The sequence below is a fragment of the Martes martes genome (genome assembly GCF_963455335.1).
Source record: "Martes martes genome assembly, chromosome: 8".
Classification (NCBI taxonomy): domain Eukaryota; kingdom Metazoa; phylum Chordata; class Mammalia; order Carnivora; family Mustelidae; genus Martes; species Martes martes.
The window spans coordinates 104,727,037-104,853,236 of record NC_137895.1 but is presented as its reverse complement, the minus strand read 5'-3'; the positions used below and the strand labels follow the sequence as shown (position 1 = coordinate 104,853,236).

Genomic DNA, 126,200 nt, shown 5'->3' with positions numbered 1-126,200 from the left:
CCCCACGCTTCCTGAAATGTGTGTCCTCTGCTCATGGAACATTGGAATGGAAGGAACTTAAAGATGATCCCTAGACTGTTCAAAGGCAAGAGTGTCTGTACCTTCCTGTGCCCAAGGCAGACATTGCTAATCGATAACAGAGTCTTCCCCCCACACAGTCCTTCCAAATACAGAGCTCCAGGCAGCTCCATTGGCCACCCTGCTTTTGCCCCACCTCCTGACTTCATGGGTAAGAAAACTGAGGACCAAAGAGAAAGTGACTTTTTCAAGTTCACATAACTATGCCTAAAACCTGGTCTCCTTTTCTCAGGCCGGGGTTCTTCCCATGATACCCTCCTGCCTTAGTTAACAAGTATATATGGATTGTCTGCTATGGTGTGCTAGTCTTCTCTGCCTCGACCCGTCCTGTTTAGTTCTGCTGTCTTGGGGTGGGAGGGAGAGGGTCCCCTCTCTAGAGGGGGTGATCAGCTTTCCCCCCATTGGCATCCCTATCTTGGCATTTCCTCTGCTGGCCCATACTCCTCTGGCCAGATTTCCTCTCTTGACCCTTTTCCATCTCCTCTCCCTCCAGAGATTCCTTGGAGTACATGAAAGCCCACTGGTCTCCCACGGAGAGGGAGGTGTTGCATGTGGGATGCTCTTCTCCCCAGGCCCTTATCAAATGATGCCAGGGCCTCCGGAAGGCAAGGGAGGGGGAGGAGTCGGAGTGGAGGAGGCCACTTCGGGACAGTGGCCTGGGGCAGGACCTGGGAGCTGGAAGAAGGGAAGCCACCTGTATACACCTGTGTATCTATAGATAGCTATCTGCAGGGATGCAAAGATAGATGTCACCCAGAGCCAGTGCCCGGTGGCCAGAGCAAAAATCTGTGGTCCAGCCAGGGTGAGTTTCATCTTCAGAGCACCCAGCTTCCTTCACCCAGATCTGTCAGGGCTTCCCTGCTGGGCACAAGCAGACGTCTAGACCCCTGGGTTCAGCCTCCCTTGGACTGCTCTGCATATCCGTGCTCACTTTGGTCAGACTAGTTAGTGGGTGGAGAAGGAGGTCCAGGGGAAAGCCATAGAGAGAAACTGCTTCAGCCTGATCGCTCTCCTGAATGACCCTGGGGGACCTGTGGAGCAGGTGTGCTGCTTTCTGCTGCCGCCTGGTGGCAGATGGGAGCAGTGCCGCCTTCCCTGGCCCTGCCAGCCTCTGGAGCTCCCCAGAGGAGCAGGAGGAAAGTGCTCTCACCCCTGCCCTCGCTGGCTGGCTGGCTGAGCATTTCTTTCCTGTGTAAACTCATGTTCTCTGGAAACTAAATACTTCTTATGTCCTCCTCCTGTGGCCTCAGCGGGGCTCCTCAGTACAGTTGGCTTGGTTTGGGGGAGCCCAGCTTCAAGGGCATGGGGGCCGAGGCCGGCCAGGCTCCTCAGCCCCCTGCCTCCTCCCCAGAGTGTGCTGTGCTTTTTAGCCTGGCCCCCTTCCAGTCTGGACTATGGTGTTGTCTGCTGCGTGCGGTTGTCCTGTTCTGCACAGCGGTGGGGCAACAGCTCTCCCCCGCTCCCTGGGCCCGCAGCCTCAGTCTTGATCTCTGCAGATTGCAGACACCACTGTTCTCTCCCCACTCAATTCACCAGGACTTTCAGCTGCTCCAGATTCCCTGGCTTTAAGCTCACAGCATGTCCAGGGAAGTCTCTGCTCTGGCATGGGGGTGGGGGAGGTCGGGTGGGGTGGGCCTGGTTGGAGCTGGAGAAAACATCAGCCGGACAATAAGGGACTTCAGGGAAGCCACTCATTGGGCCCACAACATGGGCAATGAGCACGAATTTGACTCTTTCAAGTGCCCAGAGCACTACTTCAGCTGTGCATGCGTGAGTGTGTGTGTTTACATACACATGTATGCGTAAAGAGCATAGCTATGCCTCTGTGGGTTGTAGGATCATAACTTGGGGTCTGTTTTCATCTCATCGAGGCTATTTAAGTTTTAAACTGGTGGCCCGATCAGGCAACCATGACTTGTTTGGCCACTATGATATTTAAAGAACAACTTTTTTCAAGGTGGACACCTCCAGGCACTCTCCAGTTTGCCACAGACCCCCCTCCCCAACCAAGTCCCTATTACTCATACCTGACCTTTTCACACATTCATGCCTGAATGCATTTGCCTTCATAACCAAGCAGAAGAGAGAATTCTGCACAAGGGAGGTCACCGGAACCCTTGCTGGAGCAGGACAGGGACCCAACACCAGTGGTCTCAGGAGTCCCAGCGCTTCCAAAGGGCTGGAAGTTCATGGCTTGTTCATGAACTTCCCACTCTGTAGGCCCTCTGATGCAATTTATTAATCCTCGGTCAGCTCCGCCTCCCATCCAGGCTCTTCTCTTGCCCAAAGAAGGATGGTGACTGAGTTTAATTGCGAAGCTGGATCTAAAATGTCAGTGCATGGCAGCCCCTGGGGGCAGGGTGGGCTCCAAAGCAAAAAATGCGGCCATGTTTTCTGAAGTCTGGGGTCTCTCCTACCTTACAGCCCCACTAGTGCAACCAGATGTGCTTAGAAATCATCCTCCCCCTTCCTTTATTTTAGGCAAAAGCATTTTCACCTGATCGGCACTCCTCTATGTCGTAAGGCTAAGACTGTCCCTGCTTTTCCCTCCCCACCCCCAGGCTGGGATTCTGGGAAGCCCACCCTCTAAAGCTGGGGTTTGCTGTCCCCAGCTGCTCACTTTGTCTTCCCTGTATATCCCCCTTGCATGGCTGGGCCTTGGTGCTGGCTTGGACTTGGCCTCTCCCCGTCCCATCTCCTCTGAGAGTCCAAGACGCTGCCCCGTGCAGGAGCTGAGGAGGGGGCTCAGGAGAGCTCAGCTCCCTCCGCCCCATCCCCCTGAGCTGGGAGAGCTCTGGGAACTGAGAGGGCCTTGAACTCTGCTGACACTGGAGCCTCTGACCTCAGGCTTCCCATTTGCAGGCTGTGGTCTGTGTGTGTTGGGCCAGGAGGTGCCTGACTAGGGGAAACTGTCCCCCTATCTAGCCTGGCTTCCCCCTTTTACAGCTTCCCCACCCCATCCCATGCAGAGCCCCAGAAGAGGGTAGCTGGCTCTGGTTTGGGGCCTCCAAGAACTATCTGGGCTTCACCTCCAGCTCTTTGCCCAAATCCACCCTTCAGGTACGGGCCACCTCAAGGTTGACCCTTGACTTCCAGTTGGTCTCTTGTCTCTGCTGTCGCTACCAACAGGAGGCACAGCTCTGCCCTTCCTGCCCCATCCTAGCACTGCCCAGGGCCTCAGCTCAGAACTCCCCCAACTGGGTCAGAGAGAAAGACAGAGAGAGAGAGAATGTAAGCACCCAATCTCTCAGCCTTATGAGCTTTTGGCTGTGGAGGGGAGGGGACAGGGTTACAGGAATGGGGACTGGGACAGGAGAAAGAAGCAGAACCAGATGGCACTGGGGGGAAGCATGGTGGGGCAGAGGGACCTAGACTACACGGCCTGGAAGAGAGCTGTATGAGGTTTTAGAGGAAAGAGCCAGGATGGGGCTTTGTGGGGAGGTATCATAATCACAGGGCTTGAGGTCAGCTCACTGGAAAGGCTAGCACCTTGACTTAAAACAGCCAGGGGATAGAAGGAGCTCTCTGGATAAACCTTTCAGTCCACCCCCTTCCTCCTTAGGGACCGATAGGGACCTCCACTAGGGACCCTGGTAGCCAGCATCCAAGATGGCTGTCTGTGATCCCCACCTTCTGGGACCCACACCCTTGATCCACAGTGTGTGTGACAGAATGGTGGCAAGTGACTTCTTCTGTCTTGACCTCTTGGGTCATTCGCTCGGGGAGGGAAGGGGGAAGCCAGTCGCCATGCCACGTGAACACTCAAGCACCCCAACAGAGAGGCCCGTGTGGGCGGAACGGAGGCCTCGGACCAAGGGCCCTCACTGATGTGTCAGCCACGTGACTGAGCCACTGTGGAGGGGGGTCCTTCAAAAGGGACCAAAGAAGGATGGCCAATGTTGCAGGCCTGGCTGGTGTTGACTGTAACCTCACGAGGGGCTCTCAGCCAGGAAAGTCCAGCCAGGTGGGCCCTGAATTTGGAGCAGTTTATTATGCACCAGCAGGTAACCAATATGGGTCCTTGGCTTCCCCGCATACCAGAATCTCCCTGTTTGAGGGTCGGGTGCCACCCCTCGTCAGAGGCGACCCTCAGTACTCCCTGGGATTCCTCCCATCTGAGCCCTTTGCCTCTCTCCCCCATCCTCACCACCTCTGGCCCTCCAAAGCCCCGCCCGGACCCTGGGCTTTGCCCTCCTCTCCGTGCTCTGAGGCAGGTGAAGCCGGCCTGCCACCCCGGTCCTCACGTGTCTACTCCCCGGTGGCCCAGGGCACGTGGCTTCCCTGCGAGTTTAGCTGCTCAGGAAAGTGACTCGGGCTGATCAGATCTGACAGGGAGGAAAAGCTTGCTAGCCACCGGTTGGCACAGAGAGGTCAGGAGGACAGCAGAGGGCTGCGGAGGGCCAGGCTCTGCTCCCAGCGCACGGGAGTACACGAACATAGCCTACACCCAGCCTGTCCTCAGCGGGAGGGGGTCTGGTGATGAAAGGACCGTCCCCATGAGAGGAGCTACAAGGCTATGACTTTTCATCTGTTCCAAAGTTGCTGTTTTGTTTGTTTGTTTGTTTGTTTGTTTTTACATCAAGACCTTTGAGTTGGTGGTAGGACCTTTCTTTTCTGTAGGGGTGATTGAAACGTGACTTTTTGTGCAAATTAGATGGCTAAATTATTTCTTTTGGAGCAAGAGGGTCTACCTTTCTCTCCACGATACACAGTTGTATACCCCTTTATGGTTTTCTAGGAAATTTAAAAAAAAGAAAAGATGTTGAGTTCTATTGATTGCTTTCTCTGCATCAATTGAAATGATCGTATCGTTTTTCTGCTTTAATCTATTAATGTGGTGAATTATATTAATGGATTTTTTCCTAATATTTAACCATCTTTAATTCCTGGGACCCATCTAAGCCGGTGGTGGTCTACCATAGTCTTTGTTATTCACTGCCAGATTCAGTGTGCTAATATTTTGCTTGGAGTTGCTATATTCTGGCTATATATACGCCCAGAAGCAAGAGTGGCTTCTAGTTTCCCTTTCTCATGTTGCCTTGTCTACTTCCGTTTTTGTTTTTAAGATGACTTTAGCCTCGTGAAAAGCCGTTTGGGCATTTTCTTTCTTTTCCTCCTCTCTGAAGGAGTTAATAAAAGGTTGGAACTTTCTGTTCCCTCGATGTATGGTAGAATTTCGTAGAACCGTTCGGCCTGGTCTTGTGTAGTTGTTTCCGTGGAGGGAGGTGGCAGAGAGATTTTTTAACACGTGCTCGAATTTCTTTAATGACCATTCATCTCAAATTTCCCATTTGTACTCTAGTGAGTTTTGGTAAAGTACTTTTCAAAGATCGTATTCGTCTTACGTGATGATTTTCAAACGTGTTGTTCTGAAGTGTGTAGTTTATTTATAGCTGGTTTGTAGTATTCTGTTTATAAAAGCATTTCTGCAGGATTGGTAGCTATGCGCCCCTTCCTGCCTCAATTTATTTATCTGTGCCAAATCTCATTGTCGTGATCAGTCTAATTGGAGGCTTGTCAATTTGATTAGTCTTTTCTTAGAACTAACTTCTGTTTCTGTTAATCTTTTCTGTTGTGTTTATCTTTTCTGTTTCTCTGTTTCTGCTTTTGTCTTTATTAGTTCCTTTTTCCTAGTGCCTTTAAGATTATCCTGTTTTGTTTTGTTTTATTTTTTATTTTTTTATTTTATTTTATTTTATTTTTTGAGACTTTAACTTCTTAACGGGAACAATCCCCTTATCCGTAAGGGATAGCGGTTGGACTGACTAACCTGTTTGCTTCCGGGTCCGACATTCGGGGACTCTGTGGCTCCCTGCGGTGGTGGACTAGGCTCCCTCAAGCCTTGGGGGTTGCGAGGGAGGCCACTTCCAAGCCCGGACGTCTTAGAAGGAGAAGGGATTGGGGGTTCTGGGGGGAGGGGAGCTGGGAATGTGGAATAAGAGCCAGCTCTCCTGGGGGCTTCCTGCCTTCCCGCAGCTGGTTCCCACAACTGCTCCACAGCCGGCCTTGAGGTTCCTTAGGGTCATGGAAGCAGGAAACTCAGAGGTGCTCAGGGCTAGCTCGTGGGTCTAGGGCGCCTGGTTCTCTAGGGAAAGGAGCCACCCAGACCTGCAGGAGGGATGGGAGGACAGGGTGAGGAAAGAGTTTTCATCCGACCTCTTCATCTCCTGAGCCCAGTTCCCTCATCCTCCAGCCTCTTTCAGAATGGAATTTTCCCAGTGGGACCAGTTCTGTCTCCAGGCTGGAACAACTTGGGGCCTCTCCCTGGGTCTGGCTCCTTCCTGGGAGGGGGAGAGGAGCAGATAAGAGGTCAGGCTGCCACTTCAGGCCACGGTGCTCTTGTCGGGCCCCACATTCTCCTGGAGGGAACACGTCACCCTGCCCTGTGAAGAATTGCCTGGTGGTGGCCTCTCGGGGCCATGCTTTGTCCTGGGATGTCCTCCCTAGGCCCCTGTCCCTCAGTCCACAGAGTTTGCCTGTGCCTCCTGCTCTAAAACCACCTCCGTCCCAAATAGCTTTCTTCAGGGTAGCTCAGGAAGGACACCTGGGGAGGGCGGCCTCTTCACTTCATCCCAGGGGCCAACATTTGTTGACTGATGGGGACTCCTGCAAAACAGTGGTCAACAAGCCGCGTCTGTCAAGGCTGGGGGAAGGAAGGGAGGCGTACCAAGGTCCACGGCAGCCTTCTGCCAGCCCTGAGGGAAGAAATTGACCCTACCACGGTTTTGGGTAATTCATGCTGAGGTCAGAAAGGTTGCCACCTCCAGGGTCTTGTGGGTAACGGGCCATGGAATTCATCCTGTTATTTCAAAAGGCAAATCTGAGTTTCCTTGGCGTGGGGTGACAGGGAGGAGGTGGACAGAAGGCTGCGTGCTGGCCCACTGGGCCCTGGGTGGGGGGCAGCGGGGGGCTCTTGCGCACCAACTTTTGCTCCGGACAGTAGCTGCCCCCACCTGACCAGCCCCTGGAAGTGTCTGCCAGCCTGTGTCCAAGCCCCCTCCTTTCCCACTGATGATGGTGCCCCTCCAGCTGGAGTTTCTCAGGAGAAGCCAAATTTTAACATTTCCTCACTCAAGATGGTTCTTTAAATGCATTTCAGGAAGATATAGTAAGAATTTTCATGTAAGGACATTCACAGATTAGGAGACAGTCCTATGGCAGAGCGTCTCTGTTTTTGCCTCAGAAATCTATGGTCATTCCACCCCCTGAACTGCTCCCCTGTCCTCGGAACTGGTCTTGACCTCGCTGCGTCTGGCTCCCTGCAGAGGCCTTCCTTGACTGTTAACCCCCTCCCCATCTCCCCCTCACCTCTCCTGTGCCACCACTTGCTCTGTGAAAACAGCTGGTCCCTTTGTGTTTCTGTGACAGCACCACTCAGTGCAAGCTCCTGGAGGGCAGGACCCTCGTCTGTCCCATTCACTGGGTGACCCCTGTACCCGTACCAGTGCCTGGGGCACGCTGGGGCTTCCTAACCTTGCTGACTGCTCCCTGAATTCTTACGCTGCTGTCCTGCTCTGGGCCATTGCTCTCAGGTGCCCCTTATTGGAAACATTCTGAATCAATGGCTGAGGAGTTTCTCCCTGCTCAAGGGTCACTATAGGGAGAGGCACTGGCCGAGGGACCCAGGGGGCTTCTGTTAGAGCCCCGTGATCTCCCTCTCTCACTAGAGAAAAGGCATTCCTTCCAGACGACCTCAGGGGCCAGAAGGCTTGGAGGATGGCGCCGCCCTGCGTTCCCACACAGCAGCAGCCCCTTTGGCCTTCAGCCCTCTCCCAGGCCTGGGCTGAGCTGGGTCCCCTCAGGGGTGCTCTCCAGGGACCCGTCCTCAGATTCCTGGGTCAGAGAGTTCCCAGGATGGAACAGGTCATTGCTGGCCCCAGACTTCTCCTGGAATTTCCCGTTTCCTGGAAGGAGGGTGAGGTCACGTTGCTTCTTACTTGAACTGGGGATAACGGGCCCCAGCCTGGGGAGCTGCCTGGATTTCTGGGTGTTCAGAGTTCTGGTCACCAGGAGAGTGGGTCACCTTCTTTACAGGTGTCCCCAGACCCTCCGCCCTGGCCAGTCACTCTTCTCCCACAGCGCAGTGCCTCTGAGGCGTTGGCTTTGCTGCAAGGCTCTGTCCTCTCTCCCCCGCCAGGGGAAATGGCTCTCTGTGAAGCCCCTGTCCATAGCAGTGAATGCTCGCTCGAGCCCCTTGTCTCTCTCCCCCACCCTGAAGCTGTTGTCCTCTCCTGCAGAATTTGGGCGTCCCCTCCTGCAACCTGCAGATGTCGGCCCCACACACTCTGTGGTTCGGTGCAGCTTGCCGGACCGTGCCCTCGGGCCTGTTGACCTCCACCTCCGGAAGAGCTCTCCATCCCAGGGCTGCCCAAAGCAGACCTGTGATTAGAAGGTCAGACATTCAGGGGCTGATGATCAAATGTGGTCAGTGGGACCCGGGGCCCCCAACATGGCCCCGCTCTCCATGGCATAAGGCCAAGCACGGCAGATGGGGTCCTGACCCCTCCTCTCCCGCTCTGCTGGGAGGCACACTGGAGGTCATAGGGCTTCTTCCCTCTAACGTGGCCCGGGTCTCCACTGTTCGCTCTCTTACTTGACTGAAAGGTGCGAGCGGGCGCGCGTGTATGCGCATGCGCGCTGTGTGTTGAGTGTGTTTAGCGCGGGCGCTGAGTGTTGGGGTCAGCTCCCTGGCCCTGCACCCCCAGCTCTGACCCATCCTATGACTCCCACACAAGCCCCCAAGTCTTCTTTATTTCAGATGGGGCTTCCTAACCGTGTCCTATGGTGGCATTGAGGTACCCCATCCCGGGGTCAGGGGTGACACAGCTGCGGCCAGAGGAGAGCAGCCTGGCAGTCCAACTGCCCCCCAAAGCCCTTGGGGCTGAGGGCTGCACAGCAGCCTCTGGCTTCGGACTCTGGCCAACCGGACGCTCGGACCCAAGGTAGGACCTCCCTCCGAGAGAAACGGAACCAACACAATTTGCTCAAGTGACATATTTCAATATAATCTCTAAAACTCTATGAATTGAACAGATAAAATACCTCTGGGCTATTTTGTTACAAAATATTTGCCATTTGGATTCGTCGCTGGGTGCAGCCATCCTGCCTTTTCCTAGAGAGGTTTCTCTCCAACGAGGAGAAGGGGCAGATGCGGGCAGCTGGGGTGGGGGTGGGGGGGATGTTCAGCAAGAAGGTCTGTACAGCAGGACACAGGGACAGATGGACAGATGGCTACCAGGGAAGCCTATTGGACGCAAAGAGACATTCTGGCAGGCTGTGGAACGGGGTTCAGTCAGGGTGGGGGGGTCCAGGGCCCAGGTCTGATTGATAGGTGTGTCTTGGAGACTAGCAGGCTTCCAGGCCAAGCTGCCAGGGCGCGGGCAGGGGCTTGTTCCAGCTCTAGTGGGGGACTTGCACAAAACTGTGTGGGAAAGCTGTTAATCGTTCCCACTCCTGCTTCTGAAGCTGGGGCCGGATGGATACCACTGAGAGGGGGCCCAGGTCCCCTAAAGTAAGGCCTAGAGAGCTGATCCAGTGGGCCCACCCTGAGGTCATGGGGGATGTGCCCAGGACGCTGTGTCTGGGGGCCCAGCCAGCACTCCACTGCTCCCCCCCCCCCCGCCCACTGCCTCAGGGAGCAGGGAGCCCTAGTGCACCTCCAGCTGGGCCCTCTGGGAGGGCTGGGCTCTGACGCTGCTATGGGGAGGAGCAGGAGGCTTGTCCCACGTCTCTGGGGACGGGGAATGAGGTGGGTCCCAACCTCAGCTTGTTGGCTGATCGGAGGAGGGCAGTTAAGAGCCAGGGGGAAGTCTGGCTTTCCTGACGGTGAGGGGGGCCATCAGGAATTAAAAGCCCCTCAAATCCTAGGCTTGGCTCCAGGTGCTGCTGACCCCTGGCTGATCTGCCTCCTAGGCCAGGCCTCCTTGCGCTGCCAGTGGGGCCCAGGGAAACCACCCCAGTGACAGCGGGTAAGCCCCTACCCGGGGAATGGACCCTGTGACGCCTGGGCATCTGGTCTTCAGAAGAGGCTCCAGGCATGGTTTCAGCCCTAAGACCTTTGCTGGGCCTGGCCCGGAAAGTCAGGGCCACAGCAGAGCTGGGACGGAGGTTGGCGTGCCCGTCAACAGAGAGGAGGGCACTTTCCGACCAGAAGCACTGTGTGGGCAGGTAATAGGGGTCCAGCAGTTGCGATGGTGCCCCTTCTCAGCGGTCCCTGGCAATCATGGTCCCTACCCAGTGAACACACTTCGCCATCTCAGAGCTCCTGTTCCTTCCTAAGGCAGCCTCCCAGCCACCCAGAGTAACTACCGCTCTCTTTCGGCCTGGCCCCTCTTTCAAGGTTCATCCACTCCCCTCACTGAGTCCCCCCAACCCTGACTCCCGCTGTCTAGGCCCGCATTTTTTTTAAGGGCAATCCCTGCCTCGGTCAAGGGCACCAGAGGTGACTGAATCTGTGGGCTCCATCTGTCAGCCACTCTGCTCCGAAGGCTGTGACTTGGAGCCACCTGTTACAGGAAAGGCACGGGGGGGAGGTGGGGCAGGGAGACAAGTTCAGGAGATCAGCTGGGCAGCCACCCGGGGAAGAGGCGGCAAATTGGTCACAAGTTATGGAAACGGGGCTGACAAAGACAGAGCCAGAAATAAACTCACTGGGTGACATCATATGACGTCTGGGTGACCGCACACACACATTAGAAACTAGGTCATCTGGAACCTCTGAGAGTAGGGGAGGACGCTGCGTCTCCTAGCTGGCTCGGGGCACTCCCTCTGGGGCACGGGGTAGGCGTCAGGGAGACGCAGATTCACTTTAGCCCGAGCCAATAGTCCTTTCCATGTCTTGGCAGGCTTTGCTAATGGGCTCCGAGTGGGAGGGGATCTTAACGAAGGACAGCAATGAACTCTTGGCACAGGACTGGAGAGTCCCGCCTGACTTGGGACAGATACTTCCTGAAAGGACTGGGATGGGGCAGGCCACAGTAGTGCCCAAGGGCTTTGAGACCGGGCTGCCTCGGCTCTGCGGGGCCTCACAAAAGCAGACACTCTGATTCTGGTGGGCCTTGGGGAGGTCAGCGAGCCCTGCTCAGCTCTCCTGTGCAACTGTGATGGCGTGGGGGCTCTTTCAGCCATGCCTCCTGGTGGCAGGTCTGTCGCCTTCCTGGAGGAGGCACGGGGAGCAGGATTTAAAGGCTGCCGGGCTGGTTGGGGATGGCAGCAGGAGGAATGCCGGTGCCTTTACAGCACCTGCTTCTCTCGCCTGCTTCTGTCTCCAAACCTCTCATGGGGGCTGCGGCAGTCATTCCAGAAGGAACCCTGACTTAGGTCTGAATTCTACCTCTGCTGGCTGTATCTGCCCCTTGGGCAATCACCACCACTTCTCCATGTGTCTGCTTCCTGGCTGGAAGAGCCTGGTTCAGATGAGTATGTTTAAGTCTTCACCTCGCATTTCACCTTGGCTGGGCACTATCTGGGACTAGAGAACTAAGAAACTCTTTTAAAAGGTGTGTTTTGTGGCTATATGGCCTTACGATTCCACAGCTCTGCTGACGTGATCTTGAGAGAGCTCAGGGGCTCCCTTTCCCTCTTAACTTCAGAACTTTCCTGAAGTCTGAGAAGCCCCGGACAGGCAGGGCCCAGCTCCTGAGATGTGGGAGAAGGCCCTGGGAGGAGGGGGAGGATGTGACCAGGACAGCCAACATCCCCAGGGGTTAGGGGATCAGCTTGGGGGCTGCTGAGGAGGAAGTCTCCCTCCACCCCTTGCTCTCCCCACCTGGCCTGAGGCCTGGGACCCGACAGACTCGGGGTCAGGAAGCCGGTTAGGCCCTCAGCTCCTGCCTTCTTCAGTCTGGGGCCCAAGGGGCCAGAACGGTAGCAGGAGGAAGGGGTCCCTTGCTGTGTCGGGCCCCAGGAGAGTGAGGTGGTGTGTCCAGATTAGGGGGAAGGGGTGCTCGGACCAAGGGAAGCATGGTGGGCGAGGCCAATCCAGGCGCCCGGGATTGAGAATCTCTTTCCAAAATGATGGTGAGCAGTGGCCAGGAGTGCATTGTGCCAGGGTGTGGGGAGCAGCGAGCGAGGGGGTGGTTGGGGCTGCTGGGGGCCCCCCCACCCCCACTGGCCTTCCGGGACAGCAGGGCAGTGGGGAACAGAATCTACACCAGGCTCCTGGAACCGCTGGAGTAGCGGCGCCGGTGCAGCAGGGAACCGGGCGGGCAGTATTGGTGGGGGTGGTTGTACGGGGGTGGGGGCGGGGGCAGCGGAGGCTGGTGGATGACCTTGACCGGGGAGCCTGGGCCACCCAGGGGTGTGGAGCCACAGGAGTCGGAGGAGGACGAGGCGTAGCAGGAGAGGGCCTGGCTCAGCAGGGGCTCCATGCGGGCCAAGCAGGGCTTGTCCAGGACAATGACCTTGACAATCTGCTGGCACTGCACCAGGGTCCCAGGGGGTGTGGGTGGCAGCGGCGGCAGCAGCGGGGGCTGCTCCCTCAAGGGGCTAGGCTGCGGGTCTGGCGGCGGCGCTGGCGCTCCCCTCTCGGCCCCCAGCCCGGGGTTGTGCTGAGACGTTTGAAGCCTGTTGTGAATTGACACCTAGTTTAGAAACAGCCAGAGAAGCATGAAATGTTACAAGACTAATTCCCAGCTGCTAGGACTGGCTACCCTGAGCCTCCCTCCCCAGCCCTTTCTCGTCTCCTGGGCCCCTCGGCTGGCCCCAGCCCTCACCTCCAGTCGCTGGCTGCCTCCCCACAGGCCTGGAGGAACTCTGGCTGCCTTACAGAAGGGCCGCCCCCCATGTGGTCCAGAGAGCTCGGCTCTCAGGCCTGTCTCCTCACCTGGGGCTCTGCAGGCCTCTGCAGTCACATCTCACAGGTAAACCTCTCTCCACTTTCCTCTCTACTAACCTCTGAGCTTAGAAAACAGGGCAATGGTCTTTGCCCTCTCCCTGCCTCCCAGGGCTGTGGCGAGGACAGAGACCAGACACAGGGACAGTCCATCATCTTTGAGCCTCTCAAGCCCCCTCCTCCATTCGTTAAAGGGGAAGCTTCACCAGCCCTGTCGAATCACAAAGGCGCCCAAACCCAGAACGATGGGGGCCTCTGAAGAGACGATCTGGACCTACCCTGTCCTCCTAGATTTCCCCAAGGCCAAAATCATGAATCTAAAAGCAACCCAGACAGCCAAGGCCAGAGCTCAGTCCCCAGCTGCCTTTCTGGGCCAGCCTGTGTCCTGGTTAACCTTGTCCCACTGCAGGAGAGGGTCCCCAGAAAGGATTCTAATCGTTATGCCCTCCCTCGACCCATGGAGGTCACTCTGAACCAGCCTGGCCTCCTCTGGCTAGCAGGGGGAGGTTGAGGAAATGGGAGAAAAAGAGCTCAAGCCTTCTGGGGGGTGGGATGTGTTTAGTTCCTCACCTTCCGGCTCCCCAGCCTGTAGGTATGACATTGCCACAATCCCCTTCTAACCCCTGGCCCTCTGAGGTGGCTGACACCCTTCACTCTGAGACATCCTACTGTCCTTGGGCCACCACCACCCAGGATGGGCTCTCAGAGCACAGAGGGGGACATCGAGGCTGGAGGGGAGGAGCCCTGATTGCCAGGTCTAGACCAAGATGCCCATCTCGGAGCTGTACACCAGCGGTTCCTAACCGAATTTATTGGCACAGGATACAATTTCTGGGACCCCCTGATTCTGGGCCCGTGCACTCCCCATGGGCTGCTTCCCTCTCCACAGTCCCCCAAGCCCCTGCTTTGTCTACCCCTTCAATAGCCACAAACCCTGCTGTGCTCAGCACATTGGAGGCTCTCCTCTTCACTCTCAGCCTCCAGCCTTGGCAGCATTTTCTAGGCTGAGATCCACTCCCCCCCAATCAAATGAAGGAGTTCTTCCCCCCCCCCCCCCCCGTCCCTCAGTGCCCTGCTGAGACACAGGGTAGGCAGAGGGCATAGCTGGGGCCCACCTTCCTCTTGCGGAGCCCTCTGCCATCTCCACTCTGGCAGAAGGCTTCTGCCCTCCACTGCTGGAGGGGACCAGCTCCTTTCTCCACCTGCCTGTATTCTGAGTTACTCCCCAGGAGAAAAGTGGCCTAGAGAGTGGGGGCAGGCCTTCTGCTCTCCTGCTCCCCCAGATTTTACAGCTGGTGTCTAGCTGCCTTAGTCCAGACCCATTGGACTTCCTTTTCCTCCTCCCGGCCCGCACCCCTCCCCCACGCAGCCCACAGCCCTTGGCTCATCTCCGCCCCCTCATCACCTCTTACTTTCCGATCCCCCTCCACTGCCTGCCCCTCCCTCCTCTCCACCCCAGCCTGGATTCCTTATCTTTAATGGTCAGTAAGTGAGAAGCAGGAGGTGACAGCAAAACATTTCATTCTGACCCCCTTCTTACCTCCCTGCTAATGGAAGAACGGAGAGAGAGAGAGCGGGGGAAGAGAGAGAGAGAGAGAGAGGGAGGGAGGATGGATCATGAGTAGCAGGTCAGAACAGCTCAGAGAAGATGGAGAAGCACCTGCCAGAGGGACTCGGCCAGGCAGTGCTGGAGAGAGGGCAGAGGACGAGAGAGCTCGGGGTCCAGCTGAGAGGCTGGGGGCAGCAAGGCTGCCCTCTGTGCAGGGGAGCAGAGGCTGGCAGGGCCCCGGGGCTAGCTGGGGGTGGCAGCCTTGCAGATAGCCACGTGGCCCTCTGGCAGGGTGGGAGGGGAGGACCGGCCATCAGATGGCTTGTGCTCCCTAGGCAGGCCAGGCTAAGGCAGGGCAGAGCTGGGAGAACAAACCCGACGGCTGGGAGCCTTGTGTGTTTATCTGCAAGGCTAGAGAATGGGCAGCTGCAGGAAGATGGGGAGAAGAGGGGGCACGGGATGGGATACCCACCCTGGGGGCTTGTCAGCTGCTGGGGCAGGAAGCTCCTCCGTATAAAGGTGCCTCCTCCAGACACAGGTGTGTGGGGGGTGGGGGCCATAGGAAAAGAGGGAAGAAGCTGGGCTCCTCTGGGGCATCCTGGTGGGCAGGCTCCTCCCTCCCTCCAAGTGGGGGTTCCTCCAGCTTGGGGTGGGGCTGGGAAAGGAGGTGTCTGTGTGTGAGAAGCTATTCATCCCTAGAGGTCTGGCAGAGGAGTGAGGGGTTCACTGGGGTGGAAGGGGAGCAATGGGGGAGGACTGGGGCCCAGTGGAGCTTATAGGGGGCACTAACTAGGGCCCCCACTTGGGGGCTTGGCAAGGACTAGCTGCGGCGGCTACCTCCCCAGCCTCTCCCTATGTGGCTTGGGGGGGGCATCCCCCTCCCACGTGGGGAGTCTTCGGATACCTCTGCTGTCCCCTCAGGGAAATCCCCAAGGTAACCCAACCCTGCTCTTCCTCACTGGCTCCCACACGCACCCCTACGCCGTGGCCCGCTTTCTGAATGGACGGGAGGGTCCAGGGAGGAGCTCCCCACTCTCAGCTGCCCCCTGTCTCTGTTCTCCAACTGTCCCAAGAGGCAGCTGGGAGGGCAGGGTCCGCACCGGAAGCGGTCCCTAGGGCTGGACGTGAGCGGTGAGTCTCCGGAAGGGCCCACGCTCCCTCCTGTGGGGGGACACCCCACGGGGAAGGGACCAGTGGCTTCCCTGCTAGAGTGCACGTTAGGGGATCAGTGAGCAATCTGCTGGGGAGGTGGTTTGGGGGGCTATGAGCAGAGTAGCTATGGAGGCGTCATGGGCATCGTCTGCAGGTGTCAGTCTGGGAGCTCGGCCTCGGAGAGCACGCGGCCGGGGAATGGGCAGAAAGGGCTGTGGCTTAATTAGGCGCTGGAACAGTGGCATTACCCATGCTAGCAGTAACTTTTAATTGTATCTCTTGAAATTGGTAAAATGGTGAGTCGGGCTGGGGAGGCATTGATTAATACCTGAGAAGAGAAACAACAGAGACAGTGAGAAGAAGGACAAGCAGGGGCTCGGAACCACTCACCTGGGCGACCAGGCGTCCACTTACCTCCACCGTGCTCTCCACTGGCTTCTCCCCCAGCGCCGCTTCCCTTTTGGCTTTGAATGCAAAGAGCACAGGGCTCACTCTCTACCCGGCCCAATACAAATTCCTCCCTTTCCCAGCCCCCGCCCTGCCCCCGATACCAAGCATCCTTGCAGTTAGCCGGTGTGGACAGAAGACTCCAGGTACCGTGCCATTCCTGACTGGGACGCAGCCCCAGGGCAGTGGACCTGAAGACAGAGCCCAATTCTGCCCCTTGGTTGCTGTGTGACCTTGGGCATGCAGACTACAGGATCTCTGATGGTTTTTACGTGAGCATTGTTGAGTCTCGTTTACCCACGGTCAAAGCCTTCCCAACAGGGACAGTGAAAGTCAGTTTCACGGTGCCATTGGCTCTCAGAAACACAGCGAGGCTCTGCTGTTAACCTGTCCCTGACCAGCGCAGGCCCCTTGAGGGAGAGGCAGTGTTCCTTTTGTGTTCCTATCCCAGCTACTTAGCTCCGTGGTGGGGATTCAGTAAACTGAGGCCTGTACAGGGCCTGGCGTGGGAAGTGTGACTGTGTGACCTCTGCAGGGCATTCTTACTGGCTTGGCACAGCACCAGGAACCCTGTGGACCTCCAGGGACAGTGTGGTGGCTTTCTCTGGCTCAGTCACTCCCGGCTGCCTCCCTGGTCCTCATCAGGCTTCCCACAACCCCTTCGGGGAGCCCCTCTGACTGCTGTGTGCCCATGTGTGTATGCGTGTGCGCTCCCGTGTGCGCAAGTTCCCTTGCTGTGTCCATCTCTCTGCTTTCCGTAGCACAAGAGGGAGCTATGCCATTGTTTGGGACCGAGGAGAACCCCAAGCAGGAGGTGACTGATGGACCAGGCCCTGGAGACAGGCATCCTGGCCTGACCAGGGGGTGCAGCTTCCAAAAGAGGCAGGCTGGGCTGCAGAGTGGGGTGGGATGTCAAGTAATTAATCACAGCTGAGGTTTGGCTCTGGAATTTACACAGCTGTGCAAACAAGCAGTGACCCGTGTACTGTGACCTGATAGAAATGGAGGGGCTGGCTGGAAACTCAGGCCAGGTGGAGAATTATGAATGTGCGATGTCAGGCCAAACCCACACGCGGAAGATGACGTCACATTGAGAATCCCTGTGCAGCTATAGGAGCTTCAGGTCTTGCTTGGGAAAGGAATCGTGTCTCCAGAGTGACCGAGGCCTGTGATGCCGTCTGTCCCAGCATCGTGGTGTCATGGCTGTCACCGAGGGCCGGGGCCCAGCATGAAACCCACCAGAGTGTCTCGGCTCAAGCCGCGGTCTTGCTGGAACCCTGGTCTTCTAGTGCTCAGCAGGGGGCACACAGCAGGCGCTCAATAAGTGTTTGTTAAATGTAAGAATAAATGGCTAAATTAATTAACCAGTGAACAGTTCTGGATGGTTTACTGGAGGTCTGTTGGGGTGGGAGTTCATTCTTACGCCATCTCGGCCTCTGATTTTTATTTGGGACCGCAGAGTAGGGGCGGCGGTGACACTTCTCCCTGCGGTGGGGGACGGTAAGGTGAAAGCCAAGACGTAGAAAGTAGGACGATGTCAGTGGCAGAAAGGAAGCAGGTCTAGAGAACATGGCCAGAGCTGGTAACAAAATCTGAAACCGGCTTGAGTCATCTGGAGTGAATAAGTCAATTTAAAGAAACCATTGGGGAAAATGGGTTTAAAGGTTTATCTGGATGTTGGGGTGGGCTGACTCTGGCCTGGAGCACTTGTGGCTCATTAGGGAAAAGACTTGACTGGCAGACCAAGTTTCCAGACCCTTCTGCCGTCCTCCTTACTGGGCTCCCATCATAGGCGTAATTTTTCTCAAGCTGTTTCTCTTTATTACACCTCCCACCCTCCAGTGAACCCCAGCAGTCCCCGGGGAGTCTGGATGCAGGATGGGTGCGTGCATGGGAGGCTCCCCCAGTGGGGCCAGGCGTCTGGGCTCTTGGCCTGACTTCTCTAGGGAGGATAGTGACATTTCACAGGGACTCAGGGCCTCAGGGCAGCATGTAAATGGACACGTTCTCCCTCGTTGTCCTCCTCACTCCCACTACTAAGGCCCGTGAGATTAGCCTGGAGCTCTGAGCAGAAAGAAATGACCATGGGAATGAGCACTTCCCTCATCCCAATTCCCCAGGAACCCAAGGCTGGGGGCAGAGAGTGGCCTCCCTGTGGGCCCAGGGCCATCACAGGGGTTTGGGACTCCAGAGTGGAACCAGGGCTCACCTGTAGGCGATCCTTGCTTCGACTGCGGGTCCACCTGCGCCCCACTGGACTTGAAGGAGAGCGTCTTTGCTCCCTGCTGCTTCTCCAGCTCCCCTAGAGGATGGAGAGGAACCCAACCTCAACCACAGTGAGATGGGAGAGGAGTGAGGAGAGAGCTGGGACGGGGGGGGGGGGGTGCTCCCTGACCCAGGCTCTAACATGTGGCCTGAGTCCGGCACCCTCTTCACAGCAAGTTAGAGACCCACTAGAACCTCAGTTTCTTCCTTTGTCTGTGGGGATGCTAACGGCTGCTCGAATGTCATAGAGGCAGCGGAAGAGGCGGAGAGGGCGGTAGGCAGTCTGGGTTTGAATCCTGGTTCTGGGACTTCCTAGCTGTGTGGCTATGGGCAACTTAACCTCTCCATGCCTCACTCGAGGGGACAGCTGTGCCTACTTCCAAGTGTGGTTAAGAGGATTACAAGAGGAAACCAAAGCCCTTTAGGAGGCAGCCCAGCTCATGGCAAGTGCTCAGTGAATATTAGCTTTTATGACAACGTGGACGAATCGCCTGGCACAGAGGACCTCAGTGACGGCAGGGGCCAGCCTGCGTCCCTTGTACCCGATGGGAAAGAGCCTGCCCAGCTGGCTGAGCTCCCCCAGGGAGGAGATTCCCCACCTGAGAATGTCGGTGCTGCCCAACCCCCAGGACATCTGCCTTGCCCTCAACCTTGATTCCTCTCACTACACTGTAAGCCTGGTCCAGACATGATTCAATCACTCCTTTAGGGTCTTTCTTCCAGGAGATATAACTCAGGTTCCTTTTATTAAAGCTGCTCTCCTGGGTCCCATTTTCTGTGTCCCTAGTTGTCTATAATCCAGGGCCCTGGACTGCAAACCTCCAAGCCAGCACAGGTTGTCCTGCCTGCCTGAATCACACCATCAGTCCACACTTCATACTTCTGCTGAGCAGAGGATTCTCCCTCCCCGGAAAGGGGCTATCTTGGCTTTGGAGAAATTAGCATCGTAATTATAAGGAGGGAGTCGGAGGAACTTGGTGCAAATCTTGTTTTGTCACTGATTTGTCCAAGTATGAACTTGGACAACTTCCTTCAGCTTGGTTCCTTATTTGTAAAATGAGGACAAGCCTACCTGCCTCATGGGCAGTGGTGGCAAGGATCAGCTAACAGAAGAGGGCCGGCACGCAGCCCAGCGCCGGGCATGGAATAAACGGTGGCTCTGCTGTTTCCATTTTCCTTTGTCTATTTCCTTCCCTCCCTGCCTCCCTGGCCCGTGCTTCGTCTTTTCTTAGCTGTTGCTTCCCCTTCTCTGCATCTGAAGAGGAAGACCAGACGTGGGTGAGCCTCTCTCCCTGCTCCCCTGCCCTCTGGGCAGCAGGGAAGGACATTGCTCTTGACAGACTGATTCTGGCAAGATCTACTCCTTTGTGCTTTGGGAGGGCTGGGTATGCTGCTCCCAGGCAGGTGGGGGCAAAGGGGCCTCTTCCAGCAACGCACTGTGCCTCCCCGGGGCGGGGCAGAGCCATCTGTAGCATTTCGACAATGACAGAAGTGACCTTTCAGGGTATGTCCTTGAGAATGTTCAAGATCAGCAGCAAAGGTGGCATGTCGGAGCCTCCGGTCCCGCCGCTGAGCTCAAGCATGCCAGCAGAGTACAGCAGGGGAATTTACACCTCCCCACCACCCCCCACCTCCGAGCCCTACAGTCTGGGCTGGTGGGCTCCTCTTTCAACCTGACTGAGCTGTTTCCTTATGCTATTATAAACAGAACCTCTTTCGTCAACGTTAGAGTAGAAAGTACACAAACCTCAGAAGCAGACCTAAATGCAAATGCCACGTCTACTTCTAAGATGCTCGATGTTAAACACATCCCTTAACTTCCCCGGAGGCTGGTCTGTAAACTGGGGACGAGCACCACCTTGCAGCATCACTGTGAGCGCTGTAGGCAAACTGCCCGGCACATAGTAGGTGCTCCAAAAATGCTGATTAAAAAGCACCGGCCTGTCCCGTTGCTGCCCTTCCCCCAAAGTCCCTCTGCTTTTCCTATTGCCTAATGGGTTTAAGTTAATTTAGAAGCACTTTCCAACAAACTGACCATAGAAGGCAGACCTGAAATCTATCGGCTCTTTTTGTTTCTGAATCCATGGTTGTTTGATTTCCCATGAAAGGCAGTCTGAAGCCAAGGGCGATGTCCCAGCAGGAAGAGCTCGCAAGTGGGCACAGCTTGTGGGCCATCGCTGCTCCCTTCCTCAACCACCAAGTTTCCTGGCAAACCACCTTTCCCTCCAGAGAGGCCCACGGAGTTTTTAAAATGCCTGAATTGGAGCCCTCAAGAATCCAGGCATTCCTTAGGAGAATCAAAAGACAGCTCCTAGGTGAGGGATAGTCAGAAAACCAGGCAGGACCCTTCAAAAAGACCATATGGTGAAAAAATAAAGTGGGGGGGACGATCCTAGATGAGAAGAGATGAACGAAATGAAGCAGACAGAGGTAAGGTGTGAGCCAGACTGGATCCAGGGGTCTGGTGGGAAGAGGAGCCCCCTGGGCACACAGACCATCGAGGTTGGCACGGCTGCCCCGCTCGGCTGGCTCAGCCGCGCTGGTCAGACATAGCCAGTCCTCTGCTCCCAGGGATCCCCACGCAGCCCCACAGCCTGGTGGGTGTGCACACAGGTGTGCACGCTCTAGTGACCCCCCACTTCAATTGTGAAGGAACAGGAGCAGGCGCAGTGGGCCTGGAGCGGGACTCGGAGGACGGTGGGGGCCCCGGCTCACCCCACCGCATTCACTCCAGGGCGGGGCCAGGAGTCCGACTCGTGCCACAAGCAGCCTCCATTCCCTGCTGACGGGGAGCCCATCTGCCCGCCCCGCCGTGCGGCCCCCCGTGGCCCTTACACTCTATCCGGATCTGCTCGAGCTCCGTCACCTCAGCGATGGACTCCTTCAGATCCTCCACAAACTTCTGCATCTCGTCCGAGCCCAGGGCACAGAAATGCAGCACTTGCTTCTTCTCAGAGCCCGAAAGTGGGGTCACCAGGGTGATGCCGTGAGAGTAGTCTGGAAAGGAGACCCCAGGCCCCCGTGGCCGTGAGGCAGCCCCGTGGAGAGAATGACCAGGGACTCTGGGGCCCTTGTCCCCTCCCTCCTCCCTCCAGCCTCCAACTTTCGCCTCCGAAACCACCTCGGCCGCGTCTCCGGGTCTGAGGGAGACTTACACTCGTTCTCAAAGAGATGGAACTGCATGCCCAGCAGGCCGACTGACTTGCAGAAGGTGTATGTGGAGGAGCTCTTCTTCTTTGGGCAAAGTTTCAGAATCTGTTCAGAGAGGGACAGAGACAAGCACTGACAGCGCACGTGTGTGTGCGCTCGGGTGCACACACGCACGAGGCACTGGGGAACACACGAGTGCATACAAAGAAATGTGAACACACTTGCACACTTGCATACTTAGGATACATTCACACACATACACACGTTTCTATATACACACACGCATACACATTGCTATATATGTGTCCACACACATACACACGTGTGTATACACGTATATAAATACACACTATCTCAAAATATGGTGTTTTTTTTAACTTGCTAAACCCCTCAGTGGCTCTTCCCACCGCAGTTAGAAGCCAGCCCACACTCCCTGCCTCTTCCCATCTTTTCCGGGCCTCACTCTGGATTTATGCTGGGTCCTATTGTCCTCCTTTGTGGCCCAAATAGGGCAAGCTCAGTCCCCCTGCAGGCGCTTTGCACATGCTATCCTGGGGCCACAACCCTCCCTGCAGCTTTTTGCATGGCTGGGTTACTCTCATTACTTACACCTCAACTCAGATGTCGCCTCCTTAGGAATCCCCTCCCTGAGCAGCCCAAGTAACAAACAGAAACAAACTGCACCAAATCCCCCCTCACCGTTGCTTGCTTTCATGCCACCTTCTTCCCAATTTGATAATATCTTGTTAATTTCTTAGTTATTTCCATCTCCCTCCCCAAGGAAAATGGAAACTTAGCCCGTTGCTCAATACACAAATGCTTCCTCAGTGCTTTTCCTCCAGCTGGGCCCTGGAGGCACTGGAGCCACCAAAAGAGAGAAATAACTACAGCATTCTGAAGGAGGTCCCCAGGGATAGGGCTGAGGCTGAGCAGGGACCACAGGGTGCCCCCAACCGGCCAGTCCACTCACCACCAGCAGGTCGTTGAAGAGAAACACCTCCCTCTGATGCGCAGCCTGTTTCTGCAGCTTGTTCACATCCGTCACCTCGAAGAGACGGCTGCAGCAGACCAGGCGGCGGTGGGGCACGGACAGCACCTGGAGCAGGGGCGTGACCATTGAAAAGATGTCCAGGTTGTTCAAATATGGCCGCCGTCAACCCCTTTCCCTCTAAGACCTTCTGGAGGGCCCCCCCACGACCCAGGCTGCAGGCTGCAGGGCGGCACCTCCGTCCCCTTGTCCCCTGCACACCAAATCCTAGTGTGCCAGAGGGAGGGGATGGTGGGGAGGCCTTGGGTCTGCCGTGTGTAACAGTCTACTGCAGCGGCACCTGCAGACCAGGCAGATGCTGAGACCTCAGCAATGGAGGTGCCTGGGGGGCTCAGTCAGTTCAGCGTCTGCCTTTGGCTCAGGTCATGATCGCGGGGTCCTGGGATAGAGTCCCACATTGGGCTCCCTGCTCAGTGGGGAGTCTGCTTCTCCCTCTCCCACTCCCCCTGCTTGTGCTCTCACTCTCTGTCAAAAAATAAATAAAATCTTAAAACAAAAAAAAGACCTCAGCAATCAAGGCTCTGGGCAAAAAGGGCCATCCCAGTGCAGAGGAGCACAGTGCAGAGCTCAGACGACATCCCCATGCCGCTTCCGGGTCAGCAATTTAGGAGGAGAAAGTGGAAATAAATACCAGAACCCACTCTACATCCTTTTATTTATGGCATGAACAGCCTTTGCTGATGTGTGAGTAGTAAACTATAGAGCGTCATTACCAGCTTGGACCATATTGCCTGTGACATAGGTCATAACTGAGGGGCAGCCAGTGGTTGGGACACCAGAGTCTATAAGGCTTTTCGGCTCTTTCCTGTCTTCTGTTCAGTAGGACCATTCAGGAAAGCTCAGCATCCCGCCCATCCTTAGTCTCCCCATTGGGCCATCCGGATGCTTCAACCCTAAGTCACTGGCCAGTCTTTCCCAACACCTCACCTCAGGCCCTCCTGCTGTGGTGGCTGGTAGCCACGAGGAAATGAGGAAAGAGGAAACGGGGGGGGGGGTGCGGTGGGTGCCGCATAATGAGAATTCAATCACTATGAAGTGAGCAAATAATGCAAAAGTGTTTCTGAAAGGGAAGGAGGAGAATGGGGGCAGATGTCACACAGGAGACAGAAGCAGGTTCGAGGTGGGGGACTTGGCAGCCATGGGAGGGGAAGCGACCCCCATGGGGTAAGTGCTGTTCTGTGGGGGGCACTTACTGTCTTCATGCCCACAATGGACTTCTCCACCTTGGTGACATACGTGACATGGTCCTCATTGGACTTGAGCTCCTTCTGCTGTATCCTTTCGTAGATGCCTACCACCAGCTCCCTGGGGATGTCGGCACCATCATCCACACCTACCAGCAATGGAGAGGGAAGGGAAGGTCAGGGAGGCAGCGGAGGGAGGGAGGGAGGTATTAGAGACCAGGACCAGAGAGGGGAATCCCTATCAGCCTGAGGCTCTTCAAGGGTGGCCTTGATTTTGCCCTGTCCCTGTTCCAAAGCCTTCAGTGACAACTCCCTTTACCTATTGAATTAAGGACAGACTCCTTAGCCAAGCACCAGAATACTATAATATAACACACACTGCAGCCTCACCTCTTGCTGTCCCATGACCGGAACCTCCATTCCCCGCTCTCACCTCTTTCCTCATCGTCAAATACAGCCTCCATGCTCCTGCTCAGTGCCTTGCTTCTGTAGTTCTCTTACCCTCTGTGCATTTGTCTACCCCCACCCCGCTCCCTGTCCCCGCCATGAGAGTCTCTTGACAGCTGATGTTCTAGATTGTTCTCTCTTGAATCTCCTCCCATTGGACCCTCCGCACCCCTCCACATGGAGGCCTGGTGCCCCGTGATTAGTTGCTGTATGTATGACACGAATCTTCCCTCACTGGGAGCGTGGGAGGTGGTGGTGGTTAGACATCAGGTGAAGAGAAGCGGAGGAGACCTTACGTCCATCTCCTACTTCTTAGTCATTACATTCTGGCAACAAAAAAATACTAGCACGAAACTGACCAGCATGGAAACAAATTTCTTCAGGAGGTAGAGAGGCAATAAAAAATTTATTCTTTCTACCTTTTCTAAGGTTTGTTTTTTCTTTTTAATGACTATATGTTTCTCTTACAAGAGAGAAAAGTGGAAAATAAAGCAACTTTGGCAAGCGTGCTCAAAGGAGATTTCCTAACTTAGTGAGAGGATATTATACCTTCTACAAGCAACTCTTTGTATCAACCTTGTTTCTTCGCCATCTGACCTTGGTTCTTGAAGTCAGGCACATTAGCCATGCAGCACCCCTGGGGGCCTAAAAGGCATCAGGCTGGGGCATGAAAGAGCAGGGACCAAGACTGAACACACAGAAGCTCCCAGCTAAAGACGGCAGGTTACACACCTCTGTTCCTCCTCAACATTCTGGTCAACGGGAGTTTTTTTAAAAGAGGGCAGGGAAGAAACAATGGCACCACGTGACCTGGGAAGTGGACTAATGAGCCGGATTGGCAAACCTGAGAGAGTGGAATGTGAAGCCAGCAGCGAGGTTAGAAGCCACTCAATACACCACAGAATCACCAAAGGGCTCTGGAATGGTGGCAACAGGAATCCTTGAAAGTGGAGGTAAAGTCGGGCTGGATATAGGAACATAGCTCAATCGTCAGCCCAAAAAGCATTTAGATCTCCCTGTCCCTTCTTCCACTCTGGCAGCCGACTGAGGGTTAGTCCTCTGCAAGAGGTGAGATAGGAACTCTGTGGGGGGGACCCCAAGCCCAGCCAAAGGTGGGAGTCCGTGCTGAAAACTGGGGCATGGCGTTGATGTCTATGCATTAAGAGACCCTCTCAGTCCTGTTGACCCAGAAGATCTCAGAACGTAGGCAGCCAGACTCATACCCTCTGGGCAACAGATCAGATGTTTCTCTTCTAAGAAATCAACAGGCAGAAGAGGGAAATCTAAAGATGTTGCAGTAGGGGTCCCTCAGTGAAACAGCTCAACTAAATCACCCTATGAGAAAGCGACTGGTCGTCAGCACCCACCCATACTCATAGTATATATATATATATATATATATTTTTTTTTTTTTTAAGAAGATTTTATTTATTTGTTGACAGACAGAAATCACAAGTAGGTGGAGAGGTAGGCGGAGAGAGAGGGGGAAGCAGGCTCCCTGCTGAGCAGAGAGCCTGATTCGGGGCTTGATTCCAGGACCCTGAGATCATGACCTGAGTTGAAGGCAGAGGCTTAACCCACTGAGCCACCCAGGCACCCCACACTCATAGTTTTTAATCAGCCTTTTAGCTCATTCTTAATTATGAGAGAACAACCAAGTTTCATCATGTATATATGGAAAGTCTAAAACACAAAAGAGAAAAAGTACAGAGAAGCAGAAAAAGGAAGCCAGAAGAAATAGAGACAAGCAGGGAGAAACTGAACTAAATAAATACCATCAGACACATGTAAGAAGATACCACATCTAAAAAAACAAGAGTAAAATCCTAGAAAAGAGGAACATTTTGAGAACAAAATGTTCTTGAAAATGAAAAATATGACAGGAGAGGTGAAAACCTTAGGAGGAGACTCGGAAGACATCTTCAAGAAAGTCCAACAGTGGGCACCTGAGTGGCTCAGTCAGTAGAGCATCTGCCTTAGGCTCAGGTCATGATCCCAGAGTGCCAGGATCGAGTCCCACATTGGGCTCCTTGCTCAGCTGGGAGCCTGCTTCTCCCTCTCCTCCCAGCTCCTGCTCTCTCTTGCTCTCTCTGTCTCTCTCTCTCTCAAGTAAATAAATAAAATCTTAAAAAAAAAAAAAAGTCCAACAGGAAGACAAAGATGGCAAATAGAAAGCTGTAAAAATTAGAAGATCAAACTAGGAGCTCTAACATCCTTATAATAGGAGTTCCAGAAAGTACAGAGAAAACGAAGTGGGGAGATGATCAAATACTATATTTAAGAAAACTTCCCAACAATTGGAGGACATATTTCTAGACTAAAGGATCAACCCAGTGCTAGCACAAGAGATGAGAAAAGAACCATAAAGAAACTCACGAGTTTGAAGAGATACCTGCAACCCCAGGTCCACTGAGCATTACTTACAGTGGCCAAGATGTGGAAGAATTGAAAGATGAATCGATATAGAAGATGTAACATATATGTATATAATGGAATATTGGTCATAAAAGAGAATGAAATCTTGCCATTTATGACAGCATTGGTAGACCTAGAGGGTATTGTGCTAAGTGAAGCCAAGTCAGAAAAAGAAAGAAAACACCATATGATTTCACTTATATGTGGACTCTAAATATGAAACAAATGAGCACACAAAACAAAAATAGAAACAGACTCATAAATACAGAGGACACCTCCAGAGGGGAGGTGGGTTGAGGGTGGGCAAGATAGGTGAAGGGGATTAAGGGGTACAAACTTCCAGTTACAAATAAATTAAATCACAGGGATGTAATGTATAGCATAGGAAACAGAGTCAATAACATTGTAGTAACTTTGTGAGGTGCCAGATGGTAACTAGACTGCTTTTGCAGTGTATAAAAATCACTCTGTTGTACACCTGAAACTAACAGGATGTCAGTTACACTTCAGTTTTTAAAAAAAGAACCAGAAGGAGGTGAAAAGTCATGAAAATTTAGAACACAAAGGACAAAGAGAAGAGCCTGTAAATTTTCAGAGAGAGAGAGAGAAATTAATATGCAAAAGGGGACGAATTGGAATGGCAGAGCAGCACCATCGTTAAAAGACAACGGAGCAGCGCCCTCATAATTCTGAGTTTCCCTGTTTCCAATGTGGAGTTCTCTTCCCAGCCAAACTCCCAATCAAGAGTGAAGGTAGAAAAAGCTATATTCAGACACACGGGTTCTCAGAAAGTTTGCCCCCAGTGCCCCTTTTCTATGGAAGTGAATTAGAAATGAGCAAACCACTACTGGGTATTTACAACTAAAGATACAAGTGTAGTGATCTGAAGGGGCACCTGCACCTGAATGTTTAGAGCAGCAATGTCCACGATAGCCAGACTGTGGAAAAAACCTAGATGTCCATCAACAGATGAATGGATAAAGATGTGGTATATATATACAATGGAATACTATGCAGCCATCAAAAGAAATGAAATCTTGCCATTTGCAATAGAATGGATGGAACTAGAGGGTATTTATGTTGAGCGAAATAAGTCAATCAGAGAAAGACAATTATATGATCTCCCTGATATGAGGAATTTGAGAAGTAAAGTTGGGGGCTTGGGAGGTAGGGAAGGAAAAACAAGACGGGATCAGGAGGGAGACAAACCATAAGAGACTCTTAATCTCTTAAAACAAACTGAGGGTTGCCGGGAGGAGGGGGTTAGTGAGAGGGTGGTGGGGTTATGGACACTGGGGAAGGTATGTGCTATGGTGAGTGCTGTGAAGTGTGTAAGCCTGACGATTCACAGACCTGTACCCCTGGGACTAATAATACATTATATGTTAATAAAAAATTTTTTAAAAAGCCATAAAATCTAGGATCTATGGACCGAACACAGAAGCAAGGTGAAGGGGGGCCCCAGATGACGGAGGAGGGGATCCCATACAGACTGGAGCAGCTAGAGGCTCTGGGAGGGAGACTCCAAGAAGACCTCCCTGGGCTCAATGGGTTGAGAGGGACATGGTACTTAGGATGGGGAATTTGGAGAGGAATCAGTAGCGTGTACCTAAAGAGCTAAGCAAAGGGAAGCAGAACACAAGTGCTCACTTCACTCCAAGGAAAGCAGAAATAAAAAGACTTTGTAATCGTGACATACTTCAAGACTCAGCTTTGGGCTGTGTTTATGTCTTAATAACATAAACACAGTGTAGTCTTAGTGGGGCGGGCTGGGGATGGTGGATGAAAGAGAGCTAATCCTTGGATTCTACAACGGGAGATGGCTGTGGTCCGAATGTTCCTGTCCCCCTTCCCCATGCATAGGTTGGAATCCTAAGCCTCAAAATGGATGGTATGAGGAGGTGGGGCCTTTAGAAAGTGTGGAAGTCATAAAGATAGAGTTCTCATAAGTGGGATTAGTGTCATTAAAAAAAAAAAACAAAGAGCTCCGCACCCCTCCCGCCATGTGAGCACACAGCTGGATGGGCCCAGCCAGAATCAGGAAGTGGGCTCTCACCAAACACCAACTTGGCCAGCGCCTAGATCTTGGGTGGCCTAGCGGGCAGACCAGTGTGAAATAAATGTCTGTTGTTTCTCATCTACCCAGCCTGTGATATTTTGTTATAGCAGCCTGAACGGATTCAGACGGAAATTAATAATACTTAAAATTTAAAAAATGAACAAGTCTCATATAAAAAGAATAAAAGTACAAAAGGAACCAAAGTGTGTGTACTATTTAATCCACCTGTAAGAAGTTCAAGAACTGGCCCAGCTGGTCAGCGGGGATGGCAGTTAGGAGAGCTGGCCCTCAGGCAGGGGTGCTGAATGGGACAAGAAGGGAGAGGCGGTCCTGGGGTCAGGGAAATGATCTAGATCGTGAGCTGGCTGTGATCACACACCGGTGTATTCATACATTCAAGCATTTCTCAAGCCCTCAGATTTATACACCTTACAGTTGGCTTTTATACTAATTAGAAAAAAGGCATAAGAAAAGAAGCAGAAGCATGTTGTTTAGCGCTATAGAAGACACACAATAAACAGCAAAACAAAATTGAGATTGGTTGCTTCTGAGGAAGGAGAGTGGTGACAGGGGCAGGGATGAACTTTGTAGCAAGCCTTGTGGAATTATTTGACTTTATTAAATTACATGCATGTATGGCTTTGATTTCTTAAATGCTAGAAAAGAAAAAAACCCAGTTGAGCACACATCCTGTCCTGCCAGCTTTGCTCTGACCCCTGCCAGGGGCTGCACTATGTCATTTAGGGAAGGACTTGGCTGGTGGCTGCATGACGTTATCTGCCGACATAAGCAGACCTAAGACCTAAATGTCATTGTATGTTGTGCAGGGGAAGGGCTGGTATACCTCGGCACTGGCTGTGGTGCCCGCACCTAGAGGTCAGCCCATGGAGGGCGTTCTGTGGAGGGCAAGGGGTACTGCCCAAGGTCTAGGACGGTGGCAATGGCTCCTGGAAACTGACCAGATGCCTGGCACTCAAGCAGATTTTCCAGATTGCTGTGTGTGACCAAGACCAGACAGCAGCGTCCCCGTGCCCTTGGCTGCTGGGGTGACCATCTCCAGTGGACTCAGGCTCACAGAATTAAGGCTAAACAGACGGGGGTCCGAGCTGTGGCCTCACCCCTGCTCCCCCTCCTCCTCACCTCGCAGGTTTCGGATAAAGTCCTCCAGCATCATCTTGCGGTCAGGCTTGATGTTGGGGCTGTACATGTCAGTGTTGAGGAGGATGATGGCGAAGGCAAGAATGAAGATGGTGTCGGGGTTGTGGAATTGTTGCACCACCTCGGGGTTGCACATGCAGTAGCGCTGGCTGTGGGGGGGACATGGAGTGGGATGCCCAGTTACGTCCTCTCCCCCCGACCCCTCATCCCCCGGTCCCCGAGCTCCAGAGATTGGGGGCTCTTGGGGCCCGTAAGCTGGTTCCCCAAGGGCATCTGGTCTGTAATGGTGGTTGGCTTCCCTCTAGCCTGGTCCTCTTCTCCACTGAGAGGACGGGGCAGGTGTCGCACACCCGTGGAGCCCATCACCTTGCACAGACGCGGGATGAGGGAGAAGCCGGCAGTCCACTTGGCGAACCCGGCGCTACTCCAGCTTAGCGAGCTCAAGGGCTGAGGGCTCCTGTCCCTTTTCTTCCCTTCCCTCCATCCCACCCAGCCCACCACCCCCCGCTGCCTCACCAGAAGGGCTTCTCCCCAGCCCTGCACTAACCACCCCCCCCCAGCATCTCCGGTCCCCCGTGACCCCAGGCATGTGTTCTGAGGGCTGGGGGAGGGGAGGGAGGCTACAGAAGGGGGTCCTACCTGAAGGCCTCTATGAGCCGCTCCACCTTCTGGGCCTCCCCTTGCACGCGGATGTGAGCCTGGAACTTCCGCAGGGCCTCGTCGAGCTCCATGCTGGAGAAGTCCATCTCGTCCACCACGCAGCTGGGGGCGGGCGAGGGGTGGAGGGGTCTTGAGGAGAGGTCGGCCCCCGAACCTCCCTCAACCCAAGGAAACTGGGGAGCAGTGTGCAAGGTGCATCTTCCCTACCCCCCTGCACAGCCCGCCCTGCTGGGGGCGGGGCTGGGGTCCCAGTGACCAATCAGGAGGGGCCTCCTAGGCCAAATTGCCCCCCCCCACCCCCAGGGCTTTCCTTTGAAAACCCCCAGAGGGCAGCTGGTGGTGGAAGCCTCTGGGTCTAGCCCGGGGAGAGGTCACTCTTGATTTCTCAGCAGCGTGTTACCTCTTCCCTAGGCCCTCCCCAGGTGGTAGTTGAGCCCTGAGAGCAGCATCATGGGGCCCACATCCACGTGTCCCCCAGCCCAGCACAGTCAGGAGTTAGGGATCGTGCATGATTGACCCAGACCACGAGGCTCGTTGGAGGAGGTGAACCCGTGCGGACCGGCAGCGAGGGGACCAGGAGCTAGAGCCCGGGAGGCAAGGGCAGGGCGAGGGCAGGGATGGAGACACTGAGAGATGCAGAGGATACAGAGTCTGGTGAGAAAGACAGGGAGGACAAAGACAGAGAGACAGAGAAGGCAAGAGAGACAGAAAAAGAGGGGCAAGGAGGTGAACAGGAAGCAAGAAAGACCCACAAAACAGGGGAGAGACAGAGAATAAGAGACAGAGATGGGGAGAGACAGGGAAAGAGACAGACAGACAAAGAGAGGAAGGAGAGGAGAGAGAGAGGTGGAAAGTAACAGGACACGGAGGTGGAGAACACCACAGACTGGACAGGGTGGCCCGGGTGTGGGGGGGCTGCACAAGCTCATCTCTGCCCCCACCTGACATGTGGAGACCACCGGGGAGGGCGGTGTATCCCAGGCTGGCCAAACCCAGAGGACCCCAGGCTGGCCCCTGGTGCCCCAGCCAGGCACCAGCTGCTGCCCAGGACTTGCCCCATCAGTCTGTCCATCCCACTGCTACGGGGCCCCTGAGGCCCTCTGCAGTGTCTTTCCCAGAGCCTCTGTGCCTTCTGTCCCACCGCTCTGAGGAGATGGGTGCCTCAGGCCTCTGAGGGGGTGGGAGGCCCCAGGCACCATGGCAGGGGGCGGGGGCAGCTGAAGGAGGCAGTGGAGCAGCTGGGAGAAAGTGGGATCTGCTTGGCCAAGCACGATAGCCTAGTTTCCCGGCCTTCACTCAGGTGACCGGCAGCCCGCTCACTGGCTCGCTCGGGGCTGCGGCTGAAAGCTCCAGTAATGAGCCCGGAGCCCGAGACTCAGCCAGGTGGAAATGCCAGCCGCAGACTGGGAGTGCTGAGTAAATCGGCCACAGGCCACCCGGGAGGCGGGGGAAGGGGATGGGTGATGGGGTAGGCGGTGGGGGGGAGGACTTTGTGAGAGGTCGCCTGGGCCGTGGCGTGGGGAGTCTACACCCCATGTCCTCGAGGGCCCCTTGTAAGAATTGTGAGATGGCTTGGTAAAACGCAGACCCCTGAGGCCCATCCCAGATCTACCGACTAGAATATGCAGAGGTGAGACCTGGTAACCAGCATTTTTCACAAGCTCTCCAGGCGATTCTTAAAAACCTGAAAAGCAATGGCTGAGCTGAGGGCCAGGGTAGGAGCAGGTCCAGCCCGTGCGGAGGCTTTTAGGAAAAGGCAGATCCAGAAACTCACGGGCCACCAGGCAGCAGCTCCCGGGAGCACACAGGTCCTCCGTCAGGCTGTCAGGGGCTGCTTTGCAGGGTGGTGGTGAGGGGACAATGGGAGGAGGAAGATACAGATGCAGAGCCCCTACACACCCAAGCGCGCGCACACACACACGCACACACGTGTGCGCAGTTATTTCGCGCCTTCCTCCCGGGAGGATTGCCACCATGGGGCATCAGTATTTGATGGACTGATGGTGTCCTGAGGCTCTCAGATCCCGAGGGGAAAAAAAAGTCTGTGTGTTCTGCCAAACCCCAGATGGCAGGGAAGAAGCTGTTCTGAGTGGTGGTAGGGCATTACCATCCCCGAGAAGACAAATGCCTTCCTCTCTGGAGACTCGGGGTCCAAGCCAGGTAAGCGCTCAGGACTGCCCCCACTCTCTGAGAAAGACCCAGAAGCAGAGAGGGCCACAGTCAGCAGCAGCATTCCTGGCTGGTGTTGGAATACAGAGCGGGCAATGACGGGCTGCTTCTCTCCCTCGCCCCAGGGGACCACCGGGGGTCTTCCTGGTGGGGACTGTGCCGCCCGGGGCAGCTGGCTAGGCCAGGCTCTGCTCTCTCCTGACAAGCCTGCCCCAGTGGACCCTCACCTCAGACGCCTCGGCCATCCTGCAATCACCCAAACCTTTGTCCCTCCACTCAGCATGATGCTTTTTTCTCTCCCGTAGGGCCAGCTCAGCCTGCATGGCGACCTCCTCTCCCTCTCCTCTTCTCTCCCTCTTTCCCACAGTTTCTCTTATTTTTCTGGGTCTACTGTAAAATCACCCCTTCCCCATCCTTCTTTGCCACCCCGGAATCCCTGTGGGGTGCAGACTGACAGTTTTCCAAACCCATCCTGCTGCATCCACCCAGGACAGCCCATGACTGTCTCTCCTCTTAGAGGATCTTTAAGGTAAAAAACATCACACATTTCTGTGTGGTCTTGTCTGGCATATAATCTCCCCGTTTTGCAGAAGGCAAAACTGAGACCACAAAGGGGCTTGCCCCATGCTTCCTGCTCCTATGAGGCCTCTTCCCCCAGCAGGACCTCTCCACTCTAAGGGGTGGTCCAAGACCAGTGAGGGACACAGCCTCTGCAGTCACATTTACTAAAGACTGTTCTTAGCTCAGAGCTCTGACTTGAGCACCTGAGGGCTGGTGGTGCTAATTTTTAAGTGGAGTCCAGATGGGGTGGACTCAGAGGCAGGAGGAGAGATTGAGACCACCAGTTGAGACACATTCAGTCTGAGATGGTCTTGCCGGTGGTACCAACTTAGGGTCTACTAAATCATCCCCCTTAGTACCCCAAGTCTTGTCTTTCCTATTTCACGAATTAGGACCTGCCTTGACTCTTCTTTGCCTCTAGTCACTATCCCTTCTCTCTACTCTTCTTTGGAGCCAAAATTCTAGAAGGTGTCCCTACCCATGCTGTCTGTACTTCCTCAATCCCATTCACTTTTCAACCCACTCCAGCCAAGCATCCCATTCCATTCCCAGCATTCCTTTAAAACTTCTCTTGTCAAGGCCACGCTGGCTGCCTCATTGCCAATGAGTGCCAATGGCACCAGCTTCTCATCCCACCAGCCTCTTGGCGGCACGGACATGGTTCATCGTTCCCTTCTTGAAACACTCCTCTCTCCTGCTCTCCTCACACCACCCTCCCCTGGGTTGACTCTTTCATCTCTGAGGGTGCCCCTCCTCCATCCAGAGCCTCCCTCCCTTGGCCTCCAACTTAGGGCCGGCCACTAGTCTCCCTTCTCCCTCTTAACACCTCTGTCTAGGTGGCCTTACCCATCACTGTGGCTCTGAATGTCCCCTGCCACCACTCGTACGTGTGTATCTCTTGTGATGAATTCCCCCTTTCCATGTTATTATTCATCACCAACTGGTTAATTTTCTTTTTGGTTGATTTGTATTGTTAATAAAAGACAACGTTGCTGAATCCAGAGGGGCCGAGTAAACAATCAACTGTGCGTTTGATCGAAGCCAACCAACTTCTGAGTTCTCGCTGTTGACCTCATCGGGGTGCTCTGGTCTGAATGGCAGTCAGAGCTGGCCTGGGCACACTCACAAGCCCACAGGCTGCGCTGGCATGTCTCGCAGGGAAGTCAGCCTGCGCACACGTCATGTTTCAGTGGCTATTTAATATTTCAGCTTATTCTCAGTAAATATTTGATAATACCTGGTTTGAGGGATTCTTCAGATCAAATGTTCCCGACCCCAGCATCTCCCTTCCCAAACTGAAAATATGCGCATGTTTATTTGGTATAATTTCACAAATTACCCTAGAGAGCTTGAAGCACAAACAAATTCATACGCTAAGAGGGAGGGTTCTGAAATCTCAGCTCTGGAAGCTGTTCCTTGGATCAGCACCCGCCCCCCCCCGCACTTGCCTGGCCAAGCCTCCCGGCCCCGCCTACTTCTCCCTTCCGTGGCCACTGCTTGAGCTCAGGGTCTCAACATTTCTCCCCAGGACTGTGCCTGCGATGGCCTCCTAATCAGCCTCCCTGCCTCCAAGTCATGTTCCAGAACAATCCTTCAAGGACACCCATTTGGTCCTGTCACTCACTCCTCTGTTTCCATTTTTTTCCCAAGGCTTCCCACATCCGTAGTCTGAAGCCCAGTTTCTGGGCCAAGCAAACCCCAACTTCTGCCCAGCTTCTCCTGCCCCTTCCATATATTGGCTTCCCCTCCTGCAGTCTGAGTCTCAAGCCTGACACTTTTGTACATGCTTTCCTTTTCTGCTGCCCAGCCCCAACCTCAACGTCCCTGGTGAGCTATCCATCTCTCCAGGAGTCCCCCTGGACCGCCCTGGCCTCCTGGACAGTCCTCTGTCTACCGCCGCGGTTGTCCCTTGTGCCATAACATTTATCTGCCTGTCTTCGCACCCGACTCTGCGCTCCTTCCAGCGGAGGCCTCTCACTCTCGGCATGCCTGGCGTGCATATGAATTCAATAACCGTTTCCGGGATGAATGAATGCGTGAGCGGGAGACCAGCTGGGCGAATGAATGGGACCTGGAGCGTGTGCTCAGCTAGGGAGGGAGCCCAGTGGCCTGAGCCCCTGGGAGCTCTGCCCAGTGGCTCAGGATTGCTGGGCCTGCTTTGCCAAGATCATCTGGAGCTGCCCCCTAGACGGGGCTGAGCTGCCTAGGAAACGTCCCTGTGGATGCCAGACCGCAGGCAGTCAGGCAGTGTGGCGGGCACAGGCTTCCCACTGCCTTCAGCCACACGCGCGAGCAAGTGAGTGACGAGAAGCCGGGCAAACTGGTGCCCATTAAGCCGCTTCCAGCAGAGCCTGCCTGCACCTGCCCAGGGCTGGGCCTCCGATCAGCGAGTGAGGGGATCACGAGAGTTGGAGCTTCAGCTCGGGCCTCCGGCCCTCTCTTTCCTGTGCAAGCCCCTCCCAGGGGCTGTGGGGAGAGCAGAAGCACAGATGTTCCCTGCATCTGTATAAACAGGTACAGCCTTGCAAAAAATGGTTTGTTAATACTGATCTGTGCGTCGAAGCAGTTTGTGTTGCAAGGAGATGAAGCATCGTACATGACTGTGAGCAAAATGAATTTCGTCATCTCAATTTTTTTTTTTCTTTTACGATAGCAAGACTGTGTCTGGCAGACAAAGGAACTGACTGGGAGCTGAAAATAGGTAATGATAGCAGCAGGGATTTTTAATTGGCCAGAAGAGACAGCAGAGATCTGGAAGGTGAGGCTCGGGCTGAGCTCAGAAGAGGTGCGAGAGCGCAGTGCCCGCAGACAGCAGGGGGGGCCCTGGTGCTCGAGGCGGGGACTGAGTCCGGGCTCCAGGATTAGGATGGAAGATGAAACCGCCCACTGCCACGGGATGTAGGAACCTTGGTTTTATTTCTGCAGTTCTTGGCTCATACAATTCAATTAAAAATATCCCCATCCGCCAGAGAGTTATTTTTGTTAGGCAGAACTCATAACATGCCCAACAAAGGTCAAGGCTTTTTGGAAAAGTGTGATGTGGCTCAGAAAATAGAACAGAGGGAAGCTGACGCAGGAGGACCTGCCAGCATCCCTGGTGACGACATGGGGACAAAGAGAGTCTCATCTGGGAGGTCCTCAAAAGGGATGGCTGCCGGTCACACGTTGGGGACTCAGGAACCAAAAGAACTAAGTTGAAACTACCCGAATGAACTCAAAGTCAGTGTGGATGCCTGGGGGGACTCTCCCTACGCTGGGCCAGCCAGCATCCCCGCTTGCCCGGGATTCTCCAACTTGAGTGTGCCTCCAAACCACCTGGCTGGCTTGTGAACCCACCATTGCTGCCCCCGGAGTTCTGACTCCGTGGGTCTGGGGTGGAGTCTGAGAATTGATATCACTAACAATTTTCCAGGTGATGCTGCTGCTGCTGCTGTTCCGGGGACCCCACTTTGAGAACCACTGCTCCAGGGTATTAAGAATGGGTAGCATGGGAAGTCAGGCCTTTGGTGTCAGACATCCTCGAGGCTGAATCTTGCTTCCATCATTGAGCCTCTCAGTTCAGGTCACCTAGACTCTCCATGCCTCATTTTTTCCACCTATAGAATGGAGCTGACTCCTAGGACCTCTGGTGGATGGGTGGTTCTGAGTTTTAAAAGAGACCGTGTATGTAAAGCTACATAACAAAGCTTCAGAGATGACAGTTTTCATTATGTACCTAGAGACCCAGTCTGAATTGACATACCAAATAAGTGAATTTGAAGTCCCTTCTAGCATAGGGATTGAGACCCTTTCCATCATCAGCAGTTAACTCTGCCTGAAATTTCACCTCTAGATGTTCATTCACTAACTCTTGAAAATATCCACCTATCGGGGAGAGAGGGAACTCAATCTAGCTCAGACCCACGATGTATGGATCAGTTTCTCAGTTTTGCTTTCTTCTCGGATGAGCAGAGCCAACAAACGTGGGTCAAGGGATGTAGGAGTACCTGATTTTGTTCAATTTGCCACTGGCCAGGGGGCTAGTCATTTCTTCTCTTTGGGCCTCGCTTCCTGCCTGGGTGAAATGAGAGGGCTGGACAAGCAGGCCATGTAAGGGGCCTTCCTGCACCACATTTCACAACTGAGGTCATCTGGACCACACTTGCCTTGAGATGAGGCAGAGAGGAAGGATGGTGTCGGGCTATGGGCTCAGGTCGTAGACCCATTCTGCCTGCCTTCAGATCTCAGCCATTGGTTAGCTCTGTGACTGTGGGCAAGTTACCTACCCTCTCTGTTCCTCGGTTCCTTCATTTGGCACAGATTAATAGCACTCACCTCACAGAGCTGCTGAGAAGACGGGATGAGATTTTGCACGTATGGGTCTTGGCCCAGCGCCAGCTGGCACACAGTGAATGCGTGATATACCTGATATACAGCTGTCACTGTTACGTCTCACAGCCTACTCACTCACAGCTGACCCTCCTACAAGCCCCAGGGGAGTGTAATCCTAGGAAGCACCTTCCCTAGAACCCTACTCCCTAGAAATCCCACTTAAAAGAGTGGCCAAGTGAAAGTACACCTGAATATCACATAGGGATTCAGAGAACATTCCAGAGCTAGGGCCCAAAATATCCTGAAGGGACTGGGTGGTAGATCTTTGTATGAAAGTCCAACTTATCTGCTAATGTGACCAAGTCAAAGGGAATCTCAACATTGGACTTGTTCGCCCCACACTTAAAGTCCAGAGATCTCTACACACAGGAGTAAGTGGGTCTAAAATGTTCATTACTCTTTATTGTTAAGGAAAATCTCTTGTCTGTGTGTGTACATGTGTATGGTGGGGGTGGGGTCAGGGGAAAGGGCACTGGAGAGGAGAGGGGTCAAGGCCATAAACCTAAAGACTTCTCTTCTAGAAGAGACCCCCTTCCACAGAGCTGGAACAAATAATCCTAAAATTTATGGAACCAGAAAAGATCCCGAATAGCCAAAAGAATGTTGAAAAAGAAAACCAAAGCTGGGGGCATCACAATGCCGGACTTCAAGCTCTATTACAAAGCTGTTATCATCAAGACAGTATGGTACTGGCACAAAAACAGACACATACATCAATGGAACAGAATAGAGAGCCCAGAAATGGACCCTCAACTCTACGGTCAATTAACATTTGAGAAAGTGGGAAAGAATATCCAATGGAAAAAAGACAGTCTCTTTGACACATGGTGTTGGGAAAATTGGACAGCCACATGCAGAAGAATGAAACTGGACCATTTCCTTACACCACACAGAAAAATAGACTAAAAGTGGATGAAAGACCTAAACATGAGTCAAGAATTCATCAAAATCCTAGAGGAGAACACAAGCAGCAACTGCTTTGACCTCAGCCACAGCAACTTCTTGATAGACATGTCTCCAAAGGCAAGGGAAACAAAAGCAAAAATGAACTATTGGGACTTCATCAAGGTAAAAAGCTTCTGCACAGCAAAGGAAACAGTCAACAAAACCAAAAGATAACCGAAAGAATGGGAGAAGATATTCACAAATGTCTTAACAGATAAAGGGCTAGCATCCAAAATCTATAAAGAACTTAGCAAACTCAACACCCAAAGAAAAGTAATCCAATCAAGAAATGGGCAGAGGACATGAACAGACATTTCTCCAAAGAAGACATACAAATGGCCAACAGACACATGAAAAAATGTTCAACATCATGTGACATCAGGGAAATAGAAATCAAAACCACAATGAGATGTCACCCCACGCCGGTCAGAATGGTTCATGTTAACAAGTCAGGAAATGACAGATGTTGGCGAGATTGTGGAGAAAGGGGAACCCTCCTACACTGTTGGTGGGAATGCAAGCTGGTGCAGCTACTCTGGAAAACAGTGTGGAGGTTCCTCTTAAAGTTAGAAATAGAGCTACTCTACAATCCAGCAATTGTACTACTACCAAAGATACAAATGTAGTGACCCAAAGAGGCACCTGCACCCCAATGTTTATAGCAGCAATGTCCACAACAGCCAAAGTGTGTAAAGAGCCCAGATGTCCACTGACAGATGAACAGATAAAGATGTGGTATAAATAAATAAATAAATACACACACACACACACACACACACACACACACACACACGAAACACACACACAATGGAATATTACTCATCCATCAAAAAAATGAAATCTCGTCATTTGCAATGACGTGGATGGAACTAGAGGGTATTATGCTAAGTGAAATAAGTCAATCAGAGAAAGACAATTATATGATTTCATTCATATGTGGAATCTAAGAAACAAAACAGAGGATCACTGAGGAAAGGAAGAAAAAATAAAACGAGGAAATCAGAAGGGAGAAAAACCATAAGAGACTCTTAATCTCAGGAAACAAACTGAGGGCTGCTGGAGGGGTGGTGGATGGGGGGGATGGGGTAACTGGGTGATGGGCATTAAAGAGGGCACGTGATGTAGTGAGCACTGGGTGTCATGTGTGACTGATGAATCACTGAGCTCTATCTCCAAAACGAATAATACACCATGTGTTTATTAACTTAATTTAAATAAAATACAACTAAACTAAAAGAAAAAAGAAGGGACCCCATCCTTCTATCCTGCTGGGTGGTGGCAGTGTCAAGTTTTTAAAGCAGTGGAAATAAACACAGAGTCTCTCCCTGCGTGCCCAGGGCCTCTTTCCAACCCTCCTGCAGACCTATGAGGGTCAGCGTGGGCCCCAGCCTGCTCTCTCCTTCCTGGTGGAATTCCCCAGGAACAAAGTAACCATTCTGAGGTTACCCATGGCAGAGTGGGCAGGACATTCTCAAATAATTTCTTCCTAACCACGAAAGGCTAGCACCTCCCAGCCTGTTGAGTTGGACAGACAATCTGTCTTCATTTCTGAATGTCCCCTCAGAAGAACAAATCTGTTACACTCTGGCCAACACATTTCCAAGGAAATGAAATAATGCAATCTGACTAAAATGTCAAATTCTAATATTGAACAAGAAATGGAGTAGACGCAGCGAGAGGAGGAACATCCAGGAAACCCTTCTGGCAATTCAGCCCAAAAGCTGCCCTCCGTGCACTTCCACGGAAATGACAGATACCCACGCCCGCCCTGCGTCTGTGATTCCCCTCAGAAAAGATCACCCAGCCCAGAAAAGAGCCTGCTCACAGCCAGCATGGAACGCTCCCCCCTCCACCGGCCTTCAAACTGCTGAGGCGAACATTTCAGAAGGGAAATAGAGCAGAGCCAGATTTCCCAGCCATGTGAAAACTGAGAGGGAGAAGCTTCCAGCGCCCCAGGATCCTAACCCCAGCTGATGTCTGGCTCCTCGGGCCAGGCCACCAGGGCCCCTCTCTCCTCTCAGCACCAGAGAAGATTTCCTCAGAGTGCAGGATGGTCCCCAAATGAGCTCCCCTCCCTCCCCACCAAGCTCCAGCAAGTTCTTGCTGCCTGGGGAGTGGACCCGATCTCCAATCAGACCTGAGGCGTCTGAGGGATCCCCCCACCGGGCCGGGGCTGGGCTGCCGGGCTGGGGAGGCGTCTACCATCCTGTGCTTTCAAGTGAGAAAGATAACAATGGAAATAGCTAATATTTGTAAAGAACTGACTAAGCCTCAGTCACTGACGTAAGCACTTTACATGCATTTTAAAACTGTAATTTGCATGACGTGGGTCCTATTGTCCCCATTTGACAAGCGAGGCAACAGGCCCCTTTCTCCTTTATAAAAACCAAACCCTTCCCAGGTAAACAGTGGAATGGACGTGGCCTCTGGAGCTCGGGATGCCTCCTACTATTATTCAATACACACTGATTGAATACATTTTTTTCTTGGAATGGATCTGCTATGGAATCAGGGCACTAAGGACGAAGAGATCAGCTTCCTAGAGCAGCAAGGGCCAGATTCCGGAGGCGACGTCACAGAATCCATGGCGCTCAGACGTAGGCCAGCAGCTGAGGTGGATTCTGCTTGGCCCCTTCTACCTTCCTTTTCTCCACAGGCCCGTGGGTGGTAGGGGTTGGAGTCCCGCCCCATCCCCTCCTAGAAGCTTCCACCCTCTCCCCTTCCTGCCCAGCTACATCTTGGAGAGTGCTGTGGCTGTCTCAGTCTCCAAGGGGATGGGTGATTTATGTCCTTTTATTCAGCAAGCAGCTTTGTATAGAACGGACGCGACATGCTGAATGTCACCAGGCGGGGGCAGGGACGCCGTGCAGAATCCCAATGAAGCCTTTTTGGCCTGGGCAAAATGGCACCGGTGACTTTGTTATTGTGTGTGTTCTCTGGTGGGCATAAGGAAGAGGCAGCAAATGCCCAGAGGTGGCGGGAGAGATGGCTTGAGTGGCAGGGAACCCCCCCGAACCCCGGCATCTGGTTCCCCTGTGAGTGCCTGCCCTTTTCCTGCCTCCCATCTCCCACTGACTCCCCACGGGAGACAAACCAGGCGGGCAGCAACTCAGAGTTGGGTCAAGAGGGTCCCTTCGGTGCTGCTCCGTGCAGAGGCTGGGTGTGCCGGTGAATAAAGCACAAGGGACCGAGGCACCCACTGGGGCGGAGGGGGCTCAGCTCTGTACTCCACTCTCCTGACACCCCTAGGCCTGCGGGAGTTTCCCTGTCTCCCTTTCCACCCTCCTCTGCTCATCTCTCCCATTGACACCAGGGTCTGTGAGTTCCCCTGAGGCCACGGCCACGCCTGCTCCTCCCTGCCCCCATCCGGTACTCGCAGGGATGCCCAGCGCAGCCTCATTCCCAGCCGGGAGCAGGCACTGCGTGTTTGTGGCAGGAACCGTGAGCTCCTGGCTCTGGAGCCCGCGGGCTGCTCTGGGATGCCCCGGCGGCCTGACAAAGCATGGCCTTGAACTTTAGGGCGAACAATTCTGCAACCATCCCAGTGTGCAACAACGACACCGAGGAATACGTAAGATCTGAGTCACGGGAGTTGAAGGGACCCTGGAGATCGCACAGCCCGACCCTCTCGCTCGCTTTCCAGGTAAGGAAACCAAGGCCCAGAGGAGACCTCCCAGCACAAGAGGAGCAGAGCCAGGGTTCAGAGCGGGCCCTCTCAGGAGCAGCTCTTTCTTGCCACCTCATCCCTAGCCTGCTCCCCACCTCAGCTGCCAGCCCGGTCCCAGGCCCCCAGCGGCGCCCCTCCCCACGGGGGCTGCCTGTCTCCAGCCCACATACTCGGTCTCCCAGGGAGGATGGCAATTAGTTGGCATTGTGCTGCCGGGCACCCGCACCACCGGGGCTGTCGGAAAACTGTGTGTTCCCAGTATGCCAGGTCACCGTGGACCTAGCAGGTCAGAATTTCAGGGCCAGGCCACACAGCAACTGGGGAGGGCAGAGGAGACACAGTCCGTCAGGGCTAGGAGTGAAGCAGGAAGCCCAGGGGTCCCCCAGGGGCGCGGGGAGCCAGGAGAATGAAGCATTGAGGAGAGCACACCCTCACGCACCCTCCCACGGAAACAGGGCAGTGGGGGGGCCGGGAGTGGAACGGGAACACAAGCAAATGAAAAGGCCAGAGAGATGAGCTAGATAGAGGGAAATTCTGCGCGGAAGGAGACAGAGAAAACTTGATCTCTCTTCTCTTTCTATCATTTCCTCAGGGCATCCCTTCAGGGCACCCTACCCAGCAGGGCTGATGCTGAGGAGAAAGGGGGGGGGGCGTGAGGAAGAGGGAGAAAAAAGGAGGAGGAAGGAAGCACACTTATCCATTCATTTTCCTCTGCAAGACCCTCAGAGCATCTTAAGCACTAGTGGGGGAGGGTCTGCTTGTCCAAATAGGGGGGAACTGAGTTCCATCAACTAAGGGGCATCCTGGGATTTCAAGGTCCCTCAGATGTGTCCAAGCCCCTGCTCTTCGGACTGTACTCAGACTGCGTGGATTCAGGAACGTGACAGGGATTCCAGAGGACAACGGGACTACCCCTCATAATCCAGCCCCCTCCAGTCCACAGGCAGGGAACTGCAGGCTCCCAGGGCAGGGACTTGTCCAAAGACACAGCACCAAGACTACTGCGGAAACAGAAGCCAGGTCTCGGAGCTCCCGCTCAGGCACAGTGACAATCTTGCCAGTCAGGCTGCGTGAGTCCCATGTTCCCAAACCCTCGGGCAGGAGCCCCCTGTCCCTCCTACAGCAGCCCCTTACTGCTCCAAGAGCAAGACAAAAGGGAGAGATTGTTTCAGAACCCCCAAGAAACACATCTGCTGACTTCCCGGAGAGAAAGCGGGAGAGAGGTGGGGCGGCTTCTGACAGCACGGTGACCTTCGAGAAGGGGGTCTGGAACAGACTTCATGGGGCCTCACCCTCTCTCTCTGCCAGGGGCGAGGTGGCTTCAAGGCCCCAAGGATGCCACCCCAGATCCGACAGCTCTCACCTGCCCACGCCGCCACGTGAACAGAGCCAAGAGCACTAGCGAAGCCAAGCCCCCATCCTGCCCACATCTGTTGATCTTGGTGGTAAGCGTATGTTTATGGAATCACTGTATTTTCTTGCTCTAAAACCCTTCCATCTAACTCCCTTTTCCTGACTTGTGTTTGCCTCCACCAATATGAAACTGAGCCCACACAGGGAGCAGGCCAGCCAGTGGGGGCTCAGGGGCTGGGCAGACGTCAGCAAGGCGGTGGGCTGAGGGTCTGTTCACCAGGCAGAGACAGCCCCAGTGTAGACCCAGTCCTCCTCTCTGGCCCCAGAGGGTAGCAGGGAGGGAGGCCTTTTCGTCTCCTTCGACCATTTCTATACCCCTGGTGCCTTCAGTGGGACCCAGCCCGGAGCCCGCTCAGTAAATGTCTGTAGGACCCCGGGAGGGGGAAACAGAGGCTGGTCAAGATACAGCGACGGGCCCAGACTCCAGGGGTCCTGTTCCCTCCCCTGTGTCCTGTAGGACCCTGGGCCATGCGTGGGGAGAGGGGCACTCACTCCAGCACATCGCGGTTGAACTGCTTCTTGCTGTTGCCTAGGAACTCCCCGATCATCTGCCGGCTGAGGCCCTTGCGCTGGAGCAGGAAGTGGGCCACTCCGATGGGGGTGTCAGGGATGAAGCCTCGCGAGATCAGGAACTGGATGCCTTTGTCTGGGTTTCTGGGGGTGGGAGTGGAGGTGGGAAGAAGAAGTAGAGAGTGAGCCAAGGCTATCCATGACTTCCTTCCTCCCTTTCTTCCAGCCCAGGGAAGCCACAGAAGTGCCTGGAAGTTTCTGGGAAGAATTCCACCGAAAAGCCAGGATTCCTTTCGCTGCAGACGGGTTCCCTGTCCTAGGTGCTTCGCCTAGGAACCTCGTCTTCCTGAACACCCCCACTCCCCACCCCAATACACACACAGGAGTGAAGATAGCATGGGGAGAGGTCTGGCCGGATGAAGAGAATTCCAGAGCAAGTAGAGAGGTTTCTTTTTGTCTTCCCTGAAAGGCCCGGAGGCTTGCCACAAAGGCCCTTCCTCCCTGTCTGTGTTCTGTCGTCTATGCGCAGTACTCCCCCCAGAAGCAGGGCTCTGGGGAGCAGAGGGGGGAGCTCTCCTACTGCACTGGCTACAGGGGACACAAGAATCCTGTTCTCCATCATTCACTTTCTCAGGCTCAAGTCTCTACGTGTGGATGTGGGTGCTGTGTTTTTAGGCAAATGTGCTCACAGTACGGCCTGCAAATCCGTGCTGTTCCCTGAACTGTATCTGACTGGTTCAGGAGAAGCTAAGTACAGAAACAGAGGGCAAGCGTTTAGAACCTTTTATAGCACTCTGACATTTTCGGGATCACCAAGCATGTGATTGTTTTTCTAGCAACTCATTTTTATCGCATTTCACAAAAGTATCAGCCACCACTTAGTGGGTGAAAACCCAGACTGGTCCTTTACTACAGAGAGTTTGAGAACCACTGTCTTGAGGGATCCCAGGATCTGCGTGAGTGTGAGCACACAACCCGCCTTACTTGTGTGAGCCTGCTTCTTTTCCATAAAATGGCATAATAAGGCCACCTCTAGATATTGTTAGGAAGTTTGCAGATGTTTTATGTAAGGTGAGCCGGGAACAGTAGCTGTTCCTCCCTGGAGTAGAACTTTCTGGAGACCATCTCCGTGGTCAACGCGCCCTGCATTCAATAAGTAACAGTTGAGTGAATAAAGGAACGGACGCGCGGCTGGGAGAGATGTTCAATTTCCTGGCTCCGGGCTCTGAAGGAAGGGGTGAATGGAGGGTGGAGATGGGATTTCCACGGGAGGGGTGCGTGTATACTGCTGGCCCCCGGCTCTCTACATTCTAGTTGAAAGGACAGTTCTGGCTGGGGCTCTGGCTGGGGACTCTGAACCAAAACCCTTGTTCATTTTCCTGCTTTCCTTCTCCTGTTCTCTTTCTGTGCCACCTCTGTGTCCTTGTCGCCCCCTTTTATCCCCCGTCCCTCTCCTGCCTTTTACCTGGATTCCTTATGCTAGGTCTCTTCTTCCTCACCCACCCAGGCCCTCCCTTGCCTTTCCTCGTTTTCCCCTCGCTCTATCCTTGACATCATCCCCCTGAGACGATGCTGTTTCCCTGGCTTCGGGTCTGCCTGAAGGATTTCTGCTCAATCCTCGTACGACCTGGACTGTTACTTAATACTGCATTTCCTTTTCAATTCCCTCGCTTTTCAAGCCCTAGTAAGCAGGAATAGTGCTGAAAGCATGGGCTTGATGTGTGGTTTTGTCCCTAATCCTGAACATAAATTTGTTAACCATTAAAAAGAAAACGTGCATCCCTACCCAGCACCTCGAGGAGCAGGTGCGGCACAAATGTCACGGGGGCAGGGCGCTGGTATGATGCGGGAAATCAACCGGTACCCTGCTCACCTGTCATTGTAGCCCCTGCCCCTTCCTCGCCAACCAAGAGCTTCCCGGGTCGCCCCAGAGCTCCCGAGTCGGTGCTCACTCACATGTTGAAAAGGTTGAGGCCGATGCGGTAAAGCCGTTTGCGCAGGGTGTCTGTGGAGAGCGTGGGCGACTTGCAGCTGGCGGGGTTCTCGCAGTGGTAGCGCGGCAGGCTCAGGATCATGGCCTGCAGGGCATCCTTGGAGGCTGAGGCCGACGCTTCCGAGCCCGACTTGGCCGACTTGGTGGACGTGCTGCTGCTGCTCAGCGGCTCCGAGTTGTCGCCGGCCTCAGCCTCAGTCCCTTTCCCCACCTCCCCGGTCCCCTCCGCCGCCGCCTCTGCCTCCGCCGCCACCGCGGCCCCCTCCACCACCCCCTCCACGGCAGCCCCAGGTGGGTGGGCGCTCAGGGCCCCGCTGGCTCCGGCCTCTGCGCCCGTGTTTTCGGCGGGCGCGTCCCCCTGAACCGAGGTTGTGGCCGCGGAGGCCTCCTGCCCCGGGGCCTCTCCCTGCTCGGCTTTGCCCGCCGCGGGCTCCGCCGGGGCCTGGGCGGTCTGCGTGCCCAGACAGTTGGCCACCGACAGAGCCGTGGCGGAGGAGACGGAGATGTTCTGGTTGGCGATCTGCACGGTGACGTCCCGGAAAGCCATCATGAGGGTGCTGCCATGGCCCTGGGGCAGGCCTGCGGCCTCGGCGGCTTCTTCCCCGGGCGTGGGCGCGGGGCGGGCACTGTCGAGCTCCCGCATCTCGGCCTCTAGGCCCGGCGGCCCCGCGCCCGCGTGCAGGGCCTGGTGGAGCTGGTAGGCGCCACTCTCCTGCAGGGAGCACATGGTCTTGAGGCTCCAGGTGCTGAGCGCGTCGTCGATGGACTTGGCCAGGGACTGCACCTGCTCGGTGAAGGAGTCCTCCAGCTCGGTGAGCGTGCCTGCGAAGGTGGGCGGCAGGGAGGGCGAGCGCACCAGCGGCAGCCCCATGAGGCCGTAGCCCTCCATGAGCGCCTTCTCGGCCGCCAGGCTCTCAGCAGTGGGCGCGCGGACTTTGCGCAGGGAGATCCGTCGCGGCAGGCGGCTCTCCAGAAGGGAGTTGCGGATCTTCTCGAAGTTCTTGCTGAGCTGGTACTGGCGGAAGGCGGTTTGGATGGTGCAAGCGGCGCGCCGGGACACGAGGTGGCCCCCGTACTTGTGTTCTAGCATTTCAATCTGAGGCAAGAACAGAGAAGAGGAAGAGTGCGGTGAGGCCTGGGGTGGGGGCGGGGAGGGGGGTGCGGGAGAGGGGGGTACTAAAGGGCCAAAGTCTGAAACTCCAGCATGTCACAGGCTGGGATACCAGATCCTTGTCAAGACTCCTAGACGTGTAGGATGTAGGACTGGCTTCCCAGCAGTGGCGATTTTGGTGGTAGTGGGGAGGCTGGCAGAGGTCAGGGTGTTGCATTTGGGGATCAGATAGCTGCTGTTGCAGTGTTTGTTTTAAAACGTTCATATCGGAGATCTGTATGGAAGTCCTTATGGGTGAAATACACGGGATCTTGAGTTTGTATTAAAATACTCCATCAAAAAAAATGGAACCGTTAGAGGAAACAATATTAACAAAAATTTTTGGAACCGGGTGGTGGTTATCTGAAAGTTTACTACACTATTCTTTCTACTGTGTGCACGTTTAAAACAATAACAAATTAAAAATTTAACAGGAATGCTTAAAAAAATGCTGCTCCTCCTGTTCACCTTTCTTCCTCATCACTGCATTGCGGAAATTTCTGACCCTAGGATCATCATAAGGGATGATTGGGGATTGATCAGTGTGTTCCTGATACCCAGCCCAAGGGCTGGCACATAGTAGATGCTCAATAAATGTGAATTTAATCGATGGAGGACAGAGGAGTGGGTGGACGGATATTTCAAGAGTGGGAGTCACTCCAGGCTACCATGCTCCATAATTTGGGCCACCTCTGTTCCCAACAACAGGAGCTGTACAATCAGGGCGGGGCTGGCTGGTGCACGCGTGCTACCTCATGTGGGCAGTGTGAACCCGGGAAAACTTGTGACAAGGGACCGGTGTGTCTTCAAGGCCCTTACTCGCCTCCTTCCAGCTCTGTCCTCCTGCTCTGGCCGTTTCTCCCCCTCACGTGGCAATGCTCTCACTCTTTCTCCCTTATCGAAACCTCTTAGGAAAGAACCAGAGAGACTTCCCCCCTGTGGCCCATAACCTTTAGCTACATTGGCTCACCAGCCACTGCAGGGGGAGTGACTGCCTCTCACGACCTCAGCGATCCGCTGGGTTCCCTCCCTGTGGGTACCCCCCTACCCCCGGACCAACAGAGGCACCCTTCTAGCCCAGGAAATCTGACGGGCACAACCCCAACCCCCAGGGACGATCCCGGGTAAAATGGCATGACCTCAATCCTGTCTTCAGTTCTTCCATCTCACCATTCAGGGCCCTTCCCCATCCCCAGACCTAGTGGCCTTATGCTTTCGATCTTCCTCAGTCTGGCTGTTCTCTCTGAAGATGGGGGGAAACTGAATCTCACTAAGATTTGAGTGGCCAGTAGGTATCTAAGTTCAGCTGCTTGAGATTCCAAGGCTGAGGCCCTTAGTCACAGCTGCCCACTGTTCTCTGCCACATGGTAGTTTGGCCCTTTGAGGCCAACAGGAGAGTGACTCTGATGCTTCGCCTTCTTTTAAAGGGTTCACCTGATTAGGTCAAACCGCCCAGGGTGATTTTCCTTTGATTCACTTAAGGTCAACTGAGTGGTAACCTAATCACAGGAGGGATACCCTATGGTGCCCTCTAGTCCCACGGCACTTCCCATGGAAGGGAATTATACAGGATGTGCGCACCAGGGGGGCGGGAATCTCGGGCTGTCAAAAGTTCTGTCTCCCGGAACGTTCGGACAGTTGCCTACAGGGTTTCATCATGTATCCAGGATCTCCAGAGAAAGAGAAACTCCTGATATCTCAGAGGCATTTCGTTGTTGCTTTCACAGAAATCACTTCAGAGTGGAGAGATCACTGTGGCTCGGCTCAGTGTCCCCGCAGAACTCCGGCAGTTTCCCTGAGGTCTGGAATGGCCAATCGGCCTTAATGAGGCAGGAGAGCCCTCCAAGGTGCAAACTGAGGGGAGGTGACCACTTAATTGCCTCCTTCTGTCGATTTCTGTCTGGAGGACCAGGAGAAACAGACACCAGGGAGAAATTCTTACTTCTTTCCAACCTGGCCTACTCACACTTTGAGGGAAACCCTAGGCCCAAGAGCATTCTCTTCAGGTTATGAGATGCTATTGGCAACAGAGGGAAGGTATGAAATCCCATTGCCTGAAATGCTTCCAGAATGGGAAAGATGTCCATTCCCCTAGCATGGTATCATCCTACTGGAGACAGAAGGCTGAGCTAAGCCTAGGAGACATCTACCAGCCAGTGTCCTAGTGTCACCCAAGCAGAGAGGAAAACCAGATTTTGAATATCTTGAATCTATTCCCATCAAGTTCTCCACTAGACTGTAAGCCCCACGAATGCAGAGACTCTGCCATGTTCACTCCTTTATCCCCAGTGCTTAGAGAGTGCCCAGCACACAGTAGGACTTCAGTGGATATTTATTGAATACATTAAAGAATTAATTGCAAAGTTATCTTTGTGACTCTCAAACCCCCCCCCCTAACCTAACCCATAACCTTCTTCTCCTGGATCTGATGCATTTCACTTGCATTTCCGAACTCTACTGTGTCACTGGCTCCTTTCCCCCTGCCTACAGACCCTCCCAGATCTCCCCAGGCTAAAACGTAACTCCTCTCGACTTCACTGCTCTGGGGCACTGGCCCCATCTCTTTCTTTCTATTTGCCACCAGACCTCTTGGAAGACGAGTCTATACCCTCTGCCTCCTTCCATGAACAAGTGCCGAACAGCCAACCCAACCCTGTATGCGCTGACTCCCCAGGGCCTGCCTCCTGCTCCCACCAGTCTTCTAAAGTGGACTCTCAGGAAAGTCACCAGAGACCTTTAATCATGAAACCTGATGGTCCATCCTCCACTCTCTTTCTCTCCCTTTTCCACAGTTCTTGGTATTTTTATCACCTTGAGACTCTGTCCTCAGCTCTCACGACCCAGTCTACCTTGGTTTGCCAGCTTCCATAGCCCTTTCATCCCATATTCTGATCACAAAACCCCTAAGCATGTCAGTTACAAGTCCCGCGTGGGCCATCTTCCACTCTGCAGACACATCCGAGTCCTTCCGGACATTCCGTGACTGCCATGTTGGACGTCGTCAGAGCAGCCTCTGGTAACTGATAATTAGGCACTAATTAAGAGGGAAGCTGTCTCAGGCAGAGCCTTTGTGGCAACATCTACAGGCTAATGTCTTCTCACTTCTTGTGTGAGGACCTTGTTTCCTATCATAACTTCACTCTGCTTTAATGGACTGATGAACAAGCCTTAGGAGAGATACTCAGGCCCAGATCTGCTTCTTCCCTGCTGGTTGACCTTGAGCAAGTTTCCTAACATCCCTGATTCTCCACTTTCTTATCTGTTAAATGAAACTAATCTTGCTTACCCTGTACCTTGTTATGAGAGTTGAATGGTTTCGTATAGCACTTGGCACATAATAGGTATACGGTAAATGGTAACTATTTGATGACAATGATGATGATGGAAATGACTCTCAAATTCCCATTCCTAGGCTTGATCCTAGACTTGCATTTCCAACAACCCACGGATCCCCTTGTACACCTATACAAAGCCACTGTCTTCCCCCACCTCCCTAAACCAGGTCTCGATGACTTCTTTTTTTGCATATAGAGCCTTGGCTGTTACATTCTCCAGGCTGGGAAACTTGCATTTGACCATGGTTCTCCTTCACCCCGGCCTCTGCGTTTGTCAGCCTCAAAGCCTTTATTCCACGCACCCCCTACCCCAATACCTTTTGCATCAACCTGACCCAACTGTTGCCATGTGAGGCTCTTTGGCTTCCCACTAGGGCCCTTCTGGCAGCCTCCCCACTGCCTCCCTGCTTCTTGCTCACACCTACCATCCACCCTACATTACCCTGATCAAGGGTCTTGAAGAGCTGATGTGAACACAGGCTTTGCATTGCTTGAGAGCATCACCCAAAATAAGTGTAAGTGTTTCCTGCTGGCCTTCCGACCCTGAGCAATCTGGCCTCAGCCTCCCTCCCATCTTCTACTCCTACGCCAAGCCTGTATATACACTGGCTGAACTCCTGCACTTCCCCCAGCCCACGCTAGGCTTTCCTGCCCTGAGCGTTTGCTCAGCCTTGTCACTCAGTCTGCAACATTCTTCCCTTTCCTCGAGACCTGCCTCCAATGTGCTTCCTCTGTGAAGCTTTCTCAGTCCCCCAACCTGACTGGGAGCTCCCCATTTCAGGTGCCCATGGAGAATGTTGTTTCTTACTTCTCTCTGACACTCAGTTCTCTCCACTAATCTTTGGGATATTTATCTAACCCACCCTTCTCTCCACCCCACCGACCCCAACTCGAACAGAGCAGAAGTTATTCGAGCCCTCTGATCCATGCCCAGCACCCAGCACAGAGCCTGGCAAGGAGCAACTGCTCACTCTGGTGTTTGAATTCAATTGTTGGATCTTCTCCATTTGTTCCAGCACATTTAACACAACCATCTCCCGTTTATTCCAAGCTTGTGCCTGCTGCAACCCCAGCCTGCACTGTCCCCCACTGTTTCTTTCCTGTCCTTTGTAGCCCACCCTCTGCAGTCCCACAAACTGTACCTTACAGACAGGATGGTATTATGTCTCTACAGTCCTGGGGCCCAGCATCGAGCCAGAGCCATGGCTGGGGGTTAATAAATGTTTGTGGACAGGAACTAAACTGAACTCTCTCCTATATCCCAGGGAAAATAAAAATCTAGGCTCTCTTCCGGATCTGGGCTTGGAGTCAAATGCCGCAGGCTCCCCTTTCCGCCCCCCACCAGGGCTCAGGAACTTGGCAGAGTCCCAGATCAGCTCTGTCTACCCAGCCAGGTCCTCCCAACCGCCCTAACGCTTTTCTTTTCTTAACCGGGGCCAGATTAGAGAGCTAAGAGAGATGGACACGGGGGTGGGGGGAAGCGGGGGGTGGGCCCAGGGAGGGAAGGTCTCTGGGCCCACTGGCCTAAGAGCAGCTCAGCTCACTTCTCTCTAAACCCCATGAATCATGGGTAATTGTAGCCTCTCCTCCTCCCAAGAGAGCAATCTCTCAGCTTCTGCCGGGAGAAGCCGTGGAGGGGGGCTCGGGGGGCTCTGTCTGTCTAATGAGCCTCTCAGTGTTAATTAGAACATGCTCCCTCTTTTCAGGTTGCTGCCACAGCCGGGCCCGAGGAGGGCCACAGAAAGAGGGCCGCCAAGTCAGGCTGGGGGAGGAAGAGCAGCGAGCTGGGGGATGGCAGTGCTGGGGAAGGAGGGAGCCAGCCCGGGGTGGGGGGTGGCTTTCACATGTGAGCGAGGATTTCCTCTGATCCAAGATTTCCCAGCTGAGAATGTTTAAGCATTACGTGGAAGGAGCCTGCAGAACTTGGCAAGGGAAGGCTTCCAGGAGGCTTAGGAGCAGACAGTCGGGGCGGGAGGGGGGAGGAGCTCGGAGATGCTAATGGCAGCCCCCAGGGGAAGCTGGCCTGCGCCTGGCACCTAGCGGGATGTGACCCCTGCGTCTTCCCTGTGTGCCCACATCCCTGTCCGCTGTCCAAAACACAGAAAGTGCTCGACACAACAGGGCACTGAGGCCTGCCTAGGAGTAAGTGTGCTCTTGGGAAACTCTCCCGGCCCCAGCCAGCTAGGGGTGGGGGCTACTAATGACTCTGCTCCTCCTCCGTCACAGAGACTGCCTCAGGGAGAGCTGCTGCTGGGGGGAGCCTGCTTTGAACCCCAGGTTGGGCTCCTCGCTGTCGCCAGTGCTCCCACAGCACGCTGTCCACCGCTTCCTTGGAACCTACCCCTTTGCTGCTCCTGTGAAAGACTTGGGATAAAATCAAGGACTGTGAGTCCCAGTCTTGGCTGGACCGCAGACACCCACTTAGGGACGTGTCCTTGGGGGAGCTACTTGTTACGGCTAAGCCTCAGTCCCCTCATTCCTCAAACGGGGGGTAGTAGCAGTCCCTAGCTCACTGAGATAGCCTGCAGATCTGGGGAGATAATGCATAAGAAATGTTTAGCACCTCGTCTGGCCCAGATTAGGGCTGTTAGTGCTACTTAGCACCCGCTACATGTCAGCGCCCACCACTGGAGCAAGGTCCCTGAGGCCTGGAACTGCATCTTTTGTAGCGTGGTGGCCCAGGCCTTGCACACAGCCGCTGTGTGATAATGCTCCCTGAATTGGATGCAGGTGGACAGAAGGACTACCCCTCACCGGCATTGCCTTCACCATCATCTGTAGGCTGGCCCCTGATGCCGTCCAGGGCCATGGTGGGACTCTCACCTTCGGAGGAGGAACGAGCCTTAGATATTCCAGAATAACCTCTTGTTTCTTCAATGAGGAAACTGAGACCAGAGAGTTGGAAACATAATCAACCACCTCTCCTCTTGAGAGGGTGATCACCTTCCGGATGAGGCTGGACCCCGAGACTCGGGTAGGAGAGATCGCTTGTAGAAAGGACCGCTGTCCAAAAAAGAAAACATGACTTCCACCCAGGACCTGACGTGGGGTCAAGGCCTGGCTGCTACGGACCACCACCACGTGGTCCCCTGGCTTGGATGGCACGGAGACCCATGACATTTTGACATCCCACATGGGCTCCAACAGGGTCCTCCTCAGCAGAGGCACACAACAGGATCCGAACTCCCTCGAGAGCATGGATGAATGTGGAAATCACTTGGCTGCCCTATGTATCCTCCCCACACCACTTTCCTAAAGGACCCCCCCAAAGGACCCGCATGTTCTTTGTCCCCGGAGGTTGTAACCCCAAGGACCACTGTGAGATAAAGCGACAGAGCTGAGGGCGGAGGGAACGGATGGAGGACCTCCCCACTGTGTGAGTATGGGGAGAGGCCGTGGGGGCTGGGAGGCAGGGATGCCCGGGGGCGGACTCATTCTTTCTTTCGTTCATTCATTCGTTCGTTCTTTCGTTCATTCATTTGTTTGTTCTTTTACTCATGTGTTCCTCCAGTGTGAAGCATGTCTTAGGCACCAGGGACTGTGCGGGGTGCCGGGAAGCAAAGGTGGGCAAGAGCCGTGTATCACCTAACACACAGCTCTGAGGAGTGCTCACTCCCCACACAGACTACGAAGGCGTTCTGTGCACAGTCTGCTCGACTCCATGACAGCCCTGAGAACAACATAGTCCCTGCCTTTATGGGTGGGATGGCTCTCAGGTGGCACAGAGTCATCGGTGGGGCACTCCGTGAAAGCACACAGCCAGGCTCAGGGATACTGAGCTGAGATGCGGAGTATGAGCAGCCATCTCCCCAGTGACGTGTGCTGGAAGGACAAGTGAGGAGTATTCCCAGCAAAGGAAATAAAATCTGTCAAGGCCCAGAGGCAAACGACAGCACAGAGGTCTGGAGCAAGGCAAGTGGGAATGGCTGGAACCCCACTTGGGAGCGGGGCAGGAGATGGGGTTGTGTCTGGTGGTAGGAGACCTTGGAGAAGTCTTTGTCCTGCACACAGAGAGGAGCCATGCAAGGCTTTCAGACAGATACCGTGATCAGATGTGCTCTCCAAGAGGGCTCAGTGGCAGCGTGGAGATCAGGTTGGAGGAAGCACAGCTCCAAGTAGAGGAATGTGTGCCCCCCCCCAGGAGCTCAGGCAGGAGATGATGGTGGCCTGCTGTGGGGTGGGGGTGGTGGGGTTGGCAGGAGAGGGTGGGAATTGGGGAAATCGTTAAGATGTAGTAGCAGTGGAGGTTGGGTTGGAGCAGATGTGGAGGAGAAAGAAGCCACAGAAACTGCCTAGGATTCTGGACTGGCTGATGGAGCAAGACTAGCAGTTGGTGGGCTGGGGAGACAATGACGGTCCAAGACCCTTCCAGTCCAAGTGCCACAGGATTTGTGCAACTGGTGGGACTGACAGAATCAGAATACCATATCCTAAATCTCGAAGAAACCCAAAGCAGAGTCAGGTCCTGGCCCCAGGTCTCATGCCCCTCTCCCTCTTCAGATCACTTAGTATTTTCCCCTTTGCATCCCTGAGCATCTTCTTCATGCCAGGCGCTGTGTCAGGCACTGGGAGTATAATGATGAATAATAAGTCATGTGTCCTGCCTTCAAGGAGCGGTCAGGTCAACAGGGAATGAGGATACAGGGCTGAAAGGCTATGACTGGGAACGGCTGGATGCGGGAGGGTCACAGAGAAGGGACATCCAACACAGGCTTGGGAGGGCAGGGAAAGCTGCCAGGAGGAGGAAAGAGAACCACAATTCTGTCTCAAAGTGAAATAAAGAGTAATTGAGGCCAAGTGCCAAGTGAGGAGGGGAGCATGAATGTTAGCGGCAGAGGCAGAGGGAACAGCACGTACAAAGCCCCAAAGAGATAGGAGGCAATGGAGGCCCAGAGAAGTTAAGCAGCTTGCCGGAGGTCACACAGTTCATTTGCGGAAGAGACAGAAGTGAGTTCAGTCTCTTATGAACGTGTGCCGCATTTTTAATCACTTTTCTCTAGCCCCTCACTTTTTGCCCTCTTCCTACCTCCCTCCAGTCTATGCTTGACCCAGACAGATACTCCATCCAGGGGAGTGGGCTGTTCCCCGAGGCTGGGTTCACTCAGCACAAAGGCTCCTGTCACACCCTCTGCCAACCCTCCCGCACCTTTCCCACCCCACTCCCGTTGGCCCGACACGCAGAAAGACCGTCCATCAGAATGATGTCCACTATAAAAAGGTCCATGATACCAATCAGAGCAACTCTCCATATGCCATCGTCACTCAGAATTAAACTAATTCTCCCACCCAAGTTGAAGCACAGGTTTCCCTCAGTTTTATTGGCTGGATACTCCTTAAAATGAACTACACTCTCTTTGGGGGCCAGTAGGGACCCTTTTCTTCTTGTTACCTCACTCTCTTGTTGCTTTTCACACCATAGTTATCCAAATACTATTCATTCAGTGAGCTCTTACTATGTCCAAGACACTCTGCTAGGTGCTGGGGGAACGATACGAAGATGGATGAGAGATGGTCTCTGTCCTCAAGGAGCACAGTCATGTGGAACCGAGAAGACTTCTTCTCTGGGCCAACTGACCACCCACATCATACTGTAGTGTTCCAGATGGACTGTCTGCCAACCCCTGCCTGGGCATTCCCAGTAACACAAACTCACTACCTCACAAGCAAGGCCTTCTATATTTTTAACAGCTCTAATTGTTAATTGAGCTAAAAGCTTCCTTTCCTGTAGCTTTCTTACGTTAGTACCACTATTTTTGCCTGGAATGATAGAAAATATATCTAATCCCTTTTTCACATGCCAGCTCTTCCATATTTAAAACTTGTTTTCGTGTCTACAATTTCTCCATATGAATCCAGTCAATCCTCTTTTCCTTCTTAGGAGAACCTTGGAATCCTCGGCATTCTTACTTGCTTCTTAAACACAGCCCCAAGAATCAAGGACGGGCTCCAGACGGGCCCTGACCAGGAACCAGTGTGGGGCTCTAGCCAGCTGCTTCCTTATCCGGGGGTCTTTATCTACCCTTCTGTTCAGGCTGCTGGACTCACTTTGGCACCTGACTTACTGGTTATTGACTCCTTTTGAGTTTACAATCAACGGAAGCCCTAAGGTCTCTCTCCCAGGACCAAGCCTGCCCATCTTGTACAAATGCTGTGGGCTTTTCAAAGCTAAGAGAACTTTAGATGTTTTTCCCTATTTCATTTAGACTTTTTCATTGAAATCTTTATGTCTGGATAAGATTTTTACAAAATCTTGGATTCTGTCACCGAGGTATTTGCTGTCCCCTTTCAGCTTTGTGTCATCAGAAATTAGGGCCTTGTCAAAACCAGTTGAACAGAACAGGACCAAGGACAGCACACCACTCACCTCCCCCAGGAATTGGCCTTGATGGAAAAACCAACTTTTTTTTTTAAGAATTCTGTTTGAAAAGAACCCACTTGACTATACTGTCATCTGCTCTGCTTCCTATCTTGCCCACATATCGATCATGGGGGATTTTTAAAATACTTTGCTGACAGCCAGATGTTCCACCTACAGCTGACCTTGATGCAGAAGGAAAGAAGTGAGGTTGGTATGGCCTGACTCAGTCTTAGTGATCGTCCTACTAGCTTTCCTTCCCAAGACTGACTTTGCCCATTGAGTTAAAGAATGGTTCTTTAGAACCTACACACTGTAGAGCTAGAAGGGACCTTGGAGATGATTCAAGGTCTGATGCCCAATTTTGCTGATGAAGAAACCAGTACCCAGAGTGCATAACTGGCATTCCCAAAGTCACAGAGGTAACTAGAGCAAGACCAAGGATTGGGTCCTATGTCTCTGGCTCCAAGCTCAATGTTCTTTCTTAACAATATCTAGTCGTGGGGTGCCTGGGTGGCTCGGTGGGTTAAACCTCTGCCTTCGGCTCAGGTCATGATCTCAGGGTCCTGGGATCGAGCCCTGCATCGGGTTCTCTGCTCAGCAGGGAGCCTGCTTCCCCCTCTCTCTCTGCCTGCCTCTCTGCCTACTTGTGATCTCTCTCTGCCAAATAAATAAATAAAATCTTAAAAAAAAAACCACAACATCTAGTCATGATGTCTTTCTCTAAGCATATGCACATGAGTACACACACACACACACGCACACACACATACACACACGGGATTTGTTCTCCAGTAGGGGAGCTTTGGTTAATCTAGGGAATCCTCAATCTCCTTGGAGGAGACCATTCTCTTGGCACCTCATTTTAACCTGTGTGTGCCTACACACGGGGCTTGTCCTTTGCATGGACACGTAAGCGAGGCTCTCTCTTCTTCCCCAGAGAACAGTGGGCCACCTGCCTCAAGGTCTGGGGGTGGGGCAGTTTAAGCTTCTGGCTCACGGTGAGAGGAACAGAGCCCTGAACATGGTACTGAGGGGACTGGCATTGCAAATGACCCCTGTCATGGAGAGGCTGGTTCCTGACAAACTGGGCTCCAGGGAAGGGCCGAAGACAGCTCCAACTGGGAGAAGTCGTGGCAAAAGAAGTGTGCCTGCAGCAGAGGTGGGCCCAAGTGGGGAGATCCCTGGTACCCTGGATAGCCCCCGAAGGCAGGGCCCCCTCACCACCCTTCCCGCCCCCCTCGGAGGCCCTGGGTACCTGTTTATTCTTTAGGTCAAGGGAGAGCTCGTAATCGGAGGCGTTAGGGGCGTGGGAGCAGAGCGCCGTCGCCAGGGCAGGCTGCTGCCGGCCGGGGGAGGCCACGCGGTGGGAGCCAGCCCTCGGGGAGGCACCCCCCGCCCCCGGCCGCTCCTCCTCCTGCTGCAGCTCCTGGGCTTGAGCCTTCGGGGCATGGGCACTGGGTCTGCCGGCTGCCACCGCCGCCGCTGCCACCACGGAGTCCTCCATGCCCCCACCGGCCTGGGCGCAGGAGCCATCGCTGTGAACAAAAGGCAACGGTGCTCGGTTGGGGGAGAGCGGGACAGGGTGCATGTGGGTGCGGGGGTGAGGAGAGAGACTGGGTGCTCCGGCCTGGCCTTTGGGGCACTGATGGGCCTTTCTGGCGGTGGGGACTCGTGGGGGTCCCTCCTGCCATCGCCTCTAGGGAGGGGCTGCCTTGGCAGGGGAGAGCTTCGGGCAGGGAGAGAGAACCTACATTTGAGAAGGGTAGCCCAGGAAGAGGGAAGAAGCAGCGGTGCTTAGAAGCAGTATGGCACAGTGGGAAAGAGCAGACCGCCTGGGCTGGGATCTGGACTCTGACTTATCAGCTGTGTGAACCTCAACAGGCTATTCGACCTCATTGTACCTGTTTCCCCATCTATAAAATGGGCACAATAATAGTACCTACCTCATAGGGATGTTAGAAGGCTTGAGTTAGTTAAAGTTCTTAGAACAGTGCCTGACTCATGGTCCCTCCTCTATATCAGTGTTAAGGATCATCATTATCAGTCATCTAGCTCCCGGACCAGTGGTTTAAGCAGCTGGAAAGAAGCTGGTTTACACTGAACCCACTCCATCTTTACACTGTCCCAGCAGCTGTGGGGGAAGGAATGATCCTTACAGGCATGGCCTGGGCATGAAGCCCCTCCAGGCTGGGTGGACGTCAGCTCTTTGGGGCTGGGGCTATGAAGAGGAGGGTGCTTGCCCTGCAGGGTCTGGGGCAGCAACTGTATTTGGCTCCTGCCCCCTCCTTCCTTCCCATGGAACTACTAGCAGGCTGGGTCGTAGCTGTTGTCCACCTCCCTGCTCGAAGCAGGCTAGAGCCCCCACACCCAGCCCATCCTGGAGAACTAGCACCCACAGGTCGTCCCCCTCCCTGACTGGTCTGCAGGTCCTGCTCCTCCCTCAAGACCAAGTGCGAAGCCCCCTGTCCATGAAGCCTTTCCAGGTGACTTTAGCTGTAACTGCTTCCTCTGTAAGCACACTAGGAGCTGTGCTTAGCGAGTCCCTTCCTGGTCCACAGGAGGAGAAGCATTGTGGCTACAGCACGGGCTCAGATTCAAGCTCTACCACCATCCAGCCTCAGTTCAGTTGCTTTTCCTCTGGGCCCCTCTCTGGTTTTCTCCTCTGCCTAGTGGAGCTACGCTTGCCTACTCTATGAGGTTATGGTGAGGAGGAAAGGAGTCAGTATGTGTAAGCTGTTTAGCACACCGCCTGGCACAGAGTCATTGCTCAGTAAGTATTAATTCTTATTTCCCCCGTCCATCCCGCCCTAGAGGCCAGGGCCTGTAGTCCGGTTTATCCCTGCTCCCCACTCAGTGCTGGGCAAGTGGTGGGTGCTCAGTTCACACCTGATGATGATTGACCTGCAGGGAGGGCAAGGGCCATAGAGATGGCCCCTACAGTGGACAGAGATAGAAGATCAGGACTGGAAGGGACACTGAGGCCCTCTAGTCCAGCCCTCCAATCTCCCTTTTTCACAGATAAGGAGCAGGGGCTCAAGAGGTGGGGTGACCCTGGTCGGAGAACCAGGCGACCTTAGGGCTTTCTTCTTCTAAGGCTTTGCCTCCACGTAAGGTGCCCCAAATCACGCCAGAGCAGAGACCTCTTCTTGTTGCTCCCACCCAACTTTGGAGTCGCTGGTACTAGAATAACCACGGGTGGGTGAAAAATCCTGTCCCTCCATCCCCATCTCTCCTCCCAGCACTCCTCGGCCTCATGGCCTCCATAAAGGAGAGCTCTTTGGCTGGCCCTAGCCACAAGGAGCCTCAAATCCGCTAAGGAAACCGTCCTTGTGCATGTTTCTTTGCTCCATCATTTCTTGTATGGCCATTAATCAAGGTGCATAGCTGAATGGGCCCCAGACGTCTGATACGTCTTTTTCACCGGTATCACCAAGAAGTTCTTTTTAAGAACTAACTCCCAACTCCTGTCGTAGGACTTCCCTCTTCTTTAGGAAGAGCACACAGAAATAGCCCTTCCCTTTCTTATCACAACCGGCCTCCAGGGGGCACCGTTTAGTCTCATCCATCCCCCCTACAGACTGTCCTTGGTCCTCATGCTCAAGTGTCTTCACCGGAAAAGGTTTTCCAGACTCTTTAGAGAACTGGTAGCTACTAGGGGCTACAAACACCTTTAAAAGTAGCCCTTCGCTTTCTTTTATGCTGGAGTGTGCTTGAGAAGAGGTTCTGGGGAGCCGAGGCCCCCAAGTAGCAGTACTCAGCAGATGGTAATGGAGGCAGGTGGATAAACCCCCCCGGGTTCCTCCTCCCTTGAGGAATAACCCAAGGCACATTCCACACCATCTCCCAGAGACGCCGGCAGCCAAAGCAGTAATGAGCATGTATCGGCTTCCTTCTCTTCATCCCCCACTCCTACATGGGCGCTTCTTGGAGTCACCTGTCCCAAATAAACTACTTGTGTTAAACCAAAACAAATATTCAAAAATAGCCTTTTTTATGATCCACCCCCCTGGATATAGACAGACTCCACGGCCTTCTCCTGAACTCATTCATAGGACCTGGGAATTAGAGACCCCTTACTGTCATCTCCAGCACATACACGTGCATGCATTTGTATACACACACACACACACACACACACACACACTGACGCATACACAATGCTTCTAACTAGTTCTGTGGCCTTGGGTAATTTGTTCTTCCTTCTGGGTCAGTTTCCTTACTTGTCATTTGATGGGAGCTTACTTATCCCTAAGCTTAGAATTCTGGGAGCTTGGATGCCAGTGCCAAGGCCAGTCTACTAAGGCCCATCAGCCCCAAGGCTCCAGGCTCTCTGGCTGTAGAACCAACTCTGCCTTTGTCCACTTCCATGAAAAGGACTGAGAGACTGTGGCCCTCCCGAGTATATGATGAAAGTTATTAGAAAGGGGATCTTGTCCTTGGCTTCCCTCCTTAGACTTCTTCACAGACTTGTGTGGTACAAGGTGGCTATTAGAGACCCAGAGCTGCTGCCATCAATAGGGCAAAGTTTAAGGTTATATCGTGGAGGGTAAAGAACATGGGCTTTGGTGTCAGGAAGATGTGTGTTAGAATCCTGGTTCTGCTACTTATTATGTGAACTTGGGCAAGTTACCTAACCTCTTGGTGGCTCTATTTCCTCAAAATGGGCATCTAAATAACTCCTTGCAAGGCTTCTGTGAGGAATAAATATAACTTACAAAGAACTCAGTGCGGTGTCTGGCACAGAGTAGTCCTTGATAAGCGGTGACAGCTGCGGTGACTGTGTTCTGAGCTGGAGACCTACAGCGTGGAGTCCCAAAGGAGTCCCCAGAAGAACAGCTTGGAGAATTCCTGCAGAAGGGGTTCTCAACATTTAGCCTACCTCAATCTTCACAAAACCAAAACAGTAGGGTTTTTCCATCAGATCTCACCGTCTTTCCGAGACCTCCAGGCCAGCTTTCAGAAACTTTAGGGAGAGAGGTGAAGGCAAACTGGTTTCCTCCTACACTTGGTCTCCACCCCCGGAGCAAGAAAAGAGCCTCAGTCTTGGGGGGGGGGTCACCAAATCATGGGATCTGTGATCTCTGAGGAATCCATACATATTTACCACCTACAGGCAGACCCCTTGGCTGTACCAGCCACAACATGGGGCATGCCCTAGGCAGATATTTGTCCAGTGCTCCTTGTGTAAATTTGTCTTTTAGTTACTTTGTCAGGGAGCAGTAGAAGCCTGAGTACTTAAAACCTCTATGTGAGGGGCGCCTGGGTGGCTCAGTGGATTAGGCCGCTGCCTTCAGCTCAGGTCATGATCTCAGGGTCCTGGGATGGAGCCCAGCATCTGCCTCAGCATCCCTGCTGAGCAGAGAGCCTGCTTCCCCCTCTCTCTCTGCCTGACTCTCTGCCTACTTGTGATCTCTCTGTCTCTGTCAAATAAATAAATAAAATCTTAAAAAAAAAACAAAAACCTCTATGTGATGGCTGAGCATCAGAAGAATGTTCCCAGCCTCAGTTTCCCTGTTTGTACCCCATCAGTAAACATGGTCTAAAGAAAGAGGTTGGAATATTCATCCTGGCTGTCATAGCTTGGAAGGACCATCTATTTCATGTAGAGACCACCTACTTCAATCCTAGTCCCATAAGGAACTAGAAGCCCATTGTTCTAGTGCCCAGAACATCACTCTGCTCAAGATACAGGCTGTGATCCTTAAGCATCCAGAGTTGGCTGGGCTGACCTTACATCAAGAAACTATTGTCTCTAGTGGGTCAGATTTCAGGCAGCCTGGCACTTGGACAGGAATTACGTGAACGGGATTCACACTGTGACCTGCATAGCTTCCTGTAAAGAGAAGGGCAGGGGGGAAGGGAGAGGGATCCCGGTGATCATAGCTCTCTTGAGCTCACTACTCAGCTGTGGAAGCAGATTCCTTGAATGGCAGCCCACTAGCCTAGAGAAACTTAGGGTCACTGATGACATAAAGGAGACCCTAGTCTCAAAAACCTGTCCTGGGTTGGGATGCCCATTCAAGAAGGTAAAAGGAATGTGGGTGGCGCCAGAACGAGGGGGTCCAGTGAAGGCTTTGGTTGAGGCCACAGGACATTAGGCCAATACACACAGAGGGACCCAGGCCATCCCCAGGGCTTATTTCCACCCATGAGAACACAGGATGTGAGCACAACAAACGAAAGTATTTGGAAAGTAGGGGAATAAGTAGTTGCTCAGAAGAATACTACATGTGCCCAGGACCAGAGCGACCTGAGCTTCACATCAGAGAGGGCCGCTTATGTCAGAAGCTGACTTGTGCTCAGGGAGATGATAGGGGCTGGGGAGCGTGGCGTATATATGACTCCCCTTGGGTTCCAGTAACCACTCCCTCCTGTCTATCATCTCTGCTTTCAGAATTGACTTCCTAAAATGTAGATACTTTCATATCAGTCCTTTGCTCCAAAAGCATCAGTGACTTCCCAGTACTCCTGAGACGAAGTCCACTGGCGTGGACTCGGGAGCACTGGTGATCTCACCCCAACCTCCCCTTCCAGCCACATTTCCACCAAGTGACCCACCCACACCGGGCACACTGACACTCTCCCCACATCTCCCATGCACTCTCAGATCTCCGTCCCTCTCGGGTGACGTCCTTCTGCCTTGCAATGCCTTGTCCTAGTCACGCTCCTACGCTCCCGCCCCTCCTTTCTCTGCCCCATCAGCTCTTTCAGGACTCACTCATTGCCCCTGGAAAGAGTCGGTCCCACCCTCCAATGTGCTCTAATAACTCTCGGCACTTGCCTCTATTTCATCAAGGACCACTCTGTGTTCTAATTATTCATGGATGTGTCTCTCTCCACTAGACCACGCCACCTGCACCTTTTTATCACCAGCGCTTATCCCAGTGGGCTGGCTCCTGAGACATGTTTAATAAATGTTAAATGAAAAGATAGATGGCTGGATGGGTGGATGGATGGGCATCGTTTAATCTCTCCTACTTGCCCAAGGGCAGAGGTACTGAGGGGGCTCAGCGATGCCCCGCCCAGACCCTCCTTCAGGAAATGACTTGTTGCCCGGCTCTGGCAGTGCTGCTGGAGGCTGCCCTCTGCCCGCAGCCCCAGCAGTCCCATCAGAGATGGTCTCAGCTGCAGGGAACTCCTTGGCCCGAAGTCACATCATTCCTGGGGCTGTCAAATCCAGCGACTGGCTGAAGCGGGGAATATGAAGGTTTGGCCATGTTTACCCAATGTGGGGCAAGTCCGATAGGTCGTTCTCCCTCCAGAGCCCCCCTGGGATTGGCTGAGGCACCTGTCGGCCCTCCATCACTTGGACTTCTCCCTTCGCCCCATGTTGGGTTCCTGCCTTCCCTTCCCTAGGTGGTGATCCCAAGCGCATCCTCTAGGAGACATTTAGGGCTCTCAACTCCGACTCTGCTTCCCAGAGAACCCAATCAGGGACAGATAACTGGCTTCTCTTTATTCTTCCTTTTGCTCTCGACAGCCAGAATTATCTGGGTCCAGCCTGCCAACCACCCTGTAGAACCTTTGCTGGTTCCCAACACCTTTGAAAAAACTGTCTTTCCAGAGAGTTCATGCATGCCAAATTTTACCTCCACACTCAGAGGCTTTATAGAGCCCGTAGGCCCAGGCTGAAAACACCATTCTGGAGAGAAGTTCATGGCTTATCTTCCCTCTGTGGAGGACTAGGCCAAGGGCTATAGGCAGCCCTGGCCACCAGGCTATACCACCCACCCCTGAGCTTTCAGACCCTGCTTATTACTATCCTAACCCAGATGACGTCCTCCCTCACAGGCAGGACAGCGGGCGTGGAGCGTGGCCCCTGGTCCTCACTGACTCGGACGAGATGCCCAACTCTTCGGCACCACAGTTCGCTCCAGAGAGTGAGAAGGAGAAAGTGAGCTTGTAGATGGGTATGCTGGCCATGACGGGAGCTACGGCCTTTCCAGGAGGACAGAGTGTGGAGGAGGGCAAGCGCCCCTGGTGTTTGTGCTCACGTGGCCCCTGCCAAGGAGCTGACTCAGGTCAGCGAGTGTCCTCCCTGGTGACCAGGGGAAGGCCACGTTGCCCACTGCCAGGAGATGGAGAGACAGGAGGAACTGGAGTGCTGCGTGAGGGCTGGGAGAGGGCACCTCGGCCCACGCTGCCCTACCAGAGGCTGGCTTGGGTGGGGGCCCTTGGCAAGAAGGTGGGGTAAAGAACAGGGAGGGCCCTGGAGGCCTAGCTCCCGAGGGGTTTGTTGGTGTTGAGGGTTGGGGGGCTGCCAGGGGAGGCTTTTTTCCCTTCTGTGCAACGGCTGGAACAGTAATTTCTAGACGTCTTGCTCGGAGGGTGTGGAAGGCTGAAGGACTCCTCCGGCAGGAAGAAACCCCAGAGGGCCTGCCTGATTGCGCTACATTAGCCCAAACTCTGCCAGGCTTTCTTCAAGCACTTCTGGAACAAAGAAACTAGGCATTTGGCAGACAAAAGCGAACAACACTCCTCACGTCTGAAGATTTCTCAGCCGCTACTAAAACACTCCTTTTTCCTCCCGTGTTTGAATCAATAAGGTGGTGAGGAAGGGTCAGAATAAAGGCGCCAAGCAAGGGAAGCCGAGGGTCCTCCGCGTCCCAGGTGCCCCTGGGGAAAGCCGGGGTGAGCAGAGGGCCGGTGCTGCAAACGAAGTCACTCTGTGCTGATTCTAAGGGCAATCTAGAACATGCTACTCAGGCAAGAGCACAAGGCTGGGAGTCAAGGTCCAGTTTCGCCTCTGCCCACGCCCTCTTCCCTCTCTGTGGGCCCCAGACCCTCACTGCACCATCCCTGCTCAGTGGCTGGGCTCTGACTCCCCTGCCCTCAACAACCACAGACACAGCAGAAGCTTCCCCTTGCTTCTCTGACGTCATCAATTCCATGCCCGCGCTTGCCCCAGCCCATGGCTCCTTGACCTCCATTATCCAAGCTGGAGGCCAGGTCCAGAATAGAAAGCCCCGGAGCGAGGCAGCTGTGGCTTTCTGGGCCCATTCCCTTGCAGAAGCTGCCCTGACTTCATTGGCTGTGACAGATGCTTCTCCCTCCCCTCTCCCAAGGGCCCTGAGAGGATAAGTTATTCTCTCTCCTGTTGGCTCCTCGGAGATACCAGGCTTTGATCTCACAGCTGTTCCCAAAAGGTGTTGGCTGGTTCGGTTTGCCAGTGGGGGTTTCCCGTCCAAGAAACCACAGTTCTTCCCCGGACTTGCACCTGCCCCATATCCAGGCCTACGTTTGCTCAACCCTCTCTCCAGGCTGGTCACAGGAGCAGCTTCCGCAGACCGTCCCCAGATGTCTACTGTGGAAACCTCCCCTGCTCAGCCCACCCCACAACCAAACGTCAGCACCTGGGCACGTCAGAGCCCGCAGTCCTCCAGGGAAGCCTCATCTAGAAGTTTCCGCAGTACACCTCCCTCACAAGCTCCCAAGCCGGCCACACTGACTAATGCCATCTTATTGCCACTGGAATAGTCTTGAGCATTTTATTTTCTCACAGATCGATGTAGATCTGGTAGCAACATCCAGCTCTAAGAACATCCTCCCCGCTCCCTATCCCTTCTCCAAGGCACAGCACACAACTTCACAAATGCACGTTTCTCTTAGCCCAAGCACAGAGAACTCGCAGTGGCCCTAAACGACCTTGGGATCTCCTCACCTTTCTTCATGTGCTTGCATGAAGAGGGTTCCCACACCTGGCAGCGCCATGGCACCCGGCCCTGCCGTGAAGCTCTCACTGCCTCTAGAACCATCTCTGAACACGCGGCCTGAAGTCATTGCAAAGCTGGTGCAGACAACACTTGAGATTTGCAGCCTAGTAAAATTCGGGGTCTTATTTAATTGTTTCTCTTTTTTATGAGCCACTTTATAGATGCAGATAGGAGTAACCTACATGTAAAGTCTAAAGAAAATTATTCCCTTGTACCCAGTTCGAGAAATGGCACAGGAGAAGCCTTCGTACCCTGTGTATTTCTGCTTCTCTCCTCAAAGGAATCTTTGTCCTGAATTTGTGTTTATTGCTCTCTAGCTTTTCCTCAGGGGCAGATTCCTTCCCTGTCTTTACGTAAGCAGTGGTGGCTGCTTGGCAGGGAACCGTGTCTGCAGAGCGAGCTCAAGGGGAAGGCTCAGGAACATTCAAGATCCTGCAGACTCCAAGCAGGTCAGGAAGCCTCTCCAGGGGGCCATGCCCACAGCTCCATGCTGGCGGGACAGAAACAGGGAACTGTGGCAGGGATCTGGCCACAATCCCAGGGATCCGGGAGCTGGGCGATACCCATTATCTCAGCAAGGAAGACTTTCAGGAAAGAGAACGGACTTGTTCTTTAAGGAACCCCACTGCCCCCCTGGCCCTTTGTGGTCTGGATGTGTCGTTATCTCTGAATGGGCCGTGGTGACTGTCCGGAGCCACACAGATGATGCTGGGAGAGGCGTCCTCAAGAAAAGCAACAGCCCACCAGCCGGACGGGAGTCTGGCCCGGGGTGCATGTGCCTTCGGGGTCCCTGAGGGGAGGGAGCACAGGAGGCCGCAGGCAGTGTTGGCCCGTGTGTCATCTGGGGTTGCAGCGCAGCAGGTGTAAGTGTGGACTGGATTTGAATGTTGACTCTGCCTTGGCTTGCTGTGTGGACTTGGGCAAGTTGCTTCACCTCCCTGGGCCCCACTTTCTTCTCTATGAGAGAATAGAGGTAGAAATGTGTATGCAGTGCTCAGCTTTGTCCTTTCTTAGGATTTCCCACAAGATATTTTTGTTCAAATAAGAAAATAGAAAGGAAAGCATCGTTCAGTTTCCTTATAATATTACAAAAGAATATGAAAAAGTAGGAAAGATGTGACTTTGGAATAAAGAACCGTCCTTGAACTTGAACTATCCTTCCTTTATGTTCTTGTGCCAGAGTTCTTGAAATGGAGAAGTATTGTTCTTTTCTGTATGGTATAATTTCTGAAGCTCGGAGTTAGAGATGATGCCAAGAGAAGCTCACCAGAGGTATAGGGGCTGGGAGGCAGCCGAACTTGGTAAGTAAGAGATTAGAAACCAGACAGACTGCCCGTGGTTTAAAATGCAGCCACTCACTTGCTGCGTGATATTGGCCGGCACCTTGATGTCTCCAAGCCCTCAGGTGTGAGGTGGGGGACCTACCACATGACCCTGTGGCAAGAGTTACTAGAACAGTGTCCACAAAGCCTAGGACACCTACTGATGCTCCGTCTGTGTAGGTTTCCTTCCCTAATCTGGGCATGTCCTGCTCCCCCAGTTTCTGGCTCAAGAGTGATTACTCCCTGGAGAGCAAAGTCCTCATCCAGTTCCTCTTGGGTCCCGCAGAGAGCCCTGTGATGGTGACCTACACACACCGTGTGTGAGCACAGTGCATGCCAGAGGCTGGGCAAGAGACCGTGCCTGCCTCTTCTGTAACCTTGTGGCTGTAAAGCCCCTTTATTCTATCCTCCTCCTGTTCCACCCGGATCAGCCCTGCCTCACCCCAGCAGAGCAGATGTTTCTTTGGTCTTGAGCCATTTCCAGGGAAAGATATCCTCCTGGCTTCTCACAGGCTCAATTCTGCCACGTGCCAGGGGAAGGGTCTCTGGTGGCCAACAGGTGCATATGGTAGTCAGGCGTGTGCTTTGCCAAACACAGGAGTCTTAGGACACGAGAGATGGAAATGGCCACATGGCCAGCAGTGGAGGACACTGCTCCGGGCATCCATCAAGCTGCTAAGGAACATGATTATTTCCCTAGAGTCACCTTCCTTATCTTTTGCCTTCCTACTTAAATTTCTTCCTCATGTCTAACTTCAATCTTTCTTGCTGCAAGTGTACAGTCTCAGAATGGCCATGTGATTTCCCACATGCCTGTGGGTTTCGCACATCATCTCCAAAAGTGTTTAAGATGAAAGGACGATGCAGGGCATGCTGGCTTTGGGAGGAAGCCTCGGAGATCCCAGCATGGGGAACCACCCACCCCTCCGGGCAGAGCAGGGGTCAGTGCCAGGCTAGAAACCTTTCCCCGAAAGGGTTCAATTGTTTCCTCCTCTTAGGAGAGCAGTCAAACTGTCAGCTGGCAAAGAATTTTCTGATAAAATGCCTCTGCTTTTAATCTCATCTTAGCCTGCACTGTGACAGCCTGGTGGTGGGCTAAATCATTTCCTCTCCTGCCCTGATGTCTAGAAAATCTCCTCCCCGGGCCCGTTGGCCCTATTGGATTGGCATTCATGGGGGCCTCTAGCTTCTTTGATCTTTCGCCCAAATTGGTCTCTTAATTCTCAGAGTCCTCTCCCTCTCACAGATATTGGGCTCTTTCTAGCCAACACTCCATATGTCCCAAGCTAGGCTTGAATAGAAAGACCTGAGAAACCGCCTCCTTCCCATGCCCGTCACCTGCCATCCAGAGGAGGGACTAGATCCTCTCTCTGAGGGACATGGCTCAATGTCCAGGATAGTTTGTTCCCTCCTACTTGCCATCTCAGGGGCTCTACCATTAGGCCTTCATCCCCCAAAGTAGTCAGCCCATTCCCTCTAAATTTTTCCTGGTCATAACTGAGTTTCTAGGTCCCTTCTCTGGGACTCCTGAATCTTGATAGATTTCTCCCTCTCTACTCTTGAAAAATCCAGCTTTAAAATAGTTAGCATTTATTGAGGGCTTCCTATGTGCCAAGAACATTTCCATGTAGCACCTCATTTAATCCCCTCAACCTCGAAAGAGGCAAGTGCTCTTGTTACCCCATTTTACAGGTAAGTAATAATCACGGAGGATTAGAAAGTTGGAAGCAGTTTAACCGAAGTCACAGAGTTTGTAAGTAGCCAGGTCAGGATGTGAACCTGGATTTGTGTCTGTGCTCTCACCTGCTCCACATTCTAGAACTTCCTTAAAATTTTCCTGAATTCTTTGAGCCCAGGGTACTAGTTGACTACCTCCCCACTTCTCTCTTCCTTTCCAATGTAGAAGGGAATCCACGAAAGTGCTCATCCCTCTGCCCTTGGAAAAGAAAAGGGACTCTTGTATTTTTAAGTTCCTTATTCATCAGTAATTATGTGTAGTACCTGTTCACCCATACTATTTCTCATTATGAATTCATAAATTCACACTACTCTATCAGTCTCTTATAAATTTGTATCTGGTGAGTCTGTTCCCCTGAAATCCGAGGACCTCAGGGTAGACTAATCGCTCCTCCAAACCTGCCAACCCGCAGCCTCGATCAGAACCCGGAACCACACCGAGATGCTGCCAGTTCGCGTGGGTGGTGGCGCCTGGCACGTGGCCGAGGCAGCACGTCCCAACAGTGACAAGCAGGACGCAGGGCTTTATGTCACTGCTCGTTGCAGCCCTTCTCTGTATATGGGCTTGTCTTGATCTCTGCCAGCTTCTACCTTTCTACCGACACTTCTCATTTCTTGCTTATGCTCGCACAAGTTTGGATGTGGCTGTTCCCATCTGCCCCTTAGGGTCCGCTGTCTCCCCGCCCTTCCACCTTTCGCTTTGTAAATGCTCCCAGGGGCTCCGTGTGTAAGCCTATGCTGTCCCCGGCCAGGACAGAGTGTCTTCTTATAAAATCACGGCTGCAGGGGCCTTGGGGATTAGATGGTTCACCCCTTCGTGTGGTAGCTAAGGAAACTGAGGCACAGAGACATCTGGGGGTGGAAAGCACCAGCTCTTCAGGAACCCCGAGTTCTAGACCCTGTTCTGCACTTCAGCAGTTGAGAGACCTTGGGACTCTGGTCCCCTGTCTCCTATCTGTGGTAACGGGTAAAGCCTCCACAGCCTGGGGTTCAAAAGCAACAGCCCCTTTCTTTCTGCTGCTGTTGGCGCGTCTCCCTGCTGGAGACAGCAGCATATGCCGGTGCTCCTTCACAGACAGCTGTCTTTCCTGTTTTTTCGTTTTTGGGAGTTTTTTTTTTCCCATCATCACAAAAGAAATCTCCAAAAATCTCTTTTCTCAAGCCATTCCAAGGCCTCTGTCAAAGGCATTAAAGTCGTGAAGAATGTCTGATCTGATTAAATCATTCTTGCTGCAGAGGAAGATAATTTCCTCTCTTCCGGTGTGATGAGACAGACTTAAAACCCTTTCTGTCATATATCAGAAACGCTTATTGAAATTATAAATTATTTTTATGGTCATGTTATTGGTTGAAAGATAAATGAATACGGAATGATGACTTTTCAGAGGCGAAAACAAAACCAAACCAAAAAGCGTAAGAGATGGTGAGGTTAGAAAAATCTCTAGGACTGCAAAGAGAGGTTATTCTTTCTGGGAGTGGAAAAGGAATACCCACAAGATTCAGACGAGAAGTTTCCGGTAATTGAAAAAAAGAATCTGTTTCCCCCAATTGGATAAAACTCTGCATTAATGAGCACCAACTGAGCAGAGATAGTCAGACATGCCTTGTGGTAGCTTTCATTTTGTTGTTCTGGGAGTATTGTCTTTAGTTATGTTTATTTCTTTAAAATAATAAAGCCTAAATCTTTTCTCCCCCCATAAAAATCCTCTCTCGGCCACTTCTGTCCTCAGCTCAGTTGCTCTGATGTGTCTACCTCCTGCAGCCTGGAGGGCGCAAACAGCCTCGTTTGGAGGGTAGCAAGGAAAGGCCAGCCTTCTCGGTCCCTGAACTACAAACCGGGGTGTCTGCAAGGAGCCCCCTCGAAGCAGCCCCCTGGGGAACTGGGAGTCAGACGGTCACTCCGCCATCACGCTTTTACTTCCCATGCTGAAAACACCTCCCTTCTTGTGTCCTCTGACTCTGGTAGCAGAAGCCCTCATAGATGCTTGGTTCAAATCCCAGTTTCGCCCTTCACCGGGTATGTGGCCCTTGGACAAGTCACTCATCATCTCCAATCCTCACTTTGTCTGTAAACCTGGGACTAATCACAATTTGAGAACTTTCGGCAGGAATTAAGTAAGATCCTCTCTGCCTAGCACGTAGCGAGCACTCGATCCCTCACAGCCAGTCTTCTCTTTCTTTCCCTCTCCCACGGGTAAGGAACGCAAAACAGAGCGAGGAGGATTTCTCTAAACATCTCTAATCACACTGCTGACAGCAAGTTGTCTGTCTTAACTCGCAGCTCTTTGGAGGTGGACCCAAGCCTGGCCTCACTCACACCCCACAGCCCCAGCACAGGCCTGTGGACAGGGAATTTTCCCAAGCACCCTCTGCTGACAACCTAGGTCTCCTGGAGAGACTGGTCTTAGAGAGTGACCGGGACAGAACAGTAGATAAGGAAATTGGCCTGGACAAATTCTTGACTCCAAACATGAGTTTCACATCGCAGCTGAGGGAAAAAACCCTCAATAGAAAGTCAAAAATCACGACAAGACAAAGCTTCCCTAATACTCTCTGGAATTAGGGGGAGAGGGTGGAGGAGGACATCCCCTACCAAGCTATCAATGCATTTTGACATCTATTTTGTCTTTTGTGCCTCTGGTGGGGAAGATGCTGGTGGGACAAAAAGCACAGACCGGTGAAGAGACTGGCCGTGTGGTTCGTCAGGGGACAGATTCCTCTAGCTCCAGGACTGAATTCTTTGGCCATTTTCCTTGTGCTTATCCTATAAAGCCCGGCCAAGGTGGATTCTGCGGAACTCCACAGAAATCCTCGGGAGACTGGAAAGCTAGGTGAACCTGCTCAAACAGCCCAAATAAGAAGGAGCAGCCCCTTCCCTCCCCCCGCTGCGGGCACTTCCCACCAGGTTTGCTGTGTCCCGGGCCAGACTGAGGTCCTCAGTGGCCAGGAACCCCACCTGAATCCCACAGTTGGCAGCTGCTCCATTCTAGGGCATCATGGGAAGTGTCACAGCATGGCATTAAGTCGCATGATCCCGACCCTTGCCAAGGCCTTTGGGAACTAACCATTGGACGCCCAAGGAGACCGGACCATTTCCCCTTGGCCTTGTCTGCTGTCCCACTGCCTTCCTAGTGTGCTGAGGCAGAAACCCCAGAGACCCCAGAGACCCCCATCTCCCCCCCACCAGGCCTGTGAGGGAGGCCGAGTCTTCTTGGTGCTTCTCCAGGGAAGAGGGATGCAGTTCTGCAGCCCCAGAACGAGCCCTACCCCCTCCACCGCGGGTGGGGCAGGTTCCTGGGTAGCCTCAGAGCCTGGGAGGTGACTGATGGAGCCAGCACGTGACGCCGAGGCTCCCTAGCCCAGCTGTTTGAAGACTGAACTGTATTGATTGGGAATTTAATTGTTCCATAATCTCTGAGTAAACACTGACTGGTCCATTGATCGCGCCCCAGGCCGGCTGGGGAGAGCCGAGAGGGAGAGGCTGGACAGAAACGCCAGCAATGCTAACGAAGGGTTCTCCCTGACAGCATCCTCCAAGGGAAGTCCCTTCCTCAAGGGTGGCAAGGAGTGCGCCCTCCAGCAGAGCCCACGGCCAAGGGCACACACCAGCTGGCATAGGTGTAGACCAGGGCCCCCAGGACAGGGTGGGGGCCTGGGACAGGCTGCTCCAGGGCTGGAGTGCTCCTGGGATGTGGTATACTAAGTGGGAAGTGGGAAGTGCAGGATACAACAGCTTTTTCTCTTTTCTTTTCTTTTTAATGAGGGAAAATATAAAATCCCATGCCTAGAAATATAAAATCCTGGGAGGTTGTACCCTAATATGTTGACAGTGGTTAATTCCATATAACGGGATTCAATTATTTTCTTCTTTACATTTCTGTATTTTCCACATTCCAACAACTAGCAAGTATAACTTATAATCAGAGAAAATAGAGGTTATTTAAGATCAAAAGAAATGCCTGGAAGGATTTCTTCTGCGCTCTTTAAAAAAGAGAAAAAAGAAAAGAAAAAAAAGGAAAAAATTCTAGCAGCAGCTCAGTGGAGAGACGTTGCATTTTGGCGGTAGACCTGAGCTCCACCTCCACCTCCAGAACTGACTGGCGTGGTCCCTCTATCAAGACACGGGACTTCTCTCCATCCCAGATTCCCTATCGACAAAGGGGAATAATAGCTATCTCCCAGAACTGGGTTGAAATATTGAGAGGGCTTAGTGCAGCATCCCCGGTATGTTCCATGAATCGTACTTTCAAGAAATATTAATATCTCTTCCGTCCTGGAGTAAGGGGTACGTGAGGAGGAAGGACTGAACACCAGGGGTGAGTCAGTTGAGACTGCCGGGGGAGATCTGGAGGAGATCTGAGACTCCCTTCAGATCTGGGGGTCGTTCCGTTTCCATCCTAGGGGTCCCTTTCCTGAGCCCCCACGCCCACCCCGACAGGCCTCCTCTCATGACCCTAATAGAGACCAATCTTCCTCAACTTGGCCCCGTTGCCACCCACAGAGACAAATGGCCTGCTGTCCTGCGGGATGCTGGGAGGTGGCTGGCCAGCCCGGGGTCATTGTTCCGAGTGTCACTGAGAGCCTGAGAGGGAGGAGAGCCACGGGATGGAAAGTAGGGCTGCAATTACTAGCCTATTCAGTTCCCTAGAATAAAGCCCTTGTCATTAGCGAGCAGCAGGAGGAGGTAGGGAAGGGGGATGAAAGAGCCTGGCAGGCACTTGCTGCCCCTGGCTGGCTGCTCGGGGCTGCACCACCCCTAGCTCTCACCTGAGCCTCTCTACCCAGCAAGTGGAGGCCCTTTGCCTATGGGTTTGTGAGCCTAGGCACCTTTCTCCGGTGGCCCAGCCTCAGAGGCCTCTCCAGAGCCACCACTGCACCCCTGCACCCCAGTCCCTTAGGCCCAGCCCTTGGCCTCCTTTCTTAGGGACCCCCAGCTTCTGGGCTTGCTGCACTTTGGGTCTCCCCACTTCTTGGAGCATCACTCCCTGGAAGGCTCCAGGTTCCAAGAGTTTCTCCTGACCCCGTCTCCCAAAGGCTGCTCTGTAGGTGTCTGGGCAGGCTGTCCCAGCAGCACCCCTTCTCCCAGGGCTGGAGCTTGGCAGCCTCTTTGGGAGGCAGGAGGATTGCTCCTGGCCGGTCTCTCCGAGGGGCTGAGGGCTTGCCTCCGGCGGTGGCGGCCCCTCTCCACAGGTCTGACCAGTGCGGCTGTGGGTGACCAGCTGCCAAGCAGCCCCCAGGGGATGAGTCCAGGGGCTTAAGGAAGGGATTCCTGTTCAGTCCCACAGCTTGTGTTCTGCAGGGAAGATGACAGACATCCCAAACTTGGCAATTTGTGGAGGGAGCCAGCTGTGAGGTCACACACCAAGGATGGCAGTGACCCTGACACCTGAGTGACTGGTGTAGCTTTCTTATTGGGGTCTCCTGTAGAGGCCAATGGACTTATCCCCAGAGAACTCCAAGGAGGCTGATTGGGCTGGAGCCTGGCTTGTCTCGGAGCCCTGTATCCCAACCCAGGATCTCCCAGGGTGGCCCGAAGGGCTTTGTGACTCACTGATCCTGCGCTCGTCCTCAGCCCAGTCTCTGACCTTGGCACATTCTCATAGAGAAATTCACAGGGAGGTCTGGGCTACGCTCTGGAGGTGGGGCACCTGGGTAAAGGAAAGGGATATGGGGCTGTGAAGGGGTCATGGGAAGGGATGTCAGGGATCTCATGGAAGAAAACTGTTCCCCCAGAACACCAAGAACAGACAGACTTGACTGACATATACACTGTTGGACTGTCAGAAAACTTCCAGTAGGCCTCCTCCCAGAGAAGCCAAGAGACTGACGTCACAAACAGACAGACCGACAGACAGACAGACAGAAATATACTCTAGGAAACTATAAACCAAACAGACGGGACAATTTGAAATGACTGGGAACAGAGGCAGACAGCAGCTGAAGGTCTGGACCCGCTGGGGCCAGGTCTCCCTGGCCCACACGGAGGGGAAGGCTGCGGTGGGCAGTGCTCTCAGACCCTCCACCATCAAATGCTCTCCCAGCCTCCTTCCCAGAGCATCCCCACCCCAACTTCGGCGCCTGTCCCTCCAAGGGGAAACAAGGAAAATAGATCTCCTACCCTCCCGCCCCAAAGCCTGGGGGAAAAAGCCCATTCCCTTGGTGCCCCAGCCCCCATAAGGGGGCAACATCCCTCCCCTGCCCCCACATGCTCCCAACCCCTCTCTCCCACATGTCACAACAGCTCCTCCCTCCCCTTCCCACCAGAATCCAGGGCCTCAGGGTGGTCCCAGCAGGCAGAGGAGTGTGGGCACGGGAAGGAACGGGAAGGATGAGAGTGAGACGGGGAGCATGGAAAACTCTGGGGAGGATTTCTGTCGCTGGCACCCCCACCCCAAGACTGAGCTTGAGGACACCCGGCGATCTGTCTTCACCCATGCCGGGTGCTTGGGTGGTGGTAATTAAACGTTCCTGAACTGAGCTGGATTGATGGGGTGGGAGGCAGAGTAGACAGCTTCCCTCTCTTCTCCCTGCCCTACGAAGGAGACATGTTGAAGAAGACTCTGCTGTGTGTCTGAACGGTGAGAACTCATGGGGAGGGGACAGGGTCCTCCATCTCCTTCCTTGCAGACCACCCCGATGCCACTCCGCTCTCTGTCCTCATTCTTTTCCTCCTCCCCCCAACCCCTGTCTCATTTTCCCATTTCTTTCTCCTTCCAGTCAGTTTCCTGGCGAGCCATCATCCATTTGGGGGCATTACGGCACCCCACTAGATGGGGAGTTCCTCCAGAATCCCAATGGCCTTCCTTGTGCCTCTGTCCCCAGCACAGAACTTGGCCCCCCAGGCCCCCCAGGGGGCCGGCACAGGGCTTGGTCCTTCCCTTTCCCTTCCATCCTCCAATCTGGTCAGCCTCGGGGAGCAACCATGCCTCCCTCAGCCCGGGATTGAGGGATCCTGAAGGTGTGCCACTGGCTTTGGCTTCACTCCTCCGGTTTCCTTCTCAGAGTCCTACCTCCTCCCTGACCCTGATTTCCCAGTAGTAACACCTTTCAGGGATGGTCTTGTGTCCATAGCTCCCGTTCTGATTACTATGGAGTTACTTTCCGAGGAACGAAGGAGCTAAGAAAGACCATGGAATCATTGAGTCTTCAACCTGGAAATGCTAGCAGTAGGAGTCACGTGCCCTCAGGGCGAGTCTGGGCACTGGGACTTCCTGGCTGTGTGATTGCGGGCAAGGCCCTTGAGTGCCCCGAACCTCCCTCTGCTCTCACATGAGGCAGGGATAAGAAAACCTGCCTGGTCTAACCTCGCAGAGCAGCTGAGAGACTCCATGAAACGCTACGTCAACGTTCCTTCCCAGACAGATCACCCTCTTGATTCTACAGATGGGGAAACTGAGGCCCAGGGGAGCTAAGCAACTTGCTCAAACGAGTCCCAACAATAGACGACTGTCGATGGCGCAAATCCTGGCCAGAATCCAAGTGTCTTGACTGCCAGTGAAGTCAGAAACAAGTAAAGAAGAGAGAAATGTGCAGAACTGAGACAGAAAACTCGGTGGAGAGAGAACAAAGCTTTAACGAGGGACCCGGAGTGCAAGGATCAAGACGAGCGAACCAGAGGAGAGGAATCTGGTGTTGGGGAGGAAGAGGAGAGCTGGAGGAACAGGTGCAAGTGGAAGAAAGCAGACGAGAGCATGAGGAGGACGGATGACCAAATAGCAGGCGGGTGGACAGAGGGACCATTAGTTCAGCTGCCCAGTGGCTCTCCTCCCCCTCCCCTCCCTGAGGAAGTGACTGGCATGGAACAGAAGTATTTCCCTACACTTATATTTCAGGAAAGTCTTGAGCTTAAGAAACCCAAAGAAAGAATAAAGGCGTCAGTCCTGAGATGTAACATATCCACAGCAAACAGCCGGGAGCTGATGTGTGGGGAGGAGGGGTCAGAGTGTGGGAAGCTCGCCATGCTGAGAGCTGCCTTATGGGGCTCGGGCACTCACATTTCCACGTCAGCGTCACAGGCAGAGCACTTGGGGACTCCCCGCCCTTCTGCTGGGGTAGGCTTTGCAAACGTGATGACAATGATGGACAGACACTTAGATGAATGGGGATGGACTCCCTGGTAAAACAAAAAACTTATAGTACGTTCAAAAGCTAAATAGCTTTTTTGACCACTATGACTATTTCCCACTGAAGGCTGCTACGTTGTTGACAATATTGGAAAGACCCCAAATATATGCTATAACACCCCTATTTTCTGTCTCATTAGATTGGCATGCTGTGCCTGTGCCAATAAAAAAAATATGTATATATATTTAGTTATATTACCCTAAGATGGCATCAGTGACTATTAAATGACCTGAGGGTTCCCTAGTAAAAAAAAAAAATTTCATTAATTTTTTAAAAATAATAAAAGAAAGAGGGACCATGACTAACCCACAACTAGGTGAAGAAAGCCCGGGACAGGGACACTGACCCTCGACCCAACACTCCCCCTTCCTTCCCAGGTCAATGGCTATCTCAGTGAAGTGTTGAAATCCTGAGAATTAAACTTAGTCATCTTGGCTCTTTTATGCAAGGAGAAAGAAAGGAAAGCATCTATCTTTGCTCTGATAGAAAAGATGGGTGCTACCATTGGTTGAGCCCCTCCTGAGTGCCAGACAACTTATATGATGTTTTATGTATGTATATTATACTCTGCATAATCCAATTAATTACCCGGACGTTTAAAGAGATGCCATTTTATGTAGGCCGTTTGGGGGAAGGAGTCTAAGTTTGGAGTTTGAACCAATAGGGTATAATGACCTCAAGAGTTGGGAATGGCTCATCTGGGGTCCAGAGGAAGGAAAGAGAAATGGAGGCAGGAGGTAAAAACAGACAAACAAGAACACAGGACTCAGAGGAAGAGGCGCTGTGTGGTGTGCTTTGCTCCGAGGGGAAGGGCGGTGGGGGTGGGGAAGGGAGGACGGCCACCGAGTCATTCCCACCTTTGGGAGGCCAAGTCCGAGCAGGCGGGCTTCTGTTCGGCATCGGCAGCGGGACAGCAGAACTGGTGTAGCACAGTCTCATTCCTGAGGACAGAGCAGAGGGACAAGGTCAGAGGTGGCCTCGACAGGCGGGGCCTAGCCAGCACCACGGCATCCTTGCCCTGAGAACCCTTGCCGCTGCTTGCTGCCCCAGACCTCCCAACCGCTACCTCTTTCTCCTTCTGAGCCCACAGCCTGGCAGTAGGTTCCTCTGCATAGGATTTTCCATTAATTCCGCACTATCTTTTATCATTATAGTTCTTTAAACCCTGTTCCCCGCTTCGGTCCAGCAAGGCGGAACTAGGTCTATTCATCTATGATGCCCAGAACTGAACGTGTTTAAGCTGATCATATGCAAAGATACAAAGCACTCACACGGAGAGTTCAGTGCTGCCGGCTGAAAATCCAAGGCTCGGTGCTTGATGAGGGATTTGTTTGATGCAAATGAAAAAGCCAACCGAGAGGCAGAGATAAAGGTTCTAGCATCAACTCTACAGCTAGCCAGCTGTGGGATACCTCGTTCACCTTTCCCAGGTCTCAATTTATTTGCTAATGAAATAAGGAAGTTAAGCTACAGAAGTGGTCTTCAACCCTGGCTGCTGATTAGAACCACTAGGAGACTTTTCCAAGCATCAACACCTGCCCCCCCCTCCCCTGAAGCCCCCCCACCAAGGGACTGAGTCTCTTGTTCTGGCCCTGCTTAGGGGCTCCAGGCCTTTTTATAAGCTCCCAGGTGATTTGAATGGTAGCCAGAATCGAGAGCCACTAGACTTGATGATTTCCAAGTTGCCTTCCATCATCAAAACTCCGTGATTCTAATATTTACTTTGAGCCACCTTGGGATTTAATATTAAAATTACTTTTGGATAAAGTTATGTTGACATGTTGTTTCACCATCATGGAGTAAGAGAATGCCTGACCGGGAAGGGCCCCCAAAGATGACCTGAAAGAGGCGTTTAAACTCCTTTTAGCCTCAGAACACTTTGTCCAAACCCAATCTTTCCTGGGATCCCATTTTGGTTTTTGTGGGTTTTTTTTTTTTTTTTTTAAGATTTTACTTTTGTATTTACAGAGACAGTGAGAGCGGGAACACAAACAGGGGGAGTGGGAGAGGGAGGGAGAAGCAGGCCTCCTGCCGAGCAGGGAGCCTGATGCGGGGCTCGATCCCAGGACTCTGGGATCATGACCTGAGCCGAAGGCAGATGCTTAACGACTGAGCCACCCAGGCGCCCCTGGGATCCCATTTTGTAAAGCAACCAAAGCGGAATAGCTCAATAGGCACAGGAAGTGGGAGATCTGTGCCACCCCCTCACACCCCCGTCTTGCTAGCCCCAGTGTTGGTAGCCACCTCCCAGGCATCTCTCGGGGGCTCCACGATTACAACAGCATAGATTAGAAATGCTGAGCCTGGCTCTTCTCATGGGAGAAAATAACATCAGAGCTTACCTTAATTTGGCAAAAATAATTCCAGAAAGATTTCAAGTTTCAGTGGGAAAAAACCAAAACAAACAGAAAAAAAACAAGGGCAAATTTATAAGGAAACTTAGAAAGACAGTTTATGTGTTTGGGAGACTTTTAAAACAAAACAGGAAATTGAAAAGCCATTAAGAAGAAGAAATATATCTGACTATGTAAAATGAAATCATCTTGCGTGGGAAAAGATACTCTAGTAAGTCAAACGACGAAATGATCGAGTGGGAACATATATTTGCAGTATGAATGGCAGAAGGCAGGTGCGTCTCCTGCACTGAGATCCCACAGATTCATAATGCAAAGACAGACCCAGTAGAGAAAATGGGCAAAGGATATGAATTCCAGTTGAGAGAAGAGGAACTCCAAACAGCCAACAAATGGAAAGACGCTCTACCTTGCTAGTAAACAGGAAAGTTCAAATGGAAGCAACACAGAGATGCCATTTCCCATCCATCAGACTGGCAGACATTAGAAAGACAGTAGCTACAGTGGCTGGTGAGAACACGGGCTGAGAAGTGCCCTAGTCTACTGCCTGTGTGTGAATCACTCATTGTGAATTTTTACAGCTGTTTTTTGGAAATTGAAAGGAACACAGCTCTTCTGACCTGGCGATCCCACCTCTGGAATTTTATATCAGAGAAATGCAAGGAACTTGTTCATACAGGTATTTGTACAAAATATGGCGACATTGTTTTTAGGGGGAGAAACAGAGCGGCTGGGAATAACCTGAGTCCCATCAGTCAGGGACTGGTTGAAGACACTGGGACAGTTTCATCCATCCCATGGAGTTATGTGTTCTACCTCTACATGGAATTATGCGTGATATCTCTTGGCTGGGGTGGATTTCCACAACATGTGGCTAAACGAGAAAAGCAAGCTACAGAGAAATGTGTATCATTTTGTAAAACAATGACTCCTCTCCCCCAATTGCATATTCTATACAGTGTACTATATTTCTGTATGAGCGCATATATAACTAAGCAGTTCACGTTGGCTACCTCAGCAAGAAGAGAGCAGGACAAAGGAGATAAAAAAAGGGAAAGGAAAAGATATGTTCGGTATAATGTTAGCTGAAAATGTTCATTATAAATTCCTACTTATGGTATTACTGTAAATACATTAAAATTGAATATATACTTGAACAAGGATTAGAAAGTGTCAGGAACCAACAGAAATATTAATGTCATTTCGGGATGGATCATGGGCAATTTTCATCTTGGATTTTTGTTAACTTAATAAATTATTGATTATGGATTACATATAATCAATAGATTATAGACCAATAATTAATGCATCTAATATAGTTTCATAAAAGGGCAGTAAGGAAAATATTGAATCTGAACCCTCATTTCACACATGAGAAAACTGGACCCCAAGTAGAGAAGCAATTGGTCTACAGTAGTTCCCTGACCAAAGTCCCAGCTCAGTCTTCCAGCTCCTCTCACCTCCCTTACTCCAGCTCTGGAGTTCCTGGGGCAAATCAGAGCCTTTAGAGAATTGTCTGGATCCCAAATGTCACATGATAGCCCCTAGGACTGCCCAGCCTGAGGAGAAGGGGAAGGAGGAAGGAGGAGACAGGGCAGGAACCAGAAAGGCTCAGAGCCCCAACCATGGGGAGGCAGGTAGACCCAGGTATGCAGGTAGCAGAGAACCTACCACCCAGTTCCTGCCACCAGATGTACCTGTGCCCCAGGGTAGGTTCAGAATTCCGGAAAAGACCCCGAGATCGTAGGCAAAGAGGCAGAGCTTGTTCACCACCATGGCACTGGCATTTCAGGAAGGAGAGCTCACTTGGATACAACCATAAGCCAGGTGCCTGGGGGCTCTGTCCTGACCCTGCCTTCACTTCTTAGAGGCACCCTCCCAGAGCTGGGAGCTGCTTCTCTGGCCAGGCACTTGGACAGACTCCAGATGGTCTTCCTAGTTCCCCAGATTCAGCTGCATTGGCACATGCAATGGGTGATGTAATCCTGGGCGTCCCCAAGTCCTTCTGTACCTTGGGCTTGGGATGGCAGTGCTATTGCAGCTTGCATTCTCTTTTGGGGTTCCTACTGATGAGATCCCTCAAGACAGTACAGCTGAGAGGGGAATCTTTCCTTCAGCCCTTTTTCTATTTCTCCTCTATCCACCTCCTCCCCCATGGGTCTCCTCAGCCTGGGCCAAGAGTTTCCCCATTAGAACCTCCCTTCTTGCCTTCTCTTAGGGTTTAGTTCATTCTGAGTTATAAGTCCTGCTCTACCCACCTCTGGCCAGCCTGGCCACCTCCCTTGCCCAAGGTCAGAGTCCAAGTCCCCACGGTCTTGGCATAAGTTGGCTGAACGTTGATTTTACACTCCCAGACTTCCTTCCCTCCACCCCAAAGGAGAACCCAAAAAAGGGATCCAAAGAATTCATGCCCATTAAATTTAAAATTGGGGGTACGATAAGAAGAGCACTTTGGCTCTTTGGCATCTTTCCCCCAAAACTATAACTCCAGTCTACCCATGAGAAAAACACCAGACACACCAAAATTGAGGACCTTCTACCAAACATCTGACCAGTACTCCTCAAAACTGTCAAGGTCCTGAAAACAAAAAGAGGCAGAAACTGTCACAGACCAGAAAAACTAAGAAGACAGGACAAATTGTCCCATGGTACCCTGGCTGGGATCCTAGAGCAGAAAGAGGTTAGTAGTAGAAAAACTAATAGAATACAAATAAGACTAGAGTTTAGCAGATAGATAGATAGATAGATAGATAGATACAGGTAGATGATAAATTGGGGGTATCAGAATACTAATAATTATATTTTAGTACTTCATAATGTTTACTATGTGGCATGAACTGTTTGAACACTTTGCATGTATTAACTTTTTAATTCTCACAAAACACCATGGAGCAAAACTTCCTCATCACTCTACAGATGAGGAAACTGGGGCATAGGGAGTTTGTGGACCACTGATGACATGTCATGCATTCAACATATGCCTTAACCCTTAAGACAATTTTATATTGTGTGTCATCATCCTCTCTTATAAATGAGAAAACCATGACTCAGAGCAGGTAAATGACTTGCCCATGGTCACACAGCTAGTTAGTAGGAGAGCCTACACTCCAGGCAGGCTAGTTTCAAGGATCATGTTCAATTCTCTATTTCATGAGGTTTCTGGCCAACGGTCATTCATGGGTCCAACCACTAAACCCTGGACTGGGAGTCCCCAGTGTCTGGTACACTGTTGGTGCTCAATGTATGAAAGTACAGAGAAGCATCACAGCAGCCTCAGGGAGCCCACCAGCTAAGAGAATATCCAGACTGGCAAACAGTTAAGTTCCTGTTTGATTGAAGCTGGGCGAGGAAAACATAATGAGAATGTGGGCAGAGGGATCATTGCCGAGTTTGTTCCTCTCTGCCCAAGTCCAAGGCTTGTCCTGACACTGCCCTTGAGCTATTTCCCAAATCCTTAGCCCACAGGTCATAGCCCTTTGTCCCTCTCTGCTTCCTTCTTGCCCAGCTTTCCCTGGGAGCACTGCCACCACAGCAGATGAACCATGGGGCACCAGAGGCTGCGAACGGGGGTGAGAGCCAGGGAGGAACAAGACAGAGTCCCTGGGGTGGGACTGTCCCAAGGCTGTTGCCAGCATGTCCCGTCACAGCTTGACCAGGTGTGAGGTGGGGGCGTGGGCACACCTGGCCTCTGTCCACAGAACCCAGAATAAGGCTTTCTTCCCAAGAACACCTGACGTAAGGCCTTGGCCACACCCCACTCCAGGTAAGGTTTCAGGGTCTATGCCAGGGTCATAGACCCCACAGGGTCATAGACCCCACAGATGGGCCACAACCCTTATGTAAGTTCATCCCAGTCCCTTGCCTCTTGAAGCCTCGGCTTTCTCACCAGTAAAGCTAGGACAGTAGCAATACCTGAACCTGCGGTGGTTTTAGGAAAGCAAACACAACATCGAATGTCAGCACAGCTCATGTAGATCCTCAGAACCTGCTTCTTGAGGTCTCTGCACTGGACATGCTCAGCTCCCTGTACCTGAGTCATCATCCCAGGGCAACATTTCTGCATCCTCATTCCATCATGGTGGAAACTAGGACCTAGTGTAGAGTGAGATGGGGGCCCAGCAGGTTGAGCAAATCCCTGGGAGGCTGGATGATTAAAGCACCTAAGATCCAGACTTCATCTGTCTCCCATTGCTACGGGAGAAGTAAAGAAAGGAGAAAGGCCTGCACTCATAGGCCTGAGTGCAGTTGCTACAATTTGGAGTGAGGGGGACCCTTCAAGTTGCATTAAGAAGTGAGCCAGGCCTTGGAATCAAACAGTCCCCAGCCCACCCGGGAGCTTGGAGGACGCAGGAATGAGAGGTACAGAGTAGGAGCAGCTGGCTTAAGGACTTCAGGGCATCACCCAAGCAAGACAGGGGTTCAGGGGTCTTCACAGAAGGCAGCATGGACCTGAAGGAAGAGGGGAGCTTCAGGTTTGGCCAGAAAAGTTCCCTGTTCTTGGAAGAACTAGGAAGGAAGCTGGGGGAGAGAGTGGCAGTGCTATCAGGGGAGAACAGGGGCCAGTGGCCAGGGCGCTGGGAGGGGTAGGAAATGGCAAATGCTGGCAGGAGCTAATTAAAGCTTTAGCCAGGGCCACGCCCTTGAAGTTCTGGGAGATTGTGCGCCTATAACTCTCACATCTATATTCAGTTTGAGACTCAGGATTCCACTGCTTCGCCATAAAAATAGTTGAGTGGCTTGGAAGAACTGATGGTGTGTATAGCACCGCAGTAAGTGAGGCTGGCAGAGGGATGAAGAAGGGGGGACTCCCAGCAGGAGACTTAAAAAGGCAAAACCAGGATCTCAAAGGGCAACTTTGAATGAGGAATCCCCTTCTCTTCTTCCAAGGTGAAGACAGCAGATTTAATCACCAGTCCTTGGAATGAAACAACCAGGAACCCCTCTAAAGGACCTGCCTTGAGCTCCAGGAAAAGAGAGAAATCATAAAATCATTTCCTGTCACCTCCTTGACCCCCACCCATCCTGGGACCACCATCACCAGGGCTGGCAGAGCCTGAAGACCAGCCTCCTTTTTTTTTTCCTCTCACCTCCTCCAGGAAGACTTCTCTATCTAAACATGATGAATAGGAGGAAAATGTCACTCTTTTTTTTTTTTTTCAGAGGTCACTCCTTTTCCCGGGGGGGTGGGAGAATAGCCAAAACTTTGAAAAACTAGAACAAGTTGTAGGTCTTACACTATGTGCTTTCAAGACTTTAAATAAAGCTACTAAAATTAGGACAATTTGGTGTTGGCAGAAGGACGGACATACAGATGGATTGAACCAAATAAAGAGGCTAGAAATAGACTCAAACATGTATTAATTCTTATAAATTAACTCATGGTAAAAGTACCAAGGTAAAGGTGCCTGGGTGGCTCAGTGGGTTAAAACCTCTGCCTTCGGCTCAGGTCATGATCTCAGGGTCCTGGGATCAAGCCCCACATCACGGGCTCTCTGCTCAGCAGGAAGCCTGCTTCCCCTCTCTGTCTCAGCCTGCCTCTCTGCCTACTTATGACCTCTGTCTGTCAAATAAATAAATAAAAATTTTTTTAAAAGTACCAAGGTAATTCAATGAGGAATGATAGATTTTTTAATAGATGGTGCTGAAACAATGGAAACTCCATATGCAAAAATAAAATGGACCTCATGCCCTGCACCATATTTATATAAAAATTAATACAGAATGGAACATAGACCCAAATTAGCAGATACAATTATAAAACTTCTCAAAGAAAACATAGGAGAAAATGTGTAACTTAGAGGATGCAGAGATTTCCCAGCTAGGACACAAAAAGCACAGACCATAGAAAAAAAATTAATATATTAGGCTTCATCAAAAGAAATATTATCTTTGAAAGACAGTGTTTTTAAAAAATGAATAATCCTTATAGCTTAATAATAAAAAGAAAACTTTATAGAAAAATATACAAAAGATTGGCAACAGATACTTCACAAAAGAAAATATATCAATGATATGATTAGTTATTAAGGAAATACACATTAAAACCACAATGAAATGCCAGTACACACCTACTAGAATTAGCAACAGTTAAAAGTCTGACAATATCAAGTGTTGAAAAGGGTGTGGAGCACCTGAAACTCTTATACACAATTTTCCACTTGTGACAGAAATGTAAAATGGTACAACACTTTGGAAAGCAATCTGGCAGTTTTTTTACAAAGTGAAACATACACTTACCACATGCCCCTGTAATTGCATTCCTAGTTATATACCGAAGATAAGACAAAACATAGATTGGCAAAAAACGATTCAGAGCAACAAATGTTCATAGCAGGAAAAAAACCGCCACCAACAACAGGGAATTCTACCCATATACATTCAATTAATCTTTGACAAGGGTGCCAAGAACGCACAATGGGGAAAGGATATTCTCTTCAACAAATGGTGTTGAGAAAAGGGGATACCCACATGCAAAATAATGAATTTAGACCTATAGCTTACAGTACACAAAAGCAACTCAAAATGGATGATACACTTAACCTAAGACCTGAAACTATAAAACTCCTAAAGTTAAAAAAAAAAAAAAAAAAACCACAGGAGGAAAGCTTCATGATGTTGGTCTTGGCAATGATTTCATGGTATGACACCAAAATCCCAGGCAATGAAAATAAAAATAGACAAGTGGGACTACATTAAACCAAAAAGCTCCTACATAGCAAAGGAAACAACAGAGTGAAAAGGCAATGTACTGAATGGGAGAAATTATTTGCAAACCATAACATCAGATAAGCAATTAATTTCCAAAATATATTTTTTAGAAAACTCCTACAACTCAAGAACAAAAACGCTAATAACCTTGACTAAAAATGAGCTAAAGACTTGAATAAAACACTCCTCCAAAGAAGACATATAAAGGGCCAACACGTATATGAAAAGATGCTCCATGCCACCTATCATCAGGGAAATACAAAACAAAACCACAATGAGATATCACCTCACACCCATTATGACAGCTATTGTCAAAACATGTGTATATGTGTGTATATGTGTGTGACAAATGTTGAGGAGGATGCAGGGAAATTGGAATCTTTGTACACTGTTAGTGGGAATGCAAAATGTTGCTATGGAAAACGGTATGGAAGTTTCTCAGAAAATTAAAAATAGAACTACCATATGATCCAGAAATCCCGCTTCTGGTTATTCATCCAAAAGAATGAAATCAGGATCTTGAAGAGATATTAGCACTCCAATATTCAGTGTGACACTATTAACAGAAGCCAAGATTCATAAATGATATAAATGTCCATCAGTCGATAAACAGATAGAGAAAATGTGGTATATATATTCAATGGAATACTATTCAGACTTTTAAAAGAAGGAAATCCTGTGATATGTGACCACATTGATGAACTTGAAGACATCGCATTAAATAAAATAATACAATAGTAAGTAAAATGGAAGGACAAATACTGCATGATCCCACTTATATAAGGCATCTAAAGTAGTCAAACTCATAAATTCAGAGAGTAGAATGGTGGTTACCAGGGGTTGGGGGAGCAGGGGGAAATGGAAATTGCTAATCAGTGGGCACAAAGTTTTGATTCTGCATGAATAAGTTTTAGAGATCTTCTGTACAACTTTGTGCCTATAGTTAACAAGCCTATATTGTACACTTAAAAACTAAAGAGAGTGGGGGCACCTGGGTGGCTCAGTGGGTTAAGCCTCTGTCTTTGGCTCAGCTCATGATCTCAGGGTCCTGGGATCCAGCCCAACTTCAGGCTCTCTGCCCAGTGGGGAGCCTGCTTCCCCCCACCCCCACTCTGCCTGCCTCTCTGCCTACTTGTGATCTCTGTTCTCTGTCAAATAAAGAAATAAAACATTAAAAAACAAAACTGAAGAGAGTAGATCTCATGGCAACTGTTCTTACCACAATATAATAAAATACAACAAATAAAGTTAAATACCACATTTTGGTTTGAATATTCATTTCTTGAGTTGCATGACTACAATGAGTGGTTCCCACTCTGCAAGAATCTGCACCCTGGCCAGAGGAGTAGGAGTGGGACAGAGTTAATACAAGGAAGGTCCGAGTACATGTTTGCCAAGCATCGTCTATAAGTTGAGTAAATTATATATCCACACACGAATGGTCCATGTGTTCTAAATGTATATAGAGACAGTTATTATCAATAAAATAAAGATGCATGCAAAAAAAAAAAACCAAAACCCAGTAGCAACCTAAATGTCCACAAACTGGTAAATGGATAAACAAATTGTGGTATATCTATGCAATGGAGTACTATGCAGCAATAAAAAGGAACAAGCTTACTCATACATGTGCCAACATGGATGAAATTCAAAAGAGCATCATACTAAATGAAAGAGGCTAGACACAAAATTCTACACGCTGTGTGATTCCATTTGTATGACTTTCTAGAAAAGGCAAAAACTATAGTGACATTAGATCAGTCTCAGTGATATGGGAGGCGAGAGTTTAAACTGAAAAAGGGAACAAAGGGTCCTCTGGGGTGATGGAAATGTTTTATAGCTTGATTGAGGTCATGGTTACAGAACTGTAGACATTTGTCTAAACTCATATACTTAAGATAGGTGAATTTCATTTATGTAATTGTACCTTAACATGGCTGATTTTTTAAAGACCAAAATCTTTTTCTCACCCTTCTCATATCTTGATACTTCATCAAGAAGCTTTAGAATAATTTCTTTTCTAACTTCCCTGCTCTCATTGGCCCCAGATCACCTAATTATTAACCCCCCTTCAAGCGACAGATAAAAATAACGGATTGTTCCTTCCCTTCGACCACTAGATTGGATTTTCAGAGACCAGATGGCTCATGACTGAGCCAAAGGAGTCCAGGGGGCCAGAAACTAGGACAATGAGAAAACTGGGGGTGGGGATGGTTGAATGGGGAAAATTTTGGAGTTGGGCCTGGGGCCGAGAGCCCCTGAGAAGTGCTGGAGATGGAGACCCAACTCACCATTCACTACTGTCAGCCCTCAGGAAGGTCAAATCATGGTAGAGGAGGTTCTCATTCCTGCCCGTTTATGTCACTGAATTATAGGGATTCAATAAGATTTTGAATGGGAAACCGCCTTGGGAGAAACATAATAAACCCTGCACAGATGCAAAATCTTATAATGACTATTATCGGTATTATTAGTCCTTGCCCCCGGGGCACTCAGCAACCACAGCGCTATTGCAAGAAGGGACCTACCAGGATGTCATTTCGATGGCCTCCTCCCCAGGCCCCCATCCCTTCCTCCCGGCGTGGGGGCAGCGGAGGAAGGGGTAGATTTTCTTTGCTCACTCTTGCAATCTGCCACTGCAGTCTTCCACGGAAAGCTCTGGAAAGATCTTAATAAGGCAAATGCTTACAGATGTTCCAGCAGCCAGGGGCAGAGAAAGGAAGTACCTACTTATATGCGGATTTGGCAAGTTTTCCACTCCATTCAAACTAGAAACAGTTGACCCCATCTCCTTTCATGCTTCCTTCTAAAGACAACAGGACACCCTCTTCCTAACGGAAAGGGTCATCTCTCCTCCTTGCTCCCCTCCACGGAGCTCAGAAGGTCACAACCCTCCCTAACTGCTTACTTGTTCATTTACTTTTTGAGCGCTGATTGCCTGCTAGGAACTCCATGTGTAATAATCATAAAACAATAGACCGGAGAGATAGATATTGTTATTCCCATTTTACAGACGGGTAGAGAAATTTGGTCACACAGTCAGAGTCACACTGCTAGGAAGAGGTCAAGGTAGGACGTGAACCCAGTGCTGGTCCCCAGCCTCCAAGTTATTTTATTGCCCCAGAAGAAGCGTGGTAACAGTCCCTTGTTGGAGAGCTGGGAGAATCCAATGAGAAAATATACTGGAGGAATTTAGCCCACAGCCCACAGTGGTATATAATAAATGGTGGTATAAAATAAAATAAATCCCTGAATGAGTTGTGGTATATCCCAATCAAATGGCAAACTCCGTGTCCTGTGTGTCTCTGTAGCCCCACACACGCGCGCACACACACGCACGCACGGGGCCTATTCATTGTTTGCTAACCTAAGGACAGAGTCTGCCTGAGGCTGGTACCTTCCTTTTCCCGTCGTTATTCTGTTATACAATTCAGTGTTATCAATTATAGTCACCATGTTTTCCCTCGACCCGCAGGCCTTCATCTTGGAGCCGAAAGCGCATGCCCTTTGGCCAAACCTTCCCTGTTTTCCCCAAGCCCCCAACCCCCAGCTTCTCTGAATTTGACTTTGCATGCATGCGTGTGTATGTGTTTTAAGATTCCAGGTATAAGGGGTATCATGCAGTATTTGTCTTTCTCTGTCTGGCTTCCTTCACTCAGCATAGTGCCGTCAAGTTCCATCATAAATGGCAGGGTTCCCTCCTTCCTCACGGCTGAATAATATTCCCGTGGATACATACACCACACTTTCTTCATTCATTCTTTTGGGGGGGGACACTTAGGTCGTTTCCAGGTCTTCAGCCACTACAAACAGTGCTGCAGTGAGCGTGGGCGTGCGGAAATTTCTTTCCGATTCTGTTTTCATTTCCTTCAAATAAATACCCAGAAGTGGGATTGCTGGATCCTATGGTAGTTCTATCTCCAACATTTAAAAAAAAAGACTTTATGTATTTATTTGATAGAGAGAGAGAGAAAGTAGACAGAGGTGGCAGGGGCGGGGAGTGGTGGGGACAGAGGGAAAGCAGACTACCCGCTGAGCAGGGAGTTCCGAAGAGGGACTCAGTCCCAGGACCCTGGGATCATGACCAGAGCCCAAATCAAGAGTCGGATGCTTAGCTGCCTGAGCCACCTGGGCGCCCTTGCTCATTTTTCAACCAGACGCTTGTTTTTTTGCTACTGAGTTGTATGAATTCCTTATATGTTTTGGATATTAAGTCCTCACCAGACATATGATTGGCAAGTATTTTCTACCATTCTGTAGGCTGCCTTTTCACTCTGTTGACGGCTTCCTTTGCTGAGCAGAAGCTTTTTTGTCTGCTGCGATCCCACTTGTTTATTTTTGCTTGTGTTGCCTAGTGCCTTCCTTATCGCATCTACCGCGGTGGTGGGCACACAGTGCGGCTGTCTGTTCCTTCCATTTCAGCACTTCACAGTTTACACAGCGTTTTCTGACACGTCGTTTGACCTTGGTACCACCTTGTGGGTTAGGTGTAGTTATGCCCCGAGGTCACACAGCTGGTAAGGGGGTGGAACCAGCCTTGACCCGAGGTCCTCTGGTCCCGGGAGCATACCGGCATGGAGCAGTGAGGTTGCCACATGATCTAGGGAGGAATTCCATCCAGGCCCCTTAAACCACAGGAGGCAGCATGGTTCCATGGACAGGGAACAGGCTTGAGGTTTGGGAAGGTGTGCACGCAGGCACTACCTTTTCCACTGGGTTGGCTGGGGGGTCTCGGATAGATTATCTGACCTTCTGCAGCCTTGGAGTTCTCAGCTCTGAGCGGGGAGGGTCATAAAGGAAACCACCCCATAGAGTTATTGCAAAGATCCAACAAAATAACCCATGACGGGGCGCCTGGAGGGTTCAGTCTGTTAAGCATCTGCATTCGGCTCAGGTCGTGATCCCAGGGTCCTGGGATCGAGTCCTGAGTCAGGCTCCTTGCTCAGCAGGGAGCCTGCTTCTCCCTCTGCCTGCTGCTCCCCCTGCTCGTGTTCTCTCTCTCTCTCTCTCTCTCTCTCTCTCTCTCTCTATCTCTCTGACGAATAAATAAATAAATAAAATCTTTAGGAAAAAAAACCCAAGTCATGCTAGTGTGATGCTTAGCACATAGCAGGGGCGAAATCAATGTCGCACCCACACAGGGTTTTGGGGGCAGAGAAAGTCCAGAGTCCAAAGCTGGTTTTGCCACTTTCTAGTTAACAGCTTGGCCTGCCTGAGCCTCAGTTTCCTCACCGGTAAAATAGGATCCTAATGGCATCTACCTCAAGGATTATGGTGAGGACTCAATGAACCAATATATCTAAGGTGTCGGGAGCTGCGCCTGACTCGGTCAGTAACCCCTGCTGCTGCCAGGCCCAGAGGGCCCCTTGCCCGGCCCTGGGTTTGCATGCTCCAAAGACTTGCGGTAAAGTTGTAGGGGAACGGCACAGCCCCTAACCATCTCTGATTTATACCGTTAGGAAACAGGAGGGAAACCTCATCCCCAGATCCCAGGCCGCTTCAGTCTCCAATCTCCAGATTCTGCCCACCCTCTAGAGCCCAGCACCGAGGCGTGTCCCCTGCCAAGCCTTCCCCTGCTGGCCTCAGCCCCTGCCCCTGCCTGGGCTGGACCCGCTTGCCTCTGGATCCCACACCAGCCTCTGTCAGTTCTCCTCCACGCTGTATCCCCGATGTTTGCAGACAGGCTGCATCTCCCTACACTAGAGTGAGCTCTTCGGGACAGAGCAGCACCGGTGACCAGTTCGCCTCTACCTCCGGGACAGAAGGCAGCCTGGCTCGTGGCGTATAGTAGATACCGTTTGTTGACTCGATGCATGAATTAAGTCCCTATGACTGAGGGCGCTGGAGAAAAATGGGGAATTAAGCCCGCATGTTTTTGAAAACACGTGCATTCATGGAAACAAAGGCCTAAGTACATGCCTCAGAGAACTGTCCACCACCATTACTGTCTATGCGGGAGTACTGAGCCCTTTCCAGACATTGCCTCATCTTATTTTATTTTTTTTAAAATTCTATTTATTTATTTATTTGAGAAAGAGAGACAGCGAGCACAAGTAAGGGAGCAGAGGCAAAGGGAGAGACAGAGGGAGAGGGAGAAGCAGACTCTCCACTGAGCCCGGAGCCCGACGCAGGATTTCATTCCAGGACCCCGAGATCATGACTTGAGCTGAAGTCAGACGCTTAACTGACTGAGCCTCCCAGACACTCCTCACTTAAATCTTCATTTTACAGATGAAAAGGCTCAGAGAGACAAGATATTTGCTTAATATCACACAGTCTTGGCATCAACCTGGTAACCGTGGGGAAGCTTAACTCAGACTAGGAAATTCGATCTGTAACTTGAGAGCAGCACGAGGCCCCAGCCTCCTCCTCCATCCACACTCCCTGCCCCTGCTCAGTCCTGGAGCCCTCAGGACTTCCTCTCAGTCTCCCAGCTTCCTGCTGTCCTCCCTCCTTCCTGCCCAGCAGGGGGGCCCAGCCCGCAAGCCCGCAGCCATTCAGTGGCCAATCTTGAAGCCTACTTGTTTGAGGTCCAGCTGCCTTTGCGAGGAGCCAGGAGAGCTCCGGTACCAGGCGGGGTGGCTCAGTGGGAATTACAGAGCCAGGCGCTTGGCTGCATCGTGCCAGCTTGCCTTACGAGAGATCTCTATTACCTAGAAGACAGGTGCCTGGCTACTGGGCAAAGCCAGCTGGAGAGGCTGGGATCAGGGCCATCCAGCCCATGCCTGCCACAGAGAAACACGCCTACACGGTGTTACTCCCCCACCCTTAGTCAATGGTGGGCAAGCACTGTTTTTCCGGGAACGGTGAAGGCAGATCCTGGTCGATAATAATGACTGCATTCGTCAGTGTTTCTGATTTACAAAACGTTTTTGAATGTCCTGTGAATGGTCTCAGTGGATAACGGTAGTAAAAGTCATATATTATAATTATAATAATAATTAATGTTAATATCGATGCCAGGTACCTGATGAGGAAATTAAGGCTAAGGGAGGTTTCATGACCTCCAGCAAACCCACAGCTAAGACTAGCTCCATGCCATGCCCCACAGCCCCACGGCAGGTATGTGCAGGAGAGGTGGCCTCTGGGCTGTGAATGGAAGAGCCCTGATCTTGCCCTCCATGGCACAGTCAGACTTGGAGTTTACCGCAACACAAAATCTCAGACAACCTCAGCCAGTCTCCAATCACACACTTCAACTATCTCCTAGCCAGCCGCTCTGTTCATATGCACCAACCCAAGTCACATACCCACAGCTGGAACCACTGCTACACACTAATACTTGATGCGTTTGTAGATACTGGTTTGGGAGAGCAAAGATTCATACATATAACTATACACACATGCCCCTCACTGCACACACACCTAAGTGCACACACTCCTTAACATGCATACCTCATTCCGTGAACACATCCAGGGCCCTCATAAAAATGCATGGGTCCTAACTGCACCCCAAGTCACCCACTTAGTAGAAACTCCCCAAACCTATGCACACGCAAATACATGAATGCACACACACTCCCCCTTGGATATCCAGACATGCATATACACATGTATCTACAGCCCTCCGCGTGCAGCCATGTGCACACACACACACACACACACACACACACAGAGTGGAGACAAAGGATGTTGTACCCCCTTCTGACCACGTGGGCCCTGGAAGGATATGATGTCCCATGGGGACCTACAAATCCTCCATCTGTGGCTACATGTGGGTGGCATTCGGCCAGTCCTCTAGCCCAGTCCTGCATGGCATGACAGAGAGGAGCGGGCCAAAGGCCAAGTTCAGAGCTGCAGCAACATGAACAACTGTCATGGGCATGGTGCCATCAACCTTTTTGTCCCTGAACGCTAAGCCAGGTTCCTGATCAGAACTTGCCGAGGGCAGACACTTCCCACACTGCAGAGGACTCCCCTAGAGTGGAGAAAGCTATGTCTGGGTATAAGAGGCTGAAGCTTGCACGAGGAGCTTGAAGACCCCACTTTACTGTGTGACCTTGGGTGGGCCACCTCAACATCTCTGAGCCTCAGTCACCACATCTGTGAATGAGGGATAATAATACCTTCCCATCAGGAGTGTGTCAATCAAATGAGACAATAGATGTAAATAAATGCCTCGCACACAGCAGAAATGAGTACATGCTGTTGAAAGACAGAATGAATGAGTGAATAGCAGATGATTGTGAACGGCACTCTAGGGCTCTCTCTGCTGAACTCCCCTCCCTCTTCTGCCCTTTGAACCTCCCACTCTGGTTTCCATAGTAAGGCATTGCATCACTGTCCTGTCTAAAGTTTCACCCCCATGACTTCCTATTAGCCTCCCACTCCACAAATTCTTCTGGAAGGCCCATCTTAACCTCCGACCCCATCTCCTCCACTCCCTTGCCTTCTGGCCACACTTTCCTTCTTACATTATTTGAACGCACCCATTTCTTCCAGCCCAGGGCCTTTGCACAGGATGTTTTCCCTTCACATTTTCATGTGGCTCTGTTCCTAGCTTTATTTAATCTCTCTGCTTAAATGTCACCTCCTAGGTGAAGTCTTGCCTACCAAAACCACCTTCCCCCCGTCGTCCCCTTATTTTCCCTCTGAGCCCTTATGAATTTATATGCACATATAGTCATTTTCTTGTTTAATATCTGTCTTCTCTTGAACATGAGCTCCACGATGGTAGAGTCTTTGTTTGGCCGTGAATCCCCAGCACCTACAGCAGAGCCTGACATACAGTAGGTGCTCAATAACTACCGGCTAATGAACATACAGATAGGACTCGAGCCCTTGAGGAACCTAAATAAATTTTCCATCCTTAAATAACAATAAGGTACTGAGCTTCCCTCTCTCCACTTCCTTGTTCCTGTACAGCATAGCTCATTATATTTTAATTTTTCCCAGCCCCCAGCTAGTCTAATTATTCACAGCACTCATGTGAATATTTGTGTATGTGTGTTGATAAATGAGTGAGCTTGGGCCGATCTATGCTAATGGTTCTTAGGCAGGGAGCCGCATTCTGAGCCCTTCATTTAAATACCCTTGGCCGCCCTCCTTCCACTAACTCCCAAGTGAATGACAGTCTCCAAGGCGAAGTCCACAGCAAGTGCATTCTGAAGAACTTCTCTTGGCCGCCCGATACGTGTTACCGCATCGTCTGGGGGAAGACAGTGGAGAGTGGAGGTGAAAACACCGACTGTCACAATCACCCTGCTAGGGCTTGAATGTGGGCACCACCTCGATTCACCTAACCTCCTTAAGCCCCACCCCCAGCTGTTAGCGGGTATCAGAACACTTATCAAGATAAGCTTGTAAATCACTTAACACAGTCCTTGCCCAGGGCAAGCTCATGATAACATATTTGCTTCATTAAGTTATTGTGACTTTTCTCTAGGCAGTGATGCCACCTTCCTCAGTTTCCCTACAGGGCTTTCTGTGGCAGACGTCTGCAAGTGGAGTTGCCCGTCATGCTGATGGAAACACATGTGCTATTCCTCCCACCTTCCAGAACAATCTTCTGTCTTGAACTCAGGGCCCCCTCCAGTTATCAACCCGTTCCTTTATTCTTCCTTACGGGAAAATTCATCAAAGAGTTTTCTGCACTCATTATCTGCAGTTCCTCTCCTTCTGTCGTCCTTTACACTTATTAGGGAAATTTCAAACATGCATTTTACTAATCTCCTGCCCCAATATTTTTAGCTGGGGTATTTTAAAACATACCCCATTTTAGATCATTTTAGCTCGAATGTATCTCTAACAGGTAAGAACTTTAAAAAGATATAATAATGGGATCATTATTACGCCTAACTGAATTAACAATAATTCTCCAATATTGGTGCTCAAATTTCCCTGATTGCCTTAAAAATGTCTTTTTACAGTTGGTTGGTCTGAATTAGGACCTACTCAAGGTCCACACATCACGTTTGGTTGGTTTGTCTCTTTTCCCTTCTCTCCTAACCCCACACTAATCAGGCTTCTGCCCTGATTGTGCTATCAGAGCTAGGTCATTGATTACCTCCATGTTGCTAAGGCTGATGGGCAGTTCTTCCAGTCCTCGCTCTACTCCAGGGCTTATCTCTGTGTCCCTGCCCTCCTGGTTGAAACCCCTTCTTTGCTAGGACACCACAGGCTTCTCCAGCTTTTCTCTTGGCACCGGTGTGCACTAAGTCTCCACCCCTGGTCCCCTTCAGTCTTCCCTTCTCGCTCCTTGGTGATGACATCCAGTAAGGCTTTCAAAGCCTCCCCAAATGTATATCTCCAGTCCATTCCAAATGCCTGCCAATCATCTCAACCTTGAGTGTCCAACAGGCATTCCATAAGAGGCATTTCAAACTTAACATGTCTGAAACTCCTCCTGAAATCTCCCCCCACCCAGACCTCCCCATCTCCCCCTTCCAGTAACTTTCGCCCAAACTCTTGAACTCATGTCCAATCCCCCTTTCTCTTACATGCCACACTAATCCTTGGTCTGACCACTCATAGCCACCTTCACTGTTACCACCCCAGGTCCTTGCCTGGACTTTGCAACAATGTCCTGCTTTCTCTCCTTGCTTCTAGCTTTCTCCCTCTTCAGGCTGTTCTCAACAGAAACTCAACCCAGCAGCCAAGGTTCCTTTTAACCCAATTTTTCTTTTTCTTTTTTTAAAGATTTTATTTATTTATGTGAGAAAGAGCGCGTGAGTGGGGAGAGGGGCAGAGGGAGAAGTGGACTCCCCACTGAGCAGGGAGCCCGGACGCTGGGATCACGACCTGAACCGAACGCAGACACTTAATCAACTGAGCCATCCAGGCACACCTTAGCCCGGTTTGTCTTAAGGTCAAAATCAAACTCATCACAATGGACGTCAAGACCCTATCAGCGTGTCTCAACAAAGAACACTGGTATTTTGGGCAAGAACATTCTTCACTGCAGGAGCTGTCCTGTGCTCTATTGGCTGTTTGGCGTAGCCTTTGCCCCTAAATGCTGGGGGAGCGACACCTCCCCCTCAACCTAGCCAGCCATTGTGGCAACTAGCATATCTCCACACATTTCCAAACACAGCCCGGTTGATGCCATTTGGAGCATCTCTTACAAGATTTGCTGCACCCCTGCACTCTCCCACCTTTGCAACCCTCCACCAATATTTCTGGTTTTGCCTCAGACTATTCTCCCCGCGTTCCCTCTGTTCCTGTCTTACTTCAACAACCGGGCTGTTCCCTCAGGCCCTCAAGGGGGCTTTGCCTCTGCCAGCAGCACTTCCCCACCCAGATTTCTCAGACCCCCCCCCCCCAGGCTCCAGGTCTTTGCCCAGGTGTTATCTTCTCAGTGAGACCTTCCTGGGACTCCCTGTTTGAAACTGTGATCCCCTTTACTCCCAGGTCCCTTCTCTGTTTTATTTTTCTCCACAACACTCACCCTATCAGACGTAACCTATGTTCTCTTTCTTAATCTTGCTAATTTTTTTTTTCTGTCAGCTTCCTGACGAGAGTTGAGGATTTTTTTGTTCACTACTGTACCCCAGTGCCTGAAACAGTAGGAACGGGCTCATGGTAGATGACCGAGTATTTGTTAGGGGGAAGAATAGACACATCATGACTATATACTTACATAGAGAAGAAAATAAGCACTTTTAAACCAAGGAATAAAGAATTGACTTCATTCTTAGCCAGGACTGGATTAGGCTCAGCCTGAGGTGGGAAGTAGGGGGAGAGGTAATGGGAAACTCAGTTTCCTCCTCAGATCAGTTCAGGAAGACTTTCTGAAAGAGGTGGTGTTTTCGGACTCATCTTCTGCTCGTGGGAAGGAAACTATATATCCTGGCAGCTCCCCCAAACTTGATGCCTATAGGCAACAAAGGGAGCCAAGCTAAAAGAGTGGCAAAGACTCTTCAGGGAAGAAGGCACTTTTCCTGAGTCTTCTTTCTACGGCAACTGATCTGTGCCTGGAGGAGGCGGCAGGAGCACACCTCAGTAGCTGGAGGGCCAAGTTCAAATGGAACTCCTAGGTCATGTCTGCCTACCCACCCACCCCTCAGAGAAACACCTCCCTAATGATTACACAGGTGGGCTACCGAGAGCTTGCCTTCCAAACTCTCAGTAGACAAGAAGGAAGCTAGATTCACAGCCAATGGGATACTTCACAGCTATTAAAAAGAATGAGGCAGCTTTCTTTATACTGCATATGGAAGGATCGCCAAGACAGATTATTGGGGGGAAAAAGCAAGGTGCAGAACAGCATATAGTTTACTGCCATTTGTGTAAAAGAAAATACACACAAACACAAATATATACGTGTGTGTGTGTGTGTGTGTGTGTGTGTATGTATTTGCTTGAAGGTACATAGAATAACCCTGGGAGGATGCATGAGAATTCCTTAACTTTTCGGGTGGGGGGGGCGGTTCTGGGAGGTGACAATGGGAATAAGTGCGTTGGAGGGATTGTCAATTAGAAGTCTTTCTGTTCTGAGCCTCTGGAAGACACAGGAGGATAAGGAAGAGAGCCCTCTACCTTCGAAAAGCACTTTCTGGCCTCAATGGTCCCCAAAGAACAGCAACTAATATACCTTCTTGAGTGCTCACTGCCCGCAGGCACTCGCCTTGCCTGGCGCTTTTTTGGCCTGACCTCTTCATTTCCCAGCAGTCCTACAAGGTTAGGAGTATGCGCATCCCCATTTCAGAAAAGAAAACCAAGACTGTCACTGCTGAGTATGGCAGCGAGCACATGACCGAGTGAGGATTCAAACCCAGTGCCACTTTCTGAACGATTATGCCTCATCATAGGTTGCGCCAGAATTCTAAGACTATGTGATTCTATAAAATACAATATAAACCATGGGAAAGCTGAGATACAGCTGGGATTCTCTTGCCCACGTGTCTGGGTACGAAGGAGGCTTGTACCCAGGGGAGGTGGATGCTGTGTAGAAGCTGGACCTAGGTGACACCAGCCTGATCCCCGAAGTCTCCCATGCCTTCTTCTCCCCTTCCCCCAGGGGGATGCACGCCCACCAGCCCGGGCTGGGGCCTACGGAGGGCGGGGAAAGGATCCGCACCCTCGGGGAAGGGGGCGTGGAGCGATCCTGGTCTGGGGCTGGGGGCAGGCAGCAGCGCCGCGGGCGGCGGCGGCAGGAGCAGCAGTGGCCCGGTGGTGACGCAGCACGGAGGCCCCGACCTCCCTCCTTGGCTCGCGGGAAGGCGCGGGCGGCAGCGGCGCCGGGGGGCGCTCCCAGACGCCGTGGGCGGGCGGCGGTGCGCAAGCTGGGAGCAGTCGGCGGGGGCCGTGGGGCTGGGGCGGGGCCGGACCGCGAGGAACCGCCGCACTCGAGATACGGGTCTAGGCGCGGGGCGAAGCGAGAAAGGAGAGGGTCAGGGCGGCCCAGCGAAGGCCCGCAGCGCGAGCCCGGCGGGGGTCCCCGGAAGGCGGGCGGAGGGGGCGGGGGCGCGGAGGGGGCGGGGGCGCGGCGGGCGCGGCCGAGCCGGAGCGCACAGGTGACAAGGCTGCGCCTCCCGAGCGGGTGACTCAGCAGCACCACGCCGGGCGGGGGCGGGCCGGGGGCGCGGGGCGCGTGCGCGCGGGAGGCGGGGCGGGGGGGGAGGCGAGGCTTCCCCCGGTCGGGGTGCCCGCCCCCGCGGGGGAGCGTGCAGCTAGGCGCGGGGCGCGCGCGGCGTGGGGGCCGGAGGTTCCATCGTGCTGTGAGCAGCTCGCCAAGTCGCCCACGCAGCCGAAAGCCCGGCTGCGCGCACCCTCCCTGCGGAGAAGCCCCCGGGGAAGCGGCCAGGGGAGGAAGGGCTTTCCCCAGGCTTTCCGAGCGAGGGGTTCCTGGTTCCCGACTTCTCCCTTCCAGCTTGCTCCCAGTTTTCACGCAAAGTCCGGAGGGAGCCCCGTGGAAATTCCTGGCGTGCTTTAAAGCTGGATACCCCTACAGAATTCACCTCGTCCCTCCCCTACCTGTAGGGCAGGGCCATCCTACATTGCAGGGGTGTCTCTCTCTCTCTCTCTCTCTCTCTCTTTTTTTTTTTGAAAGGGAGCGTGAATTCAGCGTCTCCCTTTGTCCCCCATCCTGACCTCCCTTCCTAAGGCTCTTACCATTTGGAAGTCACTTTGTACGTCTAAGCTAGGTCCTTGATGCTGCCGCAACCTCTCAACAGCTCTGCCTCTCGTGGACTTGGTGAGTCTAGGGGAGACAGTCCAAGAGCCGGGCAAAGAGTGGGAGATCAAGGCCCAGAGAAGGGGAGGGGTTTGCACCAAGCGTACATTTGGGGTCTGTGAGGATGGCACAGCCATCAGGACTGAGGGGCCTGGCTTCTGGGTCAGGGTCCTGCCAGGTTCTGGAATTCCCTTCAGCCTTCCATGACTGGCTCATAGGAGGGAAGTAGCCCCAAGAATGTCAAAAATGCCAACCTAGCCAATTTGGAAGCATCCAGGACATCTCTGTAAAGACCAGACTATGCCAGTAAACACTGAAACTAGACACAAGCAGGAGCTTCCCAACCGCTTTGTAGAGTTTTTGTCACTGCTGCCGTTTCCGTTTTAAAATAATCATTGTGTTGAATTCATGTGTTGAATGAAAATTGTGGTGCATTGGAATCATTTATCAAGGAAGAGATTGTGGAATTCCCTTGCCTCTCTGTGTGGGGTGGGAGTGCATTCCTCATTGGAAGCAGGGAGACAGCTGGTAGGACCTGACAGCTCCAGAGCCCAGAGAGGTCATGTGGTGCCACTCCCTGGCCAGAGCTAGGCCAACTCCAATCCAGGGAAAACCACAGCGCAGCTTTCCATGCATCATCCTGCTGCTGGGTGTCGGAGCTTCCAAACACAATACCTTAATAGAGAGTCTCTGATCCCTGACCCCTGCCCTTGCCCACCCTTCAGGCAGCCTTCTTCCCAGGAGCTGGCAGCCTCCAGAAGCCTGGTCCCCTTCACACCGGCAACAGGGTGAGGGTGGAAGCATGTAGATTCGCCCCATTTTACAGAGGGGAAGACCCAGAAGGAACTGGCTAGCCAAGAGAGATGAAACAAGTCATGCAGAGAAAGGAGAGAGAATCCAGAGTCCTGACTGTGTAACCAGACCAGGGTGTCATGGGGAAGCAGGAAGAAGACCTACGCTGAGTTTTGCCATGAGGTCCACACATCTTTTTATGGTGTGTGCTGTGATCCCTCTCCCCGACCCCTAGTCACATTCACCCCTGCGCAGCCGTAACCACGAACACATCTGCTGTTTATACACACCTGCTCACCCTCCCTTCGGGGTCCTGACATTTCCCTGAACAGAGCTGACACTGCCCGGTCAAGAAATAGGAGTAAGAGGCCTGGAGCCTGAGGCTGGTTCCTGTTGCATCCCCCAGGCCAGAATCCAGCTCTCTCCATTCTCTTTCTACCTGGAGACATGGCCACATCTTGGGCTTCCTTTCCCTCCCATCATCATAGACCGATTGCCTGTTCCTGGTTCAAGCTTCTGGCAAGGCCGTGGGCCTGGGGTAGGGTCACTGAGATGAAACACTCAAAGGGCTTTCTCATGCTTAATTCTTAACACGGTTTCCCACATGGAGGACTGGACTGGTCTGGGGTTAGAGGCTGGCGGCTGAGGGAGAGGAGGCCTTTGCAGGCTCATGGAGAAGATTGGGGTGGGAGAAGCCCTGATGTGGCCCTCACTCCCCAGCTGGCCTTAAGAGCTGAGCCTTTCATCCAGCTTCTCTCTTGTGCTCAGCTGCAGACTCCGGGCTTTTGGGCCTAACTAAGCACAACCTCCTCCCCCGGTAGAGATTCCCTCCAGCTGAGATCTTCTTCAGCTTGGACACCTTATGCTTACCTCCCTCCACCCAACGATTGCTGAGCCTGCCCGGGACCTGCATATTAGGAGATTGTTTCTTCCAGCAGTATTTATCAAGCTCCTACTAGATGTTGAGTTAGCCCCTCATCCCCCATTCTCTCCAGGCCCAGGTAACCCCAACCTCTACCACCTGTTAACGCTCTCACCCACCTCTTCCCAACCTCACTGCAGACCCCAATAGAATCGTGTGAAATTTTGGACCTAGAGAATTATTCTAAGATCCTAGAAAGGATCAAAAGAGATTACCCAGTATCAGGATGCTCCTTAAGTTCCTGCCGAATGATTTTTACCCATGAAGCTCATTGGGCAAGTATCCCTTCTACAGCCAAGATAATCACTTTTCCTAGGCAAGCCAATGTGGGAGTGCCCTGGGTCCCCCCGCCACTCTGCTTGCCAGGTCCAGGCCAGGCAATTCCAAATCCCTGCAAAATATGGCAGAGATAAAAATCATTTAGGCTTTCAACAGCCTCCCCTGTGAGCCTTTCCACTCCTGAGCGTCCTGCTGTCCCTTAGTCAACCAGTGCCGCCATGGCACCCCCCTCCCTTATCAAATCCTCTCTCGGACACTGCTCACATCAGAACTCTTTCATGCTGAAGTGTAAAGTCTGATAGAGCTAAATGTGTTGTTTTTCTCCTGTCCTAGGAGAATTTGCATTTTAACAAGGGGGATAACCTTGAAGTATTGAAAGGAATCTCTAATTGTGGAATGGCTGGCACAGGCGAGCTATTCTGGAAGGCAGAGACCTCCCTGGGTCCCCTGAGTTCCCATAACTAGCTGTAGGTCTGGCCCTGTACACCCATGGAACAGTCCTGACCAGCTACCGGGGCCTGTCACCGGATAATGTCAAGAGCACCAGAGGAAGAGTTCTAGGTCTCTTTCCACCACTAACTCATCTGGAAACACCAGTCTCTTCTCTCTCCAGCCATAGTTGCCTCACGTGCCACAGTAAGTTTGGAGCCACGGCCCTTTTCGTACCTTTCCAGCTCTGACCTTTGCTTGACCTCCCAGCGGGGCTGGAGGACCCTGGCCCAGCTCCGAAAGCTCTCCCACCCCTGCAGCTGTGGCCTGGAGGGAAGGGCCCAGTGCCGGCGCGGAGCGTGGGGAGGCGCTCAGACAGGCATGCGTGGCCTCAGTCCACAGTTGCCTGCCTGCCTGCTGGGGACAAAAGGTACCACTCAGCACATACACCGGGCCTGCAGAGTTACATAACCCTCCCAGATGGGATATTCCAAGGAGCCACCGCAGAGCAGCCCGTGCCTCTGCTGCGCCCAGGGCCACCCATGGCCGCCTTTGCCTGTGGTGGCCTCATAGCCACAACCGCCCTGGGAGGGAATGTCAGAAGCCCACTGTCTTTTCTGTTTTTGTTTTTTTGCTTTTTGTTTTTTCCCAGACGGCATTTCACCTAAGGAAGTCTTAGGAGAAGAAACTCTTTTATCTAGCCTTGACCCGAGAAAGTAGAATCCTCCTGTAACCTCCCTGCCTTCCCCCTCAACCCACCACCCCAAGTCCCACAACACATCAGGCTGTCCTTTCCTCAGGCAATCCCTGCTGGGCTTTGTTTTTTGTTTTTGTTTTTGTTTTCAACTTTCGGACCTCAGAAAGAGCTGCAAAGAACAGGGCTGCCCTTTCAAAATTCCCAGGATGGAAAAGTTTGGACAAATGGATATAGGTTTCATTCCAGGGAAGTGGGACACATTCTCCTGGCCCAGACTCCATTCCCCTCACCTCTTACTTTTATCCTTGACAAGTTTATATACTAGAGGAGACTGTGGCTTCCCCATTTGGAAAATGGCAAGATCATTCTTATCACCACGGGGTATTGGGTGATAACTTGGATCTCTTTGATGTCCTTAGGAGAAGTGCAAATCATCTTAAAATGCAACAGAAGACATTTCAGTTGAGCTTAAGGAGGCATTTCTCAACAATAAAGTTGTGAGACCCCATCACAGATCACTAAGGGATGGTGGATTTGTCCTGCTTGGCTGCATTTGAAGGTAAGCTCTACACACATGCAAACGAAATAGCTTGGGTGCATGCTGTCCAAAGGGAGAGGGGCAGATGAGGAAAGGACACGTGTAGGAAGCTGGCTTGGAAGCAGGAAAGGGATCTTGAACTTGGTTTCAGGTCTTTCATTGTGGTCTGACTGGGGTGAGCCCTGGGCCTGGGTTCTTTATCTGTAGAAGTGCTACAATGTCTTGAGCACTTATTGGGTTTCCAGAACAATATTTTAAAAATGATACCATTTAATTTTTAAGCTTTACAGCAACCCTTCAAAGTATATGTTACTTTTCATTTTATAAATGAAAAAAACAGAAGCTTAAAGAAGGTAAGTAATGAATGTAAGTTCTCACAGCTGGTAGGGGATAGAGCAGGACTCACACCCAGAGATGCCTGACTCCAAAACCCATGTTCTTAACCACCTAGATCTGGAAAATACTGTGATTCTTTAGTTCCTTAAGTTCCCTTCAGCCTGAAAAAATCTAAAAATTTCTCCCTCATGCTGCTCCTCACCCTTTTGTTTGTTAATGCCCTCACTCCTTGAAATGGAGATGACCGCCACTCTTCTCCCTGGAAACAAGAAACCCTTTGCAGCCTGGGTGAGAACCTGCCCTTTGTGCTTTTCCAGAAGCAGAGGAAGAAGGTGCTGCAGTGGCCCAAGCCTTGGAAATCCTGCCAGATGGCCTTGCACTTGGGGGTCTGCCAGGTGCAATGAGAGTGTCCCCGGGACTCTTATTAAGAACACCCACACCAAGCTGCTGCTTAGCTAATGTCCAGGGCCACTGAGAGTATGTTTGGGCCCCAGTGAAAAGTGTTGAGGCTCCCCAGCAAGTTCAGTCTGTCTAAAAATCTTTACCTGGGATTTAAATTCAGGATCCAAGTCTCTTTCCAGACCACAGGTCCAGCTGTTGGTCCCAGCTCTTTCACCTCTTCTTCCGGATCATTCTCACTTTTGTTGGCTCTCCCCCCACACCTGACCCCATCTGCCTTGTCTCCTAAGTGACCTTTGAAACTCGGGCCACACAGATATCTGCTGCATCAGCAGAGCCAGCTACTGCTCCTCCTGTTGGGTTTCAGGCCAGCGGGAGAATGTTCCAGGATGCTCTCATGGGGCCCTAATGGTGTTCACTATGTGGGCTTGGGAAGGGCTTTGGAGTAAGGAAGGAGAACGCGAATGGAGCAAGGCACAGGGAGCTGGTGACGAGGACAGAGAACAGTGGGTTTTCCCAGAGGCAGGGGTGACTCGTTTCTCTTGAGCTGTGTTCTTTTTGGATGAAAGGGAGGAAGGTCTGGGCTCTTGGGCAAGCAGGGAACAGAAAATCTTTACAAGTGCCCACTTTGTGCCAGCTTCTAGGTGAGCAAAAAGATGCATACTCCCTCCGTTCGGTGAACCTTCCTTCTGGCCCCATTTTCCAGCTTACCAGCTGGAAGTCCTCTCCTTGCTGGGGGCAGAGGAGAAAAGGAGGGTAGGTGGGCAGGTTCGTGAGCACTGGCCTTCGTGTCGCTTCCTCAGCAAGCAGGCCTTCCAGCCACAGGCAGACAAGGACTCTGAGTGTTAAGGCTCTTCTTACTCTGCTGATAGGGTTTAGCCCTGTGGGAAGTGATTAGGGTTGGGGGGCACTGTACCGTATGAGGGCGGAACGATGTGCGCATGCAGTACAGGTCTCTCCGTGAGTTGAGTCTCCTGGTCTCCACCCTCCTTCCAGCTGCCCTTGGCCCTTACTCTTCCTGACATAATCCCTTGACTCCAACCAAGAAAACCTTCTCTCTGGGCTCTCAGTATGCTCCCCCTTGTCACCCTGTTCTCTTCTGATAGACGGAGCAGCAATCTGCTTACACTTGCTTGGATGTTTCTAGATATATGTTTCAAGTATGTTGGCAGGGACTGCTTGCTTCTTTCCTGTTTTTCCACTGACAAACAGACCTTCACACTCTCTTAGTAGCCACACAGGAGCCGCCATCTCTAGGTGGACGACCCTGACTCAGTGGGGAGAGACACCTGCTCCAATCAGCATTTTAGACAACAGGCTAAAAAGCACATCAATGATTGTCTGTCCTTCAGCCTCCAGTCATTATGACACCGTGGAGCTCAAAAAGTGACCCAAGATTTGTTTTATGCTTAAAGGGTGAGAGCAGAGAAAAGGAGACTTCCCTGGGCTGCTGAAGTGGAACCAAAGGAGAGGTAGGAGGAAGAAAATATGGGAGACAGAAAGAGTTTGAGGGAAGGGAAGAAAGGGGGAGGGAGAAGGAAGAACAAAGAGAAGGAGGAAGGTAGGGAGGAAGAGAAAGTAGCAGAGGAAGGTAAGGGACGAAGGAAGAGAGGAGAGGACAGAAGCCACTGAGCCATTCAGACTTCCTGACTACTTGGAGGTGGGGGTTTGGAGTAGGAGCTGAATTTGAATGATAATTCAAGAATCTTATCCAGCCTCCAGTAATCCTCTGCCTCGGGCTGGAGAACAGGGGCTGTAAATGCATGGCTGGCTGGGTGGGCATACGTGTTCAGACAGAGAAGCTGTCGTCCCAGTGAAGCCAGTAGCCTCCGGTAGGGTCATGTGCTTCCATGGCACGAAGTAGACTTTGCCAGATCAGGCTGAGGCTCTGACTCCAGCCAGGAAAGCGATAATCAATTCTGTAGATGCTGTGAGCCTTGATTGAAAAAATAAAGAGGAGGAAGCTAGATAGCTGCTTTCATTAAGAGGCAAAAGCCGTGGGGGCTGGAGCTTAGCAAGAGCCAGGAAGCATGCAGAGAAAGAACGTTAACCCCTCCAGCGTCTTTCTTCCGTGATATCTTTGCACTCACCCACTCCTTCATCGTCACTTCCTTGGCCTGACCTCTAAGGCCACCACCTTCCTATCACCCTCAGCTGAAGAAGGGAGAGAGGCCAGGCTGCATAATAATGCAGATCTGATGACAATTAAATGATGCATTATTTCCTGGGCCCAGGTTCCCCGGGGCTCTTGCCTCTCCTGGATTTGGGCAGGAAGAGGAGCTCTGGGTACAAGAGACAAACTGTGTGGGAAGATAACGCGTCTAACACAGTGCCTGGCCCCATGTAACCCTCGCCCAACCCTCAGCAACCTCCCCAGGGCCGCATTTTTACTATAGTGAGGCCAGAGAAGGGCAAGTAAGAAATGAGAAAGGATTTCAGTAAAATTATGATCGGAAGACCTCATCTGCCATGTCGTCTTCTTACTTCAGCGTGCCCAGCACAGAACTGATTCAGCAGGGAGCTCCCCAGAAGAAACACCAGGGAGTGGGCTGCTGCCTCTGTTCTTCTTCTCCTCACCTCACCATACCCAACCTGCCTGCTGGTTGCATCCAGCCCTGCACCACTGAGGGTACGGGCAGAGGAGACTAGCCATACAAAATGGGGGTCAGGGGTAGAATCCAGATGGGGCCATATGTAATCGGCAACAGTGAGTCATTACTGAGGTTCTGTGGGGGAAACTTAGGTTGAAGTTCGGCAAAACAGTGGGGAGGAATGAGTGGCACAAAAGGCACAAAAGGCATTCGGCCGGTCAAGATGTCCATGTTTTCACATCCAAGGGGAGAGAGTGTTGCAGGGGGGAGGTAAGACGCTCTCTCTGTCTCTTGGTGTCCAGGCTCGGGAGCAAGGGGAAACATTAGAGGAGCTGGAGGAAGGAGGGGGCTACTTGGGGGTATTAACCTCTTAGTGCCTGGCACAACTTCCTAGGTGAGAGATTTTTAACAACTTTCACTCTCCTCTGCCATTCTAATTATTTCTTATTTTTGTTCTGCTTCTATGGGAAGCAAAAACAGGACAAAGGAGAAAGAAAGATGAAGACGCTATGGGCAGGAGAGTTGAGGCTCTTCAAGCTACTTTGGGGCCACAACAAAGTCCTTTTCCCAGAAAAAATGATCTTTCCTCAACCCTTTTTTCTCATAGTTCCCTGAAGAGATGCAGAGAAAGTGGGGAAGAGAAAGGAGGTACCAAAGGGCATGAGAAGAGGAAGCAGGTGAAGAATCATAATTATCAGGAAGCTGTAGTGACCCCCAGAAAAACAAATGAAATAGGTCTTTCCCCCCTATTTAGGGGAAAGCCACATAACACCTTGTAAGAACATTGTCTTGTTGAATCCTGGGTACTGAGGGAAACCTGACTTTCTGTTTTTTTATGCCAGATAAGGAAAGAAAACTGAAACTGAAGGAAGGACAGATGAGCCATTGGGGGAGCTGGGGAAGAAGGCTGCATCTTTTGGGGGCTTGACTCAATTGCTATAGGTCAGATCATCCTGGTTCTTCACCCCTAGGAGACCATGGTTCCAGTCAAGTCTACTCTCTTATGAGTTAACATATCCTTCCCCAACTTCTCTAACTACATAGATATGAGGAGAAAATGAGTTTTGAAGGAATACCAAATCCTCACAAGTATCTGCAGACTTGAAACATGCCGAGACTGGATGAGATGAGATTCTTGGCTCTCCTCCCTCCTCCCCCCACCACCTCCTCCTGTAACATCACCATTGTCAGTGTCAGGTGCTGACTAGGTACTGATTTCCCTTGAGCCGTTCTTCCATGCAGTTCTCCCATCACCTGTATACTCAGAGGAAGGAAGCTGATATGTCACAGCCTGCCCAATACAGAGGAGAGAACATTCCAGTCCTCTTTAATCTCTTCTTCCCATGTCCCTAGTTCATAGACATTAAAAGTAAAGACGGAGCTTGAGGTCCTAGAGTCCCTCACTGGGGGCTAATGAGTATATTTCTCTCAGGCCCCAACATGAGATTCCTAATATCACCAAATAACCAAGTGGAAACAAGAATGCAGTCACCAGCCATAACAGAGAGAGATTTAAACATCCAAATGCCAACAACTCTGTTTGCCGACTCTCTCTCTCTCTCATCATTGTTCCCCTTCCACAATTGCCAACCATCCTGCACAGAAATCCTCCTTGAGTCAAAGGAAAAGAGCTATAGCCAGATTGAGTCCTCATGCTATAACTGAGTCCTCCATTGGCTTGGTGCGTTGTGTCTTTGCACCCCTTTGGTTCTGTGGGGATTCAGAAGAAATGCCCACTCGGGTCAGCAGAGTAAGCTTTCCCAAAGAGCCACTCCTGGCTTTGATCCCACTGCATCAGTGAAAGAGCTAGAGTCGTTCCCCTGGGAAATGCTTTCTCCCACCCTTTCTCTATCCCCAGCACCCCTGCCTTCTCACATCATTCCTTCTTTTCAGCCTTATCCCCTGCCTCCTAAATTTTCTCAGACCCCAATTCTATTCTTCCTGGACCCTAGTCCTTTTAAAGCTCTTAACATGCATCTTTGCCAAGCCTCTGTCTCTTTCCATTCAAATAATTTTACTACCCAAACTCCCTTCCAAATTCTTCTTAACTTAAAAAATTCAACTGTTCTTTTTTCCTTTTCAGTGTAATCTTCATCACAACTTCCTCCCGATCTTGTCCCCTTTAAAATCTGCCAGTTTCTGATATCCCCAATCACTTAAAAACCCATTTCTTCCCTTCTTTGCCCCCCCCCCCCCCGTAAGGGTCTGGACTCTCTCTTTTGCTCCAACATCCCCTGAAACCTCTCAAATGCTGATATCAATCCCTCTTTCCCCCCAAATCTCCTTGACACACTTCTACCTCCATACATCTTCTCATCTCTTCACTTCAGGTTGCCCTAGTCCTTCAGGCTCTTAGGGGATCCCGATTTCCCCCTTATCTCCTCCTTACACCCATTTGCTTCCCTTTCTATCACTACAATCTGCCTCCCTTCTTCCCCACTCACTCGGGTCTCCTGCTCAGGACGCCCTTGCCGAGGGCGGCGGGGGATTTGTGCTGAAGAAGGGTTCCAGCGGCAGTGCAACAACTCGGGGGACGCTCCTTCTCTTTGTCGGCGACGGCCCCAGGCGCCACTGGGTGCTGGTGGGGCGACTGAGGTGCGTGAGCCCTGCTGCTGGGGCCCGGCTGGGGCTGCGCCAGGAGCTGTCCGTGGTGCTGAAGCGGTGGCTGCTCCGGCGCGGGCTGTGGCGCTGCGGGCGAGATCTGTCCGTGGTTCTGGAGAGGTTCCTGGGCCCCGGCGGCGGCAGCGGTGGCCGGGGTGGCAGGCGGCAGGGCTGGCGACGGAGGGATGAGCCCGGGCGGAGGCTGGGCTTGCAGCAGCTGCTGGTGCTCCCACAGGCTGCGGTTCTCGGCGCTTAGCTCGTCCAGCCGCCGCTCCAGCTCGTCGATGCGCTGGCGCTGGGTGTGGATGAGGCTCTGCTGGTTCTGCACGATGGCGGTGAGCTCCTTGAGGTAGAGCACGGCACGCACCGGGTTCTCCAGCAGGCTCTCCATGCCGCCCGCCGCCGCCTGCGCCCTGCCTGCGCCTCGGCGGGCGGCGGGGAGCGCGAGGGCGCGCAGGAGCCGAGCAGCCCCAGCAATCCGCTCGCCTCCCTCTCCAGCGGGCCCAGCCTCCCTCCCCGCCGCCGCCGGCGCCGCGTCACGGCCACACAGACATTCACACACGCACCGAGGGGCGGGACCGCCGCGCCAGGGTCCACCCACCCACCCTCCCACCTCCAGGCTTCGTGAGGAGTCTCGGCTTCCTGCAGGGCTGACAGAGAAGGGAGATGAACGAGGGAGTGGATAGGGGAGCAGGATAAACGAAGGGGACCAGAGATAGATAAATCTGGAGATCAAAAGAAAGCGGGTGAGGTGGACTTTAGCGGTACTGGGAGAGTGCCGTGGGATGGGTAGAAGAAGAAAAGCAGATAAGGAAAGAGGAAAAAAAGAGGAAGAGGCTGGGAGAAGGAAGGAGGGAGGGAGGGGGAGAGAGAGAGAGAGAGAGAGAGAGAGAAGGTGGCAAAGGAAAGAGAGAAATGTATTTGAAACGAGGAAGTCATGGGACTCTGAAAGGTCGCATTCTTTTTCCTGTGTCCAACACTCCCAGAGGTTATGGGTCATCTTAAAGACCTTCTGAGGAGAGGCCACACTTGCCTCTTTTGTACTCAACAACCTATTCTGCTGGGGAATTCCCTGGGATACAAGGATCACAGAATTATAAGGGAGCCTAGAGAACATCTAGTCCTTCTTTATTCTAAGTTATTTTATTTATAAGTTATTTATTATAGTTACTTATTTATATAAGTTATTTATTTATAAAGTCCTTCTTTATTCTAAGTTCCCAAGAGGGAACTTAGAGTGGGAAGTCTGTTTATGCTGGGTTTTCTCAGGAAATGAGATCTCAGGACAGTTTTGGCCACTCTAATATGAACATTAACTAAATAAACCAGGTCCTGTGTGTCGTGGCTCAGGCTTCCAGAAACTTCTGAAGAGATCGTTCTGTTAAAAAAAAAATTATGCAGTGCATTCTCCTACAAACACTGGGCTAGGTGGTGGTAAGATCGAGATGACTAGGATGGAATCTTTGGATTCTTGAAGCTTACAATTAAGTAGGTGAAACAGGTAGTAAATATTTAACTTTGATATATGGTTCTGGTTGTATGTTATAAGATAGAAATATGCCCAGAGTACTACAGGAGCCCAGCAGCTTGGGATCTGGGAAGACCTTTTGGGGAAAGTAACACTTGAAGTGGAAAGGATTTTCCTGGAAAGAGGAACAGCAGGAGCAAAAGATCAGAGATATGAATCAGCATGGACTGAATCATTCATTAATTACTACAACCATGTACATGTAACACCCACTAATTGCTAAGTAATGTACTAGGAACTAGGCAGGCTATACCCAGCATAGATAATAAGTTATGATTTCCATAACCAAGGAGATTATAATCTAGTACAGTAGATAAGGCATGCACCTAAATAGCTAAAATGCAAATCAGAATTTCTGTTAGAGCTCTTCAAGCCAAGTTTCGTAGGAGTTCAGGGGAGGGAGTGGTTGTTTGACTCTGGTGGGCTGATCAGGAGGAGGTGTTACTCAAGCTAGGCTATGAAGGATGAGAAATTTCACCAGGTAGACAGAACAGGGGAGCAGAAGATGAAGAAGATATGTCAGACAGAAGGACAAGACTAAGGGATGGAAATAGAGAACTTTGGTCTAATCTAATTTGACAGAAGAATGACCCTTTCCTCTGGGCTGTGAGTGCTCTTACCATTATCTGTTATTCTCCTGTTCTATTCTCCACATGGTTGTTGTTTCCCCAGGGTAGGCCTATCTGTGGATACCATGTGTCCAGCGAGTTGGGTCAGCCAAGACCATCTGGTGCCAGACTTGAATGCCCTTATGGGAAAGGATATGTGCTCTGCAAATACATTGGTTTCTCTGTACCTGTAGTGTGTTTTTATTTTGTTTTTCTCCCATTTATTTTCTGAGGAAACTTCCTTCTGTAAAGAATGAGTGAAAGAACCTGTCCATAGCTGAGCCAACAGTTGGGAGAGGATCCCTTGGTAGTGATCAGTATTCCAACTAAAGAATGAAGGTTGGGGGATTGAATGGGGGGGGTGGTGGAATGGGGCACACAAAAATTCAAACACTTCTCTTCTGAATTTTCTTTGCTCGCCTAGTCAGTTTGTTTTCCATGAGTTGGGTACCCATAGAGACAATACTGTTTCTACAAATAAAATAGCCTGCAGCCTAATTATCCATAGAACTTGTTTGAAATGCAGATTTCTGGGACCCATGTTAGTCCTGCTATGTTGAAATCACTAGGAATGGGGCCCAAGTACTTTCATTTTTTTCGTGCTTTTTTCCCTTCTATTAAAAAAATCAACTGCATTGAGCTACAACTTAAATGTAATAATATGCATCCGCTTTGAATGCATGGTTTAAAGAGTTTTGCCAAATACATATACCCATGTGATCCAAATTTCCATCACTATAAAAAGTAACCTCATGCCCCTTGCAGTCAGTTGCTTTTAGCCTCGGCCTCAGTCCACCATTCATCTACTTTTTGTCAAGATAAATTAGTTTTGCCTATTCTAGAATTTCTTATAAATGGCAGTCATAAAATATATACTCTTTTGTGTATTTTTTTGCTCAGCACAATGCCTTTGAGATTCATCTATTCTATTATGATATCAATAGTGTGTTCTTTTTTATTTCTGAGTAGTCTTGTGTGGTATGGATAAAAACCGTAATTTACCCATTCACCTAAATGTGGACATTTTGGTTGTTTCTAGGTATTGGTTATTTTGAATAAAGTTGCTGTGGATGAGCATAATGGACAAGTCTTTGTGTGGACCTATGGGTGGGAGGAACTCTGGAATTGGAATTGCTGAGTCATATACTAAATATATATTTAACATAATAAGAAACTCTCAAATTGTTTCCCAAAGTGGTTGTACTATTTTTTATCTTCACCAGCAGTGTATGAGAGGTTCAGGTGTTTTTACATCCTCACTAACACTTGGTATTTTTAGGCTTTTTAAATTTTATCACTCTGAGTGGGCAGTAGTGTATTAATATGGCTTTCCCAGATATTTTTCTGTTGACTAACACTGTTGAGCATCTTCTCAGGTGCTGTTGGCCATTTACCTGTTTTCTCTGCCCACTCTTTCTATTGATTTGTTTCTCTTATCTATTGATTGTAAGAGTTCTCTATATATTCTGGGAAGCAGTCTTGGTCAGATGCATATATTACAAATATTTTCTCTAGTCAGTGGCTTGCCTTTCACTTTCTTACCATTGTCTTTTGAAGAGCAAAGGTTTTTATTTTGATAAAGAAAAGCTTATCACCTTTTTTCTTTTCCTAGCTCATGCTTTTTGCGTCCTATCTAAAAATTCCTTGCCTATCTCAAAGTCAAAAACATGTCCTCCTGTGTTTTCTTCTGGAAGTTTTACCATTTTTGTTTTTATGTTTAGATCTGTGATCTATTTTAGGTTAATTTTTGTATTTGGTATGAAGAGTCAAAGTTCATTTTTTCCTTAAACATTTGACAGAATTCATCACTGAAGCCATTCCAACCTGGAGGTTTCTTTGTGAGAAGATATTTAACTACAAATTCAAATTCTTTAATAGATAGGGGGTTTTTCATCCATTCTATTTCTTTGTGTATCCATTTTGGTAATTTGTGTCTCTGGTAGGCAGAATGACCACCCCAAGGTATCTGTTTTAGTCTCCAAAACCTGTGAATGTGCTTCCTTACGTGGCAAAAACAACTTTAAATATGTGATCAAGTTAAGGATTTTTTTTAAATATTTTATTTATTTATTTGAGAGAGAGAGAGAGTGAGAGAGAGCATGACAGGGAGGAAGGTCAGAGGGGGAAGCAGACTCCCCATGGAGCTGGGAGCCTGATGCAGGACTCCATCCCAGGACTCCAGGATCATGACCTGAGCTGAAGGCAGTTGCCCAACCAAATGAGCCACCAAGGTGCCCTAAGTTAAGGATCTTGAAATAGAAAGAGTATCCTGGATTATCTGGATGGGTCCAATGTAATCATAAGAGCCTTTGTAATGGGGATGTGAGAGTGTCAGAAAGGAGATGTGACAACAGAAGCAGAGGTCAGAATGAAGCAATTGCTGTCTGGGAAGCAAAATTCAGAAAATGCAGGTGGCATATAAAAAATAGAAAAAGGAAGGAAACGGATTCTCCTCCAGAGCCTCCAGAAGAAATGCAGTCCCACCAATACCTTGATTTTAGCCAGGTGAAATGCATTTTGGACTTCTGGCTTCTGGAACTGTAAGATAATGAATTGTGTTGTTTCAAGTCAGTATGTGTGTCGTAATCTAATAATGTATCCATTTCATCTGAGTTGCCAAACTTTTTGGCATGAAGTTGTTTATAATATGTTCCTGTTAGCCTTTTAATGTCTGTAGGCTATGTAGTGATGTCTCCTCTTTCATTCCTGATATTGGTAATTTGGGCGTTTTTAAAACTCAGTCTGGCTAAATATTTATCCATTTTTATATTTTCATATAACTAGTTTTTAGTGTCATTGATTTTTCTCTATTGTTTGTCTGTTTGCTATTTCATTGGTTTGCTCTCTTATCTTTCTTTTTTCTACCTACTTTTGTTTCCATTTGCTTTTTTTAAACTAGCTTCTTAAGATAGAAGCTTAGAGGGGCGCCTGGGTGGCTCAGTGGGTTGGGCCGCTGCCTTCGGCTCAGGTCATGATCTCAGGGTCCTGGGATCGAGTCCCGCATTGGGCTCTCTGCTCAGCAGGGAGCCTGCTTCCCTCTCTCTCTCTCTGCCTGTCTCTCTGTCTACTTGTGAACTCTCTCTGTCAAATAAATAAATAAAATCTTTGAAAAAAAAAAAAGATAGAAGCTTAGACTATTTACCTTGAAACTTACTCCTTGTTTAGTATAAGTACTTAAAGCTCTGAAGTTCCCATCAAGCACTGTTTTATCTGCATCCCAAATTTTTCATATTTATTCAGTGCAAAATATTTTAAAATTTCTCCTTGTATTTGTAAATCTTTCTATTATTCATTTCTATTTAATTCCTTTGTGGTCAGAGAACATATCTATATGAGTTCAATCTTGTAAGATTAATTGAAATTTTTGGAACTTTTATAGGGTCTAATTTATGGTCTGTTTTGATGGATGTTCTATGTGCAGTTGTCTGATAGCTATTCCAGCTTTCCCATTATTAATATTTGCTTGTGTGGTAGGCAGAACAATAGCTCCCCAAAATGTCCATATACTGTCCCAGTATACTGTGATTGTATTACCCTACACAGCAAAAGAGATTTTGCAGATGCCATTAAAATTAAGAACAGTGAGATTGGGGAGATTGTCTTGGATTTTGTCCTCAGCACACCTGTGCCCATTCTAACCACATGATTCCTTAAAAGCAGAGAACCATTTGTGGTTGTGGTCACAGGGAGGTAGGACTACAAAGAAATGGTCAGGGTAGTGTGATGTGAGAAGAACTAGACCTGATTTGCTTGCTTTGAAGATAGAGGAAGGAACCATGAGCCAAGGAATGTGAGTGGTCCCTAGAAGATGGAAAAAGCAAGGTAACTGGTTCCCACCTAGAGTTTTCAGAAAGGAAGGCAGCCTTACTGACACGTCGATTTAGCCTAGCGACACCCATGTTCCCAAGTTTCAAACTTACAGAACTGTAAGAAAGAAAAATTGAATGGCTTAAGCCATTACATTTGTGATCATCTGTTATGGCAGCCACAGAAAACCAGTACAGCATGTTACATTTTTCCTCATTCTTTTCCTTTTAATCTATGTATGTCTTTAAATTTAAAGTTGTTTTTTTTTCCTATAGAATACATTCAGTTGGATCTGACTTTTTAAAAATCTAGTTAGGGGCGCCTGGGTGGCTCAGTGGGTTAAAGCCTCTGCCTTTGGCTCAGGTCATGATCTCAGGGTCCTGGGATCGAGCTCTGCATCGAGTTCTCTGCTTGGCCGGGAGCCTGCTTCCCTTCCTCTCTCTCTGCCTGTCTCTCTGCCTACTTGTGATCTCTGTTTGTCAAATAAATAAATAAAAATTTTTTTAAAAATCCAGCTTGAGAGGCGACTGGGTGGTTCGGTTGGTTAACCATCCAACTCTTTTTTTTTTAATGTTCAGTTAGCCACTGTATAGTAAGTACATCTTTAATTTTTGATGTAGTGTCCAGTGATTCATTAGTTACGTATAACACCCAGTGCTCATCACATGTACCCTCCTTAATACTCATCATCCTGCTACCCGCTCCCCCCACCCCCTCCCTTCTGAGAGGCTCAGTTCTTTTCCCAGGGTCCGTAATCTCTCATGGTTCATCTCCCTCTCTGATTTCTCCCCTTTCAGATTTCCCTCCCTTTCCTATGGTCCTCCATGCTATTGCTTATGTTTCACATATGAGTAGAATCATATGATAATTGTCTTTCTCTGCTTGACCTACTTCACTTAGCATAATCCCCTCCAGTTCCAACCATGTCGAGCATCCGATTCTTGATTTAGGTTCAGGCCATGATCTCAGAGTTGTGAGGGCATAGAGCCTGCTTAGGATCCTCTCTCAACACCTCCCTTATCCTCCCCCCCACCCAACCAAAAAAGAATCCAGCCTGACATTCTTTTAATTGGAGTGCTTAGATTATTTACATTTAATTTATTTATAAATATGTTTGGATTTAAATCTGCCATCTTGCTGTTCTATTATTTGTTTCATTTGTTTTCTGTTCTTTTTCACCTTTTCCTGCCTTCTTTTTGCTTGAATAGCTTTTTTAGCTTTTCTGGTCCATCTCACCTCCACTAGTGGCTTGTTGACACCACCTGTTCATCTATTTATTTAGCAGTTGCTTTGGGTTTACAGTATTTGTTGTTAAATTCTCATTGTCTATGTCCAAATGTTGTATTTTGTATATAATATAAAAACATTATAGCAGTTTATTTCCATTCCTCCCATCCTCTGTGCTATTACCATCATAGATTTACTTCTATATTTATTGTAAATTTCACAATACATTGTTATCATTTTGCCTTAAAAGTCAATTATCTTTTTTAATTTTTTAAAATTTTATTATCTTTTTTATTTTCATACACACACACACACACACACACACACACCATTTTGGCCACTTGCATTTCTATATAGATCCAGGTTTCCATTTGGTATCATTGTCCTTCCACCTGAAGAATTTTCTTTAATGTTTGTTATAGTCAGGTCTGTTGGTAACATATTCTGTCAGGTTTTTTCTTTTTGTCTGACAAAATATGTCTTCTCAATTTTTTTTTAAAGATTTTATTTATTTGAGAGAGAGAGAGAGAACACAAGCAGTGGGATTGTCAGAGGGAGAAGGAGAAGTAGGTTTCCCACTGAGCAAGGAGCCTGATGCAGGGCTTGATCCCAAGACCCCTGAATCATGACCTGAGCCAAAGGCAGATGCTTAACTGACTGAGCCACCCAGGCACCTCCATATCTATCTCGTCAATTGTTAAAAATTTCCTTTTCATGAATATAGAATATTTTACTTTGATTTCTTTTAGGCACTTAAAGATACCATTACAGTATCTTCTGGCTTGAATTTTCTGGAAAGAACTCTGTGGTCAATCTTATCATTATTATAACCCAAAATGAGAAGAAAAATATTCAGTAAAACAAGATATGAAATGAAAGGTGAAGTTAGCAAGGATTTTAAAACAGCTGTCATAAGTAGTGTAAAGATTTCCAGAAATATAAGAATACAAGGGGGAGAGAAATGGGAAATATGAAAAAACTCAATGGAACTTCTAGAGATAAAAATATAATATCGAAAATGAAAGTGTTACACGGTGGGAGTGACAGCATATATACACTGCAGAAGTAAAAATCGGTAAGTTTAACGATACCGCAACAGAAACTCTAACCTGATTAATATCAATCCATATGTTCCTGAGCATCAGGATTTTTTTCCCAGTCTTTTTTCTCTCCATGCTTCAGTTTAGATAGCTTCACTTCTAGAATTTCCATTTAGTTCCTTTTATATATTCCATTTCTCACCTCATTATGTTTATGTTTTCTTCTAGTTTGGGGTCTTACTCCCCCCCCCTTCTTCACATGTCTAGTAATTTTCCATTTTGTACTAGACAGTTTGAGTGCTGTCTGTTGAGTGCTGACTTTTGTTTTGCCTTCAACAGTGTGGGACTGTATTTTTGCAGGTAGTTAAGTTACTTGTAGATCCACTGATACTTTTAAGGTTTGTTTATATATTTGTTTGTTTATACTTTTAAGGTTTGTTTTAAGCTTTTTATAGGGCAAGTCTAGAATAGTTACCACTCTTGTCTAATTTATCCTTACTACTATGGCGAGATCATTCTGTCATCTGATTGAACGTCATCAAGGTCTTTGCAGTCTGACGGGTCAGAACTCTAATCTTTTCCAGCCTGTGTGAGCTCTGAACTTATTCATCTTAAACCCCCACAGTCATTACTTACTCGGTCATGTAGAATTTCACTCTCTCTACATATATATATGGCTTAGTGTTCAGCAATGGACTCAAGGAGGGTTATCTGCAGATTCCTAGAGCTTCTTTATATAACTCTTTCTTCTCTGATACTCTGTCCTGTAAATCCAGCCACCTCAGCCTCCTCCAATCGCTGTGTCCTTAACTCAGAGAGACCATCATGTTCTGCTTTGGCTCCCTATTCCTGCCCTGGAATCTTGAAGGTTTCTCTAGGCAGTGAGCCAACGTGATTGTAGAGCTCCCTAGTCTGTTTTCCTTGTCTCAAGAATCATAATCCTGTGCTGATAGTTTTCCAATTCCAGAAACTGGTTTTTATTTTTTTTTAAGATTTTTAAATTTACTTGACAGAGGGAGAGAAAACACAATTAGGGGGAGTGGCAGGCAGAGGGAGAGGGAGAAGCAAGCTCCCCGCCAAGCAAGGAGCCCGATGCAGGGCTCAATCCCAGGACGCTGGGATCATGACCTGAGCTGAAGGCAGATGTTTAACCAACTGAGCCACCCAGGCAGCCCTGGGAATTGGTTTTTAAATATATGTTTATATTAGAATATAACAATTTTCTAGTTGTTGATATAGGAGGGCAAATGAAGTCCCAATTTTTGGCTTCTGGCCTTAAAAATTGGCCAGAAGAAAAAAAAAAACTACATTTTTAATAAGTACCCAGGTAATTCTGATATATTCTAAATGTGGAGAACTGGCAGAGGAAAATAAAAGTAATGCCTTACTTTCGTGTGGCATTTTCCAGTTTGCAAGTCCCCTTCATATGCAATATCATTTAATGCTCACATCTACTCTCTGAAGAAGGAAGGGATGGGATTATGATTCCCTTCCTAGGGTACAAAATTTGAGGCCCAAGAATGTTGTGATTGCATAACACGGTTGGTATATAGGACAGCTGGAGCTGGAATTCTACTCCTCAGAACCTAACGGATAGACTCATCTCCCATACATTGTGAGAAGAGAGGAGACCTGGAAAAGACAAGCCTAAGAGTGAGCTTGGGCTTACCTTTCCCTGAACCATGCCATCTGTTTGCTCCCCAGTGCTCAGGCTGTTCTTCCTCTGCCACTGCGTTCTAGCCTGTCTTCCAGCATTAGGTCCCATCATTTCTCCTAATAAGTGTTAGGTCCCAGCCAGACTGGACTGTTTACTCCTTCTGAAATCCAACAACACTCCTCTGTCTTTCTTGTACTTTCTACTCCAGCTAAAGTGGCTTTCTCACCCTGAGTCCCTGCATGTCCAAATCCTGTCCCACCAGGGCTCAGTAAAAATGCTACTTATGCCGTGAGTATCTCCCATTTGTCCTTCTTTCTTTAGATTGTCAAAGCCCCTTATCTATGTGTCTTTCCCTGGCGTTCACTACTCTCTTTGTTACATAGTTACCCATATAGGTGTTTTCTCCTCCTACAGGGCAGTCTCTGAAGAGGAAGAGTTAGTGCCCCTCTGAAACTAATAATGTGCTATGTGTTAATTAATTACATTTAGATAAAGTAAAATTTAAAGAAAGTTAGTGCCTTATAAATCTGGGCACCCACCCCGCATCCCTACCCACACTAATCCCAGGGCCTTGGGCACAATGGATGTTCAAAGAATATATGTTTAATAAAAGAAGTGTGGTGGTGGGGAGAAAGATTAATGAACAATTATACTTGGTTGTAGGGAAGAATTCAGCCATAGAAAATGGCACTTTACCCCTCTGGGCCTCAGATGTCTCTCTTTTAAAATGACGTGGTGGCGCCTTGGTTATACTGTGTGTGTGTGTGTGTGTGTGTGTGTGTGTGTATGTGTGTGTACTTTTCTACATGCATCTATGTAATCAACAATAAAATGTTCAAAAACAGATTGTGGAACAAAGCCATTTCTACATTTCCCCCTAACTATGACATATACATTTGTGAACTCATAATTCTAGGGCAATTTTATGGAAGCAGAAGGGATATTAACGATGCCTTTGATGGCCAATGGCTCCCTGCAGGAATAGCAGAAAGGCATTTGGTTTTCTGGTTCAGGGTACGGATTCGGTCGGTACCTCTCTTCTTCCCCACCTATTTTACAAGAACTGAGGATGCTGCCATCGCTGCCCATGGGCTGCATGACCCTGGTGGGAAATCCTCTCCCATCAGCACAGAAGGGCCACAGATGTCACACCTCACGTTAATTGGACAGTTCTCCAGACAGGCAGGGGAGGGTAGGGGGAAGAGTGGCAGTTGCTTCTGCCCAGATGTGATGGCTTCTAAACCACTGGACCAGGCATTCAGGATCGTTTCATCTAGCTCTCTGCCTCTGGGCAGAACAGCAACAAAGCCCCACAGGCGAACAGAAGTTCTCCTGGCTCACACGTGTTTCTTATGTATACTGTTGCCAGGACCGGAAGTACATCAGGCTATCAGCCTATAGGGAATTAAAGCAAATGCGGCCTCTCCTTTGCCTTATTGTTGCCTTATTGTTGTATGACAATAGCGATGATAATCCTAGCCAGCACGTGTATTCCGCTTAATACTCTTAAATATCTCTGGGCCTTGCTTTCCTCAACTATAAATTGGATATAATAACCAAATCCACATCATAGGTTATTTTAAGGATAAATAGTACATGTGAAGTGCAATCACAGGTATTTATTTTATTTGTTTCTCAGTGAGTGGTAAGATTTTTCAGATGTGGCAAATGAGGCTCAGAGAGGGTGGGTAGCTCTCTTCAAGTTACACAGCTAGCCAAGCCAGAACCAACACTGGAATCCAGGTCTCCTATTCTAAGCCCGTACCCCTTTTTCCTTTGCACGACATATTAGGGCATAAAATATAGAGGGAATACTTTGGGGGAGTGTTGACCAGCAATGACCTTGTACTTGTGTGTGTGATTAAATGAGAGAAAGCATATAAAGCTTCAGACTTAGACTTAGACTTAGAATAATGTCTGGCACAGAGCACATGTCCAGTGAAAATCAGCTTTATTACTGAGTGGTTACTGCGTTGAAGTACTTCCACAGTACAGTTGAAGTACTTACACGATCTCATTTAGTCCTCACAAAATGCCCATGGAGTATTTTTATTAATCCCATTTTACAGGAGAGGGAAGAGGAGCCCAAAGAAATAATGACTTGCAGGGCGCCTGGGTGGCTTGGCTGCTTGAGCATCTGACTCTTGACTTTGGTTCAGGTCGTGAGATCAAATCCCACATTGGGCTCTGTGCTGGGCATGGATCCTACTAATGATTCTCTTTCTCCTTCTACCTCTCCTAAAAAAAAATAGAGACTTGCCCAGGGCTAATAAATATCAGAGCCAGAAATCCCACTGGCACCAGGCTGCTTGGGGGTTTTCAGCCAGAGCTTCCCTGAAATGCAACCTGGGAGGTGACTCTTTTTTTTTTTAAGATTTTATTTATTTATTTGTCAGAGAGAAAGAGCACAGCAGGGGGAGCAGCAGGCAGAGGTAGAAGCAGGCTTTCTGCTTAACAAGGAGCTGGATATGGGACTTGATCCCAGGACCCTGCAATCATGACCTGAGCCAAAGACAGACACTTAACCGACTGAGCCATCCAGGAGCCCAGAGGTGACTTTGTCCACATCTCACATAGCAAAGATCAGTTGAGGGGATACAGTTCATACTATGGGCCTCAGAAGAAGTCTCTGAGGTCTTCTTGCAGTTGGCCTTTGGGCTAGGGAAGCCCTACCCATCCCTATTGCCCACCTGATGGTTTATGCCAGTCCTGCCAGGTCTGAGACATTCTGAAGGCATCTCAAGCCTTCTGGCTTGAACAGACCCCCTCAAACCCCCTCTCCCAAGATACCATTTTCTGGGGGCTTCTCTAGATTTAGGAATGGAACAGAGTCATGGAAAAGAACAAGAGTTCTAGAAAAGGCAGATGTGGGTTTGAACCGTCATTCTGCCCCTTCCCGCCGATGTGAACTTGGGGAAGTTATCTAACAGGTCAGAATCTCTAGGAGATGGGTATTGTGGGGTTGTTATAGAAGCACAGTACCTGCCATAGAGTAAATGTTCAACAGTTTTTAACATTTAGGAGGAGTGGTAAAGATTTTCCTGGAGTTGGAAGTCTGGGTTTTTACGCTTCTGGTCATGGCACATGGGTGAGTCACTTACTCTCTCTGAGCTTCCCATCCTCATCTGTCAAATGGGTCCATGTTGGTATCCCCTGAGCTCACATCCATGAATGTTCTATATGAGCTGGAAAGTAGTAAGCAGATTTTTGGGGCAGTAAATCCAGACCCAAACAGAACCCGTGGGCCAGGCTGAAGGTAGAGCACCCCTCTCTCACTGTTTCTCATCACTAGCCCCAGAAAATGGCCTGTCTTGAATTTGGAGAAGGTCATAGCCTCCATGAAAAGCACACTGAGACAATCCAGAAAGACCTGTAGTGAGAAGAGCATAGGAAGAATTTTCCTCCTTCTCTGACACTCTGCGGTGGGGGGGGGGGGTGTCATTGACAATACCTGAGAAAGCTTCAAGCTCCAACCGCATGTCTAGAACCCTGGCTACTGGTTCTCGTTTGTTCTCTCTCCTCCTGAAAAGCTACCAAGCTAGGGCCAGCGTCTCTCCTTCTCTGGACCTCAGGAGTCCGACATTCTGGAGGTAGAATCACTGGATCTAGGAGAAAGGACCCCAGAGCTCACCTACCCTAGGACACCTCAACACCCAAATGCAGGCATTCCCCCCCACCCACATTCTTGGTCACCAGGCTCTGCCCAAATTTTCCCACAACAAACAAGTCCCTAACCATCACAAGATGGTTCTCTAATTTTAGGATGACCAAAAAGCTAGGAAGGTGTTTCTGATATTGAGCTGTGATCTACCCTCCTTTCCCTTTTCTCCCATTGGTCTGAGTTCAGCCTTCTGAAGTCTCATTATCCAAGTCAATCCCTAAAACCCCTCCAGCTTTGTTTTCCCTGGAGGAGAGCAAGAGATGAGAGAGAGGGAAGGAGGGGGGAGACCAGATCCAAACTGCCTGAGCTTTCCTACATAGCGTCTGTCTACATACAAGCTGTGGGTGTCACATTTGACAGATTGTTTTAAAATATTCTGTTTCTGATTGCTGCCAACTCTTCATCACCCCCAACCCACAGAAACTGCTCTAAGAATGACCCAGGAAGTAGGAAGCAGTCACAGCACCCCACCCCCTGGGGTTTCTCCAGTTTGAATTGTGATATTTGGTAGTTTTTAAATTTTTATTCTCTTTTTTATAATTTTTTCAGCAGAATCCTTTTTATCATATGAACTCTTACACAGAACTCAGATGGTGGGATCAATGGATGGTTGGATGGATGGATTGGTGTATGGATGGTTGGATGGATAGGCAGGTTGTTAGAGAAAACGGGAAGAGTGTGTTTAAGTAGGTGCATTCTAGAGCCAGGGTTCAAATCCCTGCCTCCATCATTTATTAGCTGTGTGACCCTGGTCAAGTCATTTAATTTAGCTCCTCGTTTCCCTATCTGAAAATGGGTAAAATCCATCTTACAGGAATATTGTGATGACTAAATGAATTAATGCACACAAAGCACCTAACACTTTGGGCAGTGAGTCCTCTCTAAGTGTCTGCCATTATTATTTTTACTGTTGTCATTCTTATCATTATTATTATTCCCACTGACTGAAGTTGAGGAGACTCTCTCTTCCTCTAGCCAGTGAAATGTTTGAGACATTGAAAGTTCTGGGAACACTGCTTGTAGGCCACTTATCTAGTTTTTCTCATTCGACAGAGGAGAAAATCTAACCCAGGAAGGAAACCTCACTTGCTTAAGGCCACACAATGGAGTGCGTAGAGCAAAGCCAGATCTTGAGCTGAGGTCTCCTAACTCTTGGCCTTTGCAATCCTCAGAGATCTTTCTGCACATGCCAGACTGGAGTGGAGGCCAAGGCCAGAGGCAGGGAATTGGAGCCTCCCCCCAGCAGCCTGTGGGTCTGACCTTGGCTGAACTGCTCTGCTCCCCATCCCCTGCAGGATGGGTCCCAGAGGCCCTCTGCTAATGAAGTAGCACCTTCAGCTCTCTCTTGCAGCCAGGGAGGAGGCTGAAAGGTGGGGAGGAGGTGGATGAAGGCAGTGAGCTGTGAAGCTTAATTCACACTTAGGCTGTGTCTTAAGAGCACAGGCTACAATATGGTACACGCTGTTGGTGCAAAGTGCAGTGATTAATTAACAGGCAAGTCTCGTCAGGCTTCCTCTGCCCCCTCACTCCCTTCTCTCTTACTCCACTTGAAATATTAGAGGAAGTGTCTCTCCCCAGAACAGGGAGTTCTACACAGTAGTGTCCCCCCGGGTCTCCAAGGTGTTAGAAGAGGGAGGGTTTTATTTTTTATTTATTTATTTTTTTGAAGATTTTAATTCATTTATTTGCCAGAGAGAGAGAGAGAGAGAGAGAGAACAAGCAGAGGAGCAACAGGCAGAGGGAGAAGCAGATTCCCCCTTGAGTAGGGAGCCCCACACAGGACTCGATCCCAGGACCCTCGGATCATGACCTGAGCCGAAGGCAGACGCTTAACCGACTGAGCCACCCTGGTGTCCCAAAGAGGGAGGTTTTCAGTGTTCATCAAAACCAAGTGAACTGTCTCTTGTATCAAGTGACAGCCCTTCAATCATGTCATGCGTATTTATTGAATGCTATGAGTGTTTGCCAGGGCCACCTTCATGAGTGTGGGACCTGGGCAGCCCCACAGGCTCCTGTGCTTGCGAGAGCCTTGCACTTGATTTAATGCTCTGCTGTCACCATCTTGAAATCATTAATAGTTTTCACTGGAAATGTGTGTTTT

General features: G+C 50.9%; 1 protein-coding gene across 2 annotated transcripts; it reads right to left on the bottom strand.

The window, feature by feature from the left end:
- Positions 1 to 12,224: 12,224 nt before the first annotated feature.
- On the bottom strand, positions 12,225 to 110,991 carry IQSEC3 (IQ motif and Sec7 domain ArfGEF 3; the record flags this gene model as incomplete). Of its 2 annotated transcripts, XM_080811904.1 has the most annotated exons (14): positions 12,225 to 12,659; positions 16,026 to 16,075; positions 18,268 to 18,360; positions 21,159 to 21,320; positions 21,479 to 21,578; positions 22,444 to 22,569; positions 23,715 to 23,854; positions 29,767 to 29,933; positions 30,424 to 30,546; positions 44,063 to 44,224; positions 46,037 to 47,169; positions 58,172 to 58,451; positions 78,670 to 78,753; positions 110,415 to 110,991. In XM_080811904.1, the coding sequence occupies 14 exons, from the start codon at positions 110,960 to 110,962 to the stop codon at positions 12,225 to 12,227; spliced, it is 3,603 nt and encodes a 1,200-aa protein (XP_080668030.1). The 2 variants fall into 2 exon arrangements, with proteins under 2 accessions (XP_080668030.1, XP_080668031.1); XM_080811905.1 differs by lacking the exons at positions 12,225 to 12,659; positions 58,172 to 58,451; positions 78,670 to 78,753; positions 110,415 to 110,991 and adding an exon at positions 15,865 to 15,939 and having other exon boundaries at positions 46,037 to 47,163.
- Between the last annotated feature and the right edge of the window lie 15,209 nt (positions 110,992 to 126,200).